General features: G+C 46.9%; 1 protein-coding gene, 5 non-coding genes and 2 pseudogenes across 6 annotated transcripts; 2 read left to right on the forward strand and 6 right to left on the reverse strand.

Annotated features, from left to right (window-relative positions):
• Positions 1-25,404: 25,404 nt before the first annotated feature.
• Positions 25,405-25,568, reverse strand: LOC137554777 (U1 spliceosomal RNA). The gene has a single exon (XR_011027521.1). It is a non-coding gene; the product is annotated as a U1 spliceosomal RNA (small nuclear RNA).
• Positions 25,569-26,670: 1,102 nt separating this feature from the next.
• LOC137554800 (U2 spliceosomal RNA) lies at positions 26,671-26,801 on the reverse strand (annotated as a pseudogene).
• A 6,309-nt stretch (positions 26,802-33,110) lies between these two features.
• Positions 33,111-33,274, reverse strand: LOC137554783 (U1 spliceosomal RNA). The gene has a single exon (XR_011027526.1). It is a non-coding gene; the product is annotated as a U1 spliceosomal RNA (small nuclear RNA).
• A 4,463-nt stretch (positions 33,275-37,737) lies between these two features.
• Positions 37,738-37,881, reverse strand: LOC137554805 (U2 spliceosomal RNA; annotated as a pseudogene).
• Positions 37,882-60,467: 22,586 nt separating this feature from the next.
• Positions 60,468-60,631, reverse strand: LOC137554776 (U1 spliceosomal RNA). Its single transcript, XR_011027520.1, has one exon. It is a non-coding gene; the product is annotated as a U1 spliceosomal RNA (small nuclear RNA).
• A 12,896-nt stretch (positions 60,632-73,527) lies between these two features.
• LOC137554740 (U1 spliceosomal RNA) lies at positions 73,528-73,691 on the reverse strand. Its single transcript, XR_011027485.1, has one exon. It is a non-coding gene; the product is annotated as a U1 spliceosomal RNA (small nuclear RNA).
• A 1,952-nt stretch (positions 73,692-75,643) lies between these two features.
• Positions 75,644-75,715, forward strand: TRNAP-AGG (transfer RNA proline (anticodon AGG)). The gene has a single exon. It is a non-coding gene; the product is annotated as a tRNA-Pro (tRNA).
• A 10,177-nt stretch (positions 75,716-85,892) lies between these two features.
• Positions 85,893-120,739, forward strand: LOC137545467 (aquaporin-11-like). Its single transcript, XM_068266735.1, has 3 exons — positions 85,893-87,501; positions 115,745-115,861; positions 118,785-120,739. Exons 1-3 carry the CDS (start codon positions 86,919-86,921, stop codon positions 118,871-118,873), a joined length of 789 nt encoding a protein of 262 aa, XP_068122836.1. The 5' UTR covers positions 85,893-86,918; the 3' UTR covers positions 118,874-120,739.
• Positions 120,740-121,896: the final 1,157 nt, after the last annotated feature.

Here is a 121,896-nt window from a genome sequence, read left to right on the forward strand (position 1 = left end):
GATCCCCCTTCAATGATGGCTATGTGGGCGGGGGGGGGATCACCCTCTGTGCGGGTGGGGGGATCCCCCTTCAATAATGGCTATGTGGGCGGGGAGGGGGGATCCCCCTCTGTGCGGGTGGGGGGATCCCCATGCGTGTACTCACCCGAGGGCTTTCTCCAGCGACGGCTGCAGCGCACTGTCTCCTCCATCTCCGAAGTCTCGTTTGCCGTACAGTTACATTACGAGACTTGGTGACGCCACCACTTCGGAGATGGAGGAGACAGTGCGCTGCATCCGTCGCTGGAGAAAGCCCTCGGGTGAGTACACGCATTTACTCAACGGGCTGAGAGGGGGGGGGATCGGGAGGGAGGGGGTTTGGAGGGGGATAGGCCACCCAAATAGCCACCATTGAAGGGGGATCCCCCCACCCGCACAGAGGGGGATCCCCCTGCCCACATAGCCATCATTGAAGGGGGATCCCCCCCCCCGCACAGAGGGGGATCCCCCGCCCACATAGCCATCATTGAAGGGGGATCCCCCCACCCGCACAGAGGGGGATCCCCCCGCCCACATAGCCATCATTGAAAGGGATCCCCCCACCCGCACAGAGGGGGATCCCCCTCCACATAGCCTCCGCATACAAGGGGGAACCCCCGCACATTCTCTGCCCCGCTGGCTGCCCAGGGATTCCCTAGGGTGGCTGGATGCTTGTTCTGCACGCTGTGGGTACCACAGATTGCTACCCACAGCGTGCAGTCAGGCATCCAGCCATCCTGGGGAATCCCTCTGATGAAAAAAAAAGGCAGCCGGCGGGGCAGAGAAACAGGAAATCTCCCTGTCGGCATGGACGAGCTCAGCTCGTCATTACCACTTTTTGCAAGTTTTTGCTGGACGAACTCAGCTCGTCCATACCGCCAGGGAGGCTACTTGCCACAACTTAGAGGAAGTTCAAAACATTTTTACACATGCAGGCTTTCTGATGTGAAATATATCTGAAAACAGGTACAGTGTCAGGTTTGTTCTCTGTTCTGTATGTTATACTAAAAACAGAGAAAATGAGATAAACAGAGGAACACCAAGAGCCCCAATAGTGTAGTATGTATTGACAAAGGGGATAATGACAAAGAGTAATAGTTGTTATACTCACAAGCATGGGCCACCAATAGGCAACCACTGTAAAGGCAGGTGGGGAGATTATCCTGACCCCACTCAGGAATAAGAAGTCGCTCTCTGTAGATAGTAGAAAAGGGTCGCAACCCTCCACCCAGGGTGGATACCATATTATATAGGAGAGAACAGAGGCGCCAAAAGTATAAAAGGGGTTTTAAATGAGCTTAAAAGCCAAAAATTTGGTAATTAGAGGAGGCAGTGGTGGGCTTACCTCCTACAAGCAGACACAACACGACTGTACATTCAGTCTATTTATTAACGAACTCCAGATAAAACAAAGCAACGCGTTTCACGGGTCAGCCCCCCCTTCCTCAGGCAATAGAAAAAGGAGTTACAGCTGCAAATGACAGAGATCAGAGGGTATATTGTTTCTGCTATGATACATCCTACATTTAAAGCTTTAATCAATGAGTGACAAACATGTGCAACATAATATGGTATATTGGCAGTAAAGGTACAGTATTTTGTATTATAGAATTGTTATGTTGGTGGGGGGAAAGAATGGGAGGGGAGGAGAACCACACAGGGGTGGGGGATGGGGGAAACCTGGGGGACGGGGGGGAGGGGGAGAGGCCAAGGGAAAGTTGTGTATCAGGAGGAGGGAGTGGGAGGGGGAGGAAGGGGTTTATCAATTATAGTCATGGGACGTGCAAGTTACAGATCAAGTAGCAAAAGAGGTGACTGTAGATCAAAGGTAGTAAAAGAGTGTGAATGGCAGCAGAACATACCCCAGTATGGGGTTAAAAATTACATCTGTAATTCCCCCCCCCCCCCACTCCCTCCTCCTGATACACAACTTTCCCTTGGCCTCTCACCCTCCCCTCCCCCCGTCCCCCAGGTTTCCCCCATTCCCCACCCCTGTGTGGTTCTCCTCCCCTCCCATTCTTTCCCCCCACCAACACAACCCACCAACATAACAATTCTATAATACAAAATACTGTACCTTTACTGCCAATATACCATATTATGTTGCACATGTTTGTCACTCATTGATCGAAGCTTTAAATGTAGGATGTATCATAGCAGAAACAATATACCCTCTGATCTCTGTCATTTGCAGCTGTAACTCCTTTTTCTATTGCCTGAGGAAGCGGGCACTGACCCGTGAAACGCGTTGCTTTGTTTTATCTGGAGTTCGTTAATAAATAGACTGAATGTACAATCGTGTTGTGTCTGCTTGGAGGAGGTAAGTCCACCACTGCCTCCTCTAATTACCACATTTTTGGCTTTTAAGCTCATTTAAAACCCCTTTTATCCTTTTGGCGCCTCTGTTCTCTCCTATATAAAAACAGAGAAAAGGTTAATGCCGAGACAAAAATAGACAAGATTTAAATCTAGGACGTTCTACCAGTGGCGTCTCTAGGGGTGTGCGCAGGGGGCGGGGCGCTCCGGGTGTCATCATGGGAAGGGGGTGACACGCGGGCAGGCAGAAGTCCAGTGACGGAGCAACGGCAGGGAAATGTAGCGAGGACGCAGGGAGAGGGGCACAACGTCATTCCTCCTTCCCTTACTACAGGACAAAGGAGGGGGTCCTTTGCAGTGTGCACAGACAGCTTTATATGTCTCTATCAGCTGACTGGCTGCTCTTGATGTTCCCTCCGTATTCCCTCCGAGTCAGCACAGGCAGAAATGCAGGTACACCGTCTATCACCACCCGACTTCTCTCACTACGGTACTTCCTGTTCTCTGCATGCCACGTTATTACATGGGATGTGCAGTGAGTGAGAGAAGTCAAGAGATCGGCTTGTGATGAGGATGGACGTGTAACCTTCATTTCTGCCTATGCTGATTCAACATGGAGGGAACATCGGGAGCAGCCGAGCAGGTGATAGAAACATATCAAGCCACGTGGAGACCAACAAGGGAGGCCCATAGTGAGGGGGGAATACCTTAGTCTTCTTATGAGTGCAAGGGGAGCAGGCAGTCCCGACACCAAAAGGTGATGCAGCTAATTAAACTCCCACACTCTCACAGTAGCTATTCCATGCCACCGAAGTTCAGCACACATCATTAACAGCACACATGAGAGCTGAACTATTTATGGCACACTGGGGCTCTTATTGCAGCCTTACAGATCCCCTCTCCCCTGCAATGATGTTTTTTAACAGGAAAAACGTATATAGCAGCTACGCTGAAGGGAGCTGGAGGTTTGGATGTCTGGTACTGTTAACTGCAGCCCTGGACTATCTCTTCAACTTTTATTGCTCCTCTATCCTGACTTCTACCCCCCCCCCTCCTACTCTGACTGACCCTTTCCTCACCCTCAGCAGGCTGCAGCCAGTCACCTCTCTTGCCAGTCTTACCCCTCACCTTCAGCAGCAGGTTGCTGAAATTTCTCTTCCACTTTCCCCTCCTCTACTTCCACCTTTTTTTGCCACCCTCTGCTCCCCTGCTGTCACCTCCCCCCCCCCCCCCCGGCTAGCTCTACCACCCTTTCCTTGCCTGCTGACCCCCTCTCTGCCACCTGTCACCTTTCTGCCATCCTCTCCTCCCATCTGGACCCATTTCTGCCACCCTTATACTACCCTCCCCTGCCCTGCTGAAACCTATCTGCCACCCTCCCTTCCTGTCACCTCTATACCACCCTCCCCAGCTTACCCCTCTCTACTACCCTCCCCTCCTGTCACCTCTATACCACCCTACTTTTCCTGCTGTCACCTCTCTGCCACCCTCCCCTTTTGTCACCTCAATGCCACCCTCCTCAGCTTATCTCTCTCTACTACCCTCCCCTCCAGTCACCTATCTGCCATCCTTCCCTGCTGTCACCTATCTGCCACCTTATACTGCCCTTCTGTCACCTCTCTGCTGATGGGTGCATCCAGTTAATTGGGCATGCTAACTAATGCTGGATACACACGGTGCGTTCGCGCACTCGATTTCCCGCTCGATTCCCGTCGATTCATTTATTTCCAACATGTCCGATTTGGATTTCGATGGATCGTTAGGTCGATTTGGCATACTTTGCATGCGAATCGACCTAACGACCTATCGAAATCCAAATCGGACATGTTGGAAATAAACGAATCGATGGGAATCGAGCGGGAAATCGAGTGCGCGAACGCACCATGTGTATTTAGCATTACTGTACATAGTCATGTCACTGACTCCCCTCCAAGGAGCTCACAATCTAATCCTATTGTTGTTTAATGTCCAACCATATTATTATGTATTTATATAGCACTGACACCTTCTGCAGCACTTTACCAAGTACATAGTCATGTCGCTGACTGTCCTCAGAGGAGCTCACAATCTAATCCCACCATGCTCTAATATCCTGTCATATTATTATTGTGTATTTATATAGCACTAATATCTTCTGCAGCACATTACAGAGTACATAGTCATGTCACTGAATGTCCTCAGAGGAGTACACTCTAATCCCTACCATAGCCTGTCTAATGTCCTACCATACTATTATTAGTATGTATTTATACAGCACTGACATCTTCTGCAGCACACTGCAGAGTACATAGTCATGTCACTGACCTTCCTCAGTAGTAATGTTGGCCAGTGGTAGCTGTCACACTCACCTTTTATTTTTTTTGGTGGTGGTGGTGGGGGGGGGGGGGGGGGGGGGGGGGAGGGGGTGCGCTATCTGAATAATCAGCACCGGGTGTCAAGCACCCTAGGTACGCCACTGCGTTCTACCGACTCCAATCCTGAGAATCTGACTAAAAAAATCATAGAAGGAAAAACTTCCAATTTAAAAACTTCTGTACTATTTTTTTTTACAATTACAATTGAAAGTTTTCAAAGTCATGCACTTCTGTTTGATGATTTTTTTTTTATGTATTCAGAGAAAAAAAAAACAAACAATGTAAAGGGTGACTTCAGGAGGCGTTTTTGTGAAAATATTCACAGATGCATAATTTGTAGTACGGGAAGTAAATATACTTTTTTTAGCTATTAAATAAGTGAGGGGTTTGAACTTGATAATGTCTTAAGGTGGCCACACACACCATACATTTTTTTAAATATCTGTTCAATTCAAGAATTGCAATCAATTTTTATGACTGATTGGAACATTTCACAATTTTTCCCCAATTATGATAAAAATGATTGGAAAAATCGAAGAAAATTGCTAGGGTGTGTATATTAATAAATTGACAATCTAGCACACACCCTCCAATCTTTAGAAAAATTGAAGAAAAATTTCCAGCATTCCGGATCGATAAAAATTGAAGAAAAAAAAAAAAAAAAAAAAGATTTCAGTCGAATTAAAAAAAAAAAAAAAAAAAAGATTTCAATTTTTTGGGGAGATCCGATCAAATTTATTGAATTGCCGTACAATCGGATCATTTTATTGCATCTTGTGTGGCCACCTTTACGGTGATCACATGAACAGGAGAGACTTGTGCTCAGATTTTGCGAAGATTTAGTACTTATTGTAAATGTTAATTTTAATAAACAATTTGGACCACAAAATAAACTGCTTTAGATTTTTGACATCCTTCTTAGGCTTGGATTCTTTAATAATCTCCCATAAGTGAACTGTAGAATAGTGATGCTCAAATACCCCTTTTTAAATTCAAATTTGGTCGAATTCGAATAGTAAATTATTCGAGGTCAGTCGAATATTCGAGTCGAATAATTTTTACTATTCGATTCGACCTCGGACTTCGAGCTCACTATTCGAGTCGGTATTCGAGCTCACTATTCGAGCTGACTATTCGAATTGGCCTTAAATAGCTTCCAACACTTGTTTTGAGGGTGAATGATGCAAGAAACATCTTTTTTTCCAAGTAACAACAGCAAGTGATTATGTGGGGATGTTCCTTTAAAAAAAATGTGGAAAGAGAAGTTGTGTCCTTAATTTTGTTCAGTAGTGTTACTGTATATACTTGTTCTTCTTCTTCTTTATCTTTCTTCTTCTTCTTCTAGATCTTCTTCTTCTATATCTTCTTCTTCTTCTTCTATATTGTCTTCTTCTTCTTCTTCTTCTTCTTCTTCATCATCTTCTTCTTCTTCATCATCATCTTCTTCTTCTTCTTCTTCATCATCTTCTTCTTCTTCTTCATCATCTTCTTCTTCATCTTCTTCATCTTCTTCTTCATCTTCATCTTCTTCTTCTTCTTCATCTTCTTCTTCTTCTTCATCTTCTTCATCTTCTTCTTCTTCATCTCTTCTTCTTCTTCTTCATCTTCTTCTTCTTCATCTTCTTCTTCTTCATCTTCTTCTTCTTCTTCTTCTTCTTCTTCTTCTTCATCTTCTTCATCATCTTCTTCATCATCTTCTTCATCTTCTTCATCTTCTTCTTCTTCATCTTCTTCTTCTTCATCTTCTTCATCTTCTTCATCTTCTTCTTCTTTTCATCTTCTTCTTCATCATCTTCTTCATCTTCTTCTTCATCTTCTTCTTCATCTTCTCCTTCTCCTTCTTTTTCAATATCGTCTTCTTCTTCTTCACGTATTTCTCTTTCAATTTTTTTTTAAAGAAATGCAGCTATTTTGAGCGTAACAACTTAGCCTGGTGGGCGCACGCATGTTGGAAGCGCCATTGTATGTGCTCCCTGGCAGTGGAAACACAAGACAGCAGGAGGTAAATTCAGCAGCAGGAGGAGGAGGATGAGTGTGTGGCAGCAGGCAGTCAATGAGGCAGGCAGCTCGCCGTGACATAATAGCCCTGGTACCTAGCGGTGATACCAGGGCTGTAAATAAACACAACAGGAGGTCCCAGACAGCGGTCGTGCAGCCCACATTGTGTCCAATACACAACTGGGACAACACAGTTTTCAACCCGGGCACCTCAGAAAAATTAAACCTTTTTTTTTTTTTTAATGGTTTGTTTGGTTTTGGTTTTGCAACCAATATAGCTATTGTTTGACGTAATAGCTGGTGGCAGAGTGGCAGCAGAAGGTAATTCTGTGTACCCTGGCAGTGGGAAACACCAGATAGACAGCAACAGCAGCAGGAGGAATGGAGGAGTAATGTGAGCAGCTATTGTTTTACGTAATAGCTGGTGGCAGAGTGGCAGCAGAAGGTAAATCATCTGTGTAGTGTACCCTGGCAGTGGGAAACACAGACAGACAGCAGCAGCAGGAGGAGGTATGGAGGAGTAGTGTGAGTGTGGCAGCAGGTAGGCAGCGTGACATAATAGCCCTGGTACCTAGCGGTGATACCAGGTCTGTAAATAAACACAACAGGAGGTCCCAGACAGCGGTCGTGCAGCCCACATTGTGTCCAATACACAACTGGGACAACACAGTTTTCAACCCGGGCACCTCAGAAAAATTAAACCTTTTTTTTTTTTTTATGGTTTTTTGGTTTTTGGTTTTACAACCAATATAGCTATTGTTTGACGTAATAGCTGGTGGCAGAGTGGCAGCAGAAGAAGGTAATTCTGTGTACCCTGGCAGTGGGAAACACAGACAGACAGCAGCAGCAGGAGGAGGAATGGAGGAGTAGGCGAGCAGCTATTGTTTGACGTAATAGCTGGTGGCAGAGTGGCAGCAGAAGGTAAATCATCTGTGTACCCTGGCAGTGGGAAACACAGACAGACAGCAGCAGCAGCAGCAGGAGGAGGTATGGAGGAGCAGTGTGAGTGTGGCAGCAGGTAGGCAGCGTGACATAATAGCCCTGGTACCTAGCGGTGATACCAGGGCTGTAAATAAACACAACAGGAGGTCCCAGACAGCGGTCGTGCAGCCCACATTGTGTCCAATACACAACTGGGACAACACAGTTTTCAACCCGGGCACCTCAGAAAAATTAAACCTTTTTTTTTTTTATGGTTTTTTGGTTTTTGGTTTTACAACCAATATAGCTATTGTTTGACGTAATAGCTGGTGGCAGAGTGGCAGCAGAAGAAGGTAATTCTGTGTACCCTGGCAGTGGGAAACACAGACAGACAGCAGCAGCAGGAGGAGGAATGGAGGAGTAGGCGAGCAGCTATTGTTTGACGTAATAGCTGGTGGCAGAGTGGCAGCAGAAGGTAAATCATCTGTGTACCCTGGCAGTGGGAAACACAGACAGACAGCAGCAGCAGCAGCAGGAGGAGGTATGGAGGAGCAGTGTGAGTGTGGCAGCAGGTAGGCAGCGTGACATAATAGCCCTGGTACCTAGCGGTGATACCAGGGCTGTAAATAAACACAACAGGAGGTCCCAGACAGCGGTCGTGCAGCCCACATTGTGTCCAATACACAACTGGGACAACACAGTTTTCAACCCGGGCACCTCAGAAAAATTAAACCTTTTTTTTATGGTTTTTTGGTTTTTGGTTTTACAACCAATATAGCTATCGTTTGACGTAATAGCTGGTGGCAGAGTGGCAGCAGAAGAAGGTAATTCTGTGTACCCTGGCAGTGGGAAACACAGACAGACAGCAGAAGGGCAGTACACAGCAGCCCACTGTAGGTGTAAAATGTGTGGCTGCAGGCGACGTAATAGTCAAAGTGAACCAGGCTGGCTTAGTAAGCAGGAGCCAGGAGGTGGTAAAGGGTGGTAAGGCACATTAACGATGGTTCCGGCAGCCAGTTCATGTCCCCCTCTCGCCGACAACAGGGGCCAGGAACTCGCCTTCCACCCACGCCTGGTTCATCTTGAGAAACGTCAGTCTGTCCACAGACTTGTGAGACAGACGTGAGCGTTTCTCGGTGACCACGCCACCAGCTGCACTGAAGCAGCGCTCGGACAGCACGCTGGAAGGGGGGCAGGACAGCACTTCCAGGGCGTACTGCGCCAGCTCGCTCCAGATCTCCATGCGCTTGACCCAATACTCCATGGGATCAACAGGGGCATCGCTGTCAAGCCCGCTGTACGACCCCATGTAGTCAGCCACCATGCGGGTCAGGCGCTGGCTGTGACCGGAGGAGGATGCTGCTGCATGCATCTCCTCTCTAGTCACTGCTGCCGGAGCCTCTACAGTCCTGTAGAGCTCGTGGCTGAGAGACAGCAGGTCTGTGGGGCGCTTGCTGCTGCTGGATGCAGGCACCTGCTGCTGCCTCTGTGCTGGCTGCTGGACAGTGGGGGTGGAAGGCTGGGGGAAGGCTTCCTCCAAGCGCTCAACAAGGGCCTGCTGCAAGCTCCTTATTTGTTGCGCTGGGTCTCCTCCTGCAGGCGGCAGGAACTGGCTCAACTTCCCCTTGAGGCGTGGGTCCAACATCATGCTGATCCAGATGTCCTCCCTCTGCTTCATCTGGATCACCCTGGGGTCCCTGCGCAGGCACGTCAGCATGTGCGCTGCCATTGGGAAGAGGCGGGCCACGTCTGCTGGCACATCGACGTCAGTGCTGTCCTCATCCTCCTCCTCTGCCGCCTCATCCTCTCTCCACCCCCGCACCAACTCAGCTGCGCTGTGCTGATCCCCCTCATCAGCAGCCAGGTCAGGGACCTCCACCAAGTCCTCCTCCTCCTCCCCCTCAGAGGTGGACTGCGCAGCTGGTTGCCGCTCCTGCTGGTCCAAGGCTGCCGCTCCCTGTTCCAGCAAAGCATCGAGGGCCCTGTTCAGCAGAGAAACCAGGGGCACCCACTCGCAGACCATAGCATGGTCCCTGCTCACCATGTTTGTGGCCTGCAGGAAGGGAGCCAGCACAAAGCACACCTGCTGCATGTGCCTCCAGTCATCATCGGGGACGATGGACGGGATGTTGCTGGTCTTGTCCCTTCTCTGAGCTGCGGAAACAGTGGCCAGGGCAAGGTACTGTTTGACAGCGTGCCTCTGTTCAACCAGACGCTCCAACATCGCCAGGGTGGAGTTCCAGCGAGTCGGAACGTCAAGGATCAGCCGATGGCGTGGCAGATCCAGCTCCTTTTGCACGTCTTCCAGGCTCGCACAGGCTGCAGCCGAGCGCCGGAAGTGACGCACAACATTCCTTGCCGTTTCCAGCAGTTCGCCCATCCCCTGGTAGGTGCGCAGGAACTTCTGCACCACCAGGTTCAGCACGTGGGCAAGACAGGGGATGTGGGTCAGGTTTCCCCTGTCTATTGCGGCAACCAGATTGGCCCCATTGTCGGCCACCACCTCTCCGACTCTGAGGCCTCTGGGGGTCAGCCAAATCCTCTCCTGCTCCTGGAGTTTGGCCAACACATGGGTTGCCGTCAGCTTGGTCTTCCCAAGGCTGACCAAGTGCAGCAGCGCTTGGCAGTGGCGGGCCTTCACGCTGCTGCTGAGGCGGGGGGTTTGGCCAGGTGTGCCGGAGGATGGCAGAGGATCGGAGGAACCTGCTGCAGTTCCCCTGACCCTGCGGGGTGGCACCACCCACTGTGTTGCTGCTGCTGCTGTGCCCGCTGCTGCTCTCCCATCCTCACCCCCTTCCACCAAGCTGACCCAGTGGACAGTGAAGGACAGGTAGCGGCCTGTCCCGAAGCGGCTGCTCCAGGAGTCCATGGTGACGTGGACCCTTTCACCAACCGCGTGCTCCAGCCCTCGCTCCACATTGGCCATCACAAAGCGGTGCAGTGCAGGAATGGCCTTGCGGGCAAAGAAGTGTCTGCTGGGGAGCTGCCAGTCTGGGGCTGCGCAAGCAAGCAGCGCACGAATGTCGCTCCCCTCCTGCACGAGCGTGTACAGCAGGAGTTAGGAGCACATGGCCCGTGCCAGCAAGCCGTTCAGCTGCCGCACGCGACGGCTGCTGGGAGGCAGAGCCCTAACCACCCCCTGGAAGGACTCGCTCAAAAGGCTCTGGCGTGGCCTTTTGCTGACACGGGAATCAGCAGACACAGCAGAGGAGGCCACTGAGGACTGGCTGCCAGAACAGGCCTCAGTGTCGGCGGCAGGAGTTGCAGAGGGGGGAGGAGCAGTGCGTTTCCGCACTCCTGCTGGTGCTGCTGGAGGAGCAGGAGGGCGGGTGGCTGCTGTTGCTGCTGCTGCTGCTGAAGGCTGTGCAGTGATGGGTGTGGTGCCACTGCCAGCAGCAGATGCCTTCAGCCTCTGGAACTCCTCATGCTGGTGGAAATGTTTAGCCACAAGGTGGTTGATGAGCGAGCTGGTGCTGAACTTTAAGGGGTCTGCACCTCTGCTCAACTTCCGCTGACAGTGGTTGCAAGTGGCGTACTTGCTGTACACAGTGGGCATGGTGAAAAACCGCCAGATTGGTGACAGAAACTTCCCCCTACGGCATGGAAGCGCTGCTGCCTGTCTCCCTGTGGTGGTTGGGGGGGGGGCTTGGGTGCGGCTGGTGGTGGTACTGGCTGATGCTGCTGCTGCTGCTGCTGAGCCTGAGACACCAGCAGGCTGTGGGACGCTGCCAATGCTTGCAATGATGCGCCTCCTTGCAAGGCCCACAAGCGCATCCTCCTCCTCCTCCTCAGAGCTGCTGAGGACGACATCCCCTGGAGGTGGTGGCACCCAGTCTCTGTCTGTCACCGGGTCATCATCATCATGCCCCTCCTGAAACATGTCCTGCTGGGATGATGACCCCCCAAACTCCTCTCCTGATGCATGGATGGGACGCTTGACTGTCGCCACAGTCTTGCTGTCCAATCCCTCCTCCCCCAAAGTGCCCATCAGCATCTCCTCCTCAAAATCGCCAACAACAGCAGACAATACCCTGATGGTGCCTGGGGTAAAAAGACTGCTGAGTGACAGGTCGGCGACTGACGGTGAACTGGCCTCCTCCCCAGGCCCTGCTGGGCGGCTGCTGCGAACAGGGGTGGTGGTGGTGGTGGTGAGGGTGGAGGCCTCGGATGCAGAGCTGATGGCGGGCTGCTCATCCTCCGTCATGAGTTGCACCACAGTGTCTGCATCCTTTTCCTCAATGGGACGTTTCCGACCCGGCTGGAGGAAAATGGGAGCAGGTGCTACACGCTGCTGCTGCTGTGTCTCTGCAGCGTGAGTTGCAGATGCTCCTGCTGGGCGGCGCCCAAGGCGTCCACGGCCAGTGGCTATGGGAGGAATGTTAGCCACTGACGCTGCTGCTGCGGAACTGTGCATGGTGGCGCGCCCGCGGCCGCGGCTTGCCACAATGCTGCTCCCTCTCCTCCTGATTCCCTTGCTGCCCTTCCCCTTGCCCAAACCGCGCTGGCTGCCACTTCCAGACATCTTCAATGTTTTGGGCGTATAGACAAAAGTTTTTTAAAAGGGCGGGTGAAAAGTGGGGTACTTTAATGGAGTGGGTTGGTTGGTGAGGTGACTGAGTGAGTGTCCCCTAGTACAGTAAGTAAGTAGTAACAGTCAGGAAGTACAACTAGCAGTTACAATAATCAGTAGTAATCACAAGTAAATTTAGTGTGTGTACACTCAGACAGTGAGTGCACGCACGCAGGAGCTAGTAGCCTATGAACACAGTGACTGAGTGTCCTAGACTCCTAGTACAGTAAGAGTAAGTAGTAACAGTAAGTACAACTAACTAATTACGATAATCAATCAGCGATCAGAAGGAAATAGAGTGTGTGTTGTGTGTGTACACTCAGACAGTGAGTGCACGCACGCAGGAGCTAGTAGCCTATGAACACAGTGACTGAGTGTCCTAGACTCCTAGTACAGTAAGAGTAAGTAGTAACAATAAGTAGAACTAACTAATTACAATAATCAATCAGCGATCAGAAGGAAATGGAGTGTGGGTGGTGTGTGTACACTCAGACAGTGAGTGCACGCACGCAGGAGCTAGTAGCCTATGGACAGTGACTGAGTGTCCTAGACTCCTAGTACAGTAAGAGTAAGTAGTAACAGTAAGTACAACTAACTAATTACGATAATCAATCAGCGATCAGAAGGAAATGGAGTGTGGGTGTGTGTACACTCAGACAGTGAGTGCACGCACGCAGGAGCTAGTAGCCTATGAACACAGTGACTGAGTGTCCTAGACTCCTAGTACAGTAAGAGTAAGTAGTAACAGTAAGTAGAACTAACTAATTACAATAATCAATCAGCGATCAGAAGGAAATGGAGTGTGGGTGTGTGTACACTCAGACAGTGAGTGAACGCACGCAGGAGCTAGTAGCCTATGAACACAGTGACTGAGTGTCCTAGACTCCTAGTACAGTAAGAGTAAGTAGTAACAGTAAGTAGAACTAACTAATTACAATAATCAATCAGCGATCAGAAGGAAATGGAGTGTGGGTGTGTGTACACTCAGACAGTGAGTGCACGCACGCAGGAGCTAGTAGCCTATGAACACAGTGACTGAGTGTCCTAGACTCCTAGTACAGTAAGAGTAAGTAGTAACAGTAAGTAGAACTAACTAATTACAATAATCAATCAGCGATCAGAAGGAAATGGAGTGTGGGTGTGTGTACACTCAGACAGTGAGTGCACGCACGCAGGAGCTAGTAGCCTATGAACACAGTGACTGAGTGTCCTAGACTCCTAGTACAGTAAGAGTAAGTAGTAACAGTAAGTACAACTAACTAATTACGATAATCAATCAGCGATCAGAGGGAAATAGAGTGTGTGTTGTGTGTGTACACTCAGACAGTGAGTGCACGCACGCAGGAGCTAGTAGCCTATGAACACAGTGACTGAGTGTCCTAGACTCCTAGTACAGTAAGAGTAAGTAGTAACAGTAAGTAGAACTAACTAATTACAATAATCAATCAGCGATCAGAAGGAAATAGAGTGTGGGTGGTGTGTGTACACTCAGACAGTGAGTGACCGCACGCAGGAGCTAGTAGCCTATGGACAGTGACTGAGTGTCCTAGACTCCTAGTACAGTAAGAGTAAGTAGTAACAGTAAGTACAACTAACTAATTACAATAATCAATCAGCGATCAGAAGGAAATAGAGTGTGGGTGGTGTGTGTACACTCAGACAGTGAGTGACCGCACGCAGGAGCTAGTAGCCTATGGACAGTGACTGAGTGTCCTAGACTCCTAGTACAGTAAGAGTAAGTAGTAACAGTAAGTACAACTAACTAATTACGATAATCAATCAGCGATCAGAAGGAAATGGAGTGTGGGTGTGTGTACACTCAGACAGTGAGTGCACGCACGCAGGAGCTAGTAGCCTATGAACACAGTGACTGAGTGTCCTAGACTCCTAGTACAGTAAGAGTAAGTAGTAACAGTAAGTAGAACTAACTAATTACAATAATCAATCAGCGATCAGAAGGAAATAGAGTGTGGGTGGTGTGTGTACACTCAGACAGTGAGTGCACGCACGCAGGAGCTAGTAGCCTATGGACAGTGACTGAGTGTCCTAGACTCCTAGTACAGTAAGAGTAAGTAGTAACAGTAAGTACAACTAACTAATTACGATAATCAATCAGCGATCAGAAGGAAATGGAGTGTGGGTGTGTGTACACTCAGACAGTGAGTGCACGCACGCAGGAGCTAGTAGCCTATGGACAGTGACTGAGTGTCCTAGACTCCTAGTACAGTAAGAGTAAGTAGTAACAGTAAGTACAACTAACTAATTACGATAATCAATCAGCGATCAGAAGGAAATAGAGTGTGTGTTGTGTGTGTACACTCAGACAGTGAGTGCAGTGCGCACACGCAGGAGCTAGTAGCCTATATGAACAGTGACAGTGAGTGTCCCTACGGGTACAGTAAGAGTAAGTAGTAAGTAAGTACAACTAACTAACAATAATCTATCAGTAATCAGAAGGAAACAGAGTGTGTGTACACACAGACAGTGAGTGAGTGCACACACGCAGGAGCTAGCTAGTAGCCTATAAACAGTGACAGTCAGTGAGTGTCCTACTCCTAGTACAGTATAACTACAATACTATTAGTAAAGGACAGCAGAAATACTGGTATAGATGAGAGAAATAAACAGAGGACAGCTGCCCACAGAGGCAAGGCCCCCCTGAGGCCTAAACCTGTAAGCTTGCAGCAGCTGCCTGTCTCTAATGTAACACACAAGCTACTAACTAAAATACAATGTCTAACTAACTAACAACAATATAGGTGTGTATAGGAGGTGTATGTGAGCAAAAACGCTAGGTAAATGACCACAATAGAGCTCTTGCTAAGCCAAAGCACAAAGGAGCAACTCTCTCTCTGTACAAGTCTCAGGCAAGCACGGAGAAACGTAACATGGCGGCCGCTATTTATAGGGTAGGGGCTGGCCAGGGTCCCCCTCTGTTATTGGCTGCCGTCAGAGGGCCTGGGAGCCCTCTGATTGGCTCTAAGGACATCAATCTTGGCTATGACGCTATTCGAGCACGGTACCGAGCTCGAATAGCGCCGGGTAGTGATGCTCAAATACCCCTTTTCAAAATTCGAGTTAGGTCGAATTCGAATAGTAAATTATTCGAGGTCAGTCGAATATTCGAGTCGAATAATTTTTACTATTCGATTCGACCTCGGACTTCGAGCTCACTATTCGAGTCGGTATTCGAGCTCACTATTCGAGCTGACTATTCGAATTGGCCTTAAATAGCTTCCAACACTTGTTTTGAGGGTGAATGATGCAAGAAACATCTTTTTTTCCAAGTAACAACAGCAAGTGATTATGTGGGGATGTTCCTTTAAAAAAAAATGTGGAAAGATAAGTTGTGTCCTTAATTTTGTTCAGTAGTGTTACTGTATATACTTGTTCTTCTTCTTCTTTATCTTTCTTCTTATTCTTCTAGATCTTCTTCTTCTATATCATCTTCTTCTTCTTCTATATTGTCTTCTTCTTCTTCTTCTTCTTCATCATCTTCTTCTTCTTCTTCTTCATCATCTTCTTCTTCTTCTTCTTCATCATCTTCTTCTTCTTCTTCATCATCTTCTTCTTCATCTTCATCTTCTTCATCTTCTTCTTCTTCTTCATCTTCATCATCTTCTTCTTCTTCATCTTCTTCTTCTTCATCTTCTTCATCTTCTTCATCTTCTTCATCTTCTTCATCTTCTTCATCTTCTTCATCTTCTTCTTCTTTTTCATCTTCTTCTTCATCATCTTCTTCATCTTCTTCTTCATCTTCTTCTTCATCTTCTTCTTCATCTTCTTCTTCATCTTCATCTTCTCCTTCTCCTTCTTTTTCAATATCGTCTTCTTCTTCTTCACGTATTTCTCTTTTCAATTTTTTTTTTAAAGAAATGCAGCTATTTTTGAGCGTAACAAATAGCTGGTGGGCGCACGCATGTTGGAAGCGCCATTGTATGTGCTCCCTGGCAGTGGAAACACAAAGACAGCAGGAGGTAAATTCAGCAGCAGGAGGAGGAGGATGAGTGTGTGGCAGCAGGCAGTCAATGAGGCAGGCAGCTCGCCGTGACATAATAGCCCTGGTACCTAGCGGTGATACCAGGGCTGTAAATAAACACAACAGGAGGTCCCAGACAGCGGTCGTGCAGCCCACATTGTGTCCAATACACAACTGGGACAACACAGTTTTCAACCCGGGCACCTCAGAAAAATTAAACCTTTTTTTTTTTTTTTAATGGTTTGTTTGGTTTTGGTTTTGCAACCAATATAGCTATTGTTTGACGTAATAGCTGGTGGCAGAGTGGCAGCAGAAGGTAATTCTGTGTACCCTGGCAGTGGGAAACACAGACAGACAGCAACAGCAGCAGGAGGAATGGAGGAGTAATGTGAGCAGCTATTGTTTGACGTAATAGCTGGTGGCAGAGTGGCAGCAGAAGGTAAATCATCTGTGTAGTGTACCCTGGCAGTGGGAAACACAGACAGACAGCAGCAGCAGCAGCAGGAGGAGGTATGGAGGAGTAGTGTGAGTGTGGCAGCAGGTAGGCAGCGTGACATAATAGCCCTGGTACCTAGCGGTGATACCAGGGCTGTAAATAAACACAACAGGAGGTCCCAGACAGCGGTCGTGCAGCCCACATTGTGTCCAATACACAACTGGGACAACACAGTTTTCAACCCGGGCACCTCAGAAAAATTAAACCTTTTTTTTTTTTTAATGGTTTGTTTGGTTTTGGTTTTGCAACCAATATAGCTATTGTTTGACGTAATAGCTGGTGGCAGAGTGGCAGCAGAAGAAGGTAATTCTGTGTACCCTGGCAGTGGGAAACACAGACAGACAGCAGCAGCAGGAGGAGGAATGGAGGAGTAGGCGAGCAGCTATTGTTTGACGTAATAGCTGGTGGCAGAGTGGCAGCAGAAGGTAAATCATCTGTGTACCCTGGCAGTGGGAAACACAGACAGACAGCAGCAGCAGCAGGAGGAGGTATGGAGGAGCAGTGTGAGTGTGGCAGCAGGTAGGCAGCGTGACATAATAGCCCTGGTACCTAGCGGTGATACCAGGGCTGTAAATAAACACAACAGGAGGTCCCAGACAGCGGTCGTGCAGCCCACATTGTGTCCAATACACAACTGGGACAACACAGTTTTCAACCCGGGCACCTCAGAAAAATTAAACCTTTTTTTTTTTTTTAATGGTTTGTTTGGTTTTGGTTTTGCAACCAATATAGCTATTGTTTGACGTAATAGCTGGTGGCAGAGTGGCAGCAGAAGAAGGTAATTCTGTGTACCCTGGCAGTGGGAAACACAGACAGACAGCAGCAGCAGGAGGAGGAATGGAGGAGTAGGCGAGCAGCTATTGTTTGACGTAATAGCTGGTGGCAGAGTGGCAGCAGAAGGTAAATCATCTGTGTACCCTGGCAGTGGGAAACACAGACAGACAGCAGCAGCAGCAGGAGGAGGTATGGAGGAGCAGTGTGAGTGTGGCAGCAGGTAGGCAGCGTGACATAATAGCCCTGGTACCTAGCGGTGATACCAGGGCTGTAAATAAACACAACAGGAGGTCCCAGACAGCGGTCGTGCAGCCCACATTGTGTCCAATACACAACTGGGACAACACAGTTTTCAACCCGGGCACCTCAGAAAAATTAAACCTTTTTTTTATGGTTTTTTGGTTTTTGGTTTTACAACCAATATAGCTATCGTTTGACGTAATAGCTGGTGGCAGAGTGGCAGCAGAAGAAGGTAATTCTGTGTACCCTGGCAGTGGGAAACACAGACAGACAGCAGAAGGGCAGTACACAGCAGCCCACTGTAGGTGTAAAATGTGTGGCTGCAGGCGACGTAATAGTCAAAGTGAACCAGGCTGGCTTAGTAAGCAGGAGCCAGGAGGTGGTAAAGGGTGGTAAGGCACATTAACGATGGTTCCGGCAGCCAGTTCATGTCCCCCTCTCGCCGACAACAGGGGCCAGGAACTCGCCTTCCACCCACGCCTGGTTCATCTTGAGAAACGTCAGTCTGTCCACAGACTTGTGAGACAGACGTGAGCGTTTCTCGGTGACCACGCCACCAGCTGCACTGAAGCAGCGCTCGGACAGCACGCTGGAAGGGGGGCAGGACAGCACTTCCAGGGCGTACTGCGCCAGCTCGCTCCAGATCTCCATGCGCTTGACCCAATACTCCATGGGATCAACAGGGGCATCGCTGTCAAGCCCGCTGTACGACCCCATGTAGTCAGCCACCATGCGGGTCAGGCGCTGGCTGTGACCGGAGGAGGATGCTGCTGCATGCATCTCCTCTCTAGTCACTGCTGCCGGAGCCTCTACAGTCCTGTAGAGCTCGTGGCTGAGAGACAGCAGGTCTGTGGGGCGCTTGCTGCTGCTGGATGCAGGCACCTGCTGCTGTCTCTGTGCTGGCTGCTGGACAGTGGGGGTGGAAGGCTGGGGGAAGGCTTCCTCCAAGCGCTCAACAAGGGCCTGCTGCAAGCTCCTTATTTGTTGCGCTGGGTCTCCTCCTGCAGGCGGCAGGAACTGGCTCAACTTCCCCTTGAGGCGTGGGTCCAACATCATGCTGATCCAGATGTCCTCCCTCTGCTTCATCTGGATCACCCTGGGGTCCCTGCGCAGGCACGTCAGCATGTGCGCTGCCATTGGGAAGAGGCGGGCCACGTCTGCTGGCACATCGACGTCAGTGCTGTCCTCATCCTCCTCCTCTGCCGCCTCATCCTCTCTCCACCCCCGCACCAACTCAGCTGCGCTGTGCTGATCCCCCTCATCAGCAGCCAGGTCAGGGACCTCCACCAAGTCCTCCTCCTCCTCCCCCTCAGAGGTGGACTGCGCAGCTGGTTGCCGCTCCTGCTGGTCCAAGGCTGCCGCTCCCTGTTCCAGCAAAGCATCGAGGGCCCTGTTCAGCAGAGAAACCAGGGGCACCCACTCGCAGACCATAGCATGGTCCCTGCTCACCATGTTTGTGGCCTGCAGGAAGGGAGCCAGCACAAAGCACACCTGCTGCATGTGCCTCCAGTCATCATCGGGGACGATGGACGGGATGTTGCTGGTCTTGTCCCTTCTCTGAGCGGCGGAAACAGTGGCCAGGGCAAGGTACTGTTTGACAGCGCGCTTCTGTTCAACTAGACGCTCCAACATCGCCAGGGTGGAGTTCCAGCGAGTCGGAACGTCAAGGATCAGCCGATGGCGTGGCAGATCCAGCTCCTTTTGCACGTCTTCCAGGCTCGCACAGGCTGCAGCCGAGCGCCGGAAGTGACGCACAACATTCCTTGCCGTTTCCAGCAGTTCGCCCATCCCCTGGTAGGTGCGCAGGAACTTCTGCACCACCAGGTTCAGCACGTGGGCAAGACAGGGGATGTGGGTCAGGTTTCCCCTGTCTATTGCGGCGACCAGATTGGCCCCATTGTCGGCCACCACCTCTCCGACTCTGAGGCCTCTGGGGGTCAGCCAAATCCTCTCCTGCTCCTGGAGTTTGGCCAACACATGGGTTGCCGTCAGCTTGGTCTTCCCAAGGCTGACCAAGTGCAGCAGCGCTTGGCAGTGGCGGGCCTTCACGCTGCTGCTGAGGCGGGGGGTTTGGCCAGGTGTGCCGGAGGATGGCAGAGGATCGGAGGAACCTGCTGCAGTTCCCCTGACCCTGCGGGGTGGCACCACCCACTGTGTTGCTGCTGCTGCTGTGCCCGCTGCTGCTCTCCCATCCTCACCCCCTTCCACCAAGCTGACCCAGTGGACAGTGAAGGACAGGTAGCGGCCTGTCCCGAAGCGGCTGCTCCAGGAGTCCATGGTGACGTGGACCCTTTCACCAACCGCGTGCTCCAGCCCTCGCTCCACATTGGCCATCACAAAGCGGTGCAGTGCAGGAATGGCCTTGCGGGCAAAGAAGTGTCTGCTGGGGAGCTGCCAGTCTGGGGCTGCGCAAGCAAGCAGCGCACGAATGTCGCTCCCCTCCTGCACGAGCGTGTACGGCAGGAGTTGGGAGCACATGGCCCGTGCCAGCAAGCCGTTCAGCTGCCGCACGCGACGGCTGCTGGGAGGCAGAGCCCTAACCACCCCCTGGAAGGACTCGCTCAAAAGGCTCTGGCGTGGCCTTTTGCTGACACGGGAATCAGCAGACACAGCAGAGGAGGCCACTGAGGACTGGCTGTCAGAACAGGCCTCAGTGTCGGCGGCAGGAGTTGCAGAGGGGGGAGGAGCAGTGCGTTTCCGCACTCCTGCTGGTGCTGCTGGAGGAGCAGGAGGGCGGGTGGCTGCTGTTGCTGCTGCTGCTGCTGAAGGCTGTGCAGTGATGGGTGTGGTGCCACTGCCAGCACCAGATGCCTTCAGCCTCTGGAACTCCTCATGCTGGTGGAAATGTTTAGCCGCAAGGTGGTTGATGAGCGAGCTGGTGCAGAACTTTAAGGGGTCTGCACCTCTGCTCAACTTCCGCTGACAGTGGTTGCAAGTGGCGTACTTGCTGTACACAGTGGGCATGGTGAAATATCGCCAGATTGGTGACTTAAACATCCCCCTACGGCATGGAAGCGCTGCTGCCTGTCTCCCTGTGGTGGTTGGGGGGGGGCTTGGGTGCGGCTGGTGGTGGTACTGGCAGATGCTGCTGCTGCTGCTGCTGAGCCTGAGACACCAGCAGGCTGTGGGACCTGCCTACTGCTGCTGCCAATGCTTGCAATGATGCGCCTCCTTGCAAGGCCCACAAGAGCATCCTCCTCCTCCTCCTCAGAGCTGCTGAGGACGACATCCCCTGGAGGTGGTGGCACCCAGTCTCTGTCTGTCACCGGGTCATCATCATCCTCCCCCTCCTGAAACATGTCCTGCTGGGATGAGGACCCCCCAAACTCCTCTCCTGATGCATGGATGGGCTGCTTGACTGTCGCCACAGTCTTGCTGTCCAATCCCTCATCCCCCAAAGTGCCCATCAGCATCTCCTCCTCAAAATCGCCAACAACAGCAGACAATTGACTCATGATGCCTGGGGGTCAAAAGACTGCTGAATGACAGGTCGCCAACTGACGGTGAACTGGCCTCCTCCCCAGGCCCTGCTGGGCGGCTGCTGCGAACAGGGGTGGTGGTGGTGGTGGTGGTGAGGGTGGAGGCCTCGGATGCAGAGCTGATGGCGGGCTGCTCATCCTCCGTCATGAGTTGCACCACAGTGTCTGCATCCTTTTCCTCAATGGGACGTTTCCGACCCGGCTGGAGGAAAATGGGAGCAGGTGCTACACGCTGCTGCTGCTGTGTCTCTGCAGCGTGAGTTGCAGATGCTCCTGCTGGGCGGCGCCCAAGGCGTCCACGGCCAGTGGCTATGGGAGGAATGTTAGCCACTGACGCTGCTGCTGCTGCTGCTGCGGAACTGTGCATGGTGGCGCGCCCGCGGCCGCGGATTGCCACAATGCTGCTCCCTCTCCTCCTGATTCCCTTGCTGCCCTTGCCCTTGCCCAAACCGCGCTGGCTGCCACTTCCAGACATCTTCAATGTTTTGGGCGTATAGACAAAAGTTTTTTAAAAGGGCGGGTGAAAAGTGGGGTACTTTAATGGAGTGGGTTGGTTGGTGAGGTGACTGAGTGAGTGTCCCCTAGTACAGTAAGTAAGTAGTAACAGTCAGGAAGTACAACTAGCAGTTACAATAATCAGTAGTAATCACAAGTAAATTTACTGTGTGTACACTCAGACAGTGAGTGCACGCACGCAGGAGCTAGTAGCCTATGAACACAGTGACTGAGTGTCCTAGACTCCTAGTACAGTAAGAGTAAGTAGTAACAGTAAGTAGAACTAACTAATTACAATAATCAATCAGCGATCAGAAGGAAATAGAGTGTGGGTGGTGTGTGTACACTCAGACAGTGAGTGCACGCACGCAGGAGCTAGTAGCCTATGGACAGTGACTGAGTGTCCTAGACTCCTAGTACAGTAAGAGTAAGTAGTAACAGTAAGTACAACTAACTAATTACGATAATCAATCAGCGATCAGAAGGAAATGGAGTGTGGGTGTGTGTACACTCAGACAGTGAGTGCACGCACGCAGGAGCTAGTAGCCTATGAACACAGTGACTGAGTGTCCTAGACTCCTAGTACAGTAAGAGTAAGTAGTAACAGTAAGTAGAACTAACTAATTACAATAATCAATCAGCGATCAGAAGGAAATGGAGTGTGGGTGTGTGTACACTCAGACAGTGAGTGCACGCACGCAGGAGCTAGTAGCCTATGGACAGTGACTGAGTGTCCTAGACTCCTAGTACAGTAAGAGTAAGTAGTAACAGTAAGTAGAACTAACTAATTACAATAATCAATCAGCGATCAGAAGGAAATAGAGTGTGGGTGGTGTGTGTACACTCAGACAGTGAGTGCACGCATGCAGGAGCTAGTAGCCTATGGACAGTGACTGAGTGTCCTAGACTCCTAGTACAGTAAGAGTAAGTAGTAACAGTAAGTACAACTAACTAATTACGATAATCAATCAGCGATCAGAAGGAAATGGAGTGTGGGTGTGTGTACACTCAGACAGTGAGTGCACGCACGCAGGAGCTAGTAGCCTATGGACAGTGACTGAGTGTCCTAGACTCCTAGTACAGTAAGAGTAAGTAGTAACAGTAAGTACAACTAACTAATTACGATAATCAATCAGCGATCAGAAGGAAATGGAGTGTGGGTGTGTGTACACTCAGACAGTGAGTGCACGCACGCAGGAGCTAGTAGCCTATGAACGCAGTGACTGAGTGTCCTAGACTCCTAGTACAGTAAGAGTAAGTAGTAACAGTAAGTACAACTAACTAATTACAATAATCAATCAGCGATCAGAAGGAAATGGAGTGTGGGTGTGTGTACACTCAGACAGTGAGTGCACGCACGCAGGAGCTAGTAGCCTATGAACACAGTGACTGAGTGTCCTAGACTCCTAGTACAGTAAGAGTAAGTAGTAACAGTAAGTAGAACTAACTAATTACAATAATCAATCAGCGATCAGAAGGAAATAGAGTGTGGGTGGTGTGTGTACACTCAGACAGTGAGTGCACGCACGCAGGAGCTAGTAGCCTATGAACACAGTGACTGAGTGTCCTAGACTCCTAGTACAGTAAGAGTAAGTAGTAACAGTAAGTAGAACTAACTAATTACAATAATCAATCAGTGATCAGAAGGAAATAGAGTGTGGGTGGTGTGTGTACACTCAGACAGTGAGTGCACGCACGCAGGAGCTAGTAGCCTATGGACAGTGACTGAGTGTCCTAGACTCCTAGTACAGTAAGAGTAAGTAGTAACAGTAAGTACAACTAACTAATTACGATAATCAATCAGCGATCAGAAGGAAATAGAGTGTGTGTTGTGTGTGTACACTCAGACAGTGAGTGCACGCACGCAGGAGCTAGTAGCCTATGGACAGTGACTGAGTGTCCTAGACTCCTAGTACAGTAAGAGTAAGTAGTAACAGTAAGTAGAACTAACTAATTACAATAATCAATCAGCGATCAGAAGGAAATGGAGTGTGGGTGGTGTGTGTACACTCAGACAGTGAGTGACTGCACGCAGGAGCTAGTAGCCTATGGACAGTGACTGAGTGACCTAGACTCCTAGTACAGTAAGAGTAAGTAGTAACAGTAAGTAGAACTAACTAATTACAATAATCAATCAGCGATCAGAAGGAAATGGGGTGTGGGTGTGTGTACACTCAGACAGTGAGTGCACGCACGCAGGAGCTAGTAGCCTATGGACAGTGACTGAGTGTCCTAGACTCCTAGTACAGTAAGAGTAAGTAGTAACAGTAAGTAGAACTAACTAATTACAATAATCAATCAGCGATCAGAAGGAAATGGAGTGTGGGTGGTGTGTGTACACTCAGACAGTGAGTGACCGCACGCAGGAGCTAGTAGCCTATGGACAGTGACTGAGTGACCTAGACTCCTAGTACAGTAAGAGTAAGTAGTAACAGTAAGTAGAACTAACTAATTACAATAATCAATCAGCGATCAGAAGGAAATGGGGTGTGGGTGTGTGTACACTCAGACAGTGAGTGCACGCACGCAGGAGCTAGTAGCCTATGGACAGTGACTGAGTGTCCTAGACTCCTAGTACAGTAAGAGTAAGTAGTAACAGTAAGTAGAACTAACTAATTACGATAATCAATCAGCGATCAGAAGGAAATAGAGTGTGTGTTGTGTGTGTACACTCAGACAGTGAGTGCAGTGCGCACACGCAGGAGCTAGTAGCCTATATGAACAGTGACAGTGAGTGTCCCTACGGGTACAGTAAGAGTAAGTAGTAAGTAAGTACAACTAACTAACAATAATCTATCAGTAATCAGAAGGAAATAGAGTGTGTGTACACACAGACAGTGAGTGAGTGCACACACGCAGGAGCTAGCTAGTAGCCTATAAACAGTGACAGTCAGTGAGTGTCCTACTCCTAGTACAGTATAACTACAATACTATTAGTAAAGGACAGCAGAAATACTGGTATAGATGAGAGAAATAAACAGAGGACAGCTGCCCACAGAGGCAAGGCCCCCCTGAGGCCTAAACCTGTAAGCTTGCAGCAGCTGCCTGTCTCTAATGTAACACACAAGCTACTAACTAAAATACAATGTCTAACTAACTAACAACAATATAGGTGTGTATAGGAGGTGTATGTGAGCAAAAACGCTAGGTAAATGACCACAATAGAGCTCTTGCTAAGCCAAAGCACAAAGGAGCAACTCTCTCTCTGTACAAGTCTCAGGCAAGCACGGAGAAACGTAACATGGCGGCCGCTATTTATAGGGTAGGGGCTGGCCAGGGTCCCCCTCTGTGATTGGCTGCCGTCAGAGGGCCTGGGAGCCCTCTGATTGGCTCTAAGGACATCAATCTTGGCTATGACGCTATTCGAGCTCGGTACCGAGCTCGAATAGCGCCGGGTTGCTCGAATAGCTCGAATAGTGAATGGGCTATTCGAGTGTACTCGGATAGCCCATTCGAATAGCTCCAGCTATTCGGAGCTCGAATACCGAGCTCGAATAGCTGAAAAAGAGCTCGAATATTCGAGCTACTCGAATATTCGAGCTCTGCTGAGCACCACTGGCGCCGGGTTGCTCGAATAGTGAATGGGCTATTCGAGTGTACTCGGATAGCCCATTCGAATAGCTGCAGCTATTCGGAGCTCGAATACCGAGCTCGAATAGCTGAAAAAGAGCTCGAATATTCGAGCTACTCGAATATTCGAGCTCTGCTGAGCATCCCTACTGTAGAATGATTATTATGGCTTACTACTATTAACCAGCATTGATCAGGGGAAAGCGCGAACGCAGTCCCCCACTACCACAAATTATGCAGTCGAGTTTCCCGCATTTGGGGAAATCGCAGGGGTCAACCCACCCGGAGTGCAATGGATGAGCCTCACCCTGGGAGAACCACCTTCATGATCATGGTGTCTCCCTTGCCAGGTAAGTATGAGTTAGAATCGCACGGAGAGAGGATGCTAGTCTCAGCACTGCTTACTCAACACAGGGAGACTTTGTAACCTACAACAAATTCATTTTATCTACACTATTTTTTCACACAGTACTCATCCTCATACAAATCTAAAAGTCCTGCTTCTCTGACAAGAAGTATAATTTAGCCTCAAACATGAAATCAGCGTAAACAGGAATATCTACCAGAGTGCACTGCAACAGCCAACATATTTGAATAAAGTGACGTCACTCAGGCAGCCACTCCCAACTCCTTTCAGGGAAGAGAGACCGTTTTGTACATCAATGGGGATTGATGCTGTATCCTGCCTCCTCTGCAACTAACGGCTCATATTACTGTAGCAAATCTCCCGACACCAAACCAACAAACACAGATTCCTTTAATGACTAAATGCAGATAGTAAGAAAACCCTGTACTGTCAGCCATTAAAATTATTACCTAAATCAACATGTTGGTTTGCTGTTTTTTTTTTTTTTTTTTTTTAAGCTTTCTTGGCCCCTGTTGCATGCAACAGAGGTCCCGGGTAAGCAAGGCTATTAGCCCCGTGCACGGAAAAAGCGTGAGTGCCCTAAAGCACCCCCACAAAACGTGCACGAGTAGCCACGGGCCCCACAATGCTGCAGGGCCCTTCCGGTTGTTCCCCGAAGGGAACCTTCCCCCTTTGCCTTCGGCTCAGGGGGTGGCATCCTCCAACACCCGAGGGGTTGGAGGATCCTGGGGTCCTCCGAGGAGGACCCCTACTGCGCCCAGTGGTTACCCAAAGGGCCTGGCCATGTGGCAACCGTGTCCACATGGTCCGGGTGGCTCCCCCGAGAGGGAGCCGGGTGGGAACCGAAGTCCCCGTGCCAGCAAGCTGGCCCCGACCTTGCGGCCGGAGTGATAAAAATTCCGCCCTCTCCCTAGCCAAAAGGCCGGGGAGCTGCGTTAGTTGGCGATGCATATGGGCAGTACAGACCAAAGCACCCTACTTCCGCCTGAGATCTGCCACATCTCAGGTTTTTTCAGGTGCACCTGGAGCGCCACTTCCAGGGGCAGTACGCCTAAGCAAAGCCCTCAGCCATTCAGCCTCGACCATGGTATAGATCCATTCCATCCACCCCTGGGGATTACGACCAGGAAGGACACCCTGCCACAGTGCCATCCCTCCAGGTCCCCCCAAAAATTTCAAGAACAGATACTACACTTGATCTTAGCCAAAAGGCCGAGAAGCGATGGTTTGCTGTTGGCACATGTTGGTTTGCTGTTGGCAGATCTGCTCCACAACTAACTCCGGACCACCCATCACTCTAGCAAGAAATGATGCTGTATCCTTACCCTGCCTCCTCTGCAACTAACGGCTCATATTACTGTAGCAAATCTCCCGACACCAAACCAACAAACACAGATTCCTTTAATGACTAAATGCAGATAGTAAGAAAACCCTGTACTGTCAGCCATTAAAATTATTACCTAAATCAACATGTTGGTTTGATGTTGGCAGATCTGCTCCACAACTAACTCCGGACCACACATCACTCTAGCAAGAAGCACAGCTACAAATGCATTTCACTGATCATATTCCTCTTTATTTCAGCAATAGAGTGTTGTACTGTGTTAGCTATCCATGAAGGAAGAAAGTTTCATAGTAGGAGATACCATTTAACTGCTAAATTAAAAGATTCAAAGAGTAAGATTTAAAGGGAAGGTCCAAGCAAAAAAAAAAATGAGTTTCACTTACCTGGGGCTTCTACCAGCCCCATGCAGCCATCCTGTGCCCTCGTAGTCACTCACTGCTGCTCCAGTCCCCCGCTGGCAGCTTTCTGACCTCGGAGGTCAGGGCTGAATTGCGTACATTTTTACACATTCCCGCTAGTGCAGGAACATTAAAGAGACTCTGTAACAACAAAAACCTCCCCTGGGGGGTACTCACCTCGGGTGGGGGAAGCCTCCGGATCCTAATGAGGCTTCCCACGCCGTCCTCTGTCCCACGGGGGTCTCGCCGCAGCCCTCCGAACAGCCGGCGACTGTGCCGACTGTCAGTTCAATATTTACCTTTGCTGGCTCCAGCGGGGGCGCTGTGGCGACTTTCGGCACGGAAATAGACGGAAATACCCGATCTCCGTCGGGTCCGCTCTACTGCGCAGGCGCCGGAAACTTGCGCCTGCGCAGTAGAGCAGACCCGACGGCGATCGGGTATTTCCGCCTACTTCGGCGCCGAGAGGCATCAGAGCGCCTGCGCAGGAGCCAGGAAGGTAAATAATGACGTCACCGCTGCCCGGACTGCACGGAGGGCTACAGCGAGACCCCCGAGGGACGCAGGACGGCGTGGGAAGCCTCATTAGGATCCTGAGGCTTCCCCCACCCGAGGTGAGTACCCCCCAGGGGCCGTTTTGGCGTTACAGTTCCTCTTTAACACATACATTTTTACGCGTTAGTGGTGCAACGCGTACATTTTTGTTCCTGCACTAGCTGGAATGCGTAAAAATGTATGCAATGTGGCCCTGACCTCCGAGGTCAGAAAGCTGCCAACGGGGGACTGGAGCAGCAGTGAGTGACTATGAGGGCACAGGATGGCTACATGGGGCTGGTAGAAGCCCCAGGTAAGTGAAACTCATTTTTTTTTTTTGCTTGGACCTTCCCTTTAAAGCTAAGACCTTCCTCAGACTCCAATCGTGAGACGTGGTTATTTCAGTAACCTGTACCAGAATCTGAATACAAATACCCTCCCCCCCCAAAAAAAAGTGTTGAATGTAAACAAGGAGGAAGGTAAAGGCAATTATTCAACCGCTTCATTACCAAAGTGTTTTGAATTTATGAATTAAAATTTTCAATACACCCTCCAAACCATTGCACTTCTGCATGATCAAATATATACACTGCTCAAATTAATCAATAAAGGGAACACCTAGAAAACAATGCAACTCCAAGTCAATCACACGCCTGTGAAATCGAACTATCCACTTATGTAGCGTCACCGACTGACAATGGGTATCATTCATAAAGAGGCTGTCGGTAGTGCGGGAAAACACTGTTCTTCTCCGCAACCGGTACTTTAGACTTCTGGGTGGGCATTCATAAAGAAGTGTGTAGGTGCGGTGGCAGTGCGGAGATTCCCCGAACTAGGCTGGCGGTAGGCAGGCGGAGACACGGAAGCTGCCGAGTTGATACATTTCTCCGTGTTCCGCTCTGCTGCAGCTGCCTGGGAGGTCTGTGTGTCTCCATTCACTTGCATTGGTATCGCCACATCAGAGGGAGTGGGACTTTCCGACCTGACACCGCTGGCGGTATTCTTTATGAATTAACATTTTGCTACATTTGTTCCATTAATCACCGCACAAGGCGGTGATTTATCACTCTGCTCGGTATGTCTTTTTTTCATGCGGAAAGAGCCTTTATGAATGCTGACTTTGCCGAGTGGTCAGTAAAGTCAGCTGTTTTTAGCATTTCCGCATGCGGAAATGCTTTATGAATGATACCCATTGCCATATACTGTTGTGCAAATGGAATATAGCGCAGGTGGTAATTATAGGCAATTAGCACGACATCTCCAATAAAAGAGTGGTTCTGCAGGTGGTGACCACAATCCACCTCTCAGTGCCTCTGCTTTCTGGCTGATGTTTTGGTCACTTTTGAATGCTGGCATTGCTTTCACTTTAGTGGCAGCATGAGACTGTGGCACGAAAGTTTGCTATGTATTTCATGAAGGTGCTACCAGGAGACTGGCCAGTACATCAGGAGACATGGAGGAGGCCGTAGGAAGAGAACAACCCAGCAGCAGGACCGCTACCTCTGCCTTTGTGCAAGGAGGAACAGGACGCGGAGCAGTGCTTTTCAGCGCTGCTAGATTTGGGCGCAGCCGGCGCCTCTATAGACTTCAATAGGAATCACTCCTATTGAAGCGCTCAGTGAGTAACGTCGGCTCCGTCAGAAGACGGAGCCGAGGTTGCTTTAAAACATAATAATTCGGCCTCCAGCAATCGCTGGAAGCCGAATTATTTCATTCCCCCACTATCCATGGCGGCCTGGAGGGGGAATAGTAATTAAATCGGCCCAGACTTGTGCAGAAGCAGGATCAGCCATGTACCGCTGTATCCTGTGCCCAAGTCTACTGGCGCCGATTTCAAATGTACTCACAGGACGAGCACTGCCAGAGCTCTGCAAAATTACCTCCAGCGGGCCACAAATGTGCATGCGTCTGTTCAAACAGTCAGACTCCACGAGGGCCCGACATCCACAGGTGGGGATTATGCTTACAGTCCAACACCATGCAGGACATTTGGCATTTGCCATAGAATACCAAGATTGGCATATTTGCCACTGGCACCTTATGCTCTTCACAGATGAAAGCAGGTTCACACTGAGCACATGTGACAGATGTGACAGTCTGGAGACGCCGTGGAGAATGTTCTGCTGCCTGCAACATCCTCCAGCATGACTGGTTTGGCAGTGGGTCATAAATTATGTGGGGTGGCATTTCTTTGAGGGGCCACACAGCCCTCCATGTGCTCGTCAGCGGTAGCCTGACTGCCATTAGACACCGAGATAAGTTCCTCAGACCCCATGTGAGACCATATGCTGGTGCAGTTGGCCCTGGGTTCCTCCTAATGCAAGACAATGCTAGACCTCATGCGGCTGGAGTGTGTCCTCAGTTCCTGCAAGACGAAGGCATTGATATTATGAACTGGCCTGAACACCTCTGGGACATCATATCTCATTCCATCCACCAACTCTACATTGCACCACAGACTGTCCAGGAGTTGGTGGATGCTTTAGCCCAGGTCTGGGAGGAGATCCCTCAGGAGACCACCTGCCACCTCATTAGGAACATGCCCAGGCGTTGTAGGGAGGTCATACAGGTATGGGGAGGTCACATACACTACTGAGCCTCATTTTGTCTTGTTTTAAGGACATTACATCAAAGTTGGATCAGCCTGTAGTGTTTTTTTCCACTTTAATTTTAAGTGTGACTTCTAATCCAGACCTCCATGGGTTAATAAACTTGATTTCCATTGGCGCCTGCCAATTATTCGTCTAACTAGATGAACAGCACTGTGGCTGTGCGGCATCGGGAGCTTACTGCGCAGGCGCAGTACAAGAAAACTTCATACTGCACCTGCGCAGTAAGCTCCTGGAGACGCGAATGGCCAAGGCTGCGCAGCTGCAGTGCTATTCATCTAGTTAGACAAATAATTGGCAGGTGACCCACGGCGAGGAACAGAGAGGGCTTCAGTGACGGCGTGGAACTTGATAGCTGCAGGGGGGCGGTAAAAGCCCCAAGTAAGTGACACTTTTTGGATTTTTTAATGGGCCACAGAACCCCTTTAAAGGGACTCCGAGCTCACCTAAAAAATAAAAGTTGTACTCACCAGGGGCTTTCTCCAGCCCAGTGCTGGTCGGGAGGTCCCACGCCGGCGTCCTGGCTCCTCTCCATGTCCCCGCTCCGGAATGGCTGACAGGCCGCAGCCCGGGCGACACTCTCCCGAGTGTCGGGCTGCTTCTTCCGCATATGACGCGGATTACGTCACACGCCGGCCGCCTCGCGTCATCACGGCGGCCGGCGTGAAAGTACTGCGCATGCGCGATTAAAGCGCGCATGCGCAGTACTTTAACGCCGGCCGCCGTGATGACGCGAGGCGGCCGGCGTGTGACGTAATCCGCGTCATATGCGGAAGAAGCAGCCCGACACTCGGGAGAGTGTCGCCCGGGCTGCGGCCTGTCAGCCATTCCGGAGCGGGGACATGGAGAGGAGCCAGGACGCCGGCGTGGGACCTCCCGACCAGCACTGGGCTGGAGAAAGCACAAGAAATAATTATGGCACAATACATTAAAAATAAAACAACAACAACAACAACAAAAAGAGAATAGTGGCATTTAAAACCCATCATATCTGCACAAGAAATTGTAATCATTATTTAAACCTTCATCTACAGTTTTGAATACTCAACTGCCTCTACTTAGAAGGAGTGGAAGTTGATATTAAATAAGTTAGGTTTTTGAACTCCTGCTTGTTACACTTCTTAAATGAGCAGGAGAGAGATGTCTGGTTTCAGATTTGTTCTCAGTTTAGTACTTTGTACCAAGAACAGATAAAAGGTTGCTGGAAAATCAAAAATAGAGAAGATTTAAATCTAAAACATTCATATCTTCAGACTCCAATTCTGAGAATTTGACAAAAAAAAATCATAGAAGGAAAAAGATATGTTATTTTAACACTTCTATACCATGTTTTTTCTTATACTAAATACTCTTCTTGCAATTAAATGTTTTCCAACACCTACCAAGCCTTGCACTTCTGTCAATTTTTTTACGTAATCCGTGTGAAAAACGATGTGGGGTTTTGTGAAAATCTTCCTAGACATATTATTTGTAGTAGGAGACAATGGGCTTGATTCACAAAGCGGTGCTAACCTACTTAGCACGTCTAAAGTCTTTAGGCGCGCTAACCAGGGTGCTAAGTATGTTAGCACCGGTTTTCTCAATTGAGAAATTGGGTGCTAACCTACTTAGCACCCTGGTTAGCACGTCTAAAGACTTTAGACGTGCTAAGTAGGTTAGCACCGCTTTGTGAATCAAGCACCATGTATTTTTTTTTTCCACTTTTCAATAAGGGTTTTGAATTTGGTAATTTTTTACGCTGATTTATCATTATTTATTTATAGTATTTATAAAGTGCCAACATATTACACTGCACTGGACATTAGTTTAGGTTACAGACAATATTTAGGGGTGACATACAGCAATATGGCAATACAGGAATACAAGGAAAACCAGATCATGCAGCTCAGTATGAGTACCAGGTAATGCTTAGTCAGTCACTGGATGGGAGCATGGAGATTAGGCACGTTTGGTTCACTCAAATGTATAGCATGGGTGCACAGTAATGGAGGTGCATGATCAGGTAGGACACAAAAGGAGGAGGACCCTGCCCAAAGGCTTACAATCTAGAGGGAGAGGTAGGGACACAAAAGGTAGGGGTCCTCTTGAGAAGTCCTGGAGGCGTGCATGGGACTGGGGATGCGGGGGTGGTCAGGCGAAGTTCATTGGAGGAGCGGAGTGAGCAGCTAGGTGTGTACCTCTGAGTAAGATCGGAAATGTAGGTTGGACAGGTTTTGTGGACAGATTTGTAGGACTGGACTGGATAGGAAGCCAGTGGAGGGAATCATGGAGGGGAGCCGCCCTGGTGGAGCGATGGGAGGAGTGGATAATTCTGGTTGCCGCATTCATGATGGACTGCAGCGGGGCAATTCGGGTCATTGGGGTCATGATCACATGAACAGGTGAGACTTGTGCTCAGATTTAGTACATTGAAATAAAAGAGAGGAAACACTGCTGGCAAAACAAAAATAGGCACTTCCAAAGTAACGCCACTTACTTTGAGTCCGTAAATGTTAAATCTTAATAAACAATTTGGCCCCCAAATTAGACTGGGTTTTAGATTTTGACATCAGGCATGGACAACACATTTTAATTGCTTCAACACTCTTCCAGAAGCCAATGAATCCACGTTTTATTATGGCTTACACTATCATTAACCAGCATTAATCAGGGGAAAGCGCGAACACAGTCCCCCACTACCACAAATTATTCAGTCGAGTTTCCCGCATTTGGGGAAATCGCAGGGGTCAACCCACCCAGAGTGCAATGGATGAGCCTCACCCTGGGAGAACCACCTTCGTGATCATGGTGTCTCCCCTGCCAGGTAAGTATGAGTTGGAATTACATGGAGGGAGGATGCTGGTCTCAGCACTGCTTACTCAACACATGACTTTATGACTTGCAACAAAATTCATTTTATCTGCACTATTTTTTCACACGGTCCAGATCCTCATACAATCCCAAGTCCTGCTGCTCTGACAATAGGTATAAAATTAGCCTCAAACATCAAATCAGTACAAATAGGATTTTTTCCCAGAATGCACTACAGCCAATGTATTTGAATAAAGTGACGTCACTAAGGCAGCCACTCCCAATTCCTTTTGGGAAGAGAGTCCATTCTGTACATCAATGGGGAGTGATGCTGTATCCTTACCCTGCCTCCTCTGCAGCTTCCCAGCAAGTAATGGCTGATATTACTCTAGCAAATCTCTCCTAACATCAAACCAGCAAAGGTTGTTTCCGGTCCAACCTTTAATGATGTAGATATTATGTTATAAAACTATGTACGTATCATTTTCATGTGATTACAATTATAACCTGAATCTACATTTTTAAGTCTGGTGTTGGCAAATCTGCTCCACAACTAAATCCGGACCACACACCACTCTAGCAAGAAGCACAACTATCAATGCATTTAACTTATTATTTTCCTCTTTATTTCAGCAGTAGAGTATTGCACTGTATTAGTTATCCATGAATGAAGAATGTTTCAAAGTAGGAGATACCATTTAATGGATAACTTAAAAAGATTCAAAGGCCTCGATTCATAAAAGTGCTGTCGGTAAGGTAACGTTGAGCGGGGAAACACCGCTGTCGGTATTTCAGCCTTCAGGGTGTTAATTCATAAAAATGTTGCTAGTTGTGACAGGCGTGCGGAGATATTCCGCTGTAGGCAGGCGTTAGGCTGTCGGGCTGTCGGGAGACATGCGGAAACAGGAGAAGCAGGCGGAGTCCCTCCGTTCGGTGTTCTCTCTGCAGCTGCTTGGGAGGTCTGTCCCATTCACTGCAATGTATTCCGCACGCTTCTCGCCACATCAGAGGTAGCGGTAATACCCGTCCGCATACCGCTACCTCTAATCTTTATGAATTGACTACTTGTTACTTTTGTTATGATAATCACCGCTCAAGGTGGTACTTCATCACTCTGCTCGCGAATGTCGGCTTTTCATGCGGAAAAAGCCTTTATAAATACAGATTTTGCTGTGTGGTCGGTAAAGTGAGCCGTTTTCAGCATATCCGTATGCGGGAATGCTTTATGAATCGAGGCCAAACAGTAAGATTTCAAGCGAAGACCTTCCTCAGGATCCAATCGTGAGACAGGGTTATTTCAGGAACCTCTGATAGAATCTGAATACAAAAATAAATAGATTAAAAAAAGATACGGTTGAAATTACACAAGGATGAAGGTAAAGGTTATTTAACCAGTGTTTTTGGGAATTTATATACTAAAATGCCCAATACACTGAGGTTTTTGAACTCCTGCTTGTTACACTTCTTAAATGAGCATGAAAGAGATGTGTAGAAGAAAGAAAAAGTTGCCGGCGAAACAAAAATAGACAAGATTTAAATCTCAGACCTTCTTCAGACTCCAATCCTGAAAATCTGACTACAAAAAAAAATAAAAAAAAATATAATAATTATAAAAATAATAATAATAATAATTCATAGAAGGAAAAAGATAACTAGAAACTTCTATGCCATTTTTTTTTTATTTTTGACTTGTATTAATAAAATACTCTAATTACAATTAAAAGTTTTCTAACACCCACCAAACCATGCACTTCTGTTTGATCAATTTTTTTAGGTTATCAGTATGAAAAAAGATCTAAAGGGCGACTTCTGTTGGTGTTTTTGTGAAAATATTCCTAGACACATAATTTGTAGTAGGGGAAGTTAACATACTTTTTCCGCTATTAAATAAGTGACGGTTTTGAACTTGGTAGTGTTTTACGCTGATCACATGAATAGGAAAGACTTGTGCTCAGATTTTGTACTTTGAGATAAAAAGGAAGGAAATGCTTCTGGCAAAACAACAATAAGCACTTACATAAAGTAGCGCCACTTACTTTGAGACCGTAAATGTTAAATCTTAATAAACAATTTGGTCCCTACATTAGACTAGGTTTTAGATTTGGCCCCTTACATTATTGAGTTTGAAATTCATGTTATAAGGCACTAAAAGCAAATTTCAATTGCATTAACACTCTCCCAAAACTGAACTGGTCTGTAGAGGACCCAACTACATACAGGATACTACATACCTCCTGAACCAGCTGGCGGCCATCGGCCCAGTGCCTGGAGGCACCATTCTTGCCACTATGGATGTAGAGTCTCTGTACAGCAACATCCCCCATAATGATGGTATTGCGGCCTGTCACAAATAACTTCAAGGTTTGGACTCACCTATAAAGCCAATTGCTGGACTGATGAAATTAATTCTCACCCATAATTATTTCACTTTTGGAGAGGACCTCTATTTACAGCAAATGGTAATGGAAATAGGCTCACAATTTGGCACAGCAGTTAGCAAATCTCTTCATGGCAAAGATTGAACAATACCTTGATACCCATGGCCTACTTTCATTTTATAGACGATATCTTGATCTTCTTGTCTGCAAGTGAGGAGGATCGTATCCAATTTCACAGGAACTTCAATGCCTTCCATCCCACAATCAAACTGAAACTGAGCTACTCTCACAGGGAGAATAACTTTCTTGATATCACCACATACATTAGAGGGAACAGCCAACAAATGTCTATGTACCGCAAACCAACAGATTGTCCCACATACCTCAGGTATGACAGTTTCCGCCCCAAGGAATTCCATAATTTACAGCCAGGCAATAAGATGCAATCGGATCTATTCTGAAAGGGATGACAGAGACAAACACCTGGCTTCCCCGAAGAAGAATTTCATAAAACAGGGATACACTCCTCTAATGGCTGAGACCCAAATCAAGAAAGCTAACAACAACCCTAGGACTCGCTCCTGGAGTACAAGCAGAACCAGGAAGAGAGCCGTGTCCCACTGGTGGTCACCTACAACCCACGCCTGGAAATCTTAAGAAAGATCGCAAAATAATTTCATCCTGTTTTACAAAAGGATCAGAGAGAGCGATATTCCCTGAACCCCCCTCCTGACATTCTCACAGCCACCCAATCTTATGGTGGCCATACATGGTACAATTTTTTCATACAATATTACCATTTCTATGTAGTATAAGGGTAAATTAAGTGAATATACTGAAAGGATAATTTAGGCAGTTCCCTTATATTACATATAAATGGTAAGATTGTATGAAAAAATTGTACCATGTATGGCCACCATTAAACAGATGATTGTGGACAGGCTGTCTACATGTGGGGTTGGTATGGCTCTGTAAAATTTAAAACTATAGGCTTGCTATACACCAGCGGTTCTGGATGCTAGCCTGGCTTACAGGGGCATAAAGAGATCATTTGCATATTCAGTAGTGGTGCATTGTGGGTAACCTCAAATGTTCACTTAAAGCGGACCCAAACCAAACATTTTTTTTAATTAAAAATATTTAGTTGCACTACTCTAACACATACAAAGATAAATAAACACTCCTTCAAACCTATGAGCATTTCAGTGCATGCTTTTCAGCCTTCTCTTTTAATAACTAGGGTTATACTGGGGGCAGCCATTAGCAATTTCTCCATTGCCGGACACCACCTACTCCACCAGTTTGCCGGATTTTGTCCGGCAATTTGAAAGGAAGGGAGGGGTTCCTCCAATAAATGTAAAATATTTTATATTTGTCATCATGCAACTGAAAAAAGGCTGCTATTTATTATTATTATTTTTTTTTTAGCTTTCTTGGCTCCTGTTGCATGCAACAGGAGTCCCGGAGTAAGCAAGGCTATTAGCCCCATGCACGGAAAAAGTGTGAGTGCACAAACACCCGCACAAAACGTACATGAGTAGCCCCAGGCCCCACAAAGAAGCAGTGCCCTTTCCGTTGTTCCCCGAAGGGAACTTATTCCCTTTGCCATCGGCGCAGGGGGTACTTGGCATCCTCCAACACCCGAGGGGTTGGAGGACCCTGGTGGCGTCCTTCGACACCCAAAGGATTGGAGGACCCCGACGTGCCCTGTGGTTACCCACAGGGCCTGGCCATGTGGCATCCCACATGGTCCGTGGCTCCCCCGAGAGTGAGCCGGGCAGGAACCGAAGTCCCCAGGGGACAAGTCCCCGATGCCAGCAAGCTGGCCCTGACCTTGCAGCCGGAGTGATAAAAATTCCGCACTCTCCCTAGCCAAAAGGCCGGGGAGCTGCGTTAGTCAGCAATGCATATGGGCAGTACAGACCAAAGCACCTTACTCCGCCCAGGATCTGCCACATCCTAGGTTTTTCAGGTACTCCTGGAGCGCCACTTCCAGGGGCAGTACGCCTAAGCAAAGCTCTCAGCCCTTCAGCTTCGATCATGGTAGATCCATTCAGTCAGCCCCTGACAATTATGAACCAGGACGGACACCTTTACTGGAGGTGCTGAGGGTACCCTTCCCCCCTGCTCAACTCGTTCAAGGCATCCTTCCTCCGGGTGCTGCTGGCCAGGGTTCCCAGTAACATGCCTCCCTGAGACTGATAAGGACAGATACTACACTTGATCTTAGCCAAAAGGCCGAGAAGCTATTATCATAATTTAGAAAATATATTTTATTTCTGAAATCTTGTATTTTTAATTTGGGTCCACTTTAAAGCTGAATTATTGCAAGTTTCCTTCTGTTTTAAAGAGACACTAAAGCGAAAAAAAAATTATGATATGATTTGTATGTGTAGTACAGATAAGAAATAAAACATTAAGATCAGATACATCAGTCTAATTGTTTCCAGTACAGGAAGAGTTAAAGAGAACCTGTACTGGGTAAAAATATTTAAAATAAACACGAGGTAACTTCAAATGAACATTGCATAGTTACCTTGCCATCAGTTCCTCTCAGAAGCTCACCATTTTCTTCTGACAATGATCCCTTCCAGTTCTGACAATATTTTGTCAGATCTGAAATACAGGATCTTCTCAAAAAATTAGCATTTTGTGATAAAGTTCATTATTTTCTGTAATGTACTGATAAACACCAGACTTTCATATATTTTAGATTTAAATACACACAACTAAAGTAGTTCAAGCCTTTTATTGTTTTAATATTGATGATTTTGGCATACAGCTCATGAAAACCCAAAATTCCTATCTCAAAAAATTAGCATATTTAATCCGACCAATAAAAGAAAATTGTTTTTAAAACAAAAAAAGTCAACCTTCAAATAATTATGTTCAGTTATGCACTCAATACTTGGTCGGGAATCCTTTTGCAGAAATGACTGCTTCAATGCGGCGTGGCATGGAGGCAATCAGCCTGTGGCACTGCTCAGGTGTTATGGAGGCCCAGGATGCTTTGATAGCGGCCTTAACCACTTCCGGATACCGGGTGGTTTGGCTGATCTGTGCTGCGGGGGCTCTTCAGCCTGCAGCACAGATCAGAAATCAGGCAGGGCGATCAGACCTCCCCCCTTTTTTCCCCACTAGGGGGATGTCCTGCTGGGGGGGTCTGATCGCCGCCGTGCTGCTGTGCCTAGCGGGGGGGGGCTCCTCAAAGCCCCCCTCCGCAGCACTAGTCCTCCCTCTGCCTCCTTCCCTCCCTCTCCCGTCCCCTGTGTGCAGCGCAGGACGGAAAGCCGTCCTGCGCCGGATAGGATAGGCTTTAGCCTATCAGATGCCGGCGATCCCCGGCCAATCAGAGGCCGGGGATCGCCGATCTCCTCAACGGCGCTGCTGGTGCGCAGCGCCGTATATATGTAAACACCGGGGAAGATCTTCCCCGCGTGTTTACATTTACCCTGCGAGCTGCGATCGGCGGCTCGCAGGGTGTTCACGGAGACACCCTCCGTGAACTGACATGGAACGGCCGCTCATACGAGCGGCCGTTTCCATGGAAACCACTTCAGGATTCAGGGGCGTAGTTAAGCGTACGCAGAATCCTGAAGTGGTTAAAGAGAATCTGTATTGTTAAAATCGCTCAAAAGTAAACATACCAGTGCGTTAGGGGACATCTCCTATTACCCTCTGTCACAATTTCGCCGCTCCTCGCCGCATTAAAAGTGGTTAAAAACAGTTTTTAAAAGTTTGTTTGTAAACAAACAAAATGGCCACCAAAACAGGAAGTAGGTTGATGTACAATATGTCCACACATAGAAAATACATCCATACACAAGCAGGCTGTATACAGCCTTCCTTTTGAATCTCAAGAGATCATTTGTGTGTTTCTTTCCCCCATGCACTGAAGTTTCAGGCTGCTCTTTTCTTCCTGCAAACAGCTTTGCCCTTGTTTGTAATTCCTCAGTATGTGAAAGCCCAGCCAGCTCAGAGGACGATTTATCCAGCTTATAAAAGATAAGAGAGAGAAGAGAGAAGCTGCTCTAATCCTAAATAACACACAGGCAGTGTGCATAAAGGGGAGTTCATAGCAGAACCACAACACTGAAGAACTTGGCAGCCTTCCAGACACAGGCCGACAAGTCTGACAGGGAAAAGATACATTGATTTATTACAGAGACTGTGTTAGTAGAAAGTGCTGCAGTTAGCCAGAACACATTAGAATAGCTTTTGGAACTTGTAGGAGGATAAAAAACAGGATGCAATTTTTGTTACGGAGTCTCTTTCAGCTCATCCAGAGTGTTGAGTCTTGCGTCTTTCAACTTTCTCTTCAAAATATTGCACAGATTGTCTATGGGGTTCAGGTCAGGAGAGTTGGCAGGCCAATTGAGCACAGTAATACCATGGTCAGTAAACCATTTACCAGTGGTTTAGGAACTTTGAGCAGGTGCCAGGTCGTGCTGAAAAATTAAATCTTCATCTCCATAAAGCTTTTCAGCAGATGGAAGCATGAAGTGCTCCGAAATCTCCTGACAGCTAGCTGCATTGACCCTGCCCTTGATAAAACACAGTGGACCAACACCAGCAGCTGACATGGCACCCCAGACCATCACTGACTGTGGGTACTTGACACTGGATTTCAGGCATTTTGGCATTTCCCTCTCACCAGTCTTCCTCCAGACTCTGCCACCTTGATTTCCGAATGACATGCAAAAGTTGCTTTCATCTGAAAAAAGTACTTTGGACCACTGAGCAACAGTCCAGTGCTGCTTCTCTGTAGCCCAGGTCAGGCGCTTCTGCCGCTGTTTCTGGTTCAAAAGTGGGTTCATGCTTCCATCTGCTGAAAAGCTTTATGGAGATGAAGATTTCATTTTTCAGCACGACCTGGCACCTGCTCACAGTTCCAAAACCACTGGTAAATGGTTTACTGACCATGGTATTACTGTGCTCAATTGGCCTGCCAACTGTCCTGACCTGAACCCCATAGAGAATATGTGGGATATTGTGAAGAGAAAGTTGAGAGACGCAAGACCCAACACTCTGGACGAGCTTAAGGCTGCTATCGAAGCATCCTGGGCCTCCATAACACCTAAGCAGTGCCACAGGCTGATTCCCTCCATGCCACGCCGCATTGAAGCAGTCATTTCTGCAAAAGGACTCCCAACCAAGTATTGAGTGCATAACTGAACATAATTAATTAAAGGTTGACTTTTTTTGTTTTAAAAACACTTTTCTTTTATTGGTCGGATGAAATATGCTAATTTTTTGAGATAAGAATTTTGGGTTTTCATGAGCTGTATGCCAAAATCATCAATATTAAAACAATAAAAGGCTTGAACTACTTCAGTTGTGTGTATTTGAATCTAAAATATATGAAAGTCTAATGTTTATCAGTACATTACAGAAAATAATGAACTTTACCACAATATGCTAATTTTTTGAGAAGATCCTGTATATCAGTTGCTGTCAGTAAAATATCAGTTGCTGTCAGTTATAGCTGAGAGTAAAACTGATGTACCCGGTAATGTCCATGTTTCCCTATGGCTCAAGTAGGCGATGTTATAGTTTAACTGTGTGCTGACCAGAAAGCTGTTATGGGTAATGGTCATTTTCAAAATGGAGGACGGAAAATTCCCTTGATCACAGTGAACAAATAGGACGCGGGACAGGAGAAAGACTACATGGAAGGTAAGTATGACTTGTGTATGCTTATTTTGACTTTAAATTTTCAGTTCAGGTTTTCTTTAATAAACTCCAGTTGTTATCTCTATGCAAAAAAAACATTAAGCTCTACAACTTTCAAAGTCAAGTCATGGAGAGGGCTGTCTTCTGACTTTTATTATCTCAAGTGTTAGTGAACTATTTACTTTTTCTCTGCCAGAGGAGAGGTCATTAGTTCACAGACTGCTCTGAAAGAATCATTTGGAATGCTGAGTGTTGTGTAATCTATTCTGCACATATTATAGAATGATGCAATGTTAGAAAAAACACTATATACCTGAAAATAAAAATATGAGAATATTTTCTTTGCTGCTAATCTTCTAGTAATTATTCATAGTACACAACCAATTCATCATATATTTTTTTTCGCTTCAGTGTCTCTTTAAGAAGGCAAATCACACCAAGCATTGCTTTTTAGTGGGAGGGCTATTGTCTCTTTTAGTCCGCTATATATTCCTAGTGGTTTGGGTCACCCCCAAACTGCTTGGTTACTCTATTGTACTATTCCTCTGTACGTCAGTATATATAAGCTGTGTTTTTTTTACATTTTGTCAGTATATGCAGGAACCAAGTCCGCTGAAGGTTTATTTTTAGTCGAAAATCTTACTTTTTTTATCTGTCAGTTAGCCAATAAATGGTATCATCCCGATTCCAGTGGTGCTCACCGCCAGGTCGTGATCACGCTTACGCGTGGATTCACGACCATTTTGACGCATTCCGCCTCGGACACGCTAAGCCGTGAATAGATTTTCAACCACGAAAATCTACTTCGGCTTCGCGTGAATGCGGACAGAAATCCGCATTCACGCTCGTGAAACCCGGTGCTGAAGTCGTGGTTTGCGGAACTGCTTCAAACTATGCGGAAGTGACACATTGCAGGCCAATCAGAGTGCCCCAGCCAGGCCCTAGCAACCAATCACAGGAGGGGAGCTATGCCCTCCCCTCCTGAATATAAAGCGGCGGCCATGATGGAAAAGCTCTGTCCTTGCTAGACTGTGGTGCTGAGAGGATTATCTCCAGGCCATTGTTGTTTGAGCAAGTGCATTTATTGTGTTAAAAACAAAGCGTTTTTTTTGCTAACACTGCTCTTATACTGTACACAGTTAGCTAGTCAGTGAGTAATTGCTGTAGTTAGTTGTAGTCAGTGTAGTGTAGTGGGAGTGTGGGAGTCTAGTGATTATTTAACTGTGTGTAGTGCAGGCAGGTTCAGTGCTGCAGTGTAGTCAGTGTAGTGGGAGTGGGGATTATCTGTGTGTAGTGCAGGCAGGCAGGTTAGTGCAGCTGCAGTGTTCACTTGCATATTCCAGTGACAGTTATACACTTGTACTATTTGCAGGCAGCCAGTCACACGGCCGGCGCCGCCACTCTCTGCCAGCACTGTTCATTCATTCTGTCAGTGACCTTGTGCCGTGCCCACTGCTCGCTCGCTGGCATATGAGCATCTCATTACACAGTGTGACATCCTTGTGTGCCCACTGCATCCTTCAGTGACCTAGTTGTATATCCAGTGCCCACTGCTGTGCCCACTGCATCCTTCAGTGACCTTGTACTGTGCCCACTGCATCCTTCAGTGACCTAGTTGTATATCCAGTGCCCACTGCTGTGCCCACTGCATCCTTCAGTGACCTTGTACTGTGCCCACTGCATCCTTCAGTGACCTAGTTGTATATCCAGTGCCCACTGCTGTGCCCACTGCATCGTTCAGTGACCTTGTACTGTGCCCACTGCATCCTTCAGTGACCTTGTACTGTGCCCACTGCATCCTTCAGTGACCTAGTTGTATATCCAGTGCCCACTGCTGTGCCCACTGCATCCTTCAGTGACCTTGTACTGTGCCCACTGCATCCTTCAGTGACCTAGTTGTATATCCAGTACCCACTGCATCCTTCAGTGACCTTGTACTGTGCCCACTGCATCCTTCAGTGACCTAGTTGTATATCCAGTGCCCACTGCATCCTTCAGTGACCTTGTACTGTGCCCACTGCATCCTTCAGTGACCTTGTACTGTGCCCACTGCATCCTTCAGTGACCTAGTTGTATATCCAGTGCCCACTGCTGTGCCCACTGCATCCTTCAGTGACCTTGTACTGTGCCCACTGCATCCTTCAGTGACCTTGTACTGTGCCCACTGCATCCTTCAGTGACCTAGTTGTATATCCAGTGCCCACTGCTGTGCCCACTGCATCCTTCAGTGACCTTGTACAGTGCCCACTGCATCCTTCGGTGACCTAGTTGTATATCCAGTGCCCACTGCTGTGCCCACTGCATCCTTCAGTGACCTTGTACTGTGCCCACTGCATCCTTCAGTGACCTAGTTGTATATCCAGTGCCCACTGCATCCTTCAGTGACCTTGTACTGTGCCCACTGCATCCTTCAGTGCCGTTGTACTGTGCCTGGTGCATCCTTCAGTGACCTTGTACTGTGCCCACTGCATCCAGTGATTCATTACTAGCAACATGTCTGGCAGGGTTTCGCGGGGTGAGAGGAAAGGGAGTTCAATTGCCTCAGCCACTTCTGGGACTGCTCCACGTCCAGGGAGAGGACGCCCAGCTGTACGTGGTCGTGATGCAGCAGAAAGGGGGGCAGCAAAGCCTGGGCCGAGTCAGCGGACGCCATTGTCCAAATATTTTAAAGTTTCTGGTCCCCGTGTGGTGGTTGAGCAAATGGAACCTGACGTACTCATGGACATCATGACTTCCTCCCAGACCTCTACTGTGAGCACCACTCCAAGCAGCAGCAGCAGCCAACGTCCCACGCTTGTTGTGACATCCACCCCAGCACCCACTGGTCAGCAGCCCTCCCAGGATGACAGCGTTCTGTCCCTCAGTCCGGCTTCTGGGAACCTGCTGATGCAAGAAGCTCAGGACTTACTGGGGACTGATGTGGCAGAGATTGAGATCGGGCCACAATCACAAGCGTTGTTGAGTTCTGGTGATGAAGAAGAGGGGTCTGTGTCTGGGGATGTAGGGACAGAAGAGGAGGCGGGGGAGTCAGAGGAAGAGCTGGATTATGATGATGCTGCTGATGATGACGACGTTGTGGACCCTAACTATGTGCAGCCTGCTGAGTCCGTGGAAGAATGGTCAGAGGCAGAGCAGGATGACGAGTCACCTCGGCCTAGGCAAGGATATCGCCATATGTCAGGCAGGGGCATCGGCAGCAGTGGGCGTGGAGGAAGTAGACAGGACACTGCTTCAGCCGGCACCACCACCATGCAACCCCCAGCAACTACTACCACACATTGTTCTGCTGCACCCTCTGCTAGTGGGGGCCGCAGTAAATTAAAGTCACCAGTGTGGGATTGCTTTGAGGAATGTACTGATGACAAAAGGTATGCGGTGTGCAGGTTATGCAGCAAAAGATTGAGCCGTGGGAAAAGTCTGAGCAAGATGGGTACCTCATCCCTCCAGGGCCACCTGAGAAGCCGCCACTGCCGCGAGTATGCGGACTTTAAGAGGAAGCAGGCACTGCTGGCAGGGGTTCCTGAGAGCAGAAGGCCCACCAGCGCAGCAGCATCATCCCTCCCTCAGGGTCGTGAATCCCCCACAGCAGCAGCAGTAGTAGCACGCAAGCGCTCTTCCACCTCGGCTACTCAGGACACAGACATTGAGGCTGGCAGCCAGTGTTCGTCTCTCTCCTCTGTCACCCCTGCATCCCAGCGTCGTCAGACCCTGCTGAGCGACACCTTTCAGGGTCTGACCAAGCCTCTTCTTCCAAGCCACAGGCGGATCCGCAAACTAAATGGCTTGCTGGCCCGGGCCATGGCATCACAGCTGCTTCCCTACTCCCTGGTGCAGGAGGGGAGTGCCATGCGGACGCTGCTCCAATTTGGCATCCCCGAGTGGCAAGTCCCCAGTCGCCACTATTTCAGCAGGAGCGCGATCCCAGCACTCCACAAGTTTGCGGTGGAAAACGTGGCCCGTTCCCTGGACTACTCTGTGGGCAAGCGGGTCCACGTGACCATGGACTCGTGGAGTAGCAGATTTGGGACAGGTCGCTACCTGTCCTTTACGGCCCACTGGGTGACACTGATGGAAGGGAGGGAGGACAAGAGCGCATCAGCCCAGCTAGTGGTGCCACCACGCGGGATCAGGGGGGATGCAGAAGGGTCCTGTCACGACACTTCCTCTGCACCCGGAAAGCAAGCCCGCCTCGGCAGCAGCAGCGCCAAGCCTCGGCACTGCCAAGCCCTTTTAAAATTGGTGACCCTGGGGAAGGAGAGGCTTACGGCCACCAATGTCCTGGCCGCCCTCAGGAAGCAGGAGCGGAGGTGGCTGACCCCCAGAGGCCTGGAAGTGGGGTATGTGGCAGCCGATAACGGGGCCAACCTGGTGGCAGCAGTGCAGCAGGGAAACCTCCAGCACATCCCCTGCTTGGCCCACGTGCTCAATCTTGTGGTGCAGCGCTTCTTGCGCACCTACCAGGGGATGAGCGAGCTGCTGCAGGATGCCCGGGCGGTGGTACGCTTTTTCTGCCTGTCAGCCACTGCCTCTGCACTCTTGTCCACCTTACAGCAGCAGTATTGAAGGCCACAACACCGGATGATCATCGACATGCCAGTTCGCTGGAATTCGACTCTGGCCATGTTGGAGCGGCTGTGTCAGCACAGGCTGGCTCTTAGGGCCTACATGCTAGACCCAAGTGTCCCCAGCAACCAGCAAGTCCCCATGATTACTGCCACTCAGTGGACACTGATGCAGCAAGTATGCCTGGTGCTGAGTCCCTTCCTGGAGGCAACCAAGATGGTCAGTGAGGAGCGGGCCTCTGTGTGCCAGTGGGTGCCCTTGGTTTGTCTACTGGAGCAGGCAATGGACAATTTAATTGAGCGTGGGGATGAAGCCCTGAGGCAGTTGGAAGAACAGGAGCAGATGGCAGCACAGTCCAGCTCAGAGGAGGGCTCACAGCAGGTAGTGGAAGAGTTGGAGGTCCCTAACCTGAATGAGGAGGAGGAGCAGAGTGCAGCAGGCGTTGTACGTGGATGGCGGTTTGAGGAGGACAACGACATGGCACAGGAAGAGGACAGGCATGTGTTATGGGACAATGGCGAGGACAAGGAAGATCTTGCTGGCAGGGCCCACTTGTTTCCCATGGCTGTGCACATGTTGCGCTGCCTTCGCAGGGACCCCCGGATGATCCAGATGCGTTCAAGGGAGGACATCTGGATTACCTTGATGCTTGATCCCCGTCTGAAGGGGAAGCTGGGAGACTTAATGACGCCAACCACCACCGAGTAACGCACAAGGGAGTTGAAGGAGGCCCTTGTGCGCAGACTACTGGAAGCATTCCCCCAGCCTTCCACCCCCACTGTAACTGCTCTGCCAAGCCAGCAAGAGGTGCCTGCCATTGCCACTAGCAGCACAACAACAACCACCAGCAGCAGCAGCAGCAACTGGCGCCCCGGAGACCTGAAGAGCCTAAGCAAGAGCCTGTATGCAGTGCAGCAGCCCAGAACAGAGGTGCCTGCCACAGCATCCACCACCAACCAGCACAAGCAACGACTGACCACCATGGTGTCTGACTATATGGGGTCATCCAGTGGGCTCAATGACACCGACAGCCCCGTGGACCCCTTGGAGTACTGGGTCAAGAGACTGGACATCTGGAGCGAGCTTTCCCAGTACGCCCTGGAACTCCTATCCTGCCCTCCTTCCAGTGTCCTCTCAGAGAGATGCTTTAGTGCGGCCGGTGGCGTGGTCACAGAGATGCGCACTCGGCTCTCCCACGCCTCTGTGGACAAACTCACCTTCCTGAAAATCAACCAGGCTTGGGTGGAAGGTGAGTTCCTGGCCCCTATTGTCGGACACAGGGGGACATGAAGTGGCTGCTGCATGTGCTGTTGTTAACTATGCCTGCCTTTATAAAGACAGTTACTACCTGCCTAGTGCCTACCTTGGTTAATTTTTTGGTGTTATGGTACTACTACCAGTAAGTTGCCATGGTCCTCCTTCTGAGCTGCTGAACTGACCGCCCACTTTGTCCTCCTGACTCAGTCGCTTCTACACTCTGCGTTCACACTGCCCGGGTCACTGGGTGCATTTAATTTTTTGGCCAGCACTATGACGCTGTGCTACTACTACTACCACCAGTATGTTGCCATGGTCCTTCTGTGCTGCTGAACTGACCGCCCGCATTGTCCTTCTCCTCCTGACTCAGTCGCTTCCACCAATGTAGCGAAGTACAGAGGCGCCAATAGGATAAAACACACTAAAAAGTTTAAAAATATTCGGGTGGTGGATCAACCAACCCAAAAACAGACACAATGCTGTCAGTATAGTCAAACAATTTTTTCATATACTCCAAGAACAACTGCGACGCGTTTCACGGGCAAAATCCCGCTTCTTCAGGCATTAAACAACTGGAGTATCACACTATAATGCAAATGACAGAGATAACACCAAATCAGAACGCTGCATGTGTACACATGTACATGAACATTAATGAGATTGGTATAAAATATTGCTTATAATATATTGTTTGGTGTAGTTGACTTTTCAGAATATATTCACATATATCCAACAGTGTGTGGGGGCTTAATATGTCAAGGGTAAGGTGGATTGTGGTGGTAAGTGAAGTGTGGAGGCTTTAACTTGGGGCAAAGTGAGGGAACAAACTATCAATTGCTTCATGTAGTAACAGGTAGGGGAGTTAAAACAAAAATTGCTGGGCATAAGGTGGAAAAACTGAGTATGTCATGGGGAAAACCGTGGGGTGAAACATTAACCAGCCCTGTGTAGAAAAAAGTATTATTATGAAGTTTCTTACCAGCTCTAGGTCCCGATCAGGTTTGGCACCTCTGTAATAGTCTGCCTGCTCGGGACCTGTTATGTAGCCGGAAATAGATTGATCGGAGGGATTGCAGGTGGGGAGTGGGCGTGGCGACTGGCCGTGTTGCCTGGCCAATGGTTGCGGCGAAGAGGTGGGAGGTGGGCGGGGGAGAAGGTCTGAGCTGGTGGAGTGGGATGTGTTTAGTGACGTGGATGGGAGGTTTGTGCGAAGCGTCTTGCCGCCAGGCCCACCGCGCACGCGCACCCGACGTCCATAGGTGCCGCGCATGCGTATATGCGGGCAGGGTCACGTACAGCGCACAGCGGCGGGGAGCGGCCCGCGCGCATGCGCCGGAGGCAGCAGCGGCCATGTTGGGTTAGGGAAGGTTGGGAAATAGTATTGAATTGTGTAGTGTGGGTATTCAGAAAAGAAGAGGGGGTAGAGTGAACTGGGGGACACACGGGGTGAATATTCACTGTAGTGGGGATATTTAAAAGGGAAAGTTGGGAGATTCTGGACGTTTTGTGTTGGAATGCGGTTTCACATTCTGTTGTGGGGGAGCGCTGCCACCTAGTGTCCATGTTTGGAATAAAAGGTGCATATGTCATAATATAAGACATTTTAGTTAGGTTGTTTGTATGTGTCCCAATTTTTTTGGGGGGGCAGTTGTATAAACCAGTAAAATTGTAAAATAGACATATAAAAGAAGATTAAAAACAGCATGTGACAACAATGCATGTATATAATAAAAGCAAAAATGTAGCTCATAAAACAATTCCTATGGATAAAACTGTAAGCAGTAGGGATAAGTGCGTATACAATATAAAGCATAAGCACTGATGTGAGACATGGAGTCATGTACAATACGCGATAACGGATCAATCCTGAACGATAACCATTTGTAGTCGATACATAATATATAAGGTATAAAAGATTGATAAAATTCTCTGTGAGAAAGCTGATAAAAAGAGAGCGCAGATTAAAAAGAGAAGTCTGTAATTGTTTGAGGAGTGAAGCTTATAGATTTTCTCCAGTACTTCGTTAAGACCGTCCGGAGTTAGCGTTTTGAGAATTTGTATCCAATACATTTCTCTCTTTTTCAGGGAGTCAAGGGAATCCGGAAAGTGGTGCGGAATAGACTCGATAAAGGTGATGCGGAACTGTGCAGGGTTGCTGTTGTGATGTGTGGAGAAGTGGCGCGATACGCTGTGTAGGGGGTAGTTTTTTATTATATTTCTTTTATGTTGTCCCACTCTGCTTCTAGCAAGTTGGGTGGTTCTGCCCACGTACTATAGCTGGCACGGACACGAGATGACATAAATTATGTATTTAGATCCGCCTATATAGTGGTTGCCTGGACGGCAACCCATGTTTGTGAGTATAATACTTACCTTTTCATTTACCCTACATCTTCCAATACATACTACACTATACCGGGCTCTCGTTTTTTTTCGTTTTATCTTTTTTGCAAGTCTACTTGGCCACCTCGCTCGACGACGCGGCAACTCCTACCTGATTGCAGCCCACCACTACACAAACACATGGATCCGTTTGAAGATCACATCACGCATAGGGATAAACTCCTGGCACAATTCAAGAAGACCCAACACCCTGCAGCAGAACTCAATATCAATACTCCAGCAGCCGAGACCACTCCCCTTGTGGACCTTAAGCCTACCTTCCAGAAATTGGAAGGGGCTCTCAAAGATGAGTTCTTTAACATAGCAGATGTAACCATGCAGGAGACATACATTAGTGAGAAAATTTCTCCAGATGGTATTAGAATCAAAATCATGTCAGCATTTCCCAAAGATACTGTCTTTACTACTGAATTCTACAGCTACCTAGAATGTTGTACACAGGGGATCATGGAGAGGATCATTAAAAAGAGGAAGTCCTTAGTTGTAGAACTACAGCCCACAATCACTGAATGCAAAAAATTCCTATCCCTACATACCACAAATCCACAATATCACCCCCTACTATCCAACCTCACAACAAGGGTCAAGAGATTTGAACTTGACACCACAGAGACAAAAATTAAAAAACTTAACCGGGACCGACTTGCCTATGCCGAACACAGGGAAAGGGAACGGAAACCACGACCCACACCTCACCCACCGGCACCCCCATCACCTGGCACGTATCCACTGTTCCCCCCACCACCCCTTATGAGTCTCTCCCTTCACAAGCCCACACCACACACCTACCCACCATACCCACACCCTCCCCTCCCCTCAAATTACGGGGATATTCCCCCACCACCTCCACCACCACCCACCAACACTGAAAATACACACACGAAGACAACCAATACCATCCCCTTCTCCAAATTAGCACCACCACCCAACAGTTTCGTATACAAGAACACCATCCCTTCTAAAAACACCACCAAAACAATACGTCCCCCCCGCTCCAAACCACGGCCAACTCCCAAACCCCAAACCAAGGACCCACATACTGTGGCTGACCGGAACCCAATTCAAACAAACCCAAAGATACTAAGTTTCAATTTCACTAAGTCCAATCCCCCTGCCTCTCTTACATTACCCAAACCCCACACACCAGAACCTCAAAGGGAGGACTGTTCCTCCCCCCACGTAGACCCAGCCATCAACAATACCGACAACGACCTCAAACTATCCCAAATCAGTGTATACAACTCTGGCCCCAACTCCCCCACCACATCAGACCCTTCCACCTCCCCTTCCAGCCCTACCCTAAACAAACACCTTCAAGCCACCATCTCCAACTTCTTTATACCGAAAATCCCTCAACGCACTGACTCCAATGAACCACAAAACCAGGCCTTAACATCTTCTTTTTTAGAACTACCAGCCTCCCTTACACAGAACGTCCTTTCCACACAATTGCCCAGCCCGATCTCCACCCGATCCCTCCCACAACCATTAAAAAAGTTGAAACGCCAATTATCCGACTCAGAAAACAAGGAAATAGAGGCAAAAGAAAAAAGAAACAAACGATAACAGCCCCACACTCCATCAATTCTCAATCTCCCACCACAGAAACTAGAAGAAGCATCTTCAATGTATCTAGTCACACCCTTACCAAACATGAATCCAACTTATTAGAAAAAGGTTTATCCTACTGTCCCACTAACCAGTCCGATCTATTTGAATTGTTCAGCGACCTCAATACCTATATACGAAAACTTACCCTCAAAAGACACTTTGCCATGAAAAAAATTCAATACCCCACCACAATCCGACTCCAATAATCTTATCATCACCAATAATGATATGTTTCCCATCGTTTCCATTCATACAGCAGAAATTGAAACAGAAAAATACATTAATACCAAACTGAAAGGCCGCTCACGGTTCTACCCCACTGCCTCCAAGGGTAATTACATAGATACTTTTTATTCCCTAGTACTAAAAGACCTACAAGAACTTACCATCCCAGATACCCTCTCCACCTCCAATTTAACTCCATTAGAAAAATCAGCCCTCAAAACCCTGCGTAATAACCTGGACATTGTCATCAAACCAGCGGACAAGGGAGGAGGGATAGTCATCCTAGATAGGGCAGACTACCTGGATGAATCCCTTAGATTACTAAATAACCCCAAACACTACAAACTACTAAGCTCAGATCCCACACCGGAAATAAATAAAACCCTCAAAAACTTCATCAATGACGCCTTACTCAATAATATTATTACTAAAAACGAGAGAAACTTCATCATTAACCACCAGCCCAAAACCCCCTTCTTCTACTATCTACCCAAAATTCACAAAAATAATAACAAACCACCAGGCAGACCAATCATTTCCGGAATCGACTCTGTTACCAGCAATTTATCCCGATTCATTGACACACACCTACAACCCCACGTCCAGGCCCTACCCTCCTTCCTCAAAGACTCACAACATCTCATTCAGTTTCTACAGTCCATACCCTGGCAAGACGATTACATATGGCTCACCTGCGATGTCACATCCCTTTATACCAACATACCACATACCTTCGGACTCACAGCTTTACAACAATACCTCAGATCCAACACTATGATGCCTACAACACAGCAATCGTTCCTAATACAATGCACTGAATTCATTCTCAATAACAATATCTTCACATTCCAGGAATCCACCTATCATCAAGTCAGCGGAGTCTCCATGGGTAGTTCGTTCTCCCCATCCTATGCTAACCTGGCCATGGGACTCCTAGAACAAATAAAATTACACCCCGACAATCCCTTTTCTAATAACATTATATTCTACAAAAGATATATAGACGATTTGATTTTCATATGGAAAGGTACCCCGGTTCTCATCCCCTCATTCATTGACTATCTGAACACCAACCCAGCGGGTCTACAATTCACCTCCCACCACAATCCTACCTCTATTGAATTTCTCGACTTAGTCCTGTATACAGATCTACATCAAATTAAAACCAAAACCTTCTTCAAACCCGTCGACGCCAACAACTACATACACTACCGCAGATTCCATCACCGCCCCTGGACCAAAAACACCCCGTATAGCCAATACAGAAGAATATACCGTAATTGTACAGATATCCAACAGTATAACACTCAATCCAAAATCCTGACAACAAAATTCATGGACCGTAAATATCCCAAAAAAAACTCCTACGAGACGCACACCGAAAAGCAAAAACCCCCAACCCTCCAGCACCACCTCCCGACACAGAAACTAAAGACATGCCCCGGTTCATTACGAAATACAGTTACCAACACCATTCTATTCGCAGTATCCTGAACAAAAGATGGGAGATCTTCCTCCAAGACCCCCACTTGAGACCCTCTTTACCCACAAAACCAGCTATTACATACAGACGCGCTCCTAACCTCCGCAGTCTACTGGCCCCTAGCAGGTTACGCCAGCCACCATCAGACAATACACATCCCCCCACCACCCTAACACCTGGAAGTGCCCTATGCAACCATCAGAAATGCTCAGCATGCCAATTTGTCCTCAACACATCCACTTTTTCATCCCCAATCACCAATACTAATTACTACATTAAAGACGCAATCAATTGCGGATCTAAATACATAATTTATGTCATCTCGTGTCCGTGCCAGCTACAGTACGTGGGCAGAACCACCCAACTTGCTAGAAGCAGAGTGGGACAACATAAAAGAAATATAATAAAAAACTACCCCCTACACAGCGTATCGCGCCACTTCTCCACACATCACAACAGCAACCCTGCACAGTTCCGCATCACCTTTATCGAGTCTATTCCGCACCACTTTCCGAATTCCCTTGACTCCCTGAAAAAGAGAGAAATGTATTGGATACAAATTCTCAAAACGCTAACTCCGGACGGTCTCAACGAAGTACTGGAGAAAATCTATTAGCTTCACTCCTCAAACAATTACAGACTTCTCTTTTTAATCTGCGCTCTCTTTTTATCAGCTTTCTCACAGAGAATTTTATCAATCTTTTATACCTTATATATTATGTATCGACTACAAATGGTTATCGTTCAGGATTGATCCGTTATCGCGTATTGTACATGACTTCATGTCTCACATCAGTGCTTATGCTTTATATTGTATACGCACTTATCCCTACTGCTTACAGTTTTATCCATAGGAATTGTTTTATGAGCTACATTTTTGCTTTTATTATATACATGCATTGTTGTCACATGCTGTTTTTAATCTTCTTTTATATGTCTATTTTACAATTTTACTGGTTTATACAACTGCCCCCCCAAAAAAATTGGGATACATACAAACAACCTAACTAAAATGTCTTATATTATGACATATGCACCTTTTATTCCAAACATGGACACTAGGGGGCAGCGCTCCCCCACAACAGAATGTGAAACCGCATTCCAACACAAAACGTCCAGAATCTCCCAACTTTCCCTTTTAAATATCCCCACTACAGTGAATATTCACCCCGTGTGTCCCCCAGTTCACTCTACCCCCTCTTCTTTTCTGAATACCCACACTACACAATTCAATACTATTTCCCAACCTTCCCTAACCCAACATGGCCGCTGCTGCCTCCGGCGCATGCGCGCGGGCCGCTCCCCGCCGCTGTGCGCTGTACGTGACCCTGCCCGCATATACGCATGCGCGGCACCTATGGACGTCGGGTGCGCGTGCGCGGTGGGCCTGGCGGCAAGACGCTTCGCACAAACCTCCCATCCACGTCACTAAACACATCCCACTCCACCAGCTCAGACCTTCTCCCCCGCCAACCTCCCACCTCTTCGCCGCAACCATTGGCCAGGCAACACGGCCAGTCGCCACGCCCACTCCCCACCTGCAATCCCTCCGATCAATCTATTTCCGGCTACATAATAGAGATGGGAAGTTCGGATCTTTTCAATGATCCGGATGATTCGAATCGGATCATTGAAGAGATCCGGATCTTTGATTCGAATCTCGGATCATTTTACTACCGGAAGCATTCGGGGTGAAATGAACAGCAGGACAGGTCTGTGGACAGGAGAAGGGGAGGGAGTGGACACACAGAGAAGGGGAGAAGATGGACAGAGGGCAGGGAGTGGACAGAGAAGGGAGGAGGGACGAGCAGAGAGCAGAAATGTTTGCACGTAATACCCACATGCTGAAGTCATATGCTTTACATATATTTCACCTATATGTTCATCTGTACACTTTGAAAGAAAAGGTCGCACAGTGAAAGAAAGCATTCCCAGAAGTGAAGTGCAGCTGTTTAGTGCCGAGTGCAGGAGGATTATATTGCCTTTCAATCACACTGTCTGCAAAGTTACTGAGCTATGCTGAGCCAAAAGCTTCCCATGTGTTCACTGTGCAGCACTACGGAACAGCCAGCCTATAATGGGCAGCATGTTATAGCCAGTATGTGTGCTCTACACATATCTGGCAGTGGCACCCATGTCCCCTCTCTCTCATCTACCTGTCTCCCTGCAAGGCTGCCTCCCTTCCAACAGAGCGATCCATCTCAGCTCTGCTTCCAAGACCCCGCTGCCCGCTGAGAGGGGGCGTGTCGCTCCTGGCCCCGCCCCTTTTGTGATCCGAATCACTCATTTTGATGATTCGGATGATCGACTCATAAAATAGATTCGGATCAAAGATCCGAATCGTTCATGATCCGGACAACACTACTACATAACAGGTCCCGAGCAGGCAGACTATTACAGAGGTGCCAAACCTGATCGGGACCTAGAGCTGGTAAGAAACTTCATAATAATACTTTTTCCTACACAGGGCTGGTTAATGTTTCACCCCACGGTTTTCCCCATGACATACTCAGTTTTTCCACCTTATGCCCAGCAATTTTTGTTTTAACTCCCCTACCTGTTACTACACGAAGCAATTGATAGTTTGTTCCCTCACTTTGCCCCAAGTTAAAGCCTCCACACTTCACTTACCACCACAATCCACCTTACCCTTGACATATTAAGCCCCCACACACTGTTGGATATATGTGAATATATTCTGAAAAGTCAACTACACCAAACAATATATTATAAGCAATATTTTATACCAATCTCATTAATGTTCATGTACATGTGTACACATGCAGCGTTCTGATTTGGTGTTATCTCTGTCATTTGCATTATAGTGTGATACTCCAGTTGTTTAATGCCTGAAGAAGCGGGATTTTGCCCGTGAAACGCGTCGCAGTTGTTCTTGGAGTATATGAAAAAATTGTTTGACTATACTGACAGCATTGTGTCTGTTTTTGGGTTGGTTGATCCACCACCCGAATATTTTTAAACTTTTTAGTGTGTTTTATCCTATTGGCGCCTCTGTACTACGCTACATCGATTTTTTCACCCTTGGTGGAAGGGCGTTGCACCCTTTTCTTCTTTCAGAGAGCGACATCTTAATCCTGAGTGGGGACAGGTCTAATCTCCCCACCTGCCTATATAGTACTTACCTTTTCATTTACCCTACATCTTCCAATACATACTACACTATACCGGGCTCTCGTTTTTTTTCGTTTTATCACCAATGTACTCTGTCTGCGTTATCACTGCCCGGGTCACCGGGTGCATTTAATTTTTTGGCCAGCACTATGACGCTGTGCTACTACTACTACCACCAGTATGTTGCCATGGTCCTTCTGTGCTGCTGCTGCTGAACTGAACGCCCGCTTTGTCCTCCTCCTCCTCCTGACTCAGTCGCTACCACGGTACCACCAATGTACTCTGTCTGCGTTATCACTGCCCGGGTCACCGGGTGCATTTAATTTTTTGGCCAGCACTATGACGCTGTGCTGCTACTACTACCACCAGTATGTTGCCATGGTCCTTCTGTGCTGCTGCTGCTGCTGCTGAACTGAACGCCCGCTTTGTCCTCTTCCTCCTCCTGACTCAGTCGCTACCACGGTACCACCAATGTACTCAGTCTGCGTTATCACTGCCCGGGTCACCGGGTGCATTTAATTTTTTGGCCAGCACTATGACGCTGTGCTGCTACTACTACCACCAGTATGTTGGCATGGTCCTTCTGTGCTGCTGCTGCTGAACTGACCGCCCGCATTGTCCTCCTCCTCCTCCTGACTCAGTTGCTTCCCGCTGCTGCACTCTGCGTTCACACTGCCCGGGTGACCGGGTGCATTTAATTTTTTAGCCAGCACTATGACGCTGTGCTGCTACTACTACCACCTGTATGTTGCCATGGTCCTTCTGTGCTGCTGCTGCTGCTGCTGCTGCTGAACTGAACGCCCGCTTTGTCCTCCTCCTCCTCCTGACTCAGTCGCTACCACGGTACCACCAATGCACTCTGTCTGCGTTATCACTGCCCGGGTCACCGGGTGCATTTAATTTTTTGGCCAGCACTATGACGCTGTGCTGCTACTACTACCACCAGTATGTTGGCATGGTCCTTCTGTGCTGCTGCTGCTGCTGAACTGACCGCCCGCATTGTCCTCCTCCTCCTGACTCAGTCGCTTCCCGCTGCTGCACTCTGCGTTCACACTGCCCGGGTCACCGGGTGCATTTAATTTTTTGGCCAGCACTATGACGCTGTGCTGCTACTACTACCACCAGTATGTTGCCATGGTCCTTCTGTGCTGCTGCTGAACTGAACGCCCGCTTTGTCCTCCTCCTCCTCCTGACTCAGTCGCTACCACCAATGCACTCTGTCTGCGTTATCACTGCCCGGGTCACCGGGTGCATTTAATTTTTTGGCCAGCACTATGACGCTGTGCTGCTACTACTACCACCAGTATGTTGCCATGGTCCTTCTGTGCTGCTGCTGCTGCTGCTGAACTGAACGCCCGCTTTGTCCTCCTCCTCCTCCTGACTCAGTCGCTACCACGGTACCACCAATGTACTCAGTCTGCGTTATCACTGCCCGGGTCACCGGGTGCATTTAATTTTTTGGCCAGCACTATGACGCTGTGCTGCTACTACTACCACCAGTATGTTGGCATGGTCCTTCTGTGCTGCTGCTGCTGCTGAACTGACCGCCCGCATTGTCCTCCTCCTCCTGACTCAGTTGCTTCCCGCTGCTGCACTCTGCGTTCACACTGCCCGGGTGACCGGGTGCATTTAATTTTTTGGCTAGCACTATGACGCTGTGCTGCTACTACTACCACCAGTATGTTGCCATGGTCCTTCTGTGCTGCTGCTGCTGAACTGAACGCCCGCTTTGTCCTCCTCCTCCTCCTGACTCAGTCGCTACCACGGTACCACCAATGCACTCTGTCTGCGTTATCACTGCCCGGGTCACCGGGTGCATTTAATTTTTTGGCCAGCACTATGACGCTGTGCTGCTACTACTACCACCAGTATGTTGGCATGGTCCTTCTGTGCTGCTGCTGCTGAACTGACCGCCCGCATTGTCCTCCTCCTCCTGACTCAGTCGCTTCCCGCTGCTGCACTCTGCGTTCACACGGCCCGGGTCACCGGGTGCATTTAATTTTTTGGCCACCACTATGACACTGTGCTACTACTACTACGACAAGCACATTCCTGGATCTCCTCTTATCTCTCTGGACGCTCTTACACTGTCTCCTTCTCTAACACCAAGTCCTCTCCACACCCACTGTCTGTTGGTGTACCTCAAGGCTCTGTTCTTGGGCCACTTCTTTTCTCAATCTACACCCGTGGCCTGGGACAACTAATTAACTCTTTTGGCTTCCAGTATCACCTCTATGCGGATGACACCCAAATCTATCTCTCAGCTCCTGACCTGTCCTCACTACTATCCAGAGTCCCCGACTGTCTACGTGCCGTTTCTGCATTCATGTCCTCCCGCTTCCTCAAACTCAACATGACTAAAACGGAAATTGTGATTTTTCCACCATTGCTAACTACACCCCCACCAATTGCAACCATAACGGTAGACAACACCCCAATAACCTCAACCACTAAGGCCCGCTGCTTGGGGGTTATACTTGACTCAGAGCTCTCCTTTAAACCTCACATTGCCTCATTATCCACCACCTGCTATTTCCAGCTCAAAAATATATTCCGTATCCGTCCCTTCCTCACACAAGAGGCCACCAAAATGCTTGTTCATGCCTTAATCATCTCCCGCCTAGACTACTGCAACACCCTGCTTTGTGGCCTACCAAAAAACAGGCTAGCTCCTCTCCAATCCCTTCTAAATTCAGCGGCCCGCCTCATTCACCTTTCCACACGCTCTTCCGATGCAGCCCCACTGTGCCATTCTCTCCACTGGTTACCCATCACCCAGAGGATCCAGTTCAAACTCCTGACTCTAACATACAAAGCCCTCCACGAGTTGTCTCCTCCATACATCTCCTCACTCATCTCAAGATATTGTCCCTCCCGCAACCTTCGCTCCTCCCAAGAAATTCTCCTGGCATCTAAGCTGATCACCTCCTCTCATGCTCGCATCCAGGACTTTACACGAGCATCAGCCCTTATCTGGAACTCTCTTCCACAGCCTGTACGTCATGCTCCAAACCTGGACATCTTCAAACGCACTCTTAAAACACACCTTTTCAGACAAGCTTATAACATTCTCTAGCCCTTATTTACTTATCTGTCACAATGTAATCAGAGGCAAAGAATCACTGCCTCATCCATCCTCCACCCCCTTACCTAGTGTGTCCCCCACTACCCATTAGATTGTAAGCTCGCAAGGGCAGGGTCATCCTCCTAATGTTTACTGTTCTTGTAACAATATTTGTGCTGCTTGGAACTCTGTTGTACATTTGTTAGTTGTATCTATGTTCCCCTTGTCGTCTTATTGTGTTTTGTAAAGCGCTGCGGAATATGTTGGCGCTATATAAATAAAAAATAATAATAATAATACTACCACCAGTATGTTGCCATGGTCCTTCTGTGCTGCTGCTGCTGCTGCTGAACTGACCGCCCGCATTGTCCTCCTCCTCCTGACTCAGTCGCTTCCACCAATGTACTCTGTCTGCGTTCACACTGCCCGGGTCACCGGGTGCATTTAATTTTTTGGCCAGCACTATGACGCTGTGCTGCTACTACTACCACCAGTATGTTGCCATGGTCCTTCTGTGCTGCTGAATTGACCGCCGGCATTGTCCTCCTCCTCCTGACACACTTGCTTCCACCAATGTACTCTGTCTGCGTTCACACTGCCCGGGTCACCGGGTGCATTTAATTTTTTGGCCAGCACTATGACGCTGTGCTGCTACTACTACTACCAGTATGTTGCCGTGGTCCTTCTGTGCTGCTGAACTGACCGTCCGCATAGTCCTTCTCCTGACTCAGTCGCTACCACCACTGCACTCTGCGTTCACACTGCCCGTGTCCACTGACAACTCTGCTGCGATGTCATTGCTAATTGCTGCAAAAAAAAAATTACAAAAACCTCTCTGGGGCCTTTTTGGCGTCAGCCACTCATCCTCCTCCAGCGGTACCTTCGCCGCCAAGTGCCATTGGAACTCGCCTTTACCTCTTTGACTGCTTAACGCGTATATCCCTTTTTAAAACCACCTATTACCAATTAATAGCCCCATTTAAAGTGTTGATTTCACTTTAAAATCCATTTTCTCTAGAAAAAAAATTTTGGGGGGGATTTTTTATGTTGAAGTTATGTTGCCCCTTATCACCTCGATAATCCATGCAATTTGGGGGATTGTAGCATGTATGGGGGCTTTGTTATTAACGTTAAAAGAAAATCCGCCTCCGGGCGGGAATCCACGCGTGATTACGCCATTCACGGCAGAAAATCCGCGTGGTTGCGTGGACGCGGACGAAAATTCGCATGCGGCGGGGCCGAATGCGGATTTTTTTTTGCAACCACGCGGATTGCCGAAATTCGTGGATGAGGCACATCCGAGCATCCCTGCCTGATTCTAAACTTCTTGCTTTTACTGATGGCTAATACGGTACAATGTTTAACTACTTCAACTATAAATGAACTAATCAATATTTTATTAATCTATTGTTAACCAGCATTGATCAGGGGAAAGCGCGAACGCAGTCCCCCACTACCACAAATTATGCAGTCGAGTTTCCCGCATTTGGGGAAATCGCAGGGGTCAACCCACTCGGAGTGCAATGGATGAGCCTCACCCTGGGAGAACCACCTTCGTGATCATGGTGTCTCCCCTGCCAGGTAAGTATGAGTTGGAATCGCACGGAGGGAGGATGCTGGTCTCAGCACTGCTTACTCAACACAGGGGGACTTTGTAACCTACAACAAATTCATTTTATCTACACTATATTTTCACACAGTACTCATCCTCATACAAATCTAAAAGTCCTGCTTCTCTGACAAGAAGTATAAATTAGCCTCAAGCATGAAATCAGCGTAAACAGGAATATCTCCCAGAGTGCACTGCAACAGCCAACATATTTGAATAAAGTGACGTCACTCAGGCAGCCACTCCCAACTCCTTTTAGGGAAGAGAGGCCGTTTTGTACATCAATTGGGAGTAATGCTGTAGCCCTTCCCTGCCTCCTCTGCAGCTTCCCTGCAGCTAAGGGCTCATCTTACCATAGCAATTCTCCCAACACCAAACCAACAAACACTGAACCTTTAATGACTAAGGCTATCATTCTTAAAGGAGCTGTCGGTAAGGGGAATCAATGCGGGAAAACACCGCTGCCGGTATTTTAGACTTCTGGGTGGGCATTCATAAACAAGTATCCATGTGCGGTAGCAGTGCGGAGATTCCCCGAACTAGGCAGGCGGTAGGCTTGCGGAGACACGGAAGCTGCCGAGTTGATACATTTCTCTGTGTTCCGCTCTGCTGCAGCTGCCTGGGAGGTCTGTGTGTCTCCATTCACTTACATTGATATCGCCACATCAGGGGGAGCGGTACTTCCCGACCTCACACCGCTTGCGGTGATCTTCATGAATTAACATTTTGCTATATTTGTTCCGGTAATCACCGCACAAGGCGGTGATTTATCACTCTGCTCGGTAGTGGCATTTTTTTCATGCGGAAAGAGCCTTTATGAATGCTGACTTTGCTGAGTGTTCGGTAAAGTCAGCTGTTTTAAGCATTTCCGCATGCGGAAATGCTTTATGAATGATAGCCAATATGTGGATAGTAAGAAAATCATGTACTGTCGGCCATTGAAATTATTACTTAAATTAACATTTGTTGGTTTGATGTTGGCAGATCTGCTCCACAACTACAGTGGGATGTGAAAGTTTGGGCAGCCTTGTTAACCACTTGCCGACCGCGCACTCATAACGCGCGTCGGCAAAGTGGTAGCTGCAGGACCAGCGACGCAGTATTGCGTCGCCGGCTGCAGGCTAATTAATCAGGAAGCAGCCGCTCGCGCGAGCGGCTGCTTCCTGTCAATTCACGGCGGGGGGCTCCGTGAATAGCCTGCGGGCCGCCGATGGCGGCTCGCAGGCTAAATGTAAACACAAGCGGAAATAATCCGCTTTGTTTACATTGTACGGCGCTGCTGCGCAGCAGCGCCGTAAGGCAGATCGGCGATCCCCGGCCAATCAGCGGCCGGGGATCGCCGCCATGTGACAGGGGACGTCCTGTCACTGGCTGCACAGGACGGATAGCGTCCTGTGCAGCCCCGATCACCGGGGATGAGGAGGTAGGAGAGGGAGGGGGAAATTTCGCCGCGGAGGGGGGCTTTGAGATGCCCCCTCCCCGCAACATGCCAGCACGCAGAAGCGATCAGACCCCCCCTGCACATCATCCCCATAAGGGGGAAAAAAGGGGGGCGATCTGATCGCTCTGCGTGCACCCTGATCTGTGCTGGAGGCTGCAGAGCCCACCCAGCACAGATCACAACAAACAGCGCTGGTCCTTAAGGGGGGGTAAAGGGTGGGTCCTCAAGTGGTTAATGGTCAAGAATTTCCTGTATAAATTGTTGGTTGTTACAATAAAAAATGTCAGTTAAATATATCATATAGGAGACACACACAGTGATATTTGAGAAGTGAAATTAAGTTTATTGGATTTACAGAAGGTGTGCAATAATTGTTTAACCAAAATTAGGCAGGTGCATAAATTTCAGAAAAGAATTGAAATCAATATTTAGTAGATCCTCCTCTAAAGCCTCTAAACGCTTCCTGTAGGTTCCAACAAGAGTCTGGATTCTGTTTGAAGGTATTTTGGACCATTCCTCTTTACAAAACATCTCTAGTTCATTCAGGTTTGATGGCTTCCAAGCATGGACAGCTCTCTTTAACTCACACCACAGATGTTCAATTATATTCAGGTCTGGGGACTGAGATGGCCATTCCAGAATGTTGTACTTGTTCCTCTGCATGAATGTCTTAGTGAATTTTGAGCAGTGTTTAGGTCGTTGTCTTGTTGAAAGATCCAGCCGCAGTGCAACTTCAACTCTGTCACCGATTCCTGGACATTGGTCTCCAGAATCTGCTGATACTGAGCGGAATCCATGCGTCCCTCAACTTTGACAAGATTCCCAGTCCCTGCACTGGCCACACAGCCCCACAGCATGATGGAATCACCATCATATTTTACTGTAGGTAGCAGGTGTTTTTCTTGGAATGCTGTGTTCTATTTCTTCCATGCATAACGCCCTTGTTATGCCCAAATAACTCAATTTTAGTTTTATCAGTCCACAGCATCTTATTCCAAAATGAAGCTGGCTTGTCCAAATGTGCATTAGCATACCTCAAGTGGCTCTGTTTGTGCTTCCTCTGCATCACTCTCACATACAGCATCTCTTTGTGGAAAGTTCATTGAATGGTTAAACGATGCACTGTGACTCCATCTGCAGCAAGATGATGTTGCAGGTCTTTGGTGCTGGTCTGTGGGTTGACTGACTGTTCTCACCATTCATCGCTTCTGTCTATCCGAGATTTTTCTTGGTCTGTCACACAAGCATTAACTTGAACTGAGCCTGTGGTCTTCCATTTCCTCAGTATGTTCCTAACTGTGGAAACATACAGCTGAAATCTCTGAGACAGCTTTCTGCATCCTTCCCCTAAACCATGATGGTGAACAATCTTTCTCTTCAGGTCATTTGAAGAGTAGTCACAGGGGGGTCTCAACAACTCTCAGAAAATTAAAAGAGGAGGTTGACCCCCTTAAAATTAAATACTCTCTCATAATTGGATTCACCTGTGTATGTAGGTCAGGAGTCACTGAGCTTACCAAGCCAATTTCAGTTCCAATAATTAGTTCTAAAGTGCCCAAATTTATGTACCTGCCTAATTTTATTTAAACAATTATTGCGCACTTTCTGTAAATCCAAGAAAACTTAATTTCACTTCTCAAATATCACTGTGTGTCTCCTAAATGATATATTTAACTGACATTTACAGACCACACATCACTCTAGCAAGAAGCACAACTACAAATGCATTTCATTTATATTTCTCTTTATTTCAGCAGTAGAGTATTGTACTGTGTTAGTTATCCATGAAGGAAGAATGTTTCAAAAGTAGGAGATACCATTTAAAGAGACTCCGCAACAAAAATTGCATCCTGTTTTTTATCATCCTACAAGTTCAAAAAGCTATTCTAATGTATTCTGGCTTACTGCAGCACTTTCTACTATCACTGTCTCTGTAATAAATCAATGTATCTTTCCCCTGTCAGACTTGTCGGCCTGTGTCTGGAAGGCTGCCAAGTTCTTCAGTGTTGTGGTTCTGCTATGAACTCCCCCTTCCAGGCCCCTCTATGCACACTGCCTGTGTATTATTTAGATTAGGGCAGCTTCTCTCTTCTCTCTTATCTTTTACAAGCTGGATAAATCGTCCTCTGAGCTGGCTGGGCTTTCACATACTGAAGAATTACAGACAAGGGCAAAGCTGTTTGCAGGAGAAAAACAAGCAGCCTGAAACTTCAGTGCATGAGAACTGCAGGGGGAAAGAAACACACAATGATCTCTTGAGATTCAAAAGGAAGGCTGTATACAGCCTGCTTGTGTATGGATGTATTTTCTATGTGTGGACATACTGTACATCAACCTACTTCCTGTTTTGGTGGCCATTTTGTTTGTTTATAAACAAACTTTTAAAAACTGTTTTTAACCACTTTTAATGCGGCGAGGAGCTGCGAAATTGTGTCAGAGGGTAATAGGAGATGTCCCCTAATGCACTGGTATGTTTACTTTTGTGCGATTTTAACAATACAGATTCTCTTTAATGGCTAACTTAAAAAATTAAGATTTCAAGCTAAGACCTTCCTCAGGCTCCGACTGTGAGATGTGGCTACTTCAGTATCCTCTACTAGAAACTGAATAAAATAAACACATAAAACATACTGTTGAATTTATACAAGGATGAAGGTAAAAGCTATTTAAACACTTCTTTACAAGGTGTTTTTTTTTTAATCTATGAATTCAAATTTACAATACACCCTCCAAACCATTGTACTTCTACGTAATCATATTGTTTTCATGTGATCAATGTGAAAAATTGAAGTTCAAAAATAATATAGAGTGACCAGTGTTTTAATTTTGTGAAGACCTTTCCAGAAACATAATTTTTTTTGTGGAGTGCCGAAAAGACACTAAGGCCCATATGCAATTAACTTTTTCACCCAAGTTTTCTCCTACCGTGTTTCCCTGAAAATATGACACTGTCTTATATTAATTTCAGCCCCAAATATCATGCTAGGTCTTATTTTCGGGGAGAGCTTTGTAAGGAAACGCGGAAAAGCCGCCGTCTCTCAAGGTGAGGCGGCTGTTTCCGCGTCCAGCAGGGCGTCACAACGCGGAAAAACTGCTGCATGCCGCTTAGGCAGAGCGGTGGAATCCGCATTGGGAACGGCGGAATCCGCATTGAAAACGGCGGAATCCGCATTGGAAGCGACCCCCACACGTGGTGCTCAAGATACATTGCAAGACAGTTCTGGTGGATTCAGAGTGACACGCGCGCGCGCACAGAGACAGAGCTTATATAACAGCCAGAAGTAGTCAGCTGACCAGGCTGGTCAGCTGACATTTTCCACAACTTTCATTGGTCCAGCAATTAGGGAGGTCCTGGAAAGGTCCTTGAGTATATATACTGCTGGCTGTTCACTTGTTCCTTGTCTGGCGTGCGATCACATACGTGGGAGCACTCAGATCCGTAGTCAGATCCGCAAGTGTGCCGGGACCAGCTGGAGCTGTAATCCTACACTTAGCTAGATTCTGTTGATAGCTAAAGTACTAGTTTGATTGTGATTATCTGTTATGACCCTTTGCCTGTCTCGACTATCCTCCTGAACTCTGATCTTGTACCTCGATATCTCTGATACTCTGTTGCCGAACCCCGGCTCGTCCTAGACCCTGCTTCTGTCTCCTGATTTTGTACCTTGATATATCTGATACCCTGTTGCCAAACCTTGCCTGTACTTCGACTCTGCTTTTGCCTCCTGATCTTGTACCTTATCTGTCCGTGTGTATCGACCTGGCTTGTCCGACCTCGAGAACCGACCTCACTATTGGAGGCGGTTCCCCATCCTGTCAGTGGCATCTCCTCCTGAGTGTCACTTTCAGACTAACCTTCCTACTATCAGTCTGACTCCTCCCGTCTTGGAGAGTCCAGATCTGCGGAAGGAAACAGCGCAGTACTTCCGACTGCGCTGAGGCTTGTTACTGTTACACCAAAACACTACACTCTACTCAGGTGAACAGAGGTTAGCTAGTATATTTGATTATCGGTGAGACTGCAGATCACTTATAATCTGGTATACGTCTGTATTCCCCGTGATACTGCAGATCACCGGTAATCAGACCTCTCTGTGCTTCACCGATCGTTACAGGCTTACAATTTTGTTCCCCAGTGGCAGCCCCCAACCCAGTAAAGCCATTCCCTCCCTCCCTCCCTCCCTCCCTGATGTGCTGCAGGTACATAGCCGAGGGGACCTTGTCCAGAACGGCAAAAGCAGCACCAGCCCAGTAAAGCCCTTCCCTCCCTCCCTCCCTGATGTGCTGCCCTGGACTACCGTAGGTCCCCTCGGCTACAGAATTGCATCCCCAGCCCAGTAAAGCCCTTCCCTCCCTCCCTCTGCAGAGTGGCGAGCGGGCATTACAGCACAGGATACTCACCAGCTTCCTACGTAGCAGCGATAACGTCTCTCTTCAGCAGCGCCCGGTTCCTCTGTTTGACAACGGCGGCTCACGTCATGTGACGCGGATGTGCGTGCGTCACATGACTAGAGCAGTCGATGCCAGGGAGAGGAAGCTGGACGCTGCTGAGGAAAGACGCTAACGCGGGCATGTCGGAAGCCGGTAAGTTCCTTCTGCTGTAATACGGTAATGCTCCGCTCGCAACTTTGCCGAGGGAGGGAGCGAAGGGGAGGTGGACACATTGTGCGGCCCAACTAGGCCTTATATTCGGAGAATGTCTTGTATTTCAAGCTTGCTTAAAATATAAGACCTGTCTTATTTTCGGGGGATGTTTTATTTTAGGGGAAAGACGGTAGGTGATATTTTTGCACCTTGCCATAAAATGCCTTTTAAACCACCTGAAAGCAAGAAAACACTCAAAATAAATTTGACAGTACTTTTTTCACTAACTTTTGGGTACTTTTAAATTGTAAAATGATGAAAAGTTGTTTTTAGAGAAGATGAAAATTATCTCCTAGGAGAAAACTCAGGTGAAAAAGTTAATTGCATATGGGCCCAAGTTAGATACTGTTGAATGCCTAGTAATAATAAGTAATGACATGCTATTTAAATTCTGCCATACCATGTTTTTTTTGTTTGTTTTTTTTAACTTATATTAATAAAATACCCACCAAAACATGCACTTCTGTTTAATACATTTTGTAGGGTGCTACTTCTGGAGGGGTTTTTGTGAAAATCTTTAAAGGCACATTATTTGTAGTAGGGGAAGTTCATAAACATTTTTTTTCACTATTAAATAAGTGAGGGTTTTGAACTTGTCAATGTTTTACGGTTATCCCATGAAATGGAGAGACTTGTGCTCAGATTTGTTCTCTTTTCAGTACTTTGTAGTAAAAAGAGAGGAAAGGCTGCAGGAAAAACAAAAACAGACAGTTCCATAATAAAAAAATAAAAAATATTAATGGCTTCCTAAAATAAAAACAATTAATTTAATACCTTACACACTAATAATTGAATGAATGAATAACCAACCTTTAACGCAATATAAAGTCATACTAATAACACTATTAGTATTATTAACCTGCTGGGCGGTCTGGACGAGCTCAGCTCGTCCAGTACCACCGGAGCCTGCCGCTCAGGCCCTGCTGGGCCGATTTGGCTCAAATAAAAAGCAGCACACGCAGCCGGCACTTTGCCAGCCGCGTGTGCTGCCTGATCGCCGCCGCTCTGCGGCGATCCGCCGCGAGCAGCGGCGAAAGAGGGTCCCCCCAGCCGCCTGAGCCCAGCGTAGCCGGAACAAAAAGTTCCGGCCAGCGCTAAGGGCTGGATCGGAGGCGGCTGACGTCGATGACGTCACTCCGCTCGTCGCTATAGCGACGATGTAAGCAAAACAAGGAAGGCCGCTCATTGCGGCCTTCCTTGTTTATTCTGGGCGCCGGAGGCGATCGGAAGATCGCCTCCGGAGCGCCCTCTAGTGGGCTTTCATGCAGCCAACTTTCAGTTGGCTGCATGAAATAGTTTTTTTTTTATAAAAAAAAAACCCTCCCGCAGCCTGCCTGGCGATCTTAATAGAACGCCAGGCAGGTTAACAAGAGTAATACATTCAAACCCCCCCCCCCCCCCATGGCGGTATTCCTGAGCGTAGATTAGCAGCTGGGAGCGGTAAGCGCTAAAATAGCAGCTTTTGGGTCCCGCATGCGATCCGTGTTGCCCAGTGGGACTCTAGGGCTCACACCTTCAGGCCACCAGGATCCCCTGCTCCTCTCTGCTGCCTGGATCCCGGTGGCCAATCGGCGGCGTTGCAGAGCAGCGTGACATCATGGGGGGTGGCGCCGAAGTTAAAGTGGACCCGAACTCAAGCACAAACAAGACAAAAGGGAAACCGAGAAGTGCAGTCTTGCACACACCGCGAGAGTTTAGCCTGTCTAATCCCCCATCTGAACATGATCTCTGGTACAGGGCAGAAGGTAAACATACAGAACTGCGCTCTGTATGTATGTAGAGTGTTTAGCCTGTCTTGTAGAATGTTTAGCCTGTCTAATCCCCCATCTAGATGCGATCTATTGCACCGGGCAGAAGGCAAACAGAGAAATGCATCCTCTATGTATGTAGATCATTTAGCCTGTCTAATCCCCCTCTGGACCTGATCTCTTGCACAGGGCAGAAGGTAAATATAGAGAAATGCGCCCTGTATGTAGAGAGTTTAGACTGCCTAATACTTCCTTATTTGTCTCTAATCACAAGTTGTAATTTGAATTATCTTGTGTCACATGACTGCCATGGCAGAGATAGCAGAAAAGCTCATTTGAATGCACATGATGCCAAGAATATAGCCATTTGGTTCCCAACTGCTTCTGAGTCAACTGCTTCTGCTGATCTGCCTTATTGTTACTGATTTTTGCCTGGATTTTGACTACTCTCTGCCTGCCTCCTGCACAGACCACTTCCTGGATTTTGACTACTCTCTGCCTGCCTCCTGCACAGACCACTTCCTGGATTTTGACTACTCTCTGCCTGCATCGACCACTGCCTGGATTTTTACTACTCTCTGCCTGCTGCCTGCACCGACCACTGCCTGGATTTTGACTACTCTCTGCCTGCTGCCTGCACCGACCACTGCCTGGATTTTGACTACTCTGCCTGCATTAACCTCGGTCTGCCGCCTGCACCGACCACTGCCTGGATTTTGACTACTCTCTGCTTGCCGCCTGCACAGACCACTGCCTGGATTTTGACTACTCTCTGCCTGCCGCCTAAGACTGATAGCAAATAGAAAAAAGTCTGAAAGGAATTCACCCTTCTCCTGCCCAGATTGTGATGTCGCCCTCTGTGCCATTCCCTGTTTCCAAAAATACCACACGCCGGAGATGTATTAGTTATGATGATGTATCGCGGCCAATAGGCAGAGAAAGCGCACTACACCAGGAAGTAACGAGAAGACAGGACTTGCAGCGTGCCGGTGCTGTGTTTGAAAGCGTTACACTGCACTGGCTGAAGACTGAAGAGAGGAGGACGCGCCGGCTAGATGGGTAATTACACTTCTGCTGTGCTCTGCATTAGGTGTTGCTGCCATGGGGATTGAGCGGGGCTGTATATTGTTAACGGCTATTATCAGTATTCTCATCTCACACTGGCTTTGCATGGATCGCTGCCACGCGGATTGTACAGGGACCAGTTGTCAGCATTAACTTTGAAGATGGACTTGCGCTGGCTGAATTACAGATCGCTGCTGCGGGGATTGTTTCGGGGACCAGTTGTCAGCATTAACTTTTATGGAAGATGGACTCGCGCTGGCTCTGCTGTGGTCCAAATTCTGTACATTCGGACGCACTGACCCCCCCCCCCCCCCCACCCCCACCGACCCACTTTTTGGGAAGAAAAAGTGCGTCTTATAGTCTGAAAAATACAATACATACTGTATAGTCTGGTGCCTTATTTGTACAGTTTCACATTTTTTTAAGTCTATTTATAAATGTAATTATTTCAACAATTTTGGATTCTAGTCTTTTATTATATGCGGGATGTCTACAAGACCTTTATTCTGACATATTTTGGTGCGTTATGACTTAAGAATTGGAGGCCTAAAATTCTTGGGGAAAAAAAAATAAAATATACCGCTTTTAGACCCATAAATATAGAAAGAAATTAACCGCCAGGGAGGTTTACTATCTTTTTATAATAATTTTGGTCTAATCAAAATAAAAAAATGCCAAAAAGCAAAGTTTTCCAATGCTGTATGGGGAGGGAATGGTGACCACTGGACACCAAGTACACTGGATAGTAGAGGGGGGACATCCAAAACCTGTGAAGGGGAAGCAGGTACACCAAATACACTCTATGGGCCCGATCCAATTCTCTTTATTTCCTAAGAGATAATTTTTCACCTTCTGTTCAACTTTTCAGCACTCTACAATTGTAAAATTAGGTGAAGTGTACTGTCAAAATTATTCTATTGCCTGCTGGTGGCTTAAAGGGGCATTTCATGATAAGATGTGAAATTATCGCTTAAAGCGGACCCAAACCAAACATTTTTTTCATTCAAAATATTTAGTTGCACCACTCTGACACATACAAAGATAAATAAACACTCCTTCAAGCCTATGAGCATTTCAGTGCATGCTTTTCACCCTTCTCTTTTCATAACTAGGGTTATACAGGTGGCAGCCATTAGCAATTCCTCCTTTGCCGGACACTACCTACTCCAGCATTTTGCCGGATTCTGTCCCGGCAATTTGAAAGGAAGGGAGGGGTTCCTCCAATAAATGTAAAATATTTTATATTTGTCATCATGCAGCTGAAAAAGAGCTGCTATTATTATAATTTAGAAAATACATTTTATTTCTGAAATCTTGTATTTTTAATTTGGGTCCACTTTAAGGAAAAAGTGAATTGGATCAGGCCCTATGGGAGAGTAAAGGGGGACCACTAGACACCAGGGATGCTGTATGGGAGAGGGAGTGGGGACCATTAGACACTAGGCAACACTGAATGGGGGAGGGAGGAGGGATACATGGATGTTAAAAAAGGCACCAGGTAAAAAGGACACCAGAGATGGACGCTAGTAGAATACTGGTAAAAATGACTGATATTCTACTGCTGATGTATAATCGTAAAATATCGGTAATCTGTACCTAACCTAACCCTGCTCTCACACTGAACACTCCCTTCTACTGGTGCCTAACCCTAAGACCCCCCAGTGGTGCCTGTCCTTAACCTCTAACCAATGGTTCCGAACCTTAAAGGACCACTATCGCGAAAAAGTGTAAAATTTTAAATAAATGTAAACACATACAAATAAGAATGTTTCTTTCTGAGTAAAATGAGCCATAAATTACTTCTCTCCTATGTTGCTGTCACTTACAATAGTTAGAAATCTGAAATAACCAACAGGTTTTGGGCCAGTCCATCTCTCCATAGGGGATTTTCAGCATGGCCTTTATTCTTTATAAAGACACTCTCTGAAAAAGATTTATACAAAGATGCTGGCCAGCCTCCCTGCTCGCCGCACACTTTTTTTTGGCAGTTGAAGGAAGCAACTGCCATTCACTAAGTGCATTTTGAAAATAAAGAAAAACACTGAGAATCCCCCATGAGGAGATGAGCTGGTCTAAATCCTGTCGATTCTGTCAGATTTCTACTGCTTACTGTAATTGACAGCAACATAGGAGAAAAGTAATCAATGGCTCATTTTACTCTGCAGAAAATGTAATTTTTATGTATATATGTTAACATGTACTTTCAATTTTAAGATTTTCACGATAGTTGTCCTTTAACAACCCCCTGGTGTTGCCCAGCTTAAACCCCCTGGTGCATAAGTGTAACCCCCCACCCTCCATGGAGCCTAGCCTTTGTTAGCAAAGCAGGGCTTTTTGACGCCTGATGCGAAGTCACATAGCGCTGAAGCTTGGCAGGACTAGATCAGTAATGCTATAGTCCGCACGCCGCGTATGGGTAATTAAGGGGCCCCGGTGATTGCCGGACCCCAAATTACTTCTGCCTCTGAGTTGCGACAACTCGGAGGGGGAATAGTCATTAGGATCACCCTGCAGCAAAAAGCCACACCACCAAAATACCATGTACGCTTAAACAGAAACATTTTACACGCCAAGCATGACTGGGTGATGCCCGGAATTGGGTTTGGCACAAATGCAGCTCAGAATGGAAGTAAATAAAATAAATAAACAGAAAACACAATACTAGCAGCATTAACATAATACATTTAAAACAGCGTTTCTATAGGCAGTGTATCAGGAACCACAGCCACCTAAAGGTTGGGGGATACTGGGTCATTGGATAGAGTTCAAGAGGTTGACAGTGGAGGGGAAGAAAGAGCCAGAGCTTTCGGTCATGCTGCCCCTACCCTTTAGAACTATCTACCACACCCAGCCCCATCCCTGGAGTTGTTCTAACCCAGACTGAAAAGCCACTGGTTTAGCATGGCACAGTTTACCAATCAACCAATTACTGGTCAGAGACAAGCTTATGTTGAATTAGAGAACATCTGCCAATTACCATAGCTTGATTTCACCAGTTTATTACAAACATGAAGATGTGCGAATTATTGCTTTTTCTTTCCTGAACCGAGACGTAGTGCAGAGGTTCATATAATTGCGACAGTTTGTTTCATATAGAAGAGATAACATTCTAGGGCATGGACATCAAATTCCAATTGCTTATACACCCTCCCCTAGGTGCAGAGTATAATAGTGTTGTCCGGATCATGAACGATTCGGATCTTTGATCCGAATCTATTTTGTGAGTCGAATCATCCGAATCATCAAAATGAGTGATTCGGATCGCAAAAGGGGCGGGGCCAGGAGCGACACGCCCCCTCTCAGCGGGCAGCAGGTTCCTGGAAGCAGAGCCGAGATGGATCGCTCTGTTGGATGGGAGCCAGCCTTGCAGGGAGACAGGTAGATGAGAGAGAGGGGACATGGGTGCCACTGCCAGATATGTGTAGAGCACACATACTGGCTATAATGTGCTGCTCATTACAGGCTGTCTGTTCCGTAGTTGTGCACAGTGAACACATTGGAATCTTTTGGCTCAGCTCAGCACAGCTCAGTTACTTTGCAGGCCCTGTGATTGCAGCGCAATATAATCCTCCTGCACTGCTCTAAACAGCTGCACTTCACTTCTGGGAATGCTTTGCTTTCTTTCACTGTGCGATGTTTGCATTCAGAGTATACAGATGAACATATAGGTGAAATACATGTAAAGCATATGATTGCAGCATGTGGGTATTGTGTGCAAGCAAACATTTCTGCTCTCTGCTCGTCCCTCCTCCCTTCTCTGTCCACTCCCTGCCCTCTGTCCATCTTCTCCCCTTCTCTGTGTGTCCACCCCCCTCCCCTTCTCCTGTCCTGCTAGTCATTTCACCCCACAAATGCTTTGGTAGTAAAATGATCCGAGATTCGGATCAAAGATCCGGATCTTTTCAATGATCCGATTCAAATCATCCAGATCATTGAAAAGATCTGAACTTCCCACCTCTATCGTTAACCAGCATTGATCAGGGGAAAGCGCGAACGCAGTCCCCCACTACCACAAATTATGCAGTCGAGTTTCCCGCATTTGGGGAAATCGCAGGGGTCAACCCACCCGAAGTGCAATGGATGAGCCTCACCCTGGGAGAACCACCTTCGTGATCATGGTGTCTCCCCTGCCAGGTAAGTATGAGTTGGAATCGCATGGAGGGAGGATGCTGGTCTCAGCACTGCTTGCTCAACACAGGGAGACTTTATGACTTGAAACAAATTTATTTTTTCCACATTATATTATCACACAGGCTACATCCTCATATAATTGAAAGTCCTGCTGCTCTGACAATAAGTATAAATTAGCCTCAAACATGAAATCAGCGTAAACAGGAATCTCTCCCAGAGTGCACTGCAGCAGCCAACATATTTGAATAAAGTGACGTCACTCAGGCAGCCACTCCCAACTCCTTTTAAGGATGAGCGACTTGTAGGACAATGCGGAGCGATACTGTAGTCTTTCTATGCCTCCTCTGCAGCTCAGCAGCTCAGCAGCTCAGCAGCTTGCCTGCAGCCAGTGTCTCTCAGTACACCAATAAGAAGCACAACCAGTGGCGTAGCTGAGGAGCTGTGGGCCCCGATGCAAGTTTTACAATGGGGCCCGCAAGCACTCTATACATAACAATTGATATGGTGCATCAAAACCTGCCAATGGCAACTACAGTGTCAGAGGTGCAAGAAGGGGATGGGAAATAGCTTGTTAATGATTACCACTATTCAAAGTATCTATAGAAGTGATTATTATGTGCACAGGACCAATAGAGAGCTAATACTGCAGTTGAGGGAGAGCCCCTCTGGCCCAAGGGCCCCGATGCGGTGGCTACCTCTGCACCCCCTATTGCTACGCCCCTGAGCACAACCACTGGTACAACTACATTTCAATTGCTCATCTTTATGAAGGATTGCACAGTTAAGGGAGAATGTTTTTGATTTTTAGTCAAAATACCATTTACTGTCTAATGTAACCACTTTGGGGCAGGATGGTTCTGGACCCATAAAAGACTGAACTGAAATGAGAGGGATGTGGAGGCTGTCACAATTATTTCCTTTTAAACAATACCAGTTGCCTGGCAACCCTGCTGATCTATTTGGCTGCAGTAGTGTCTGAATCACACCAGAAACAAGCATGCAGCTAATCTTAGATTATTAGATCTAGGGATTAGATTGTGATCCTCTCTCTGTTGATCCTCTCTGAGGGACGCTTGGGGGAAAAAAAAACCCTCTTTTCTAGCGCTTTTCAGAGCGATTTTCCACTTTCCTACACGTAACATTGAGGCTGAACCACCTCAGAAAAGCGCAGAAATGCTGCAGAACTCGCGTTTGGGAGAAAATCACATCGCTCTGGTGGGATTCATCCCATTCATATACATTAGCCAAGCGCTCAGAAGCCCTCTTGCTGTGCATCAGCTCTAAGAGGTATATGGAGGCTGCCGTATTTATTTCCTGTTAAACAATTATTATTATTATTATTATTATTTATTGTATTTATAAAGCGCCAACATATTACGCAGCGCTGCACAATAGATAAATGGGTTAACATACAAGGTAGAACATACGGAAACTCACAACAAAACAAGATCATGCAAATGATTTGATAACAACCAGTTGCCTGGCAGCCCGGTTGATGTATTTGGCTGCAGTAGTGTCAGAATCACACCAGAAACAAGCATGCAGCTAATCTTGTCAGGTCTGACAATAATATCAGAAACACCTGATCTGCTGCATGCTTGTTTGTGGTCTAGGGCTAAAAGTATTAGAGGCAGAGGATCCAGCCAGGCAACTGGTATTGCTTAAAAGGAAATAATTCTGACAGCCTCCATATCCCTCTGACTTCAGATTCCCTTTAAGCACAAAAGGATTGATTTTCAAAGTGTGTTTTGCTCTGGAGCCATATGCAAGTATCTGAGTGGAAGCAGCAGACCTCAATGTATTGTGACTTTTCTCCCTCTTTACTGTTGATCCTCTCTCGTCTCCCTCTTGTGGTTGTCACAGGCCCCACCATCCCTCCTACACTGCATGTTGTAACCCTGCAGCTGTCCCGGTGCTGATGTGGCACTCACACATACACACCAGAGAACATCTGCTCACAGCTGGCTCGTTGGTCTAGGGGTATGATTCTCGCTTAGGGTGCGAGAGGTCCTGGGTTCAAATCCCGGACGAGCCCTGTTTTGCCACATTACAGTCCAGCTCTAGAGAAAACAATATTCTAGCAATGTAAGGTGTAGAAAGTATTTAGAACTTATTTTGGGGTTTTTACTGTTGTCTGTGTGCCTTTGAAATTATTCTCCTTCAGGGTTGGTTCACACTATCAGCTTTTTTTTTTTTTTTTTTTTTTTTTTTAAAGGGGACCTGAAGCCAGTAAAATTATTTAAATAAACACATGACATGGCTGCAAATGAATATTACATACTAACCTCACCCTCAGTTCCTCTCAGAAGCTCACCATTTTCTTCTTACAGTGATCCCTTCCAGTTCTGACAACATTTTGTCAGAACTGAAAATATATCAGCAGCTGTCAGTTATATATCAGCAGCTGTCAGTTACAACTGAATGTGCAATGTAATGTCCATGTTTCCCTATGGCTCAAATGGGTGATATTACAGTTTTATCCTGGGAATAGACTGTTCGTTTCTGTTGTGTGTTTCGGTTCTCGATCATTTTTGCCACTCGATGGTACAATTGTTTCATCCAATCTTACCAATTCTATGTAGTATAAGGGAACTGCCTAATTTATCCTTTCAGTAAATTCACTTAATTTACCCTTATACTACATAGAAATGGTAAGATTGGATGAAAAAATTGTACCATGTATAGCCACCATAAAAACGAACCGTGTAATCCCAGCATAACAGTGTGCTGACCAGGAAGCTGTTATGGGGTAATGGCCATTTTCAAAATGGAGGACGGAGAATTCCATTGATCACAGTGGACAAATGGGACGCAGGAGAGGAGAAAGAGATTGATGATCAGACTACATGGGAGGTAAGTATGACCTGTGTATGGTTATTTTCATTTTTATTGTCAGTTCAGGTTCTCTTTAATTTAAGAAGCTCTTGCTAGTGCAATGCTATGGGGGATTTTATAAAAACACATACGTTAGCAAGAGCTTTTTAAATCACAATTGCTTAGAAAAAGCTCTTGCGGTGTGCAACAGCCCTTACTTCTGGGCCATGAATTGTGTGTTGGACATACAGAAAATGTTAAAGCCCTAAGGAAGGCAAATGTACATGTATTTAAAGTTATTGTGAGTCGTGCTGAAAAAAAAAAAAAAAAAAAGAGCCAGATACTTACCTAAGGAGAGGGAAAGCTCTGGGTCCTAATGAGCCTTCCCTCTCCTCTCCTGGTGCCCTCGGTGCAGCGCTGGCTCCTGTGTTTGAATTCCCCGCCACAGGGGACTTCAGAAGTCTTCAGGAGCCGAGTTCTCCGGAAGACAAGTGGCTCCATACTGCGCATGTGCGAGGGCTCACGTGTGTGCGCAGTATCGGGCGGTCCGTCTTCGGGAGGACTCTGCTCCTGAAGACTTCTGAAGCCTCGCTTCGGCGGTGGAGACAGCAGCATATGACTGAATTGGTGGAATGCTGCTACGGGGGATCCTGCGCTGGAACGGCACCGGGAGAGGAGAGGGAAGGCTCATTAGGACCTAGAGCCTTCCCTCTCCTAAGGCAAGTATATGGCTTTTTTTTTCAGCACGGTTCCCATCGACTTTCATAGAACGTTATAATAATTTAATTGCATAAAAAGGTTTTATATAGATATAAATAAAAATTTGCACTAATTTATATATCCTCAGCAACTCAAAGCTGCCTGCTCACTCCTACTCTGCTTCATCCACTCCATTAGACGCACTGACATGCAATCACAGGAACCACTGCTTTAGGCCTTGTTCACATTATAAATCGCCAGCACAAGCGCTTTTTACAGTGATTTTCCCTGTGCTTTTAGAGCGATTTGCGCTTTTAGCGCTTTTCTAAGCGCCTTTGTCCGGCGATCGGCGTAGATATACCATCATCGGAACACAAAGTGGCTAAAAGAAAATAAATATGGCAGCCTCCATATCCCTTTAAAGAGAACCAGAGGTGGGTTCTAAGAATGCTATCAGCACACAGAGGCTGGGTCCAGGGCCGGGCCGAGGCATAGGCTGGAGAGGCTCCAGCCTCAGGGCGCAGTGTGGGAGGGGGCGCAGAATTTATTTAGCTGTCATTCCTAATTGTGTTTGAAGCAGAAAGAAATAAGAAAAGGGGATACATGGCAGTGACTGCAAGCCAGATAACTAGATATTAAGGTGTTGGGGGGCTTGTGGGCCCTGTGGCGCCTCTTAGTCTAATAGCAATCAGTGTGTAATAGCTGGGGTGGGAGGGATGGAGGGGCGCACTTTGGTGTCTCAGCCTTGGGTGCTGGAGGACCTTGTCCCGGCTCTGGCTGGGTCTGCATATACTGCCCAGCCTCTGTTGCTATACAGTGTCCCCCCAGGCCCCCCTGCAGTCTGCTTGCCCCCCATAAATCAAACGCCGAGCTAGCGACACACAGCGTGTCGCAGCCGGCTGTTTACCTTTGGAAGTGTCAGTCTCGCAGCTCCGCCGCCTCCTCTATGTCACCGCTCCCTGCCTGCGCCCCTTCCTTCCCCGCTGATTGGAGGGAAGGGACGCGGGCGGGGACCGGCGCTATGGAGGAAGTGGGGGAGCGGAGAGACTGACACTTCCAAAGGTAAATAGCCGGCTGCGACACGCTGTGTGTCGCTAGCTCTGTATTTGATTTATGAGGGGCAAGCAGACTGCAGGGGGCCTGGGGGGACACTGTATAGCAACAGAGGCTGGGCAGTATATGCAGACCCAGCCTCTGTGTGCTGATAGCATTCTTAGAACCCACCTCGGGTTCTCTTTAAAGATCCGGCATGCCAAAAAAAATCTATGAACAAGTCCACCTTACAAAGTCTTTTCCACGCATACCTTTTGTTTGCACATCCCAAGCTGCTCAGGAATGTCTACAGTACTGACATCTTCCTTAACCTGGCTGCTGCCTTCTGTGTACAGTTTTATCTCAGAGGAACCTAGAGAGAGCAGTCAGAAACAAACAAATGTCAAAAGCAGGTCATGCCAATCCCAGACTTGCCATACATTCTTAAAGGACTTCCGAGGCCAAAATGACACTTTACCTTTTTATCTGCAGAATCCACAGAGGACGCCTTCCGCGTCCTCCGCTCCGTACCACCGTCAATCTAGATCTTTTAGTTCCCCCAGGGCTTGTCCCAACCCCACCGAATGCGACCCGTTCGGTGGGGTCAGGACAAGCCCTGGGGGAACTAAAAGGACTAGATTGACGGCGGTACAGAGCGGAGGACGCAGAGGGCGTCCTCCGTGGATTCTGCAGACAAAAAGGTAAAGTGTCATTTTCGTCATTTTGGCCTCGGAAGTCCTTTGAAAAGAGGAACTGTAACCAAGAATTGAACTTCATCCCAACCAGTAGCAGATACCCCCTTTACTATGAGAAATCTTTACGTTTTCTCAAATTGATCAGCAGTTACGAGTTATGGCTGATATTGTGGTGAAACTCGTCCCACAGCATGATGTCAGCACATAAGTTCTGACATCACACTGTGGGTGTCTAGTTGCATTGTGGAAAATAACAGCTGTTTCCAACTGCCTGCCTGCGTGCGTGCACACATATTATTATTATTTATTATTATTATTATTTAGTATTTATATAGCGCCGACATATTACGCAGCGCTGTACAGTGTATATATATATATATATATATATATATATATATATATATATATCTTGTCACTAACTGTCCCTCAAAGCAGCTCACAATCTAATCCCTACCATTGACATGTGTCTATATTATGTAGTGTAAGTACTGTAGTCTAGGGCCAATTTTAGGGGGAAGCCAATTAACTTATCCGTATGTTTTTGGAATGTGGGAGGAAACCGGAGTGCCCGGAGGAAACCCACGCAGACACGGAGATAACATACAAACTCTTTGCAGATGTTGCCCTGGCTGGGATTTAAACCAGGGACCCAGCGCTGCAAGGTGAGAGCGCTAACCACTACGCCACATGCTGCCCCATATACATATACATATACATACATATACATACACACACCTTTTAGCCCTTCGCATTGTTAGGGGGTGTGGTTATAGATAATGGCAGTTGGTGCTGGCTGTTTTTTTTTCCATTTCTGCCAGTAGTAAAGATGGTTACGTGCAGACTGATTGTGGTTCATACAACAAAATTACAATGAATATCAACCCTTTGCTATTGACTTGTGGTAATCACTGATGGACTGCCGCTGTGCATGACTGCAGTTGTGGCGAATAGTAATCACTGATGGACAGCAGCTGTGCATGTGCTGCAGTTGTGGCTTGTGGTAATCACTGATGGACTGCAGCTGTGCATGTGCTGCAGTTGTGGCTTGTGGTAATCACTGATGGACTGCCGCTGTGCATGTGCTGCAGGTGTGGCTTGTGGTATCACTGATGGACTGCCGCTGTGCATGTGCTGCAGTTGTGGCTTGTGGTAATCACTGATGGGCTGCCGCTGTGCATATACTGCAATTGTGGCTTGTGGTAATCACTGATGGACTGCCGCTGTGCATGTGCTGCAGTTGTGGCTTGTGGTAATCACTGATGGGCTGCCGCTGTGCATGTGCTGCAGGTGTGGCTTGTGGTAATCACTGATGGACTGCCGCTGTGCATGTGCTGCAGTTGTGGCTTGTGGTAATCACTGATGGACTGCTGCTGTGCATGTGCTGCAGGTGTGGCTTGTGGTAATCACTGATGGACTGCCGCTGTGCATGTGCTGCAGTTGTGGCTTGTGGTAATCACTGATGGACTGCTGCTGTGCATGTGCTGCAGTTGTGGCTTGTGGTAATCACTGATGGACTGCTGCTGTGCATATGCTGCAGTTGTGGCTTGTGGTATCACTGATGGACTCCCGCTGTGCATGTGCTGCAGTTGTGGCTTGCGGTAATCAGTGATGGGCTGCCGCTGTGCATATGCTGCAGTTGTGGCTTGTGGTAATCACTGATGGGCTGCCGCTGTGCATATACTGCAATTGTGGCTTGTGGTAATCACTGATGGACTGCCGCTGTGCATATGCTGCAGTTGTGGCTTGCGGTAATCACTGATGGGCTGCCGCTGTGCATGTGCTGCAGGTGCGGTAATCACTGATGGGCTGCCGCTGTGCATGTGCTGCAGTTGTGGCTTGTGGTAATCACTGATGGGCTGCCACTGTGCATGTGCTGCAGTTGTGGCTTGTGGTAATCACTGATGGGCTGCCGCTGTGCATGTGCTGCAGTTGTGGCTTGTGGTAATCACTGATGGGCTGCCGCTGTGCATGTGCTGCAGTTGTGGCTTGTGGTATCACTGATGGACTCCCGCTGTGCATATGCTGCAGTTGTGGCTTGCAGTAATCACTGATGGGCTGCCGCTGTGCATGTGCTGCAGGTGCGGTAATCACTGATGGGCTGCCGCTGTGCATGTGCTGCAGTTGTGGCTTGTGGTAATCACTGATGGGCTGCCGCTGTGCATGTGCTGCAGTTGTGGCTTGTGGTAATCACTGATGGGCTGCCGCTGTGCATGTGCTGCAGTTGTGGCTTGTGGTAATCACTGATGGGCTGCCGCTGTGCATGTGCTGCAGTTGTGGCAATCACTGATGGACAGTCACTGTGCATGTGCTGCAGTTGTGGCAATCACTGATGGACAGTCACTGTGCATGTGCTGCAGTTGTGGCTTGTGGTAATCACTGATGGACTGCCGCTGTGCATGTGCTGCAGTTGTGGCTTGTGGTAATCACTGATGGACTCCCGCTGTGCATGTGCTGCAGTTGTGGTTTGTGGTAATCACTGATGGACTGCTGCTGTGCATGTGCTGCAGCTGTGGCTTGTGGTAATCACTGATGGGCTGCCGCTGTGCATGTGCTGCAGGTGCGGTAATCACTGATGGGCTGCCGCTGTGCATGTGCTGCAGTTGTGGCTTGTGGTAATCACTGATGTGCTGCCGCTGTGCATGTGCTGCAGTTGTGGCTTGTGGTAATCACTGATGGGCTGACGCTGTGCATGTGCTGCAGTTGTGGCTTGTGGTAATCACTGATGGGCTGCCGCTGTGCATGTGCTGCAGTTGTGGCTTGTGGTAATCACTGATGGGCTGCCGCTGTGCATGTGCTGCAGTTGTGGCTTGTGGAAATCACTGATGTGCTGCCGCTGTGCATGTGCTGCAGTTGTGGCTTGTGGTAATCACTAATGGGCTGCCGCTGTGCATGTACTGCAGTTGTGGCTTGTGGTGATCACTGATGGACTGCCGCTGTGCATGTGCTGCAGTTGTGGCTTGTGGTAATCACTGATGGACGGCCGCTGTGCATGTGCTGCAGTTGTGGCTTGTGGAAATCACTGATGGGCTGCCGCTGTGCATGTGCTGCAGTTGTGGCTTGTGGAAATCACTGATGGGCTGCCGCTGTGCATGTGCTGCAGTTGTGGCTTGTGGTAATCACTAATGGGCTGCCGCTGTGCATGTACTGCAGTTGTGGCTTGTGGTGATCACTGATGGACTGCCGCTGTGCATGTGCTGCAGGTGTGGCTTGTGGTGATCACTGATGGACTGCCGCTGTGCATGTGCTGCAGGTGTGGCTTGTGGTAATCACAGATGGACGGCCGCTGTGCATGTGCTGCAGTTGTGGCTTGTGGTAATCACTGATGGGCTGTCGCTGTGCATGTGCTGCAGGTGTGGCTATCACTGATGGACAGTCGCTGTGCATGTGCTGCAGTTGTGGCATCTGCAGGTAGATTCTACCCGATAGATAATTTTCAATTCGTAAATTTCTAAGTAGCTTGGAAGCTGGAAAAATGTGGGCAACCCTGAGTGAGATCCATGAGACTATTCGGAGGAACCTGTTTGACCAGGACTCATCTTATTGTAATTAGAATGCTAATGAACAGTGAAAAGCCTGGAGGCAGGGGTGCCAACTAACAATGTTTATACAGACGGTTTGTTTGTTTGTTTTTTTTCCACAGAAGAGGCAATAAGAAGACCTTTTTACAGATTGCCCGAAAATGTACAAGCGGTTCTCAACCATTGACAGAACCAGGTCCATTTGTCACCAATTTGGTGCCACAGACAATGCATCCTGTGTAACCCCCCTTCCTCCCTCAATTACCTTACTAACTTAAGCTAGGTACACACATCAGATAAAAGTCTTTGGAAAATGAAAGATCACAGACCAATTTGACCACCTTCCATCTAGTATGAGAGCCATACCTTCACAGTCTATTCTATTGAGCTGAACTCCCCATCAGATAAAAATCTTTGCAAAATGCTGCACACATGCAAAAGATCAGTATCTGCAAAAGATCACGGTGTTCTCCCCAGGCTCTTTTAGCCGGGTGCTCCACCCAGCTAGTTTTGGTGAGCACCCGGCTGTCATCAGCTCACCTCCTCCTATACTGTGAGCAGAGTTGCGCACAGACGCACCGGCCCTGCAGTCTCTCATTTCGCCCCACTCAGCTACAGTTTCATACCACTCGGCTGGAAAAAATTCTGGGGAGAACACTGGATCAGTTCCTACAAAAATCAGTTCCTGCAAAATGCATTCTGAGGCCTGGTGCACACCAGAGGAGTTTTTCTGAGCGTTTTGAGTTTTTGAAACCTCCTGCTAATGTTATCCTATGTGTCTATGCACACTGGAGAGATGAGGTTTTGTAATAAAAACAAAACAGCATTACATTGGGAAGAGCTTTTGAAACCTCTAGCGTTTGGGGAGCTTTTCTGGTGTGTATCAACCCATAATCTATGATATCTGCAGATCTCATACACACCTTGTTTAACGGACCTTCATCTGCAGATCAGACAATTATCTGCAGATCTCAAGACCCATCCTGGTGGATCTGATCTGCAGATAAATGTCTGTTAAACATTACAGATGTTGCCTGGTTGATCTGTGTGAAGACCATGAACTCGGGTAGCACACAGTCCATGATGCAATACTATTGCTCAATGGAAAAATAGCCTGTGAAGCTGTAGACACACATTGGCTTATCATCCATAAAAGTGATGTCGGTAAAATAAATCCGTGCGGGGAAACACCGCTGTCGGTATTTCAGCCTTCTGGGTGGTCATTCATAAAAATGTTGCCTGTTGCGATAGGAGTGCGGATTTATCCCGCTGTAGGCAGGCATGCGGAAACAGGAGAAGCTGGCCGAGTCCCTCCATGTGGTGTTCTCTCTGCTGCTGCTTGGGAGGTCTGTCCTATTCACTTACATGTACTCCGCATGCTTATCGCTACATCCAGGGGAGCGGTAATCCCCGTCCGCATACCGCTTGCATTAGTTTTTATGAATTGACATTTTGTTACATTTCCGCATAGAATCACCGCACAATGCGGTAATTTATCGCTCTGCTCGGGAAAGTCCGCTTCACATGTGGAAACGGCCTTTATGAATACACATTTTGCTCAGTGCTCGGTAAAGTCGGCTGTTTTTAGCATTTCCGCATGCGGGAACGCTTTATGAATGATAGCCTATGAGCGCTTTCTGGGCTTGATTCACTATAGAGTGATAACTGCTATCACGTCAGCTGACACACACAAAGATTTGCGCACGAAAAGCTTTACTTTGCGTGATAAGCTAAGGTTTGCACACGATCACGTGCGCTTTTCACGTGACTATCCCTATTCATTCAGTGTGCAGCACCCTGCCCCAGCCTCTCCACTCTCTCTCCAAGTGCTGCTGTGTACTGTAGTGATACTGGAAGAGTCTGCAGAGCCAGTTCTGCTCCATCAGAGATGGACAGAATGAGTGTAATAAGCTGAGGCTGGGAGTACACTTGTCTGTCAGTTTTCTGTATGCGTTTTCTGCACACCACATGTGTCTGTATGTGTGAAAACATGCAAGTTTATCACAGAAGCTAATGTAATTGATAGAGAAAATGCATGCAGTTCTTCACTGCTGTCTGTTTTTATCTGCATGGGGAAAACACATTCAGGGGTGCACTAGCCAATTGAATAACATTGGTTCTCAGTTTGCCTGTGCAGAAAGCGAGGGAGGAGAGGTGGGTCCATCCAAAGTTTTGCAAGAGGAGGGGGGGGGGGCAGTTATTTCTAGTTACGCCCCTGATTCAATTCATCTATAGAAGTGATTATTACTAACACAGGACCATTATAGGGTTAATACCATGGTTGAAGGAGGTCCCCTCAGGGCCAAGAGCTCCAATACAGTCACAACCTCTGCATCTTCTATTGCTACGCCGCTGGCAACATTCACCATGGGAAGGGAAGGTACACATTACACATGGGGAAGACCTGGTGGAGCTTGCCAGCCTCCCTCTCTGATTTATCTGATGATCGAATCTGCTCTCCTATCTGCCATTGTATACACTTTTCACTGTGTTCTTTGCAGACAGGCTGTAAAACTTTACATAATGCTAAAGGGGCCCATACACCTAACGATTTTCCCGCCGATATACAGCAGATTCGATCACTGTGATCAAATCTGCTGTGGAATCGTTGCACAAACGCTGACAGAACGATCAATTACCGTCCAAAATCAATCGTTCCCGTCGATCCGTCCGTGCAGACTTTGCTCGATCGCCGGCGGGTCGGGAGTGCGTCGATAGCGGCGTTCGAGTGTGCGACGACCGACACTAGCGGCAATACATTACCTGATCCGGCACGTATCCCCGGTCTCCGCTGCCTTCTTCTCTGCGCTGGGCTCCGAGTCCGGCAGGCTTCACTGAACTTCCTGCCGGGGAAGTCGGCAGCTTCACAGATTGTGCTCGGTTTCATGCTGAAATCGATTCACAATCTGTTTTCAACCATACGATCCCTCTCTGATCAGAGAGGGCTCTATCTGTTGGTCGATCTGATGGCAAATTGACCAGTGTACCTTAAGATGTCAGAGCAATAAAAGTAAATACATAATAATACAGTAGGAACATAGAGCTAGGACCATGGCAGGAACCACACAGTGAGGTCCTCTGAGGACAGTCAGTGACATGAATATGTATAAAGACATCACTCCTATATACATACACTAGTCTATGCTATATAATGGGCGGTATAGTCAGCGGGCACAGCAGAAGGCAGACACACACCACACTGGGATAACTGAACACGTGCTCAGCAGCAAGCTCTGCTGCACCACCAAACCCATCCGCACCTCTCTCTGCAAGCCGTGGTGAAAGTTCAGTCTCCGCCCAGCTCCGCGTCACGTGACTGCCAAGCCGACAAACACGCCCCTGTATGCTTATCACACGTCTCCTGCAGTGAATGGGACTGCTTGGCTCGCGCTCTGTACTGTGCTGACTGAGGAAGATACCAGCAGGAGCGGAGGAGGGGGGGATACAGGGGGGAAGAATATACCAGCAGGAGCTGAGGAGGGGGGCACAGGAGCCTCTGGGGCACAGGCAACAGGACTGAAGACTGTTCTCACTGCCTACAAGAAGAGAAGGACTATGACTGACATCCATCTACAGCAGCTGAGACTGCTTGAGCCTCTTTCTGCAGAAGAAGAGCATTAATGACATAAACTGCGCCTAGGCAACTTGCAGGAAGTCAGGAGTTGTCTCTGGAGACTGTACTTCTTCCACCAGCAACAGTCCAGGATCATGCAAAGCTGTGCCTAGGCAATTTACAAGAATTCAAGAGTATGGTGCCTAGGTAACTTGCAGGTAGTCAGGAGTGGTGTTTCTAGGCAACTGGCAGGAAGTCAGAAGTAGCGTGCCTAGGCAACTTGCAGGAAGCCAGGAGTCGTTGGCCTAGGCAACTTGCAGGAAGTCAGGAGTAGTTGGCCTAGGTAATTGGCAGGAGTACTAGGTAACTGGCAGGAGTAGTGTGCCTAGGCAACTGGCAGAAGGACAGAAGTTGTGGTGACTTGCACCCCTTTCAACAGTAGAAGCACAGAACTAATGCAAACTGTGCCTAGGCACCTGGTGAGAGAGCTGGAGCTGTGGTGATTCTACTCAGTGGAGCAAAAGTAATAACACTAACTGTGCCCAGATACCTGGTGACAGAGCTGGAGTAGTGAAGAAGGTATATCGCCCATTGCTAATACTAATTGTGCACCTAGGCACCCAGAAGGAGAGAAGTAGTAGTTGAAGCTGTACTCCTTCACCCAGTAGAGGAACAACAAGCGTAATACAAAGTGTGCCTAGGCACCCAGAGAAGAGTAGGAGTAGTGGAGATTGGAGCAGTAGATGAATAGAGCCTTCTGCACTACACTGTATGGGAAGTGTCCTGTAGCTCAGAGCCAATAAACTGCATGCTTCAGAAGATCAGGAGGACTTTTTCTTGTACCCCTGCCCACAGAAGAGGAGCAGGAGTCCTATCCTGCTCACAGAAGAAGAGCTGGGGTCATTTAGGCTGCACCCAGGAGGCATCATGGAGGTTCTTTTGGGCTCTGCAGCCCTGGTTGGCTGCACGGTGCTCCTATGTGAGTCGTTGCGCTGGATAATCAGGAGGACTCTGCCCAAAAGTCTAGGTTTGGATCTGGCCATGGAAGTGGTGTCCACCCTGCAGCTTAGCTGCTGTACACGTGAGATGGTGCTACTGGGCACCACTGCTGGCCTGAAGCTCTGGCTGTCCCTATCGCTGACCTACCTGCTGACTGTGCTGCACTGCCTGACGTCCCGGAGTGCCACCTGTAACCCGTGTGGGAGTTTGGACCAGTGGCTGCGGGGTTTGGCGAGGGGCTCAGGTGCTGCTCTGCAAGTGATGGCCCAGTTTGCAGGGGCTGCTCTGTCCTGGGTCCTGGTACCCCATCTCAGGTCATTGAGATTGTCACCATTGCATGAGCTGAACGTGGACTGCAAGACCATCCTGCATGTGCCCACTCTGTCCGGTGCCTTAGTAGAGATGACCTGTGCCCTGAGCCTATTTCTGATCCTGCATCTCTTTCCCAGGGTCAGTGACCTCCTCCGGCCACACGTGGTGGCTCTGACCATCACCGGTATCGTCTATGGAGGTGAGGAGTTAACGTGGAGGGGGGGCTTATTGTTTATGTGTGATGAGGCTTGGTTAAAGCGTACCCGAGACGACATGTGACCTGGTGAGATAAACGTTTATGTACAGGGCAAAACATATAAATAACCAGGCTGTTTTACTTGTTTTATTTTGCTGCCTGAAAGAGTTAATTTTTAGGCATGGAGGTGACAGCTTGTGTCTTATTGGTACCTTGTCGATAATATTGTAAACATCTCTGATAACTGAATTACAGCCTTAAAGCCTCATCTACACGCGTAGATGACGCTCTGATGTGTATTATCAATCGAGCCGCTGATGCTGATGACAGGTCGGATCTTGCCACCGCCGATTCTCTGCTCGTTCCCCACGAGGGGACAATGGCAGGGAATCGAGCGGAAGATAAGCGGCGCCAGCCGGGGACGAGGGCGGATCGAATCCGGGGCGCGAGCGGGGACGTGGCAGGTACGCGCGGGGATGCGGAAGAGGGGATTCGGCGGCTAATCGAGCTGCCGGATCACCTTGTGTAGACAGGGCTTAAAAGTTTTCCTTGCAGAATACAACTTTTGAGGGCAGAGGGAGTGATAAAAAAAAGGTCAATAGTTCATGTATTTTCATTCAGGGACACTTAATGGGCTGCCACTGGGCAGAGACAACAAAACATTCAATATACTTTGTAAATGTTTAAATATAAAATAAAAACATGGGATATCTAAAAGAAAGGTAATTTTTATGGTGGCCATACACGGTACAATAAAAACGTTCGATTTTCCCGTTTATTCGATCTAAATGATCGAATTGAATGAAAGTTGAAAATATTTTTTTTTTCGATCAAGAAATTCGAACGATCATCCCGTTTTTTCGGGAAAAATGATCGGACATGCTGGAAAAATCTTTATATTCGATCTAACGGAATAATCGAACTAAATTATCTAATTGAAAAATTGTACCATGTATGGCCACCTTTAGGAGTAGTAGGATCGGGTTAACTTGATTAATGTTGTAGAGAGAGTAGCAGTGGTGGGCATTTTGCCCAGAAGCCATGGCAACCAATTAATTATCACTATACTCAAAGCATATCTAAGGGCTCATTCACACCAGAGCCCTTTTTTTGCGTTTCAACACAAAGTCGAAACTTTGCATTAACCAAGGTAAAATGAAAGTTCATATACTTTAATTTTAACTTTCATGCCCAACGCTGCGCTTCAGTGTGTTGCGGTTCAACGCACCCGGGAACGTTTATCTCGTCGGGTTAATGAATTACTACCGCCGCTAATCAGCGTCGCACCACAGCATCCCGACGACACGCCGCAGGCTAGTCAACGTGTGCAGGAAACGGCTCCTGCACGCGTTGACTAATGTGAAAGAGCCCTAAAAGATTCATTTTGATTGGTTAAAGGAGATGACATAAGGGTGTTTTCCTCTGGCCGTGTTTGGATGAGATTTTCGGATCAGATTTTCCAATCAGAAGTGCACCAAGATTAAAATAGTAATCGCTGTGTTCTTTCTACTCATACAATTTAATTTTCACACCGAAACACAAGTGTAGCTCATCCTGCATTTTGGTTAAGTCACTTAAAGAGACACTGAAGCGAGAATAAATCTCGCTTCAGTGCTTATATTCAGCAGGGGCGTGTGTGCCCCTGCTAAAACGCTGCTATCCCGTGGCTAAACGGGGGTCCCTTCGCCCCCAAACCCACCCCTGCAAAATCTACGACCAACTTGGTCGTAGATTTTGCTGCTCTTGAGGCAGGGCTAACGGCTGCAGCCCTGCCTCCAGTCGCGTCTATCAGCGGTGCATCGCCGCCTCTCCCCCGCCCCTCTCAGCGAAGGAAGACTGAGAGGGGCGGGGGAGAGGCGGAGATACGCGCTGACAGACGCACGTGAGGCAGGGCTGCGGCGGTTAGCCCTGCCTCTATGCGGAAGAGATCCCCGGCGAGGACGGAGGGGATTTGGGGGTGAAGAGACCCCCGTTTAGCCGCGGGATAGCGGCGTTTTAGCAGGGGCACACATCGCGGATTCTCCCACACCTCTGCCTTACTCACGGAGGACCAGATAGTAGTGCCATTCATTTACCAACTGTTATCTACAGTGGTGTGAAAAACTATTTGCCCCCTTGCTGATTTCTTATTCTTTTGCATGTTTGTCACACTTAAATGTTTCTGCTCTTAGTTAGCTATTAGTCAAAGATAACCTAATTGAACACAAAATGCAGTTTTAAATGATGGTTTTTATTATTTAGTGAGACAAAAAAACTCCAAATCTACATGGCCCTGTGTGAAAAAGTGATTGCCCCCCCTTGTTAAAAAATAACTTAAAGGTGGTTTATTACACCTGAGTTCAATTTCTGTAGTCACCCCCAGGCCTGATTACTGCCACACCTGTTTCAATCAAGAAATCACTTAAATAGGAGCTATCTGACACAGAGAAGTAGACCAAAAGCACCTCAAAAGCTAGACATCATGCCAAGATCCAAAGAAATTCAGGAACAAATGAGAACAAAAGTACTGTAATTGAAATCTATCAGTCTGGTAAAGGTTATAAAGCCATTTCTAAAGCTTTGGGACTCCAGCGAACCACAGTGAGAGCCATTATCCACAAATGGCAAACACATGGAACAGTGATGAACCTTCCCAGGAGTGGCCGGCCGACCAAAATTACCCCAAGAGCGCAGAGAAAACTCATCCGAGAGGCCACAAAAGACCCCAGGACAACATCTAAAGAACTGCAGGCTTCACTTGCCTCAATTAAGGTCAGTGTTCACGACTCCACCATAAGAAAGAGACTGGGCAAAAACGGCCTGCATGGAAGATATCCAAGGCGCAAACCACTTTTAAGCAAAAAGAACATTAAGGCTCGTCTCAATTTTGCTAAAAAAACATCTCAATGATTGCCAAGACTTTTGGGAAAATACCTTGTGGACCGACGAGACAAAAGTTGAACTTTTTGGAAGGTGCGTGTCCCGTTACATCTGGCGTAGAAGTAACACAGCATTTCAGCAGAAGAACATCATACCAACAGTAAAATATGGTGGTGGTAGTGTGATGGTCTGGGGTTGTTTTGCTGCTTCAGGACCTGGAAGGCTTGCTGTGATAGATGGAACCATGAATTCTACTGTCTACCAAAAAATCCTGAAGGAGAATGTCCGGCCATCTGTTCGTCAACTCAAGCTGAAGCGATCTTGGGTGCTGCAGCAGGACAATGACCCAAAACACACCAGCAAATTCACCTCTGAATGGCTGAAGAAAAACAAAATGAAGACTTTGGAGAGGCCTAGTCAAAGCCCTGACCTGAATCCTATTGAGATGTTGTGGCATGACCTTAAAGAGGCGGTTCATGCTAGAAAACCCTCAAATAAAGCTGAATTACAACAATTCTGCAAAGATGAGTGAGCCAAAATTCCTCCAGAGCGCTGTAAAAGACTCGTTGCAAGTTATCGCAAATGCTTGATTGCAGTTATTGCTGCTAAGGGTGGCCCAACCAGTTATTAGGTTCAGGGGGCAATTTCTTTTTCACACAGGGCCATGTAGGTTTTGAGTTTTTTTTCTCACTAAATAATAAAAACCATCATTTAAAACTGCATTTTGTGTTCAATTATGTTATCTTTGACTAATAGTTAATGGTTTTTGATGAGCAGAAACATTTAAGTGTGACAAACATGCAAAAGAATAAGAAATCAGGAAGGGGGCAAATAGTTTTTCACACCACTGTATATTATACATACTTGTAGATGTGCCTGATCTGTACTGTGTCCCTGTTTATTTTTATCTATTTTAACTGTCTTTATTACAGTGGAATCTCGTTATAGTAAACTCTGATATAGTAAACCTCTGGATATTATAAACTCTGTCCCCAGGTCCCAGGAAATGTGTCTGTATAAATATACAATGTATGACCAAATCTGGTTTAGTAAAATTCTGATACAGCAAAGTACTATTAACACCATAAGTTAGCTCAGGCCTCACGTTCGAAAAAAAATCAATAACTTTATTGTGAACAGATATCAAAGGCGAGTAGCAAATCCATAGATAATTAAAATGCACTAAAACACAGAGAAACCTCAGAGATGGCAAGGCCCCCCACACACACATACACACATATACATGCCCAGGCCCGTATTTATGCCACAGGAGTCTATAGGCACTGTTGTCATGGCACCCTAGACTTCACCCTCTATGAACATACAAACACCCACCAAACCGCACCACAAGTGTGCTGCCTGGCCCAGCTGTCACTTCTCCCTTACTTCCCTTCTCTGTCATAGGTAGCTACGGGTGTTAATATTAAGTAGCCAGAGCTATCCTCCATATTGCTAGAGATGCCCCCAAGTAATAGGTAGCTGGAGGTACTCCGGACTGAAGGGAGATCTGGTCAGTGGAATGCAGAAACCCGGCTAAGTAACCTCTCATTTACACTCTCATCAGGTCTCTGCATAGGGAAGGAGGGAGGGAGGGACTTGGGGAGGGGAATGAGCCGCCTTTCCATTATCAGGAGCCTGTAGGCATGTGCCTACAGTGCCTTATGGTAAATCCAGTCCTTTACATGCCACATAACCAACTGCCATTCACACCACCTGGATGTAAACAGGACCTAATGATTGCTGTATACAGTTCTTATACATACTTGCAAAAGTATTCGGCCCCCTTGAAGTTTTCCACATTTTGTCATATTACTGCCACAAACATGAATCAATTTTATTGGAATTCCACATGAAAGACCAATACAAAGTGGTGTACACGTGAGAAGTGGAATGAAAATCATACATCATTCCAAACATTTTTACAAATAAATAACTGCAAAGTGGGGTGTGCGTAATTATTCGGCCCCCTTTGATCTGAGTGCAGTCAGTTGCCTATAGACATTGCCTGATGAGTGCTAATGACTAAATAGAGTGCACCTGTGTGTAATCTAATGTCAGTACAAATACAGCTGCTCTGTGAGGGCCTCAGAGGTTGTCTAAGAGAATATTGGGAGCAAGTCCAAAGAACACACAAGACAGGCCAGTGATCAAGTTATTGAGAAATTTAAAGCAGGCTTAGGCTACAAAAATATTTCCAAAGCCTTGAACATCCCACGGAGCACTGTTCAAGCGATCATTCAGAAATGGAAGGAGTATGGCACTACTGTAAACCTACCAAGACAAGGCCATACACGTAAACTCACAGGCCGAACAAGATGAGCGCTAATCAGAAATGCAGTCAAGAGGCCCATGGTGACTCTGGACGAGCTGCAGAGATCTACAGCTCAGGTGGGAGACTCTGTCCATAGGACAACTATTAGTCATGCACTGTACAAAGTTGGCCTTTATGGAAGAGTGGCAAGAAGAAAGGCATTGTTAACAGAAAGCATAAGAAGTCCTGTTTGCATTTTTCCACAAGCCATGTGGGGGACACAGCAACCATGTGGAAGAAGGTGCTCTGGTCAGATGAGACCAAAATGGAACTTTATGGCCAAAATGCAAAACGCTATGTGTGGCGGAAAACTAACACTGCACATCACTTTGAACACACCATCCCCACTGTCAAATATGGTGGTGGCAGCATCATGCTCGGGGGGTGCATCTCTTCAGCAGGGACAGGGAAGCTGGTCAGAGTTGATGGGAAGATAGATGGAGCCAAATACAGGGCAAACTTGGAAGAAAACCTCTTGGAGACTGCAAAAGACTTGAGACTGGGGCGGAGGTTCACCTTCCAGCAGGACAACGACCCTAAACATAAAGCCAGGGCAACAATGGAATGGTTTAAAATAAAAAATATCTATGTGTTAGAATGGCCCAGTCAAAGTCCAGATCTAAATCCTATTGAGAATATGTGGCAAGATCTGAAAACTGCTGTTCACAGACGCTGTCCATCTAATCTGACTGAGCTGGAGCTGTTTTGCAAAGAAGAATGGGCAAGGATTTCAGTCTCTAGATGTGCAAAGCTGGTAGAGACATACCCTAAAAGACTGGCAGCTGTAATTGCAGCAAAAGGTGGTTCTACAAAGGATTGACTCAGGGGGCCGAATAATTACGCACACCCCACTTTGCAGTTATTTATTTGTAAAAAATGTTTGGAATGATGTATGATTTTCGATCCACTTCTCACGTGTACACCACTTTGTATTGGTCTTTCACGTGGAATTCCAATAAAATTGATGCATGTTTGTGGCAGTAATGTGACAAAATGTGGAAAACTTCAAGGGGACCGAATACTTTTGCAACCCACTGTGTACTCTAGCATGCTGCAGGCTAATTGGATTGCTGTGCTTTCCCGATGCTGAATAAAGGATGAATTTCTCCTCAGATCTGTCTTTTCCTGGTCCCTTGGGGTTTACTATAAAGATACATTCCTTCATTACATTTGTTATGCTTGGACTTATGAGCTTGTATTACCCATTAATGTCTCTTTGGATACTTTGATTTATGTTGACACATATCCATGGCAACAATCCTGGTGCTACTCATTGTCCTCGTGCCCCCCCACCCCCTTTTCTTGTCCCTATAGCTCCAAAGTTTAAAGCCGCATCTACACGCGTAGATGCGGCCGCGATGTGGCTTATCAATCGAGCCACAGATGCGGCTCGATTGATAAGATCCGACAGGACGGATCTTGCTTCCGCCGATTCCCTGCTCGCTCCCCGCGAGGGGACAATGGCAGGGAATCGAGCGGAAGATAAGCAGGGACGAGCGGGGAATCGAATGCGGCGCACGCGCGGCGAGCGGGGACGTGGAAGAGGCGATCCGGCGGCTAATCGAGCTGCCGGATCGCAGCCTCATCTACCCGTGTAGATGAGGCTTTACATATATGCACTGGAGGATTCTGTTGAATATGGACACAATCAGGGACTGGAGACCTGGGGTCCCCAAGGACAATGAGCAGCGCATCTGTAAAAACAGTACAAACTGCCTGAGGGAAGCTCAACACAGCAGGAGGCGTAAAAACACATTCTGAAACTCCCTTTCTTTCCTGTCTTGTTTTTTTGCAGCTTTAGCATTCTGGCCTTTCTGACCTACTTTCATGCTTCACATTCCTTTACTTGTTATCAGCCTACAAGCTTTACAAACACTCATTACAAACAGTGCAGTCACTTTACCCTACAAGCGGGACAACAAGTGCTTCATGTGACCTTAAAGGGACACTTTAGTCAAAAAAAAAAAAAAAAAAAAACAGTTTTACTCACCTGGGGCTTCCAATATCCCCCTGCAGCTGTCCGGTGCCCTCGCCGTCTCCCTCCGATCCTCCTGGCCCCGCCGGCAGCCACTTCCTGTTTCAGTGACAGGAGCTGAGAGGCTGGGGACGCGAGTGATTTTTCGCGTTCCTGGCCACAATAGCGCCATCTATGCTGCTATAGCATATATCATATACCATATAGCAGCATAGATGGTGCTAATGTGTCTGGGAACGTGAAGAATCACTCGCGTCCCCAGCCTGTCAGCTCCTGTCACCGAAACAGGAAGTGGCTGCCGGCGGGGCCAGGAGTGTGGTGATATATTGAGGTGCTGATGATATTAGGAAATGCAGGAACATATCTCTGTCATTTTCTGCCTGCTATATGCACATGTGTATTCTGCTTTGAAGGGATGGTCATCTGGCTGTACTACATTTGCATTGAATTTCTGTGGAAGCAGGGGGCTGGGACATTAGCATACAGTTCCTCTGGACAGCCAGAAAACAGGTAATTAGGAAACACTTAATCAGACAGTTGCTTTGAAGCCTCTACAGGTGGTCTGACCCTGTTGTCTGAATACTGTAGCAGAGGTGTGTGGTGTGTGGAAGCAATTGTCACCTGGACTAGCTGCAGTATGCCTTGAAGCAGCTCACACCAGCCTGAGACAGGACTTCACACAGGACATCCTGCTGCAATGTGAAAGCCTTAATCAATTGTCACCTGTAACCTGGGGAGATTGGAGGTTAGGGAAATCTTTTCATGTATGTGGGCTATAGTACATTTTTCCCATATGGATGTTAGATCTCTGGAAATCCAATTATGACTGAGATTTAATTAAAAACTAGTTCCTCCCCTCCCCAAGGAAGTTGCAGCCTCCAGGCGTATCTTACAGTATAAAACCGCAGCTAGGATAGCCACAACTTGTAGTTCTTGGAGGTAGTCCACACGGCTAGAACTAACCTGGTTCCTGACCAGAAGTGCGTACTCCCGCAACAACGCCAGATCGATACGCTGGTACGTTTATTTCCCCGTTTATTTTGGTAAGCAAAATTGCTTGGTGTGTATCTCTGCAACCTCTTATCTTTGTAACTCTTAATTTTTGTAACTTTTACTTTGTAACTTTTTTTACTTTGTTTTGTACATCTTTTGTATATATTAAGTTCTGCATTGTTCCACGTTTTTATGGAATATTAAATCGTTATTTAATAAGCTTGACTTCTGCTGTGCTAAACTAACACTCATAGCCTAGAAGAGACTGAAGTGTAACCGTGTATAAGTTTCATGCCTAATTGTACGCTTGAGCAACACTACCGTATGAAATTGTAATTGCATTGTGTGTGGGGGCGTTTGTCATACGTTGGCCTAAGCGCGCAGCTGACCCAACGTACGAACAACGCCAGTGCGAGTAGCGACAGCAGAGTGGCTAACAGTATCGTTCGGAACGACTGTTAGTGGGTTTTTGCTTCACGACAGTGTAAGATTGCAACTGTGTGTGTGTGTGGGTGCGTGGCGTTCCCGTATTCGGCCTAAGCGCAAAGCTGACCCAAATACGAAAACGCGGAGTGCGCGCTGAGGACTCAACAGCAGAGTGGAAGTGTCTAGCGAACAGCTAGTGGTGGCAGTGAGAGGTGTTCTGAGGGGTCCCAGCCTTGTTTTAGCTCGAATAAGGCTGCTTCCCGCTTGATCTGGTCAAACCCGCAGTCGGGAACCGTATACGCAGGCGTGCCGCGGGCCGGTTCCTGACAAGGAGGATCGGAGGGAGACGGCAAGGGCAACCGGACAGCTGCAGGGGGCTATTGGAAGCCCTAGGTGAGTAAAACTAATTTTTTTTGTTTGACTTAAGTGTCCCTTTAAACACACTGATAAAAAAAGGTTAGTTTTGAGCAGGGCTGTGGAGTCGGAGTCGTGGAGTCGGGGCAATTTTGGGTGCCTGGAGTCAGAGTCGGGAAAAAATGCACCGACTCCTAATGAATTTAAACTGTAATTAAAATAGAAAATATGATAAAATGTTCTATTTCTCAGATAATAGTCATCATAAATAATTTATACATACAGTAATAGCTGTGCTTAGTCCACAAAAATGAAGTAAACCAATCAAAATTAATGACTTCTGCTGCTTCAATAAAGCAGTCCCTGTATTTTTAAAGTGAGATATACACATCTGATTGTGACTGTATATATGATGTGTACACAGGAATCTCTTCTATATACTAAATAACATCTATGTTGTAAGAATAAAGCCTGATGTGTAGCCGTGTCACTAATAGAGATGGTCAATGAGATGGAAATAATTCTGCGTTGATGCTGATTTATGCAAATGTATGCACTCTCTTTGCTTATGAAATCAAATAATTTAATATGTTGTTAAAATTTGGTTTGGTGACTACGAATTAAATGGTACCTGAGAAGGATGAAAAGAAAAGTGTTATACATACCTGGGGCTTCCTCCAGCCCCCTTCAGGCTAATCAGTCCCTCGCTGTCCTCCTCCACCACCTGGATCTTCTGCTACGAGTCCTGGTAATTCAGCCAGTCAGCGTTCTGCACCTGCGCAATAGTGCTGCGCAGGTGTAGTACGCTCCCAGCGGCAGATTGTGTGCATGCGCACTACGCCAGACTGGCTCAAGTACCTGGACTCATAGCAGAAGATATAGGTGGCGGAGGAGGACAGCAAGGGACTGATTAGCCTGAAGGGGGCTGGAGGAAGCCCCAGGTATGTATAAAACTTTAATTTCATCTGTCTCAGGTTTACTTTGTTACACAGTAGTACTATACTCTACATATGCACTCCCCACAGAGCTACAGAGAATCCACCGAGAATGCTGTGCACATTGAACACAGAGGTGTTGTCTATCACCCATAAACTCAAGGACTAGTTTTAGTCTATGACTAAAGGGAATAAATTTGTCAGTCTCCATATCCTTCTCACTTCAGTTGTCTTGTAAAATTCCTAAGCGTTGGCAGTTAAGAGACGAATTTCATGTTACATACTTTCAATCAACAAGATTGTGATATGCAAATTAGAGGAGTCGGACTCGGTGGAATCCTAAACTGAGGAGTCGGAGTCGGTGGATTTTTGTACCGACTCCACAGCCCTGGTTTTGAGAAGAAAATTGCTGAGCTTCTACAAAGTTTGGGGTTTTTTTTACAGGGAAAACTTGTATGTGAAATTAGCTTTATTACACGATCTATCAGGTGTTAACAATTTCTCATTGAACAGTATCTTTTGATAGTATTATACTTACCATATAAGTAAGTGTGGATAAGTAGAAGCACAGTCACTGTCACCTTTAATGCTAGATACACACCATACAATTTTCTGGCAGATTTACCTGCCAGATCCATTATTTCCAACATGTCCGATATGAATTTCGATCGATTTTCCGATCGATTTCCATAGATGTGAATGGAAATCGATCTGAAAATCGATCAAAATTCATATCGGACATATTGGAAATAATTGATCTGGCTGGTAAATCTGCCAGAAAATTGTATGGTGTGTACCTAGCATTACAATCAGGACTTGATTGTTAGGGTGATACTGGGGAGGGGGGGCACAAGCGCTGTACAGACACATTGCTCAGCTAAAGGCGAACAGCATGTACTATTCCTTAGAGAAGGAAGGAGGGGCAATGGGGAGGCTCCTGGCAGACGGGGTAAGCGAGAGAACAATACGTCTGCATGCCTTTTGATCTACATAAACACATTGCTGCCATGGCGATTGGCCGGTATGTTGTGGTTTCAGATTGTTGGCACCGGGTTGCCATGGAAATGACCTGCAAGTGGCTGAAGATACCAGTGCTCTCACCTCACTACTAGAGACTGACAAGCATGGTCAGCTCAAGGGGCCCATACACTGGTCGATTTCAGCCTTCAATCGATTGGAAATCGATTGCTGATCGATTTTCAGCCGATTTCGATCGATTTGATTTATCTGACAGGATGGAAAATCTAGTCAGCAGCAAATCGATGGCCCATAGAGTTGCATTGGATCTAATGGTCCAATAATGCATTTAGATCAATTTACAATAGATTTCATTCTGAAATCTATTGGAAATCTTTTCCTAGTGTGTGGCAAACATCAGATAGATTCCTGTCAGATTCGACTTGACAGGCATCTGCCTGAAATCTATCTGATAGTTAAATCTGCTGCAAATCTATAGGTGGCCACACACCATACCATTTTCATGCAATCTGACTGTACAATTGTTATACAATCTTACCAACATCCATGTAGTATAACAGCACTTGGTGATTGATTGTACATCCAGATTGCATGAAAATTGTATGGTGTGTGGCCACCTTATCAGTGTATGGCCAACTGTAGCCTGTCAGGAGGGAGGAGGCGTGGCTTCATCTGATAGCTTTGCCACCTCATGTGACTAAAGGTTGAGTATTTTCGATAAAAAAATAATTGATTGCAAAATTGTTTATATCCAATTTACTTAATATTATGACCTAAAAATGCAGTTAGAATGATTTTTGAAGTAGGTCTTAGGAATGTGTCCTTCTTTCTCTTCTTAGGAGGTTGGAGGTGTGAAAGGTGATCATTCCTGGGGGATTCCACTCACGGAGTTGTTTGGGCAGCACGGTGGCGTAGTGGTTAGCGCTCTCGCCTTGCAGCGCTGGGTCCCCAGTTCATATCCCAGCCAGGTCAACATCTGCAAGGAGTTTGTATGATCTCCCCGTGTCTGTGTGGGTTTCCTCCGGGCATTCTGGTTTCCTCCCACATCCCCAAAACATACAGATAAGTTAATTGGCTTCCCCCTAATTTGGCTCTAGACTATGATACATGCATTAAACATTATAGACATATGGACTATGGTAGGGATTAGATTGTGAGCCCCTCTGAGGGACAGTTAGTGACAAGACAATATATTCCGTACATCGCTGCGTAATATGTCGGCGCTATATAAATACTTAAATAAATAAATAAATAAACCCTGGATGGGACTCCACATGCTACTCACACTATGTCTATATATCTCTCAGTAATATATTATGTTCCAGAGAAGTACTCAGACCGCACATACTCACTGCCTTACAGCGTAACACTTACCACAGATATATATAGAACTAGTGTTCCTCATGCAAGAGAACACTGGACTCTGCAACACCAACTCCAGCTCTAGGTAACAAAGTGTGGAATGTGGAGGCAGCCATTGCTGACTTGTCCAATATTTTTATGCTTTTTTAACGTTTTGTAGTTGAGTCCAAATTTTGCATCATTATTAAAACCAAATAAAATGATACACACTAAGTGGCTAAAAAATTAGAGACACCTTCTAATAACGAGTTGGTCCACCTTTAGCTCTGATCCTATTTTGACATTAAGTTCCATAACTACGTCGTCCAAAGCTGAACGTTCCTTATATAAGCAATTCTCCATTGTTACGTCACGCTACGTCACCGTTGGACTGGTTTATTTTTAAATATGGGGTGTCTCTAATGTTTTTGGGCCACTCAGTGTACATTCTTTCTATTTAGGTTTTGGTGCAAGGTAAGCACAGAGGTATGTTTATTCCGGATCCACATACCTCTGTGTGTTGCCCGTTCCTCTGTTTGTTTTCCCTGGCCCTTGTAACCATTAAAAATGTTGCCTTTTGGCTTAAAGTGAACCTCCGGACTAAAAATCTACTCAGCAGCACTGAAAAGGCTTGGTGTTTTTTTAACAGTTTTTCACAGCATCAGAACTTTGTTTTTCTTACCAAAGCATCATTTTTAGCTGCATTTTTAGCTAAGCTCCACCCAACAAAGAAAAAAAGCCCAGGCTTTTTTTCCCTGATGCTGTGCAGAGCATGATGGGATTTCCTATGTTGTTATTCACGCTGCCTAGCAACTGGGAGAGGTGCTCAGGACACAGGACAGTTGGAACGGTGTCTCATGCTCCCTGTCACCTCCTTTCAACCAAAAAGATGGCTGCCCTCATGAAATCACAAACATTTGCCTGTTCTTTTAAAACAGGGTGGGTAAGAGATTATATTACCTATCTATTTTAATTAACCTAACTAATGTAACTTAATGACAGTATGTTTGTTTAGGCTGGAGTTCCTCTTTAAGTCAAACTTTCAGACAGGGAGAGGCAGGCTTGCTGCGATGTTACCTCTTATCACGTATACATTCCCTCCACATAAAGTATACCAGTGAGAAAAAAAGATACCTCAGTAGAGGAAAGGTTCTGGACATTTCCAGAGGCCTTCCTTATCCTCTTCGACCCAATAGATCCAGTGCTGGGACCCTCTGAATATATTCAACAAGAGCTTGTCAAACATGCTCTTGTGGCCACGCTCCTGTCCCATGTACAAGCCACACCCTCATAGTAGCAAAAAGCCCCTTGTGTGTGGCTTTTTTTCTGTAGCCTGTGGCTTCATGCTACCACACAGGTGTGGTCCATACTCATGCATGCACTTCACTGTTGCACCTGTACATGGATTACACTTCTCCCGTGACCACGAATATGAAGAGGTCCTGTCTGCCAAGTGTGGGTCCAGGGAGGACATGGGAAGCCTATGCAGGACTGTGGAGTCGGTACAAAAATCATCAGACTCTGACTCAGACTCCTCAGATTATGAAACCTCTGACTCCAGGTACCCAAATTGACTTTGAATGCGACTCCTTAGTCTAACACTTACCAGGGCTGTGGATTTTGTATAAAAATCATCTGACTTCGACTCCTCAGTTTATAAAGCCCCCGACTCCAACTTCGACTCCAGGTACCCAAAATGACTCCACAGCCCTGAGCCTATGGACTATCCAGAGACTTCCCACTACTAACATTAACTTTTTGGGGCGGGGAAAAGGAGGGAACAGGAGTGTGACCTCCTCCTTTCTGAAAATCTGACTTTAGCTGAAAGTCATATTTTCCAAGGAGTGGGGAAGATGAGGAGAGGAACAGACAATGCACAGAGGTATGTGGATCCAGCATGAACACATCTCTGTGCTTACCTTAGGTAGCTTTGCTTCAGGTCAGGTATGCTCTAAGGCTACTTACACACCAGGACGTTGCGTTTAGGGGACGTTATAGGGCACATAACGTGCCCCTAACGCAACGCCTGGTGCTCTCTGATGTGGACGTCAGAGTGAGCCGCGTTGTACAGCTCACTCTGGCGTCTGTGATGCTGTGATGCGTACTCTTGGACGCATGCGGCATCACGTGGTCCCGCCCAGCCAATCGCCGCACAGAGTGGCCGCTCCAGGAAGTAAACACTGCACGTCACACCGTGCAGTGAATATTAATTAGCCATGTGCCTGGCCGCTCCCCACTCCTCCCCAACACTACTGAGCATGTGCAAGCAGTCTAACGCGGCTTAGCCGCGCATAACGCACAGCATGCAGCACTCTCAACGGATGTGCTGCGTTACAATGTAACGCAACGTGTGCAGTGTGAATGGGCTGATTGATTTTTCATTACTGTGCGGTGGGGCTGCGTTACAGGCTGCACTAACGTGCGCCTGTAACGTCTCACTGTGAAAGCAGCCTAAAAACACATAGGAAAATGCAATGCCTGCTTGTGTAAGTAATGTCCTCATTTCTCAGGCTAATTGCCCCCACGCATACGTAGTTGCGTCCTTAAGATGCGCAGGGGGCGCTGTCAGAGCTCTAGAGTATGAACTTTGGCTTGTGCCATATGATGGGTAGAAGTATGAGACCTGCCACATGACGTTAAACCACCGAACCCTGGAGGACACGTGTCAGCGGGACAAGTGAGAGTATTGCTGCAATTCCACATCGGTTTCCACCGAATCGGACGCTGCTAACGTGCTCCTGACTTGCTGCCGATCGAGCAAAACTTTCTGTCCTGACTAAATCGATTAATTTCGGACAGAAATCAATCAGGCAACGTTTACGTTACCAATTTCAAGGAGATTCGATCACAGTGATCAAATCTGCTGTCTATCGATGGTACACATCGTCAATTGTAGTCCCTGCTTCATTCAAAGCGGAAAATTGAATACTTACCTAACGGTAATTTTCCTTTCCCGATGCATCCATGGCAGCACTACGGGTATTGGCCCCATCCCCCCAATACCCCACAGGACAATTAACTATAAAGGTGTCACTGACCCTCCCCTTCGTGTCTTGTAACTAGTACTTCACCGAACAATGGGTGGGTCCCTCGTGCTGCCATGGATGCATCGGGAAAGGAAAATTACCGTTAGGTAAGTATTCAATTTTCCGCTTTCCCCATGCCTCCATGGCAGCACTACGGGACTTAACTAGAACAAAAAAAAAGACGGGGGGGCAACTGGAGAAGGTAAAAGTAGATTACCACTTTAATTATTAAATTTCAAATAACAGAAGATGAAACACTGGAAGATAAGACTGCTCTTCCAAATTCTAAACTCGTTAAAGTAGATGTATCAACTTGATAGTGTCTAATGAAGGTATTAATAGTACTCCAATTAGCTGCCTGGCATATTTTTGCTGCCGAGACGTTGGCATGTGCTGCCCATGATGCTGCAACCCCCCTGGTTGAATGTGCGTTGATCTCTGCTGGCGGCTCCCTATTTTTTGATTTGTAGGCATCTCGAATAGCCCTGGTGAGCCATGTAGCTATGGTCCTCGAAGAAGCTGCTTCCCCTTTGCGGTAACCTGCCGGAACTATGAAGAGTCTGTCTGACTTTCTAATTTCTTCTGTGGATTTGATATAATCCCTCAGTGCTCTTGCCACATCTAGGGGGTGAAGCATTATTGAATCCTCTTGGTTGAAAACAGGTAGTCACCACTCTTGGTTGATATGTAGAAAAGTTGGGACTTTTGGTAGAAATTCTTGAACTGGCCTTATTTGCACTCTATCTTGAAAAAACGTTAGGTAGGGTTCTTTGTGACTCAAGGCGTGTAGCTCTGACACCCTTCTGGCCGATGTTATTGCCACAAGAAACACTACTTTTAAGGTTTTGGACCATAGTGGGCATTCCTGGATCGGTTCAAAGGGAGATCCTGATAAGTATTCTAGGACTAGTGGGAGGTCCCATTTAGGAAATATAGATCTTGAGGGTGGACGTAATCTCATCACTCCAGCCACAAATTGTTTAATTAAAGGGTCGAAGGCCCATTTATGACCTGACAGTGCAGAAATCGCAGAGATTTGTACCTTGATGGAATGGAATGAAAGTCCTTTATCCACACCTGTTTGTAGAAATGATAGAACTTGATGAACTGGAGGCTGCACCGGATCAAATTCTTTATTAGCCGCAAATTCCAAGAAGATTTTCCAAATCCTGTGGTAAGTTTGATTGGTGGTCGACTTTCTTGAATTTAGTAGAGTAGCAATTACTGATTCAGAGCAACCTAACTCCTGCAGTCTCCTCCTCTCAATTTCCATGCCTCCAGCTTGAGGCGAGAGGGATTGGGGTGCAGTATCGGACCTTGAGACAGTAATGTTCTGGTGACTGGGATTGATAACGGCTGGTCCATCGCCATCTGAAGAGTCATAGGAAACCAAGGCCTTTTGGGCCACGAAGGTAAGATTGTTATTAATGTCACCGGTTCCGATCTGTAATCTGAGAATTAGAGGTATCGGGGGAAAAACGTATCCCGTTTGAAACTGCCATTGGGCTGTCAGAGCATCGTATGCTTCTGCTTCCCTTTCCGGATAACGGCTCATGTATCTGAGACATTTCCGATTCGCTTTGGTAGCCATCAAATCTATTTCTGGAACCTGCCAGTGTGCACAGATTTTCCTGAATGCCGACTCTTCTAATTCCCATTCGTTGTTGGAAAGTTCCGTTCTGCTGAGGTAGTCCGGAACTATATTCATGCAGCCTGGAATATAGATCGCCGCTAAGGATTCCACCAATGGTATTGCCAGTGTGAAGATTAATTCCGATACGTTCGGATGTTTTGAAGTCTTACAAGGGCTATTATTTCTAGCAACAATTTTGAGAAGGTCCTGGGGGCTGTACATATGCCGAAGGGCAGACATACAAATTGGAAGTGTGAATCTCCCACCGAGAACCTGAGGTACTTTTGCATATTTTGTTGTATCGGGACGTGCAGATACGCGTCCTCCAAGTCGATGGAGAGCATGAAGTCGTGAGGTTTTACTGACATAATTATGGTGTTTAGTGACTCCATCTTGAACTTGTCTAGAGTGATGTAAGAATTCAGGTTCTTTAGGTCTAAAACCGGGCGGAGATCTCCCGTCTTTTTCTGAACGAAGAAGAGCCTGGAGTAGAAGCCCTGATACCTTTCCGAAGGGGGAACTGAGATTATAGCTCGCTTGTCCAGTAGATCCTGTAAGTATTTTTCCAGGATGTGTTTTCTCTCCTGAGATACCGGAATATTTGTTGCTATGAAGTGATCCTGTGGTGGGGTTTCCTTCAATGTCCAAAAGTGACCCGAGGTTATTGTTCTTAGGATCCAGGGTGGCTTTATATGTTGTCTCCATGTGTTGCTGAACTTCTTTAGTCTGCCCCCTACCGGGCTCTTTTGGACAGGCGTTTTGTCAAAAGGACTTCTTGTTATTTTGAGAGGGCTGTGTGGTCTTTTGCTTTGCCATTCTATTGCCAGTGGCTTGTGTCGATTGCCAGTTGTTACGGAAATTCCGACCCGGACGATAGGACCTGGCATTCCTATATCTTGAACCTTGAGCTCTTTCTTGTGGAGGGTTATATTGCTTCTTGGGACGTCTGTCCTGTGGCAGCAGCCCCGACTTTCCGCCGGTAACTCTGGAAATAGCTTCCTCCAGCTTCTCTCCAAAAAGTGCTTTACCATCGTATGGGATTTTACACCATAACTGGCGTGAAGTAGGATCGGCCGACCAGGATTTTAACCATAATGCTCTTTTCCCTGTAACCGAATAGAGCATGGACCTTGCTGTGCCCCGAACCACATCAATGGCTGCCTCGCCGACAAAGTCTGCAGAGACTTTAAGGTCTTCAAGTTTTAGGATCAGCTCCTCCTTGTCCATATCGTCTAATATCGCTTGCTCAATCTTGTCCACCCAGACTCTAATAGCCTTTCCCACTGCTGTCAGTGCTATGGCTGGCCTGCACGCACCCCCGGCTGACGTATATATCTTCTTGTAGTCTTGATCCATTTTCCGGTCTAGGGAATTAATGAAGGTAACCGAGTCTTCAATTGGTAAGGTTACGTGTTTTGCTAGTCTCGTAACGGCTGCGTCTACAGTTGGGGCGGTATCTAATAGTTTTGTCTGCTCTTGTGGCAGTGGGTATAATTTTGTGAGTCTGTTTCCTAGGTGGTGTTTTTTCTCTACCTTTTGCCATTCTTCCTGAATGATGCTCAATATTTCTTCCATAACAGGAAATGCCAGCCTTGTTTTATCCAGATGTTTGTAATAAGTTTTCTTTACTTTCTTTTTGGCCGCCTCCTCCACATCTTCATCTTCCCACTCGAGAGCCCCTCTCACTGCTCTAATAAATGGATCCACCAGAGTGAAGTCAAACCCCACATCTATGTCGTCTAGAGCAGATTTACCTGCCGAAGTAGAGGGTTGATCTTGAACAGGAGGAGCTGGAAGGCTAGAGATGTAGTTGCTGACTGATTCTTGTACAGCTTTTTGTATCATATTTGTCACATCAATTGGATCAGCTGTCGGTTTCTTTCCCGATTTCCTGAAAGCATTTGGCACAGACCAATTTGCCCGGCATGACTGGGTTTCCACAAGCCCAGCATAGTTTTTCCTTTCTCCGATATTCCGGTGACCGGGATCTTGATCTATTTTTAGGTTTATAATGCGGTGATCTGCTTCTTGAGCGTCTTCGATAATAATCCCTGGAGGCAGAGCGGTAAGACCTCTCATTTCTTCTCCAAGTCGGGCTGAAATACAGTAAAAATGCTGCATAAGCACTCCAGACCATATGTTAGTTCATCACACTTACCTACCACCTCCTTACCATGATAATGATCGCTGGTCTGTGAAGGGCAGTGAGGCATCCATAGAGGTGGCGAAAAACAGCCACACGCTAGAAAGGAGGGATAGGATATTACTTTTATGTACTCAGAATATGGAAGTCAAAGGGTAAACAGTATTGTGGACTGTCTAGTACCTGTAGTCTAAGTCTATCTAATTGGCAGAGGAATCCCCGCGTCCGGAGCGCAAGCACAGACGTCCTGCTTGGTCCCAGTCTGAAGCCAAACTGACAGCATAGTTTGCCTCCATCCAGCGCTTTAAATAGCGCTGACGTCATAAGCTCCGCCGCGCCGTTGTGCTCCATTGCGGCTCTCCAATAGGAGATCAGTGCTAAGCGGAAGTGGTAGCGACCATCCTGTTTCCTGTGTGTGGGACGCAGAGAGGGCTTCCTGGAGCGCACGCTGACCCCGGCTGAATAGAGGGAAAGGGAGGAAGGATGCTCACGCCAGCCACCCGTATCGAGCGGCATGTAGAGCCACAGCTGATCCAGTCCCAGGTACACTCTTTAGTGTTAGGGATGCAGCACAAAAAACGGACCCCCAAGGCCAGCAGAACGGGGTTCCCCCCAGCCAGTCCGCTTTACAGACTTTGTGAGGTGGCAACGCAGCAGGGGAGGCAGCCTGCGCGGTAGGCCACCTGATGCAGCCGGTAAGGAGGGAAAAGAAAAGGTAATCTGCAGGAATCTCCTGCGAAAGTCCTGTGAGGTGGAGGACAGGAAAAAAAGACACGAAGGGGAAGGTCAGTGACACCTTTATAGTTAATTGTCCTGTGGGGTATTGGGGGGGTGGGGCCAATACCCGTAGTGCTGCCATGGAGGCATGGGGAAAGATCTTTAGTTCCTCCGCAGCAAGCTCAAACTGCCTGCTCTCCTGTCTACCCCCACACCAACCACACCTCTCTGCTAAAGAATGGGAGCCATGATGATAGGCTATAGGAGTTTAAAGGACAACTGTAACAAGAGGGATGTGGAGGCTGCCATATTTATTTCCTGTTAAACAATACCAGTTGCCTGGCAGCCCTGCTGATCTGTTTGGCTGCAGTAGTGTCTGAATAACACTAGAAACAAGCATGCAGCTAATCTTGTCAGATCTGACAATAATGTCAGAAACACCTGATATGCTGCATGCTTGTTCAGGGGCTATGGCTAAAAGTATAAGAGGATCCGCAGGATAGCCAAGGAACTGGTATTATTTAAAAGGAAATAAATATTGCAGCCTCCACATACCTCTTGCTTCAGTTGTCCATTGCGGAGAGGTTAGAATAAAGCATCATGAAGGGTTAATGATAAAGGAGAGATTTGGATTAGGAAGGGGTTAACATTACAGGAGGGAGATGAGGAATTAGAGTGGAAAAATCGATGCAGGCGTCACATACAGCCAGTCAATAGACAGGGTAGAAGCAGGGAATGCACCAGCGATTATAGCATCAAATAGCTGAAACAGCACTGTTATCCCCGCCTTCTATATCACATGTACCACTGGAGAGGAGACAAGGATATATAAATCACTGAAGCAGGTCATTTCAGATTTATATTGTTTTGTTTTTTACAACAAAACTTTTGTTATGCATAATTTGGTTGCTGCAAGGCTGTTAACTAGTTAATACCACGATTGCCACATAACACCAACCCTTTACTCACTCCACAGGCTACCATTAAAATAAATAATTCTGTTTAAGATTGGCTTATTGACATTCAGATCCTTGCACAATCTGGACCCTGGATACCTGAAGGACTTGTTGCAACTGCATCACACCCCCACAATCTCAGATCACAAGGCTCTAATAACTTGGCCACCCCCGGAGTCCACCTCAAAGCCTGTGGAGATTGAGCCTTCTGTCATGCTGCCCCTACACTTTGAAACTCCCTGCCACACCCAGTCAGAACAGCTCCATCACTGGAAGCATTTAAAGAGAACCTGAACTGAAAATAAAAAGTCAAAATCACCACACACAGGTCATACTTACCTCTTGTGTAGTCTACTTCTCATTCTCTTTTTCCTCTCCTGCGTCCTATTTGTCTACTGTGGTCAAGGGATTTCTCCGTCCTCCATCTTAGAAATGGCCATTACCCATAACAGCTTTCTGGTCAGCACACTGTTAAACTGTAATATCACCCACTTGAGCCATAGGGAAACATGGACATTACCTTGCGCATTCAGTTATAACTGACAGCTGCTGATATATAACTGACAGCAACTGGTATATTTCAGTTCTGGCAAAATATTGTTAGAACTGGAAGGGATCACTGTAAGGGCGTTTCCATTAGCTGCGGTGCGATGCGGCTACATCGCACCACGGGTGTCCTGAGCTCAATGCGCGGCAATGGAACAGTTTCCACTGCATGCATTGTGTGCGGAGCGATCCGAGAATCTGCATGCTGCAGATCCTCGCACAGCCGCATCTGTCCGCCGTCCCCTCCATACAGTTTCACATCGGGAGATGCGGAAGTGACACGGACGCCAGCAGAAGTAATGCGAAGCTGCATCGCATCACTTTCGCTAATGGAAAAGGGACCCTTAGAAGAAACTGGTGAGCTTCTGAGAGGAACTGACGGTGAGGTTAGTATGTAATATTCATTTGCAGCTAAGTTGTGTTTATTTTAAATAACTTTACTTCGCTTGAACTGAGAAGGATATGGATTTTTCATTTTAAAATAATATTAGTTGCCTGACTCTCCTGCTGATCCTGTGTCTCTAATACTTTTAGCCACAGCCCCTCAACAAGCATGCAGATCAGGTGCTCTGACTGAAGTCAGACTGGATTAGCTGCATGCTTGTTTCCGGTGTGTTATTCAGACACTACTGCAGCCAAAGAGATCAGCAGGACTGCCAGGCAACTGGTATTGTTTAAAGGGAAACATCCATATCCCTCTCAGTTAAGGTTTCCTTTAAAGGACACCCGAAGCGAAAATAAACTAATTAAATAAATGATTGTATCTATCTTCCTTCTCCTAAAAAGGACTTTTTTAAGATATTCCACAATTTTATTTTATGTTTAAATTTACTTTTTGAGTTTTAACCGTTTTATTGTTTTGCAGGAAAGAGATAGATTGACCCTTTCTATCTCTTTCCTGCTCTCAGAAGCCATTTTCTGCTAGGAATGAGTTTTATAGTTGGAATTTCTTATCAGTGAGGGTCACACTGTAGTCACTTCCTGTCTGAGTCAGGACTGAGTCAGCCACTTGCATACCTGATATTTAACTCTTTCAGGCAGAGAAAGAAAAAAAGGAACACAGCATAGTTATTTGTGTGCTAGGCACTGTACATACAGATGTCTATCTCATCGTGTCACACGTCACTTCGGGTATCCTTTAAGTCCGAACTGAAATCCCACCTGGCATTTATGAACACCTGCCTACGGGTATTTCCTCTGTAACACAGTCCAGCCTGCAACCCTGTATTGATCTGAGACATATCTAAGCACTTTCATTGTTATGGGAGAAAAGTGCATTACACATTTTATTGTATTCATTAGTTTAGACAATATTCTATTGCATACTTGCAAAGAGAAAGAAGAAGAAGCTTTATTCCTGAACAGGAGAGGAGGCTGGGCTGCCTGAGGCACACGGTGACCTGAGCGGATTAGTTCAGGGCCACGGGGATAGGCTGGCAGCACATTGCGGTACAAAGGTCTTGGCACTCGCTACTTTTATCCCCGGCCGCTGGTGGATTCTGTTTCACACGCACTTGTTTCCCACAGCAGCACTTGGCAGAGCAGCAGAGGTTTCTTCACAAATGTCTGCTGACAGGTCTGATTTGTAGCTGGATGAATGCAGGCTTGGAATCCGAGCTTCATTTTGTACAGGACTACCAATGGTCATGTCTAGGAGACCTCATGGAGAAGCATGTGATGTGTTTGATCAGCTGATAGATTTGCAAAGCTCTGATTTGCTGTGATCACATCCTGCTCTAGCACCTGATCATGACTAAAATCAGACACTTGCATATCTGTCACCTGACCAAACTGATCACATGCTTCTCCGTGAGTTCTCCTAGACATGACCCATGACCATCACTATACAGGACATTACATTATGGCGACCAATAAAATCACCAGCAGATAATTTAAAGTAAACCCTAAACATTTTAAAATAATAAAAAAAAATACCTAAGCAGAGGGAAGGCTCTGGGTCCTATAGAGCCTTCCTCTTTTGGTCCCCTCGTTTTAGCGCTGTCACCCCCATTAGCAGTCTCCGACCGATGGGTCAGAGACTTCTGTCTTCCGCCACGGGAGTCGGGAGGCTTCGGAAGTCGTTGGGAGTGCGAGTGCTCACGAAGACGAGCAGCTTCGTAGTGCGCAGTACAGAGCGTCCCATCTTCAGGAGCACTCGAGCTCCCGAAGTCTTCCGTAGCCTCCCATGGTGAAAGATTTGAACGGGGGGAGACAGCGCATGTGATCAGTTTGGTCAGGTGACACATATGCAAGTCTCTGATTTGCTAGTCATGATCATGTGCTAAAGCACATGGCGGGGGGGGGGGGGGGGAAGAGGAGTATCTGTGTTTTTATTTTAAAAACACTTCAGTTTTCATTTAAATGGAATGTGAAGTGAGAGCGATATGAAGGCTGATAGTTCTACATTTTAAACAATACCAGTTGCTTAACTGTCCTGCCACTTATACTTTTAGCCATAGACCCTGAACAAGCATGCAGATCAGGCGTTTCTGACAAAAATCAGACAAAATTAGCTGCATGCTTGTTTCAGGTGTGTAATTCAGACACTACTACAGCCAAAGAGATCAGCGGGACTGCCAGGTAACTGGTATTGTCAGTGTTCTATCTATATCACACCTTACATCCATTTTCCCTGCACTGCAACAAACTATCAAATACGGAATGAAATACCGAAGTGTCGCTTTGGCCAGCAGGTGAGATGGTAAAATAGAATGGGCTCTATTCATAAAAAAACTGTGGTGAAAAAACTCGTAGAGGTAAAATACCGCAGCGGTATTTTAGACTTCTGGGTGGTCATTTATAAAAATCTTGCCAGCTGCGATAGCAGAGCGGAGATCTCCCACTGAAAGCTGGCGGTAAGCTGTCGGAAGGCATGTAGAAACACTGAAGCCGGCAGAGTCCCTCCGTGCATTGCTCTCTCTGGGAGGTCTGTCCCATTCACTTGTATGTAATCCGAACTCTTCTCGCTACATCCGAGGAAGCGGTATTTCCCGTCCACTTACCGCTTCCTCTACTATTTATGAATTGACATTTTGTAACTTTTTCTAGATAAATCTAGAAAAACACTGCAGAAGGCGGAAATTTCTCGCTCTGCTGGGGGATTGTAGATTTTCATGCTGAAACAGCTTTTATGAATGCATACTTTGCTAAATGGACGGGAAATCAGCTGTTTTGAGAGGAAACCTGGCGGAAAAAGTTTTATGAATAGAGCCCAATATCGGTAAAATGTGATTTACCATATATTCCGGCGTATAAGACGACCCTACAACTATACCAGTTAAAGAGACTCTGAGGTGAACAAAAATTGCTGTTTTTACCTGGTAGTTCGCTTCAGTAGTCTCAGAAGACCCCCCATATCCCGGGGCAAACATCCACGACTTTCTTGGTCGTGGATTGTGCTGCCCTGAGAGGCAGAGCTTTCTGCTGTAGCTCTGCCTCTACTGATGTCAATCGGCGTGCGGATCTCCGCCTCTCCCCGCCCCTCTCTGTGAAGGAAGAGTGAGAGGGGCATGGAGAGGCGGCGATTGACATCAGTAGAGGCAGAGCTGCAGCTGAAACCTCTGCCTCTTTCAGAAAGTGCTGGCCGGATTGCCCCCCGGGCATTTGGGGGCTCTAAAGCCCCCATTTTGGCTCGGGGATGCGGCGGTTTACATCTACTGAGAGTACTGAAGCAAACTACCAGGTAAAAATAGCAATTTTTGTTCGCTTCAGTCTCTCTTTAAAATATAGTTTGGGATATACTCGCTGTATAAGACTAACCCTCTTAGAACGCACACCAAATAAAAAAAATAAGAAATCATATACTGGTGCTATGAATAAACAGATACTGGTGCTGTAATGTATCTGGTACCCAGCATATAACAGTATACAGGTGATTGACTGGTTGGATTGGTCAGCTCTCCCTATTTATCAGAGCGGTATGAGAGAATAGATCGCGCTGTGCCCATAAAACACGCCTCTTTCACCCTTCTGGCCCACCCTTGTATCCTATTTACCTCCTTCCCTGCGTCTCAGATCTCGCACATGCGGTAACAAGATAGGCCAGGCGGGTGGAAGAGGCGTGTTTTATGGGCACAGCGCAATCCCTTTCTTCCATATCTTAGGCATCCCAGACCTTGCAGCGTGAGCAACGAGCTCTCCCCAGCATATGCGGCGACCACTAAATCTCCAGCACCTAGTAATTAAACATCAGCATGTCACATATGGGCATCGAGTATCTGCATCGCGTATCACCCGGCATCAATGACGCCCCCCCCACTGTGATGTTCCAGTTCTGGGAAGCAAAGTTCTTGGTATCATCTGCTTCGAGTAATGTGAGAGAATGCCAGAAAGGGTTGTATTTCCATGCATTTCCCTGACTCAGCCGTCGTGACCCCACAGGGAATTACCAAGCAGACAAATTTTACATTCCGCTATGTGCAATAAATCTCCCTGCAGGCAGATGGAACTGCAAACCATTTGTGCTCAGTCATTTTCCCCGGCTTGCGAAGAAGGGAAATCTACACAGTACAGTATAATTCATCAAAGTCCGCTGCAAATGGAATAATAATTTTTATTATAGTGTTTGTGTATTCAGGTAAATGGCTCTGTGATAAATAATGCAAGAAAATTTAAAGGCAAATAAAAAAGTGACATACTTACCTATGGACAGGAAAGGCTCTGGATCCTATATGGAACCTCCCCTGCCCCCTCTTGTACCCCTCGTTCCAGAACCGTCACCCCTGTTTAACTTGCTGCCTCGGGAGGCTTCAGAAGGACTCCTGTACCCCAGTGCTTCCTGAAGATGGGCGGCTCCATAGTGTGCATGCGCAAATACGCACGCAAGCTCGCTCACACATGCGCACTACGGAGCTGCCCATCTCCGGAAGCACTCGGGTACTTAAAGAGAAACTCCGACCAAAAATTGAACTTTATCCCAATCAGTAGCTGATACCCCCTTTTACATGAGAAATCTATTCCTTTTCACAAACAGACCATCAGGGGGCGCTGTATGACTGATATTGTGGTGAAACCCCTCCCACAAGAAACCCATCCCACAAGAAAAGTTCGAACTTTTGGCAGTTTCCTGTCTGTGAACCTTGTTGCATTGTGGAAAATAGCTGTTTACAGCTGTTTCCAATTGCCAAAAACCATGCAGCAGCTACATCACCTGCCAACAGTAAAATGTTCACTGGAGTTCCTCTTTAAGTGCTTCAGAGGGCTCACAGATGTGTATTTGACCAGTTGGTTGACCACACACAACAGGGAGCAAGTGAAGGCAAGTAGCCAACTTTTTTGTTTCTTGTCTTTACATTTACTTTAAAGGGAACCCGGGTTGAGAGACGTATGGAGGCTGACATTAATTTCCATTTAAACAATGCAAGTTGCCTGGCTGTACTGCTGATCCTCTGCCTCTTAAGGGCCGTTCACACGGGCATCTGCCAGAATTCCTGCAAGTGTGCAGAAAAGCATTTGACATCTTCCACCGGCTTTCACTCCCCGTAGGGGGACACCGAGAAATGGCGGTAAGCGGCCCTGGAAGCAGCGTGTTGTCTCTGGGGTCGGCTGTGTGATTTAGACACCATGGATGCATGAAAGATCCTCTTTAAAGTGAACCAGAGACGAAGCACCCTCATGTATTTTACCATATAGACCAGTGGGAACATTAGAGAAAAAACCTACCTTGCTTTCTGTTTCATTCTTCACTGCCCAGCCTGCTTCTAATCAGCCCTGATAAAATCCCTGACTAAGCATTCAGTCTGGCTTTGCTCAGGGATCATTATAGCTCAGTCTGTCTTCTCTGATGTCTTTTCAAGTCCAAGCCTGCCCCCTGCTGGCTCTGCTCAGGAATCAGTATAGCTGAGTCATTATAGCAAAGCCAGACTGAATGCTCAGTCAGGGATTTTATCAGGGCTGATTAGAAGCAAGCTGAACAGTGAAGAATGAAACAGAGAGCGGGGTAGGTGTTTTCTCTAATGTTCCCACTGATATATATGGTAAAATACATGAGGGGGCTTCGTCTCTGGTTCACTTTAAAGAGGATTGTAACATCCAAACATAAAAAAATCGCTTACAAATAGTTAAAGCCCCAAATATATATGTAAACCTGTTTTTTTTCTCTAAAATATGTCCCTGTATGTCCCTTTTTTTTTTTTACCTGGTCTGTGTGCCCTTGCTGAACTTTGCTGAAACCGTGCGGTGCCAAGAGGATTGTGGGAAGTTGTATTTTTTTTCTAACACTATGCGAAATCACACATGCCTCCAGACACCGCAGCAGCACCATAGACTATCATTATATGCGATTACACATGCGGATGTGACCCCTGCCTTACACTGGACCTGAACTCTTGCACTGGACAGAAGGAAAACATAGAGAAATGCACCCTGTATGTACTTAGAGTGCTTATCCTAATTCCCCCTCATCTGTGATTAATCACAAGTTGTAATTTGATCTCTCCCCTGTGTCAGCTGACTGCCACGGCAGATAAGCTAATTTGATAGGACAGAATGTTAACAATATGTCTGCTTCCATGAAACCAGGAAGTAGACACACTGCAGATTTATTGCAGGATTTGTATCAACTGTAACAAAGAAATGTTTTTCTTTAAAGGTTATTATGCTGTTGCTTATCTTTTAGAGCAGAGAGGAAGTTCTGGCTTAATGGTCCGCTTTAACACACTGTCATTAGATGCTTTCCTTGCGTTGAAAGACATCGATGGCTACAATTACTAGGTAATGCCCAATGATGTTGATCCAGGGATTTTATCTGATTGCCATCTGGAGTCGGGAAGGAATTTTGTCCCTTTAGGGGCTAATTGGACCGTGCCTTGAAAGGGTTTTTTCGCTTTCCTCTGGATCAACAGGGATATGTGAGGGAGCAGGCTGGTGTTGGTGTTGTACTTTGTCGATGGACGTATGTCTTTTTTCAACCAAAATAACTACCGTATGTAACTATGTCTTGTGTAGCGTGGACATATACATTGTTTAGCAAGTGAAGCCGCACTGTAAGGCACGGTATATTCCCATACAAATAATAATCTTTGTACTAAATACAGCCCGTGTTTGATGTTGCAGGCGCACCTCTGTCTGGAGCTGTCTTTAACCCCGCTTTGGCTTTGGCCTTTGTGTTCCTGTGCCAAGGACTGACCCCTCTACAGTACATCTCCGTCTACTGGATCGGCCCTCTTACTGGTAAGTGCTTTTCTAGTAAGTACACCCCCCTCCCCTCCTTTTATATACCATTTCTGATTGGTCAGCAGAAGACTGAAGTCCTAATCCATGGACAATTCGATCATTTTGGTTGAAAAATGGATTCATTAATAATACTACATGGAAGTGGTAAATTTGGCTAAACCAAATTAAATGTGTGTACTCGCCCTAAAGCCTGGTACACGCCTTCAATTATGATTGGCCAATCACTGACCAGTTTTACCTCCTCCATGTAGTGTGAGGGTTTACATACAACCTGCTCATAGTATTGAATATCTGTTGACCCTCATAATACATGGAGATGGTAAAATTGGTCAGTGATTGATCAATCGTAATTGAAAGTGTGTACCAGGCTTAAGTGTTAGCACTCTACTCTGTTTGGCTTTGTCCACATCTAACACCGAAATTGCAAACGCCAGCGTTCTGCAATTTTGTGAGTGATTTCTTTTCTCCTCCCGGCGCTCCACTGCGCACTACGATTTTGTGTACAGCGCTTTTCAAAGCACTTTTAGCAGAGCCATTCTATTTTTTTTCACTTCCTGATGCAAGTCTTTGACCCGGAAAAGGATAAATACGATGTATTTAAACTTAAAACCGCAAACGCAATCGCCGCACAAAGCAATGTTGTGAGTGTTTTGCGCTTTTCCTATACCTTCCATTGTGGCAGAAACGCCTTAAAAATGGTACATGCAACACTTTGCTCAGCAGAAAGCAGACGAAACGCGCTGATATAAACTGTCCCATAAGGATTCATTGCCCTAGCGATTTTAGAGCATTTTTTTAAATTGCCGGCGTTCATAAAAATTGCAAAGCGCCCTAAGTGTGAACGAGCCCTTTCTGCCCATGTGCAGATGCATACAGTTCACTAAATAAATGTCTGCATGGGAAGGGCACCAGCCAGGATTCCTCTATGAGAACAAATGACCTTACCTACCGCCTACTCCTTTTCCTGAAAGATTAAGGGAGGGATCACAGGGGGAGATTGATCAACGCATTACTGACAGTTTTTTCTTCTTAATCTGTTATAACCAGCAGGGAGAACAGCTCTGCATGATAATAAGAACCTTCTTAAATCCTAAGTAATAGTGGCAGTTTAGCATGGATTTCTAGAGCTGCACTACAGTTAAGAGAAGTGCAAATCCATCCCTAAACTGGCACAGATTAAGAAGTGCTTGATAGCAGTTCTACAGATGTAGAACTGCAGGCTAGACATGATTGCAGAGTGCAGGCTATACATGATTTGTGATGTGCTCCTCCCACCTGCTGAATTCCTCCTCAGAGCCTGCTGCTATCAATACAGCAGGTGTGTTGGTTACCTCAGCAACAGCAATTCCCCTCACACACTGCACTGTCTGAGAGACCTTCCTAGCTCCTCCTATTATACAACAGTTTTAGACGGAATCTGCACTGTCTAATGATTTCTTAAGATGCCTGAGACATTTCTGCACGTATTTCTAAAAACTCCACAGTTTCCCACAAGCAGTTTGCTGTACAATTGTGCAGGTTTTGGGTGAATTTTAGGGCCTGTTTCCACTACTGCAGAAATCGGGCCAAAGCCGCAGAGTTTCTTCACAGGCAAATCACGCGGGGAAACTCTGCCATAGGGGAAAATGCTGCCGTTGTCCGAATCACTTGCCGTAGCACTTCGGCCGACATTGCAGCAAGTTTTCGCGCAAGTGACAGCAAATCCCATAGCCGTGCATGGCACGCCTTCCGGGATCCGGCTCTGTACTCGCAGGATGCACGGCGGCTAGTGGAAAAGGGCTTTTAACGCTATAGAGAAAGCCTGGCCGGTGTCCCTCCCAGCCAGACAGCTGTATAGCCAATAAAATTACACTGTCCTCTCAGCAGCAAATGCAGGTACAGGAGCCAGCCAACCGACTTCATAAAGCCCCCTTACAATCAGTACAAATAAAAATTCCATCATGCTTGGCTAGTGCTACGTTTGTGCCCATTTGTGCTGCAAATTGATGATTTTAGCTGCTTTCGTTTTGAAGATAGTAGCACTTATTTTCTTCAAAACAATACCATCCCCCATCCCCCATACAACAACCTCCAGACATGATGGTATGTGTGGATAGTGCTGTGTCTGTGCTCATTTTTGTGGCAAAAATCATCTTTCTACCTTACAGTTTTTGAGATATTCAAGTTTTTATAAGGGTCAAAAGTTCACTTAGCCTCACTCAAGGTGGCCACACACCATACAATTTTTTTTAAATATCTGTTCAATTTAAGAATTGCAATACATTTTTCTGACTGATTGTAACATTTAAAAAAATCTGACCAATGTACCACACACCTATGTTCACTTTTTCCCCAATTATGATAAAAATGATTGGAAACTATGACAAAATTGCTAGGGTGTGCATATTAATAAATTGACAATCTAACACACACCATACAATCTTTGGAAAGATTGAAGAAAAATATCTGGCATTCCGGATCGATCACATTCGAAGAGAACGGGAAATCTGATCGGATTTTTCAGTCGAATGAAAAAAAAGCTTTCGATTATTTCGGGAGATCCGATCGTTTTTATCGAATTGCCGTAAAATCGGATCATTTTATTGTATCGTGTGTGGCCACCTTCAGCCTTTGTGATGTTGTAGGGGGGGGGGGGAATCTTTATTTGTGCTGATTGTAGGGGGAGGGGGGGGCAGCTTTACGAAGGTGAGCCCACCGGGTATTTTTAATATATTTGCTGCAAAAAAGTTCAAAGTAACAATTCAAAAAATTTGTGCATTGATAGTTAATGCAAATTTACAATCATATGCACTAAAAATAGGTTAGACTAGAGCTTTATAAGAATAATAATCTCCTGTTATTCTGACACTTTAGTATATTGGCACTTTCTTACTGTTTTCCTCCCACAGCGATTAACAGACCTCACTTCATGTCATTGCAGGAGCATTTCTTTCTTACATGTTGCTGGAAAATGTCCTTCCAAAATTCAAACCGCCTAAAACGACTTCAACGCACGTGAAGAGGGACTAAACTTGAAAACCTTTATACAATAACAATCCATTCTCATAGCCAGTGACTTTTCTGGGTCTCCTGCCAGAACAATGATGCTGCTACTTCACCACAAATTGTCCTGTCTTTTTAACAGACTTTCCAAGTGGCCTTTTATGTCTTTAGACAAACTGTGAAACATGGTGGTGGAGAAGTTTCTATGCAAGTCTGTATAACCAAAGGTGGAGGGCTGAATGTATATGTAAAAATACTTCCTGGATTCCAAAAGTCTCCCCGTATCTTCAAATATTAAAGAGATTCTGAAGCTTCACAAAAAAAAATGTATCGCATCCCCACGGCTGAACACTCAATAAATCATCCTAAACTCGTGGGGCAAAAATCCATGACTTTTCTGGTCGTGGATTTTGCTCTCGGGGGAGGCAGAGCTTTGGGCTGTACCTCTGCCTCCATTTGCGTCAATCTGCACTGACCTCTCCCCGCCCCTCTCAGTGGAAGAAGACTGAGAGGGGCGGAGGCGGAGATCCGCGCAGATTGACGAAAGTAGAGGCAGAACTACAGCCCTAAGCTCTGCCTCTACACAGAAGGAGCCCCACAATTTGCCCCAGTGAGTTTGGAGTGATTTATTGAGGGTTCAGCCGCAGGGATGCGGCGTTTCAGTTAGGGCATTAACCACTTTACCCCCGGCGGTACGAATTTATCCGTCCCTTTTTTCCCTCCTAAAAAACCAGGGACGGAGAAATCCGTACCTTCCGCGCTCCCGCCGCTGTCCGCGCTACCGTCGCTCGTGCGCGCGCACCCACCGCTCGTGCACGCCGCCGCCCGCTTGCCCGGAGATCAATGAACGGGAAAATCCATTCCCGTTTGTTGATCTAAGCCCCCGCAATGATCTGCTGCTTCTTTCAGAAACAGCGCGATCATTGTGAGTCTCCCAGCCTCCTACTGCTTCCTGTAAGCGTCCTTCCGGTCGCTTACAGGTCGCATGTAAACATACTCACTGTGGCCATCTTGTGTCCAAATAGTAAACTATACCCTAATGCATTTTACACATACAAATAAATTGTTTTACATAATAAATTAACTCATTACCTCCCACACTCCCCAATTATTATTTTTTTTGTAATTTTTAAAAAAAAATATATATATATATACAATAAAAAAAAAAACATAAATAGTTACCTTAGGGACTGAACTTTTTAAATATTTATGTCAAGAGGGTATAACACTGTTACTTTATAAACTACGGGCTTGTAATTAGGGATGGACGCAAAATTGAAAAAAATGCACCTTTATTTCCAAATAAAATATTGGGGCCAAACATTGTGATAGGGACATAATTTAAACGGTTTTATAATCGGGAATAATGGGCAAATAAATTTTATGGGTTTTAATTACAGTAACATGCATTATTTAAAAACTATAATGGCCGAAAACTGAAAATAATAATTTTTTCCCACATTTTTTCCTATTTTCCCCATTAAAACACATTTAGAATAAAATAATTCTTGGCATAATGTCCCACCTAAAGAAAGCCTAATTGGTGGCGGAAAAAACAAGATATAGTTCATTTCATTGCGATAAGTAATAATAAAGTTATAGACGAATGAATGGACGGAGCGCTGAAAGGTGAAAATTGCTCTGGTGGTCAGGGGGTAAAACCCCTCAGTGGTGAAGTGGTTAATGTTAAAGAGATTTTTAAAGGAAAAATATGTTTTTTGCGAGGCTTCAGAGTCTCTTTAAATTGTTAGTGTGAGAATTGTTAAAACTGTTTTTAAAAATGGGCCTTGATCAGTAATGCAATATACTTGTGTGAATGATTTTAGCTGTCTTTTAAAACGGTAAAAAAAAAATAAAAAAAACAGACATCTCATGGATTTTGTTGAAGAACAAGGTTGAGCACGCATTGATTTTCTTATTCTGTTCCCTGCAGATTTGATAACTCTGATTTAGTTTACTTTTCTCCTGAGTTCGAAGGAAATGTCTTTTTGTTAATCATGTGTACAAAACAAGTTTTTAGCACCAGGCAAGTGGAAAAGTACTTAAAAGCTTAAAAGTAGGTAGGAAAAGTAATATCAAACGTGTATGTAAATATTAGACTTTAAAGGGGAACTTCAGCCTAAACAAACATAATGTCATTAAGTTACATTAGTTATATTAATTAAAATAGATAGGTAATAACTCTTACCCACCCTGTTTTAAAAGAAAAGGCAAATGTTTGTGATTTCATGGGGGCAGCAATCTTTTTGGTTGAAAGGAGTGACAGGGAGCATAAGACACAGTTCCAACTGTCCTGTGTCCTGATCACCCCTCCCAGTTGTGCGCATTAGGCTTCAAATCTCAAATTCAAAATTTGAAGAAAAAAAACTGCACCAAAACAGCAGAACAACATCAGAAATCCCATCATGCTTTGCACAGCATCAGGGGAAAAATGCCCGGGCAGTATTCTTCTGTGCAGCTAAAAATGATGCTTTGGTAAGAAAAACAAAGTTCTGATGCTGTGAAACTGTTAAAGAAACGCCAAGCCTTTTCAGTGCTGCTGGGTTGATTTTTAGTCCGGAGGTTCACTTTAGGCTGGTTTCACAGTGGGACGTTAAAGTCCCAAGTTACAGCAGCCAGTAACGCAGCCTAACTCGCAGCACTGTAAAATCAATTGTGCTGTTCACAGTGCCCACCTTGTGTTACATTGTAACGCTGCACGTTCTGGGAAAGTGCAGCATGCTGTACGGTATACTGGGCTAAGCAGCGTTAGACTGCTTGCACATGCTCAGTAATGTTGGAGGAGGAGGTCTCCCCTCCTCCTCTGGGCTAGCCACATGGCTAATTAATATTCACTGCACTGCAGAGACTGTGGTAGGATTGCAGTGTTGTCCGGATCATGAAAGAATCGTTCATTTGATCGGGATCTTTTTTGTGAGTCGAATCATCCGGATCATCACAATGAAAGATTCGGATCACAGTGGATGTTTGTCTGGAAGAAACAGGAACATACAGAATGTACAGTGCAGGGAAAGTCCTGTCCTGCTAGTCATTTCACCCAGTCTGCTTCC

This window comes from Hyperolius riggenbachi, chromosome 2 (assembly GCF_040937935.1).
Source record: "Hyperolius riggenbachi isolate aHypRig1 chromosome 2, aHypRig1.pri, whole genome shotgun sequence".
NCBI lineage: Eukaryota > Metazoa > Chordata > Amphibia > Anura > Hyperoliidae > Hyperolius > Hyperolius riggenbachi.

What these genes read in the sequence shown, in the direction of transcription:
- LOC137545467 (XM_068266735.1), top strand. Translation starts at nt 86,919, where the DNA reads ATGGAGGTTCTTTTGGGCTCTGCAGCCCTGGTTGGCTGCACGGTGCTC. An exon ending in CACCGGTATCGTCTATGGAG is followed by an intron (nt 87,502 to 115,744) that starts GTGAGGAGTTAA and finishes TTGATGTTGCAG; the next exon opens with GCGCACCTCTGTCTGGAGCT. An exon ending in CTGGATCGGCCCTCTTACTG is followed by an intron (nt 115,862 to 118,784) that starts GTAAGTGCTTTT and finishes ATGTCATTGCAG; the next exon opens with GAGCATTTCTTTCTTACATG.